Here is a 123,558-nt window from a genome sequence, read left to right on the forward strand (position 1 = left end):
GGAGAGAAAGGAAATGAAACCTTCGTAGGGAGAGGTGAATTAGAGAACCGTCTACATTGGCAGTTCCTGCGGGGCATTGTTTAGACAGTTGAAGTTTTGGCTGCCCGTCATCAGAGACTTCTTCCTGTTTATGGAGAATCCTCTACCGGTGATGCTCAGTGGGAAAAGCTTCCTTCAGCTCCAGAACCTTGCAGGGTCTAGATCCTCTTGTCTGCCCCCATGGCTCCCTGGGGCAGGAACCCTGAACAAAGCTCTCAGTCACTTGGATATTCCTACAAAGAATTTTGACTCCAGGAAGTAAGGACAAGACACAGGAATGAGTTAGGCATCCAAGTGATGTTGATATTAGTGGTGACCGTGTTAATGTTAGCTGAGCTCAGTCTCAATAAAGGTCTTCTGTGTAGTAGCTGGGGCATCAGTTGGGAATAGCGTTCTTTGCCTTAAGGAGAGAGCTGGGCAGGCAGGGAGTGTCAGATTCAACACCGTGTTCAGTTTTGACAGAGCCGTAGAAATGATGGTAGGGAAGGCCGCAGGGTGGCGAGCAGAGAAGCAGTGCAGAGCTGGGCAGGAAGTGTGGACATGAGCACTTCTGGTCACCTGGAGGTATGCGTTCCAAGATTTGGGTGGTGGCACCGGCATACAGACAAGGTAGAGTTCCCATGGGCCTTACAAGCAGGCTGATGCATAATTTGCTACTCATGCGTTTTCAGTTAAGCTGTTCGTTTTGAAATAACTGCAGACTTGTGGGCAGTTTTAGGAAATACTAGAGAGAGCCTGTGCTTCCTGGACTCTGCTTGTGAAGCTGGAGCCCTCTTTCACCCATGACATAGAACAACACAGTTAGGAGACAGAGCGGTCTGTCACACAGGATCCTGGATGGCCCCCTCTGCATCCACATCCACACCCTTCACCTCCACATCCGCCTTCCACTTACCTCTCTCCTGTGCTTCTTTTACTTCTTCCCCACAGTGCTGGAGGTTGACCCAGGGCCCCCAACACCTAAGAAAGTGCTGAGCACCTCTGGGCTGTTGCTTTTTTGAGACAGGGCTTTGCTCTGTGGCTCAGACATGTCTTGAGCTTAGGAGCCTCTTGCTTCTGCCTCCTTCCTGCTGGGGTCACAGATGTTTGCCACCGCGTCAAGCCACTCTCTATTTTTTTTTATGATTTTTGTCACTTAACAATGTTATATAAATGGAATTATGTGTTGCCGGGCACTTAGGACTGCTGTTCCGTTCCCACAGAGCAAATTCTCCGGAGAGCCGTTCAGGTGGCTGCATGTGGCGTCGCTCATTCCTTTTTTATTGCTAGGCAGTGTTCTAGGGAATGGACACAGTTTGTTAAAACCCTCACCGCCATAGGACCGCGGCTTACCTTCCCAATGAAAACTAGTCTAAATGTTAATGGGCAGGATTTTCCTGAGTGCAATTGCAATGCATTGTGGGAGCTTGATACACGGTTTTTGAGAGATTGCCAAACTGAAAAAAAAAAAAGCCTATTGCTTTATATTCAAGTTCCTCTGCATTCCTTTTAAAAAAAGATCTATTTTTATGTGTCTGAGTTCTTGCCTTCGTGTGTGTGTGTGTGTGTGTGTGTGTGTGTGTGTGTGTGTGTGCATCACACGTGTGCTTGGTGCCACAAAGGCCAAAAGAGGGCGTTAGATCCCCTGGAACTTCAGTGATGGGAGGTTGTGAGCCACCGTGTGGGTGCTACGAACTGGACTCAGAGGCTCTACATGAGCAGAGGCTGGTCTTCCTGAGTATTTGGCCGTCCCCATTCCTCTGCAGTCTTATCAGCATTTATATGTCCCCTATTTTTTTTTTTAAGTTTTAGCCATCTAGGCCTCAGTATGGAGACATCTCATTGCGATTTTAATTTACATGTCCCTGCTGGCTGGTGGTGTGAGCGTCTCTTCATGTGTATTCTACTCACTTCAGTAAAATTCCCCTGCTGTGTGTTCATTTCTTGATTGATTTTTGTTACTATTGAATTTTTAGAGCTTTTTATACTTTCCAAACATGAATCCTCCATGTAATCTTTGAATAGTCTCACCCTGTAGCTTGTCCTTCGATCCTGGAAACAGGATCTAATGGGGTAGAAGTTTTAAATTCTGCTTCTATGTACTTGGCCAAGGTTCCCTTCTACAGATCCAGTTTCTGCATTCAGACGGCCTGCTTTCCCCTGGAGCCAACCAAGACATCCTGACAACAAATAGGAAAAATGGGGACAAACTGCACTTGGGGGTGAATCAAGGCATGTGATTGCATGTCCAGGAGCTACCTTTGTTGGTTTGTGCTAGGATGTACGGTGATGGGCAGAAACAGAGGGAGATTTCTGTAGAGAACAAAAGGAGGAGGGGGGGAGGTTCCTACTCAAGGAGCTACCGCTCCTCGAGTTACCATAAAACATTGAGAGCTATGCCCTTTGGTGGCCCAACATGCAGAAAACTTTCATATTCTTAGTACACTTGGAACGAATGTGAAGAGGGTATTTATTCCGTCAGCTGCTGTGCATGCAGATGCCAGCAGAAACCAGAAGAGGGCGCCAGATCTTCTAGAGCAAAAGTTACAGGTCGCTCTGAGTGGTCCAAAGTGAATGCTGGGAACTTGAATCCCTGTAAGAGCGGCAGTGGTTCTTAACCGCTGAGCTTTCTCTCCAGCCCCCAGGCCTTGCTAGTAGGGAAGGAGACAACAACAACAAAAACCCCAAAACAACCAACAACAACAGTAACCAACCAACCAAACCAAACCAAAACAACAACACCCCAAAAACCACTCCCCAAAATACCATTGAGTTTATTTTGCCTTGGTCAAGGACGTGGAGCCTGCCCTTAAGAGTGGTTGTAGAGGGGTTGGGGATTTAGCTCAGTGGTAGAGCGCTTGCCTAGGAAGCGCAAGGCCCTGGGTTCGGTCCCCAGCTCCGGAAAAAAAAAAAAAAAAAAAAGAGTGGTTGCAGACCTGCTTAGCCTCCCTGGAAGAAAGGCTAGGGATGCAGGCTTATGCCCATTTCCACTGTCAGCACATGGAATACATCAGGCCCAGGCTGCTTTCCTGTGTGTGCTGCTTTCCTGTGCGTCTCTGTGAGCTCACGTGTGCACCGGACCTGCTGTGTTTAGAAGGCCTTTTTTCTTGGTGTTCTCCATCGCTGCTGGCCCTTACACTATTTCAGCCTCCTCTTCTGCAGGACTCCCTGAGGCACTCCTGAATGATAAAGGAACGGTGAGAGGGTGAGAGGTATCGCCAAGCTCACACTGTACTCCAGAGCCATAGTAATAAAACAGCATGGTATTGGCATAGAAACAGACACCCTCCCCATTCCTACTGACTGGGTTCCCTTCCCGAAACTCAGAGGAGATGGTTGACATCTCTCAAGAGAGCCGGTGGATCTGCCTGCCCCTCTTTCCAGATCGCTGGTGAGCCGTCCTCCCCTCCCGTCATTAGGAATACACACACGTGTTCTTTATAGTTGGGAATTTCACTCTGTGAGACGTTCATGGTTATCTCTGGTCATACAGCTTGATCAGAGATTTATTTTGCATGACATTAATGTACTTGTTTTTTAATTTACATTTTATTTATTTAGGAAGAGGTGAGCACGTGTAACGCAGGCGAGTGGGTCAGGAGACCTCTTCTCCCACCATGTGGACTCCAGGGATCAAAGTCGGGGTTTCAGGCTTATGGCAAATACCTTTCTTTCCCCGCTGAGCTCTCTCTCACTCTCAAATCTTAGGTTTTCTGTGTGTCCTATTCTTACTTCCAATCTGTTTCTTTAAAGTGTGGGTTTGGTTTTAGAAAATCATTAAACTGCTAAAGCCTCCTCCTCTGACTCTCTCTCCTTTGAAAGCCCATTTACATCACTTTGCTGCGGTCCCCTTCGTGTGTGTGCTTCCTTCTGGCAGGCCCTTTTAGTCTTGGCGAGGTTTCTATTATTTATATATAAAACTTTATATACTGTTTGGTTCCATTCCTTATCTGATTTGTTCCGGAGAGCGTATTTCAGGTTTTCCCAGAGTCCTGGATCTTAACTTTTTAATTAGAGGATTTGGGCCTCGTGCTTTTTCTATGTCACAGATGAAAATAGAGATCCCAGGGAGATGAGAGTTTTCTTAATTGGCTCTATTTAGGTCTAGCGTATACACAATTAGGAGGATCCATTTGAAGGACACACATGGATGAAGCCAGCACCTGAATCAAGACTCAGAGCGTTCACACCCCCCACCCCAGCCCACGCACACTCTCTGGAAATGTGCCCACCAGTCCCGGGCGATGACTTCACCGCTTTTTTCATTGTGGGTTAATATTTTCTGTTAGCCTCGTGTTGCTGGAACAATACAAAATGACCTTCCATTTTGTGTGTTTAAGTGCACGATCTATGCATATGTGTGGGGATTTGTGTGGTGTGCGTGCGTGTGCATTCATGCATGTGATTATGCACATGCCATAGCCCGTGTGCAGAGTTCAGAAGGCTTCTTGGGTGTTGGTCCTTGGCTTGTTTCTTGAGACAGGCTTTCTTTGTTATTCATAGCTGGCTACGTCGGGCTAGCTGGCTCAAAAGCTTCCAGACATGATCCGGTCTTCATATCCCACCTCAAGCTGAGCGTTGGGATTTCAGACGCAGACACTGTCACACCCAGCTTTGTGTGTGTTCCGGGGATTCAAACTCAGATCCTCACACTTGGGTAGCAAATGCTGTACACACTGAGCTGTTTCCCTGTCTCCAGAATGGCTTTCTAAAGTGCAATTCTTTTAAGTATTCTATAAATATTACCCCATATAATAATTTTAAGGTCCATCAATGTCGCTGAATGTTACGAGTAGTTCATTTATTTTATTGCTGAGTAGAAATCCATTGTTCGGGTACATTTTATGTATTCATTAACTGATTAGCTTTTGGGTTATTTCCATTTGAGACAAATTTAAATTAAAGCTTCGATATTTGTAACATTGTCTATGGGCATTTTTTTTCCATTTCCTTTGGGAAAATACCTGGAAGTTTGTATTAGTATTTGCTAGGAGCAGAATTGACCAAATGAATATGCAATATGAAAGAGAATTTACTAGACTGGTTTACACAATGCAGGCCTGAGAGATCCAACAATGGCTGTCTTCACCCTGGAGAGGCTGGGAATCCACTCATTAGGCTGCCTACCTCATGCCCTAGGCTGGCAGTGGTGGCCTGGGGTGCTCCAGGGGTCTCCAGTCCATGTTGGAAGCTGAAGAAGATGGGTTCTGATGAAAACGACGGATGTCAGCAGCAGACGCAGCAACTACAGGGCAGATGCGCATACCAGCAAGGAGTGAAGTCAGGCTGGCAAGGCAAAGCTGCTTCCTCCTCAGCTCTCTTTACATCTCTGCCATGGCTAGACACTGACACCCACCCTGTGGGAGAGGGGCCCATCTCTCACAGTTAATCCTTCCTGAATATGCCTCCAAAGATCCACTCAGAGACTTATCTATCTCCCAACTCATATCTAGTCAAGTTAGTAACAACCCCAGAGTTAGATAACTGGATTGTACATTTCAACAGCTCAAGAATTTCAAATGTTCCACATCCTCCCAACGCTGACTGGCCCTTGTAAGCATTCAAATTTTATCTTTCCACACAGTGGTTTAAAATACCATCCCCGGGATTGGAAACTAAAGTCCTTGTCACTGTTGATGTAAAGACAGGAGTGAAATGACCCCACAAAATTGTCCTTTGACTTCCACATACGCAGCACAGCACGTGTGTGTGTGTGTGTGTGTGTGTGTGTGTGTGTGTGTGTGTGCCCCAACTCCATATCACTTGCGCAACAAAATAAGCAACGAAAAGCCGTTACGGAAAGCTTACAATTTCAGAGGTCTTAGCCCATCATAGTGAGGAGTGTAGAGACATCAGAGATACTCTCATCATAGAGGATCATAGAGGAAGAGTGGGGAGAGGGCAATGGGAAGGAGAGGGAAGAGGAGGAACTAGGAACTCCTGGAGAGGACGACTAAGGTAGCCCTCTGGTTTAGAAGTTCTTACTCATCTCAAACTGAAGGTCCTTTTTTTTTTTTTCCTGTTGGGGCCCTAGTTGTTTCTGCTCATCTTTTGTGTTTAGGTTTATAGACAATTTCAATTTAACTTTTGTCCGTGATATAAGAGTGAAGGCTCATTTCTGCTCTGTATGGTTCCACAAATCTAAGCAACCTTTACTGAGACCGTCTCTCCCCCACTGAATGGTGGTGCCATAATTTATTGAGCAGCTACGCCCAGATCTGCTTTTGGCCTCTGTTCTGTTCTCTGGTCTGTTAATTTTTGCCAATGTTGAACTGTCTCAATTGTCATGTCTTTATTAGCTCACAGTGTCTGGTAACGTGGGCCTTTATTTTGTTCTTATTTTCTAAGACAGCCAGAGCTGTTTTAGGTCTTTTGCATTTCCACATTAACGGCTAATCAAATTTCACAGCAAAACATTTTCCTGAATCAACATTATTTTTCCATTTTTATGAATGAATAATAATACATTTTCACACACACACTCACACACACACACTCATACACACACATACTCATACACACACACATACTCATACACACACACACACACACACACACACACACACACCACCCATCACACTCTCACCCATGGATGAATACGTAGGCTGATTTCATTAGGTGACCCTTGTGAACTGTTCTACAATAAACAAGGAAGTGGCTGATGGCATCCTGTTTGCCAACCCTCACTATTGTTTCTTGAACTATGGGGTTGTATTCAGGAAGTCATTGTTTCTGCCCGGGGCCTGAAAGGTTTCCTCTATGTTTTCCTGTCTGTTCAGTTTCACATCTTTCCTTGAGGTCTTTGATCCTCTCAGAGTTGAATTTGTGTGTTTGTTTTTACAGGTCCAGAGGAGTCTAGCATCGACCTTTATAACCCTTTCAGACATCTCTCTCTCAATGCACTGTTCTAATTCAAACATCAGCTACTCCAAAAGGTAATTGTGACAATGGAAGTCTTTCTCCCACTTCTGATTTTTGGAGAAATAGTTTCAGTTTTTCCCCAATTTAGTCTGATGTTAGCTGTGGTTTCGTTGCAAACAGCCTTTCCTGTGTTAAAGTATCATCCTTCTACAGTCATGTGATCTTTGTCTTTAATTCTATTTGAATGCCGTGTTAGGTTTACTGAGTGGTGAATCTTGATTGTCCTTGGATCTCTGGAAACCAAGTTGAGTGCATGGTGAGTGACCTTTGTAATGAGCTGTTGGACTCAGCGTGCAGGAAGTTCATTAAAACCATTACATTTACCAAGGAAATTGTGTGGTGTGTGTGTGTGTGTGTGTGTGTGTGTGTGTGTGTGTGTGTTGTCTGTCTTGTGTAAGAAGAGCCTGAGCTGCTAATTGATGACTCTTCTCTCCTGTGTGTGTGTCCATGTGTCTCTGTGTTTGTGTGTGTGTCTCTGTGTGTGTCCTCTCTCCAACTCCTTATCCAGTGCTGATAGCAGAGCAGTGAGGACTTCATAGAGAGGTGTCCTTTCTGTTTTGTGGAATTGCTTGAGAAGCATTGGTGTTCACTCTTCCTTAAAGACCTAGCAAAACTCAGATGTGACTCCATCCAGTCCTGGGCCTCTCTTTGTTGAGAGATGGTTTGTTATTACATCATTATTTTTATTGATCTCTTCAGGCTATTCCTACTTTTTTAGTTCAACTCTGGTAAGCTGTGTGTTTTAGAGACTAACTGAATTATTTTAGATTTACATTCCACTTGGCATATAATGCAGTTTAACACTACAGTTTCTGTTTTTAAAGATTTGTCCCTCTGTGTATGTGAGTGTGTGTATATCTGCATGTCCATCTGTCTGTGTTTATGTGTGTGTCTGTGTGTGTCCATGTGTCTGTGTGTGTATAAGCGTATATACATGTGTGTGTCTGTGTGTCAGTATGTGTCTGTGTATCTGTGTGTATTCATGTATCTATGTGTGTGTATGTGTGGGAGACAGACAAACAGAGAGACAGAGAGTGACAGAGAGAGGCTGGAAGGAACACGAGGTGTCCTATCACTTTCTATCTTTTTCCTTTGAGGTCTCTCTGTCTCTCTCTGTCTCTCTGTCTCTCTGTCTCTCTCTGTCTCTCTGTCTCTCTCTGTCTCTCTGTCTCTCTGTCTCTCTCTGTCTCTCTGTCTCTCTCTGTCTCTCTCTGTCTCTCTGTCTCTCTGTCTCTCTCTGTCTCTGTCTCTCTGTCTCTCTGTCTCTCTGTCTCTCTGTCTCTCTCTTAGATTAGCTAAGGGTTTGCTAGTCTTGGTTATCTTTTCAAGCCACCGTCTTTCTGCTTTATCATGTCCTCCATTTCATTGCTTTCCATTGTGATCCTTGTAACTTCTTTCCTTCTGGCTTTAGAGTTTGTCTCGGTCTTGTTTGTAAGACTTTGAGATGTGCCATTATGTTCTTTATCTGAGATCTCTGATGTTCACAATGCCGGCTCTCATGGCTGCTGGCGATCCTCTTAGTTTTGCTTTGCTGGAGCTCCTAGATTCTGATTACACTTTCATTTGATCATAGGATTTCTTTAACAATACTTCAATTATTTGCGGTCAATTCTTCAATCCCCACATATGTAGATATTTTTCTGTTTTCCCTGCTGTTCATTTCTCACTCCATCTCATTACGATCAGATGGGAAGTAAGAAATTATTTCAGCTTTCTGTATTTGCTAAGAATTTTTCACAGCCTAAACTATGGTGTACCGTGAAGAGTATCCCAAGGTCTGCTGAAAAGAGCTTGTAATCTGTAGTTGTTGGACGGGATAGCCTGTAAGTTGGTTAAGTCTGGTATATAGTGCAGTGTAACATTTTTAAAGATTTATTTTACTTATTTCTGGGTGTGTGTATATGCATGTGAGCGTGCACATTGTATGTATCTGTGTGAGTGTATATGTGTGTGAGCATGTACACAGCCTGTGTGCATGAGTGTATATGTGTGTGAGCATGTACATTGTATGTGTACATGAGTGTACATGCATGGGAGTGTGCACATTGTGTGTATCTGTGTGAGTGTATATGCATGTGAGTGTGCACATGCACAGATGCAGAAAGAGTGCACCCTTGTCAAGTGCTCTACCTCTTTCCTTTGAAGCAAGGTCTCTCGAGAAACTTAGGGCTCATGTTTTCTTGACAAGCCCTGATGATCCTCCTGTTTCTTCCTAACCCTTCCCCTGCCCCCTAGAGCTAGGGTTAGAGACATTTGTGAGGACAGTCAACTTGTCACACAGGTGCTGGGTTTGTAGCTCCAGTCCTCACGATTTGGAGCAAGTGGTCTTCCCCACCGAGCCATCGCCATCATCCCTCCAGCCCAACACTGATGTTTGCTAATTGACGTTTTGCTTGGATGGTGTTGAGATATTGAAGTCTTTCCAAGTTTCATTTCAATCGTTATAATAAATACAATGACCAAACCCAACTTGGTGTGGAAAGGGTTTATTTTATCTGACACTTCAAAGTAGTAGCTCATCCTTGAGGGATTCAGGGCAGGAACACAAGGCAGGAACCAAAGCCAAAGTCGTGGAGGAATGATGCTTACTGACTTGCTTTCCATGACTTGCACAGCCTGACTTAATTCAGCTCAGGACCACCTGATCTGGAAGGAGACTCCCCACAAAGCTTGGCGTTAATCAAGAAATGCCCCCAAAAACTTGCCTAGAAGCCAGTCTGATAGAGGTTTCTACTTAACTAATGTTTCCTCTTTCCAAATGCCTCTAGTTTATATGAAACTGGCAGAACCAACCAGCAGAGAGTCATTCAACTCCTATTGCATTTGGGCTTGTTTATCTGTCTTCTCTGAATTGAAATGTTTCCTCCTGGAGAGAAGAGGGAGGCTCTGTAAGATTCAGGAAGTTAATGAAACTTAAAAGCCTCAAGAAGCTAATGGAACAAGCAAAGACAGTCCCGAGAGTCCCAAGGCCCCTCTGCAAGGTCATAAAAGCAGTAAACAATTGCTGGGGGCAGAGGGAGCGCTCCAATTGGTGAAGCTAAGCACAGTTCTTTCAAGGAGTTCTGTGGATGCAGCTTTCCTGAGTTGTAGCTCGCATGGGAAGGGATTGTCAATGATAAAATTGCCTCCTCGTCCTGCAGTGTTCTTGTTAGTAACTCCTTACCTTGACCTTCTAAATAATTCCAAAAGACCCACTGGGTCACTAAGCTAGACTGGGGTGGATCGCTTCTCGGCCTTTTGGCTAAGATCAAGTGTAGACTGGGGTGGAATAATTTCTTTGGTCTATTTTCAGTACCCCCTCTAGGATGAATAGATACTCGTTCATGTCTCCCCAGGAAAAGTCACATAATGTAATTGGTTCCTGAACAGAGACCAGCAGAGGCAAAGGTAAGTTGAGGATGAGCAGCTGTAGGATCCTATAACGGGGAATGAGATTGGTCTCATCAGACTGGTCTGTGGTAATGTCTCTGGGGCACTGTCTTGATTGCTAATTGACGTAGGAGGGCCTAGCCCACTGTGGGCGGTGCCATTCCCAAGGAGGTGAGCATGGATGGCAGAAGAAAATGAATTGAGTGGAAGCCAGTGAGTGAGTCAGTTAACATCATACCGCCATGGATTTCGCTTCGGTTCCTGACTGAGTTCCTCGAGATGGATTGTGACCTGGAAGTGTAAGGCACAAAAGCCATTTTCGCTCCTGAGTTGCTTTTGGCCAGAGTGTTTCATCACAGCAACAGTGGTACGGGATGGTGAGGTTCTTGCTGTTGTGGTGGATGGCAAAGCCATCTGAGAGTGGAGTATCCTGGGTCATAGGTCTGGAGTGGGCACCTTCCTATATGTAGAATGGGTAGCATGCCTCACTGACGACTAAGGTCTGCCTCATGAATAAGGAGGCACTCTCAAAGGTTGATGGTCTAGATACTATTTTGCAATCCCTTAAAAAAGTACACACAGGGCAGGATCAGTAAGCAGGCCCTGGGAAGCTTTTGGTGTGTGCAAAAAGACACGCAACTGAGGCTCAGCTGTCTGCCCATGAAGAGTTCGCCTGTACCACAGCGCAAACAATGTGCAGATGCTAGCCTCTGCGCTAGCCTCTGACTCGGCAGGGAAGGCAGGACAGGCAAGGATGAGCTGGAGGTTCCGGGTTGTCCTTTTATACAGTCAGCAGGATGCAAAGGAAAGAGAGAGCGTGTTAGATGTGTATTAAAGACCTCTTCCTGAGATCTTGGAGCCAATGAAGGATTCAGATAATGGGGCAGGGCAGAGAGAGAGAGAGAGAGAGAGAGAGAGAGAGAGAGAGAGAGAGAGAGAGAGAGAGAGAACAAAGTATAAATAATATAAACTATCTCTCAGGTTCAACCTTTAACACAGAAAAACCTCAACTTGGCGTACAGAACAGGTCCTAATAAACGGCCGAGCACCGGAAACTGGTAATCAAGGGATACTCCACATCTGAATTACTTGAATCAGGGAAAGCTTTTAAACAAGGAATAAAAGAGCTTCTCACAGCCTGGCTTGTGCAGCTGTGGGACGAGAGAGGGCAGATGATATCAGTCTGAGTGCTGTGGAAGCAGAGAAGCTAATAAAGCTACCCCTCCCATCCCCCACTCCCCAGGGCAACACAGTCTGCAGCAATACAAGTGAAATCAGTCCCTGATGGACCGGTTCATATGAGCCATTAAAAGCACTTGGTTATTGCCAGTCACTGTGCATGTCATGGACTGGAACGGAATAAAAAAAAAAATAACAGGCATTTGTGAGGTGACTGAGCGTGAAAGGTGATAGATTTGATGCCCAGTTTACCAGGGCAGACAGGTGTGTGCTCACAGGAGTTAAGAGACAGGTGGATTGGCAGGGGCCTCAGGACGAGTGTGCTGCTTGTCTTAGTTATTTTCCTATTGCCATGGCAACGTGATGAAGCCAATTTATAGAAGAGAGCACTTAATGGGAGCTTACAGTTCCAGAGGGTGGATTCATTACCATCTTGGTAGGGAGCATAGCTGCAGACAGACAGGCGTGGCGCTGGGACAGCAGCTGAGAGCTCACATCTGGATCCACAAGCACTGGGCAGAGAGAACTAATGGGAAATGGCGTTTGAAAGCTCAAAGCCACCCCCCCCCACTGATATTCCTTATCTAATAATGCCCCATCTCCTAATCCTTCCCAAACAGTTCCGCCAACCAGGAACCACATATTCAAATATATGAGCCTCTGGGGGCTATTCTCAGGTAGACCACCAGAGTTGTAATGGCTTTTCTGGGCTCTATGATAAAGCATATTCCTTATGAGGGAGGAAAGGATATGACAGATCTGAGTATTTTAGACTGGCATATGGATTGTGCTTGTAAAGTACTGAAAATAAAAGAACAAGGAAGCAAAGGGTCTGTCCAGGATCACTTGAAGGCAAATGTGACAGGATTCACATGGAGCCAGGGTCCTTAAGGGTAAAAGGTAACAGAAAGCAAATGCTTCCTCAGTGGAGCTTAGATTGCAGGCTGCCTGTGGCCAAAGACAGCTATGAATGTGGCCCAACACGAAAGTGAAAACTACACATTATATTTTTACTATATAAAAAAAGCCCCAATTGTGTGATTCTGGAGTACGAATTTCATAGGCGATTGCGTTTAGGACATTCCTTGTAAGCTCGGAGCCTGAGCAACGTGTCACAGAAGACAGGAAGGATAAAACTGTGCAGTTGAAGGAGGATGTGATTGTCTGAGGGTGGACAGTTATCCCCTCAGAGTATGTGTACCTTTCTTCCCTGAAAGAAAATGCACTGGGGGGTAGAGATTGTTGATCTAGCCTGGCCTCTGTTTAGCAGCCATGATAGCAGGCAAGGGCCACAGTGCTGGCCTGGAACCTGTTAGAGCCAGGGACCTGCCTCCAGCTGCAGCATAGTAGGCTAGAGTGTAGTCCTGCTCTCCTCTGGGCCTGAGGTAGGTGGGGCAACACAAGCATCCCCCATTAAGGCCATCACGGGCAGGGAGATGTGCAGGAGCCCTGTGGCAGGAACAGTACACCCGGATACTTCACAGGCAGGACAGTTCACAATGATTATAGATTATGGACAGACAGCTGGATGTGGTTGTGTCTCCTATTCATCACTGCTGTATCCAACATTTTTCCAAGTTTTTTTTTAAAGCATGTGTATGAATGTTCTGCCTCCTCTCACTTACCTAGCCCCTTGTCAAGACTGAGTACCTCCCCAGTGGCTTTCTGTAGCCTAATTCCTAGCACAACCTCACCTCGTCATCCTCTTTGAACACCACGGTGCTTCATTGCTTGGTGGCCATCTTTATCCCACCTTAGACTGTGAGGTGTGGCAGGACTAGGCCAGATCTCCGTCATTTCAGGATAATGCTTTGGGCATGAGCATTAGAGGACAAGGGGCCCAGGAGGACTTAGGGGTAGGCTCTCAGCTCTGGGAGGACCTCATCTCCATTTAAATACATTTGTAGTTTCCTAGGGGCATCCCAGTTTGTGGAGGACATCTTGCCCATCCTGCCCCTCTACAAGCCTTTGCAGAGCTGAGTGTCTGATGTGCAATGGTGTTGTAGGCACAGGCACAGGCCCAGCCCTCCAGAGACCCACAGCCTGCTGGGTACATGAGGCTACAGGGCAGATGGGACTTAATTCAAGTGCTCAGGACAGGGACCTCAGTGCCAGGAGATACATGCTCAGGTGGGGACATGAAGAACTAATGGTTCAGAGCAGGACGACACTGGTAGTTGGTTATGGGGTGTCCAAAGGAAGGCTGATCCCATTAGATCACTAAACGGTGAAGTAAGGGTGGGGAAGGCATTGCTGGAATAAGAGAATCCACACAAATGAGGCTTAGGAGCTGAGACAAGAGAGCTTCTTCCAAACTAGAAAGTGGTGCTGACACTTGGACCCTAGAGGTTAGGAGAGAGATTGTCCTTAGTCACTGGCTACCTGGTCCAGCTCCCAGTATCCAGAGGGGAAAGTGACTTAGCCAAGGTGACTGTGTATAAATGACTCCAACCCAGGTTTCCTGACCAATGCCCAAGCTTGTGCCTCTTCAGGAAGCTGCTTTTAGCAATCAGGACAACTAAAGTGTTGGCCGCTGAGTCTGCCAATGGCCAGGCAGGTGCCTAGAGCCTGCAGTCAGGAGACGCCTCTCCTCTCCCATCTCCAGGCTCAGGGTGGGCAGACGATGTTTCATGTCCACTCTTCCAATCACAGGAAACTCTCTTCCCTTCCCCTCCTCCTCCCTGCTGAGCTTCTCAAGATCTTACAACAAACTGTAAATGTCCCCACTCAGGACAGAGACATCAGTCTGACAGTGCCCTGGAGTCTGGTGTGGTGTGGTATATGGGTAGCTGCTGCTTCTGTGTGAATCCTGTACTGGTCCTGACCCAGTCCCCTTCCTGTCCCTAACTGCTAACACGCTACCAGTCCAAGCAGACCCAGCCTAACTCTGCCTCATTTGCTCTGCATCCATCGGCAGTGCTCCCCAGTGGCCAGCTGCATTCAGTCTCAGCACCAAGTCTTGGTTTACCCTGACCATCTAAGGCTTCACAGCATCAGGGCGTACGGTAGTCTTTGAACCTGGGGACAGAGTGTCTTCCAGACCTGGTCTCTACAACATCTCTGGGGTTGGGGTTCATATGTGGACAGCGTGTGTGTGTGTGTGTGTGTGTGTGTGTGTGTGTGTGTGTGTAGAGCACACCCAGGTTTGATGTCTGTGGATCTGGGGATAGACCAGCAAGGTTGAAGGAAAGAACACTTTACACACAGCTCAAGGACAGAATGACAAACTTTATTAGAAATGTCCCTTGCTTGTAGGTCACATTCACATTAAAGTGTAGGCTGCGCTGCTGTCTGGCTTTGTATCCCACTCTGTGACGATTTCCAGTTAAAACCGAGTCTGGGTGGAGGGTATCTGGAACACACGAAAGATGTCAAATGGTGGCGCTGGTGGCAGTAGCAGCAGCGGCAGCAGCAGCAGCAGCAGCAGCATTCTGTGAGAGGATAGGTCTCAGGTCCTGCAGAGACTGCAGAGACACTTTGCAGTCCCAAGGCCACCCCACGGGGCCCCAGCTGATAAATAAACAGCGCCACACACACACACACACACACACACACACACACACACACACACACACACACGTACACACACACATATACACACCAACACACACACATATACATACACACACATGTATACACATACACACACCAACACACACATACATACACATACATGTACACACACATACACACACACACACACACACACACACACACACACACACACACATACACGTGCGCTGGAAACGAGAGACAAACTGGAAGTCTCCTGCAGTGAAAAAATAATTTGCTCAGAGAAAGCTTTGTGACAGCCAGGCTTCACCCTGATGATGGCCACCAGAGCCCTGGGTACTCACGGTGTCTCAGACTTGGTGTCACGAGGCTCCCCTCTTCCTTAGCACCTTTGGGAGAAAGCCACCTTTGCCACACTCCTCTTTCAAAATGCAAACACTACTGACAATGAACATAGCCAAGAATAAGCTCTGTCCCCGGGGCAAGTCATCAGATTCGTGTCCCTGAATAGAGGGGTGGGGGGTAGCCAAAGAACTCTATCCATGGGGCAAGAGGGCAGGAAGGGATGAGGAAGCCAAGCTCAGAGAGGTAAGGCCAGGCGTTTTAGCCCTGCTATGGGCCCTGGACCCGTCTCTCAAAGTGGTACTGAGTCTTAATATGGAAGGATGGTCTCTCTGCCCTGGCCAGGGGCAGGCGGGGAGGAGAGTGTGAAGGCCTGACTTCGTCGTTCATTATTCAGAACCTATTTTCTCTCCACTGGCCAATCTTCCTGAGCCGTCTGCAGTGGGGAACCGGACGCCATCTCCTACTGAATGTTTTATTCATTCTCTGGAGGAAGAAATGGTCTCTACACTCTGGTTCCCTTGGTGGCCTCCTGGTCCTGGTTGATGGCAGCAAATCAGTGATGTCATCCCAATGCTCCGGAGCTGTGTGACCACAGGTGACAGCAGGTCCTCAGCACTGCTCATTGGTACTGCAGATAGTTTTTAAGAGACTGAGGCAGGGGCAGGGAGCCGATGTCCCGCAGGCGCTGTCTGCCCAGGGCTGAGCGGATGGATCGCCGGCATAGGTCCATCAACGGCAGAGGCTCAGCTGCAAAGACAGTGAAACATGAGTACCCAGACCTCCTCACTCTGCCCCGCTGGCCCGGCACCTACCCTTGCCCCTGAGCAGGCTCAGTGCTCCCTGCTACTAGAGAGCCATCCCTGCCTGCTTACAGTAAGAGGCCCTCAGCAACGATTGTGAAAGGCAGACACAGCTGCTCGGACTCCAAGATTTAGAACAACTGGTAAATAGATGAATAGTGGAAGCAAACTCATCCACGGCCAGGGTGGGTGCTGAGTGGAATGTGTGGCTTGAAAGGGGCATCCTTTTAGAAACAGGATGATTTGTCCCAGCTACTCAGGAGGCAGAGGCAGGAGGATCACTTGAGCTCAGAAGTTCAAGGCCAGCCCGGGCAAGATAGCCAGATCCCGTCCCAACACAAGCAAGCAGACAGGTTAGATGCCACCAGGCTAAGATTCTTTCAAACCCACACACTTTCCATCTAGTGTTTATTAAGGGCAGTGGAAGGATATGTTTTCTTACAGCACTCAAGTTCAGGGTAGGTTGCGGGGAGGTAAGTTAAAATCCGCCAGGGGTCAGGAAGGTGGCTCAGGGGTAAAAGTGCTCCCCATACACACCTGATAACCTGGTATTGATCCCCAGAAGCCACTTAAAAAGCCAGATGCACTAGGAGGCATCTGTAAGCCCAGCACTCCAATGTAGACATGGGAAACAGATGAGACCATGACTCAACACGGTAGGAAGAGGGAACCCACTCCCCAAAGCGGCCCTCTGACCTTCCTATGCACATCACGGTGCACTGTCACCTCTGGATACGGTTTACTAAGTTACACAGGCCCACTACAGATAAGCATGTTAATACTTTCCTCTTTCAGGTCCTGTGGTAACCAAGCCTAGGGATACAGAGACAACTCAGCCAGGGTCAGAGTCAGCCCTGGAGGTGAGCGTGTGGTCTGGGATTTCCTCAAAACCTAAGATTTGTAAGTAAATGAATGTTTTTGTTTTTGTTTTTAATGTTGCATACACAGTGTTCTGCTTACACGTATAGCTGTGTATCATGTGTTAGCCTTGTGCTTACAGAGGCCAGAAGAGGGTGTCAGATTCCCTGGAACAGAAGCTATCATGTTGGTGCTGGGAATTAAACCCTAGTCCTTGGGAAGAACAGCCTCTTACCCTCTGAACCATCTCTCCAGCATCAGCAAGTGACTTATTTTAAAAGTGTTAACAATATATGAAAGAATTGGGGTTGGGGATTTAGCTCAGCGGTAGAGCACTTGCCTAGCAAGCGCAAGGCCCTGGGTTTGGTCCCCAGCTCCGAAAAAAAAAAAGAAAAAAAATATTAAAAAAAAATATATGAAAGAATTCCTGAGAGCACAGGGACGGAAAGTAGGCAGTTGCCAGAAAGCTTCGAGGATAGAAATCCGAATAGGGTTTTGAAGGATGGGTAGGAGTGTTGTAAGCACACGAGGCTGGGCAATCTTACAAGCAGAGAAAATAGACGTGAATTAGGGAGGCAGGGAAGCTGAGGACAGGAACAGGGCTGGTAGCTCAAACAGGCCAGTGGAGAATAAAGAAGACAGCGGTCCCATTCGCCTCACGGGACTGACATAGGGCCTAGGTGTTTGCGCGGCAGCTAAGCCGCCAGCCTACCATGATGCGTGAGTGCACGGTGTAAGTCACGAGGTGAGTGTTAGACCATCGAAGGCGGATGGGAAAGCATTGGAGGGATGTCCTTAAAAGTCAATCTTAGAAGACTTGGGTGCTACCTGCTTAGCTTTTCATCAAGAAAATGAGGTGATACCCAGCACACACAGGTGTCTTGCCTGCGTGTCTATCTGTGCACTCCTGGTGCTTGGGGAGGCCAAAAGAAGGTACTGGAACTAGAGTTACAGAGAGTTGAGAGCCATCATGTGGGTACCAAGTCCTCTGGAAGAGCAACAGTGAGTTCTCTTCATGGCTGAGCCTTCTCTTCCTCCCCATCCACTAGAATTATTCAAGTGTGAGGAGGACTGGGCTCTTGGGGACGGTAGCCATATCCTGCCGGCTGTGATCTTGGCTATGATGGACTCTACGCAATCTCTAAGTGGACGAGCGTGGTTTGGATTTGGGGTGGGGGGGGGATGAATAGTCTTTGCTTGCTTCAGAGAGCTGGGCTGGGGTGCAGAGACCTGTACCAGAGGTAAACGTAAACCAGCTTCAGCCTCTCCTCAGTCCACAGCCAAAGCCAGACACTTTCAACAGCAAACCTGACATCTCTCTACTAACAAAACGTGTCATGGATATCTGGGAAGAGACAGAAAACCAGTTTTTGAAATGAAAGAAATTCTAAACATGTGCATGTTTCCTTCTACTCTCCTAAATTCTGATCAGAACGATCAGTGGCGGTGTTTCTGCTGCTTTTGTGATGTTTCTGTCCTGGGAGGGAGGGATGACATGAGGACTGTGAAGGTTGTCAGAATCTAAGTGAAGTCCCTTTGCCGAGTCCTAACAAAACGAAATAAATAAAGCGGGAGGCTGCCTTGTGCATGTGGCTGCTAACAAGAGCTGTGCACAAAAGGACTCGCCAGAAGTGTCACCTCATACAAAGGCCACCACAACTTCACCCAGCCTCAAATTCTGCAGAGACATCATAGGCAAGGATGATTGTCTGAAATTAGCCATATCACCCATACGTTATACAGCTTTAGCCTTCCCGCGGAATGCCCTGCTATTCTTAATTCAACATCATCATTCTTTGGTGAATCTCTCCAACTGCTGTTCATGTTGACATTCCTCAACTCAATATTTGCTTTGCTCCTACTCTGATAACATTAGGGCCATTGTGACCTGGGACCTCTACCCTGGCTCTAGGCTGGGACCCTCATTAGCTTTGCCAAGTCATCTGTATGGGCTTCACATGGGGCCTTAAGATGCAGGATCCGGGGGTTCACACAGACATGTTGCATCCAGACAGCCCTTAAACATTGCTCTGCAGGCCAGTGTGCCCTGCAGAGATCACCACATTCTTTGAAAGAGTCAAATGCTTGTACCCAGTCCCTTCCTTAGAACTGGGTGGATCCCTATACTTTAAGCCCAAATACCAGGGCCTTCAGAGAAACCCTGTGGGTTGTCACCCCTGAGCCCCTTGTCATCCTCTTTCTATGAGCCTGTGTTCTCAGTTTCTGTGTTTACTCTGAGCCCTTTGGTCTCTTCCTGATTCCACCATGAAGCAAGCAGTCTCAGGTGTCCATGATGCCCTCTCAAACAGCTCCAACTTGCTTCTGTCCTCCCCATGTCACCCCCAGCAAGCCCAGCATCATCATAATGACCAAGTCCAAGAATTCTGAGACAAACCTCATGAAGTACTCTGCCTTACTTGCAGACCTTGTCCTAAGTAGGAGTTTGAGGGAATCTGTTGTCCCCATCCCGGGCTCCCATCCAACCCTCAGCTCTTGAGTCCATACCGAATCGCTTTTTGTTATCTCCTCCTTGATGAACTGTGGCTCCTACAGGCAGGAACCCTGCTGCCTAGTCTTATTGGAAACTACAAGGTCAGTAAGATGGAGAAGCCTAGGTTCTGGGGGGCAGAAGCAGCTTAAGTGAGCCTTCCTATCTATAAAAGGCACTGAAGCACTTCAGGGCAGGCAATGAATACTAACGACGACAGGACGTTGTCCTTTGTTGATGCTCGGTGATCACTGCACAAGCGTTAGGGCCAGATGCTTAGAGCCTGTGTACGCTGGTTGTGGTAGCTTTCATCTGTAATCCCAACACACCTAGTGGGAAGGGGAGACGAAGACGGCTGGGAACTCACAGGCCAGTCAGATCTGTTGCAAACAAGGTGGAAGAGGACACACACACACACACACACACACACACACACACACACACACACACACACGGGGAGGGGGGGTGTCTGGCAGAACCTTCCTACCTTCCTTCTGGCAAACAGCTGTACTGTACTGTGCCAATTTTACAAACCCATACAGGGGTGATTTTTGACTCAGATGAAATAGTTACGCTTGGGTCCTGTTGCAGGGAGCTGCTGGGTAGCTGGATGTGCTGGCCTTGGGCAAGGACATCCCTAATCACACGGGGAGAGGGAAACTGCCCTCCAGGTTTCTTCTTCTGATACATCCTGGGGGCTATTTGCTACCCAGCAGATACTAAGATAAATATGCCCACCCTGGGAAAGGGGCAGGGGCTGTGCTCTCAGAGACAGCTGGTGCTACGGGTGGGGGTGGGGCTCAGGAATGGGGTTCCCATTCCCAGGGTGCATCTGTTTTCGTACTAGAAGGATGAGGCATGTTGGGGCAGCCAGACCGGTCTACTAAATGGGAGGTTAGTCAATGCTGTAGCCATGAATCCAGAGTGGTCCTGATGCAGGAAGAGACAAACAGACAAACTAAACAGAGAATCTTGTAGCTGTACACAGGGATGCTGAAAATCAGTAAGGAAAGGGCCAAAGAAAGAGTAAACAGAAAAGGCAGCCACCACCATGCAGCAGGGGAGTGTGGGAAGGAAGGAACAGAAATAGATACAGAGGCACTTGGTTGTCAGAGTTCTGAGTATGGGTGGTGAATTCGGGCATGCACATTAAATCTCAAACGAGTTGATAAGCAAATAAATAAGGAAGTTAGGACAAAAGAGAGCAGGGCAGGGGACTGGCAGTGACAGTGGTTATGAGTAAGGTCACGGCTGAGTGAGGGAAACGACCCGGGGGACTCGGCACGTATGAGATGTGCTCTGTCGCTATCAGAAGTTCAGTTAAAAATAGCAATGAGGAGAGAGCAAAACCGTACAAGAGAATTAGAGTCCTGCTCTAACTCAAACAAGAGCTTGGCCAGAAGATGAATTGCAGCTAATTCTAGCTAATGAGTAATAATGAAGTCACTCCTGCCAGAACAGAGCTCGGCACTGCCTGGGAGAGGCATTACTACAATGGAGGAACGGCTCTGACCCGGAGTTCAAACCTAAGTTGAGTTCAGGCCTGAAACAACTGGCCGCCTTTTTTTTTTTTTGTAAAACAGTGTAATTCCCTGCTTCACGGGGAGCGGTGGAAGGACCAGGTAAGGGGCAGAGAGTCCAGGTACTTACTGAAGGTCCTGGACTTTGTGGCACTCGATCAATGACAGCTATTAATATTTCAGGGCAGCCAGTGTCCTTGGGACCAAAGCAGAAAATGAGGCAGCTGGTGTAGAAGGTAGGGAATGTCTGGTAGCGTAATGCCTGTGCTGAAAACCACAGATTGTTTATCTAAACCAGCGGTTCTCATCCTTCCAAATGCTGCATGTGACCCTCCGATACAGTTGTGAGGGTCCCAACCATAAAATCATTTTCGTTGCTTCTTCCTAACAGTAACTTGGCTACTGTTATGAATTGTACTGTAGACATCTACTAGGCCACCCCTGTGGAAAAGACGGTCCATCCACAAAGGGGGTGGGAGCCCCGGGTTGAGAAACACTGATCTAAACACGTCCGAGCAGGCTAGAACGGCCAATGTGTGGGAGAACCAGAACTCAGCAGCTCTGTGACTGGAGTCACCAACCCTATCTACCAGCCTGCTGTGGTTTTAGGAGCCAGATGACGCCTGGAGAAGCCCACGACTGTTGACATCCTCAAGTCCGTTGGCTGGGCTCTTGAACTCAATTTCTGGCAACAGTTATAATACAAAGAGCTATAGTGAGGCTCGCACAGCACCTCCCAGGTCACCTCCCAGGTCACGGGACGTCTTTGTGCTTTATATCCCTCATTGTATTTAATTCTCACAACAACCCAATGAGGCCGTGCTTTCTGTGGGCCCAGTTACAGATGAAGAAACTGAGGCCGAGAGGGGTCATGCAGCTAGCTCAAGGCCACAGTTGAGTAGTGCTCAGTATCTGACTTGAGATTCTGTGTGTGTGTGTAAAAGCAATCTGCCTTCCAGCCCTGAAGAGTGGCTAGCTAGTCTCAAGAGGCCCCCTTGCCTTGTCTATTCAACACTGCTTCATGTGGTGATGTCATCTAGTGGGTTGTGCATTAGAGACCCTTGAAAGCACGGAAGGTGGACCTAACCCAGGCAAGCCTAGCCTCAGGCTGGCAAGAGAGCAACTGACTCAGAGTAAAGGATTTTGCCCACTGTCAGATAGTTAGCAAATGGGTCCAATTTGCTAGGTTCCAAGTGGGATCTAGACCCCACCGGAGGCATTTTCCCCTGAAGGCCCAGCGACAAGGGTCTTTCGTCCTTCTTGAAGCAGCCTGGGGTGTGCTGCTCACAACTGCTAGCTTTCTGTGTTCAAACAGCCAAGGTCAGACACACTTCCTTCCATTTAGCAAATGTTACCATGTTAGCCTCTTGCTAATGAACATAAGCCCCAGGGCCTTAATATGAAGGCTTTCTAATGGATTTACTGTGTTTACTTGACCTTTCCGAGTGTGAACTCAGAAACGGGCCCAGAGGAAACGGGGAAGCTTGCTTTTCTTAAGTTCTGCAAAAGTGATGAGTAAATTGGATTCTTCAATATGGTCTGCTGGTTCTCCTGCCCCTCCCCGCCTTCAGCCAAAAGATTCAATTAGGCTGAGGAAGAACCAGTCTTTTGGGGAGGGATAGCTCCAGAAGAGGAAAATGGCGTGTGTCTGTTCAGGACCGAACGAGGAGCTCTGTTCATTAGGATGTGCAGTGCGCCAGGACCACGATGCAGAATAAGGATCAGCAGCTTCAGAGGCGCTGACTGTTTCTACTTCTGACAACATCCAGTTCGTGATGCCTTGTGTTAGCTAAGTTTCAAAAATGTTAATGCCCGATGCATGAATGAAAATAAGCCCGAGTGGCACATCCATTACAGGCCAGAAGCTGCAAATCTCAACCCAACAGGACCGGGAATCTCCTACGTATATCCTGAAAAGCAGCTGTGGAGAATGGCAGCAAGGCCCGGCCAACCAAAGAGCACATTCTAGGGGACCAGCGTTTGGTTCCAAGCAGGACTGTGAGCCCCCGTTACCAGGTCCCTGAGGAAATGCCAGCAGAGAGACTGTGCGACCTCCTGGCTTACCTAGACTTAGTAAGTGCTGACAGGACTTTTAGGGCTCCAGGACCTGAACTCTACAAGACACCACTCAATGACGAGAAAACTAATATATTAGCTATAAAATGCCTGCAACATCTGTTTTCCCACGGACCAAGACGTCTTATTCTTATTTTACTACAGAGAAGGTGTGGCAGACATTAATGGTTTATGAGCCAAAACGTATTTGGCAGGAAGGACATTGACAGGGAAAATTAACTTTTTTTCATATGTTCTAATTAAGTGGTGGCAAAACCAGTTTCCCAAAGTGGCCCAGACTGAGAATCCTGTTGATCTTGTTAGACATTGCCCAGGGCCTGCAGCAGCTGCCCTGGATGAATCCTGCCAGCGTATCCTCTGGCCTGACTTGGTTCAAACTCCTACTGCTGTGCCAGATCCAGTACCACGGCCCCGATTGACCACTCCAGAGGACTGAGGGGAACAGAATCTGGCACCCCCCCCACACACCCATGCAGGGTCACTGACAGGATGCTCAGGAGAGTGGCAGAGGACACATCTGAGAGTTTAGTTACAGTCCTGGAGATAGGTGTACCAGCCGCATCACAGACTCACTACAACAGTGAGGGCAACAACAGCAGCCCACTCCCGTGGCACGTCTCCTGTGGCAGGTGCTACTTTAACCCGTGACAAACCAACTCATCTACTCTTTACACACTTCAGCATCTTCACTTTCAGGTAAGGAAGGTTCTGTCCTGCCTCCACACCCAAGGAGCCTCTGGGCTGGGAGGAGTCCCTGGGGATGACCATCCAGGAGAAAGTCTTAGCCCGGTGGCCATGCCCTGTAATGTCCTGAACCATGGCTCCCCACCAGTGGAAATGTTGTCGAGCCTCTTCCACCAAGGGGGCCAGGGCCTTTTGTCAATGGCATTTAAAGAGAATCCAGAGCAGTGTAGCATCTAATGGGGGAGCAGCTTTGGACAGTAGAGTCCTAGGTTCCCACTGTGAGGAAAGACACTAAGGTCCTCCAAGGAACAGGACTTTGGATCTGTCTCGTCAGCTCCGTGGTGTGGGATGTGAATGAAGGTAGCACTGACGACTTGCAGACTCTTTAGAGGTAATCAGGGCGAGCACGCAGCCTCGTTTCCTTAGAAAGCCCTGTCTTTTCCAAGGACCTTTACAAATGCCCCGTTTACTGTAGGAGTGTGAATCACTCCAAAAACTTGCTCAAGGACTAACGAGGCCCCAAAGAACCCCTGAGGACGGAACATGCAGGAAACAGGGAGAACTGCTGACTTGGTTTCGTACAGGCAAACTGAAACATTTCCATGCCTTTGTGCTTTGGCTGCAGTTCGTGCAGTCCACGCTCCTTCCTCACAACACCTAGGGCCCAAGGAGAACCATGTCTCAAGCACTCACTGTACAATGGATGCTACGGTCAGAAATTCTGACACAGCATTTTTCTTAATCTTTCCTTTAAAGAAGAGTTGTGTAGGGACTGAACTGAACAGCACATGTTTCACAACAGCACATGACAATGGATGTTTACTGACTTCCTGGTCCCAACCTCAGTTTCTCGAGGCATAGGAAAACATTTAACTTGCCTTGATTTAATGAGTGATCTGTCTTGACTTATGAAGTACGATTGAGGAGGATTTTAGACACTCACAAAAGTGCTAATGTTTCTTCAATATAGTCAATCATGTATCCGTCCCTCCCTCTGGCTTTAATGGGGCAGCTGGAGAGGATGGCGGAGTCTGGAGATAGAATTTCGACCCTTGGATAGACCTCCTGAGAACTCAGATTCCTGATAGATGTGTGATAGAGCAGAACAAATATTCCCAAAGGCTGGGCTGCAGAGGGCCAGTGAATGTCAGGCCAGAAAGGCTGGGGGCCTACTGACAGCTGCCAGCACGAGAGAGAGAGAGAGAGAGAGAGAGAGAGAGAGAGAGAGAGAGAGAGAGAGAGAGAGAGAGAGAGAGAGAGGTGTTTCCCATTAAGGAGGGAGATGAGAGAGTGAGGTTGGAGAGGGAGTCACTGTGATGAAAACTCGTGATACCATGGGAACTAGCATTAAGACCCCATTTAGCAACGCCGATTAAGGAGCTAGAAATAGCACCTGGCTTCTCTCGAAGGCCGTAAGTAAAACACACTTCCCTGCATTGCTCGTAGCCTTCAGCCAGCTTAATTGAAGCCCAAAATAAAATACCTGGAAGGCCTCTTTCTGACGGAAGACCCTTGTTGTCATAGTGACCAGACATGGGGACCAAGATGAGCTGAGGCTTGAAGCAGGGCTGCTGGGGAGGTGGGGAGAAGAGGAAGAAGAAGGAAGGAGGAGAGAGGGAGAAATGGTTGTTAACAAAACAACCACCAAGGCTGCCTGAAATCACAATTCTACACTGAAGGTTGTTGTGACATCAGCCTATTGCCTGCAATGCTTAAAAAAAAAAAAAAATAGCAGTCTTACCCCTCACCTTTCTGGCTCATGGTTTGACACACTGTGATCAAGGAGGCGGAGAACAAACCTGCCAGGCCTGGAGCGGACATAAGAGGCAGAGGTCTGAGCTTGAGTCCTAGCTCAGTCCTCAAACACCCAGGTGACCTTGGCTCTGCACCTATTACTGTGTAAGAGCTGCCTTTCCCGGTACAGAACCGAGGCTGAGGGGTGGTCCTGATGCATAGCCTGGGGCTCTAAATGGAAACCGTTGCAGATGTCGAGCAAAGGGAAGGCAGAGATTCTCTGTCTGCTGAGTCATCCCCGAGGTGTGCAACTCAGGGTGTGCGGTACTCTGTTGCCTGTGTCTGTGGAAAATACCTGAGAGGAAGAGACAAAAATCCAATTGCTTCAGTGGCCTCTGGGGAGGTGGCTGAAGACAGGAGTGGGCAGACTTACGATTGTGATGTTTAAATTAAACCTTATGGATGCATTTAAATAAGGAAAAAAGAAATTAACACACACACACACACACACACACACACACACACACACACACACACTCACCCAGGTCCAGATTCCTAGGTTTTGATGAGTAAAGAGCCAGTTACAGTTACATCAGGAGTTCAGCTTCCCTGAACCCTAGCTCAGATCTCTGGCACTCGGCAGGGACTCTTTAAAGCCTCTGTAGGCTTTTGTGCCTCCATACACCGTGACCCCTCCTCTGACAGGCCTTTCAAGGCTTTCTCTACCTAACAATCTCTTCAATGCTCCTCCCAGTATTCCTGCCGTGGGTCCCTCCGCAATTCTCTCTCGGGGGCCCAAAAGGCCATTCTCTCTCCACCGCACTGCCTACCCTTTATCAGTGCTCATCTGACCAGTGATAACTTGGTGGCTGCCCCAGTAAGCGGGGGACTCTTTGAGGCAGGGCCTCTGTATGAGCACTGGTGGCCTTTGAACCGAGAGCTAGTTGGAGAGACAATCCTCTGTTCAGATAGCACATTCACTGGTTCCGTTGCTTCTCTGGTTGATCATCCACCCAAACCCCAGGGCTCCTGCTCTCACCCCACCTCTGGCCTCACTGGCATGCCAGGCTAGTTGATTATTAACATCCGGAGCAAAGCATGGGGAAGAAGCGATCCAGGCCCCAGCCCCCAGCCCCCAGCAGAAATTAAACCTGGTAGATGTGGGCTTGTGGGTTTCTCACTGGTCTGCCGGCTGGTGCTGATTCATTAGTAGAACGCCCATGGGAAGGTGGTGGGTCTTCGCTTCAGCTGCCTCCTGGCTTGCTGCCTGTGGTAACCAGCCATCCCTGGGAAAGAACCACCAAGCCGAGGTTCCTGGTTTCTATAACCTAATCGGTTACGTGACTCAACTAAGACCCGGATCGTTTGTAGTCCCCACCTTTAGGACAAGTCCCTCAACCCAGAGTCTCTAAGAACCTAGTCACCTAGACCCTGTGTAGGGATTTTTCTTTTTCTAGTAGTGGAAATCGGACTCATGGTTCTTTCAGTGCTAGGCAAGTGCTCTATCTCTGAGCTACACCCCCAGACTTCTTTCTTAGTTTTTATTTTGAGATGTGGTCTCACTAAGTTATACAGGCCAGTCTGGCACTCTGTCTGTATCTGTGGTGGCCCTGATCCATGTGATCCTCTTGCCTCAGCCTCCTGAGTAGCTAGGGTTGAATCAGCAGACTCCACTCTATCTGGACTCTTCGACACTGGGGTAGAGCAGTAGGAGAGGCCACTATTCATGAACACGAACCTTCACTTCCCATCAGGGGACCAAGAGAGGGAGTGGAAGGATGACCATGAGCTCTAGGATGGGGTTCTGGTGTTCTGGGGGGAACTCACAAGCCTCAGGAAATCCCTCCCTCCTAGGTGTCTAAGTGAGGATACCAGTGGGATGTGTCTTCAACTAGACTGTTCAAATTGACAGCCAGGAGAGCCGGAGGCAGGCTACAGAACACAGACGAACTCTACCACAGAAGCCACCTTCCTGATGAATGAATGACACTGCCAAGGACAGCCTAGATTTTCACTGTGGTTTATATAAAATGTAAACCACTTACAAACTCCTATCCTGCTAACTCTTATGTCGGTTACTGATGGTTTTCTGTGAGTTTTGCCTGCTGCTTCCTCTCTTTGGGTAAAACACCTGCAGATGCCTTCAAGGATGACTTGGGTTCGACTTCCTCTCAGCTCTGGATGGAGCTGAGCAAACCAGCACATTCCAATGCCACGACCACAGGGGTTGGTTCAGGGTGGCCATGTGACTGAAGGGACCCAATCAGCGTGCACTATAGAACTTACATTGGACAATGCTGATGCAAACTTGAGGTTCCTTAGGGCTCAGAGTTGTTTGGGGATTTGATCCCAACCATGCTGAACAGGCTTCTGGGGCAGGAGGCCTAAGGTCAATATGGAAACACCATATTTGCTTGGGACATGCTATTTTATGTAGTTTGAGAACATGGTAGCTTAAAGCTCAGTAAGCCGCCTCCATGAACCAGAAGGGAGGAGAGACCAGAACCATCTGGAGATACAGCAGAGAGAAAAAAATACACCAGCAGAGACACTGAAGTCAGACACAGGGGCCGGAACAAGGTTTAGCGTAGCACGAGTCTTCAAGAAAACACAACCATTTCCTTTCTTAACCGTGGCTCTCCAGGTTAGGTGTTCTGTTCCTTATAAGAGAAAGAAACATCCCCCACTGTGCCAGGCTGCTCTAGACCCTGACATTGAACTCTACAATCACAGTGAGTCTGATCTAGTATGGTAGCATCTCCTCTCTGCCCTCTACAGGCGGGCATACTCATTGCCTATGTGTCTGTGTTATAAGACCAGAGTCTGAGGTGAACCAGCAATAGACACAATGAATGGCTCAAGAAGGGTGGGGCTGTCTATTAGCTTTCTCTACCCCTTTTGTTCCAGCCTAGCCTTGGGCCTATTGAATAGTGATCTGCTTAGATGGCCTTCCCTTCCACTTGCTCTACCAGTCCTGTTTGGAATTCACAGAGCTCTGTGAATTCTAGGTATCTTTCCATCTGGTCAGGTTGACTGTCTAGACCAACCATCACAATGGGCGTGGGATGCAAAGTGAGGTAAGGGTCTGGGATCAGAGGACAGCAGAGGAGGACCAGCCCCAGGGCACCGTTCATTGGAAGAGTTAGTGTGACTTTCAGGAAGGGGTTAGGAACTTGTGAAAACGTTCTAAGCCTTCATCACCTGAGCCTCAAAGCCCATCTGAACATTTTCCTTCATGTTCACTGTGACATAGGAAGGAAATGAAAAATCAAGGGAGCTCCAAGCTTGAAGGAAGACTCCAGAGAGATCAGTCTACAAAGAGCTGCATAACTAAGAATCTGCCACCTAGGAAACTGAAGGGGTTGCCTGCCTCTGCTACTGTGGCCAGGGCACAACACTGACAGGGACTTTGGGCTCCAGCTTCAAACTAGAGTCTCTTCTTCTATTGGCCCCAGGCTGAAGTCTAGCAGTCTTTGCTTACATCCCCTGCTATGCAAAAGCAATGCCACCAGGTGGCAGTGAGGAGTTACCTCCCATGGAATGTTATCCAAGTGGACATTTTGGATTTGCTCTCATGCAAATGTACTTTGATTTTAGCTCAAAGGGTAGTAAGAATCTACAACTACGATCAATTTGAGTATGACTTTAGTATCAAAAGACTGAATTGTAATTGGAATTTTATACAAGATTCCCGTATCGATTCTTCACTAACCTTCCTCTCCCATTTCCATGCTGGGGATTGAACCCAGGGCCCCACACTGCATCTTCAGTCCCTGCCCTGTGGCCCTCTTTCTAATCCTGTCAACGAGTGGGGAAGCTCTGCCAGATACTAGCTCTGTGTCTGCTCTTTTCTGAGCTCAAAGCATACCTCTGCACGGCAGGCCCCATACACAGGCTCTCATGAGGAACATGGGAAGTGTTCAGTAAACCTCAGATGGATTAACGCAAGTGGGTGCCTAGTGAAATACTCGATGTAGCACAGGAAGCACCCAACAAATGACAGGTAAAGACAGGAGATGAGAGGATTCTCTGGGAGGCCAGTATTCACTGTGGCAGTCCACAGACTCACCTCAGGAGACGAATCCTTTTCAATTGCAGGCCAAAGCCCTCCCTGCCAGGTATTTTATTGCCACAGCCCTTCTAGAATACTCTCTACCTTGTGCTAAACTTTGTGGGAGCATCCCTACCCGGTTCCCTGTGGACCTCTTAAAAGGTAAAAGGGCGTCACCTGTGGGGAAGTTGGCTTTGGCAACACGGATGCTAACAACATCTCAAGTTCTGCCCCCAGTCATCGCTGCCTCTGTGGTGTCCCCTCCAGGGGTGAAATCCTGAGTCTGCCCCTCCCCCCAGAGCCACAAGGCCTTTTCAGGGGCAAGGAACTTGTGCAAGGAGAGCATTGGTTCACTTCAGACCTCCTCAACTGTAGCCATACAAATTATGTGACGCTTTATTTTCCCCAGCTTGCATGGGGAGAGCTAGCACCTCATAAAGCGACGGAGAAATATGCGGCTGGTTTCATAAACCAGGGCTACAAAGGCTCGCTTGTGCTGGGCCAGCCATGCAGCCTGTGTAGGCACCAACGATGCCTCACGAGCCTGCCCAGGGCTGGGCAGTGAGGTCCACAGACAGCATGGCCCGCCTGACACCGGCCACCGGCGTGTGGGCCACGGGACCTGGCAGCGTTTCAGCCTTGCCACGCCATCACCTCTAACGGACCTGCAGACCCTCAGCTGCCAAAAGCAATAGACACCAGGGCCATGCAGACTTGGGCTGTGCCTGGGAGGCCTCAAAGAAGCTTCTTCGACCAGTCAGAGGGAACCACCCAGGAGCTGTCCACAGAGTGGCAGTGTCCGGGTCACTGGCTGGCTCCAGCAGACTCCCCTCATGGAATCTACCCACAAGTTCCGTCCTCCCAGACTCTATTCCTTCCCCTCCCCCAAGAAGTGAAGGCTGTCTGGCCTTCTAGCCATTGCTCCTGTCTGGTGTGCCTGGAGCATCTTTTACCCCAGGACCATGTTTGCCTGCACAAGGGCCACCCCGTAACCCTGCGTCCACAGAGACTGGTTCTATCAACAAGCCGACGGCCCTCACTGCCTGTACCCCTCACTCAGTAGCTAATCATTCCCTTCTGGGTGAGGCTTACTACTTAACGCCAGGGTTATTTATTTCACCGACACCACAGTTACTTGGAGCTGCAGGAGAAAAGGTCCTTTCAACCACCACTGGATTTTCCTGATCAGCTCTCATCTTGAGTGACCAGTGTATTTTTAGCTTGATCTCTTTGGGTGGGGATTTTCTAAGATGCCTGTGCCCTCATCTTAAAAACAACCCCCCTACATAACTGAATCCATTTTGGACGGCTCAGCATTACAAGGGGAAAAGGTCACTTTTGGTGCCGCGCCTTGCTCTGCGTGACTTCTGAGGGGGCTGCGTCCTACTTCTCCAGAGGGCCTCCCACGACTATCCTAAAAGGTCCTTGCTCTCTCCCTGGAGGCAGGTAGTCAGACTGTGGGGCAACGGTGGGCTGGGCCCCCCTCTGGCTTCATCTTCTCATGTTCTTGGTGCTTCTACTCTGACTGAAACAGGAGGCAGGTAACCACAAGGATCTACGTGAGCCGCTCATCTTGAACTTCAGAGAGCCTCTGGGAAGACTTAACAGACTGCAGAGTAGACTGCAAGCTCCTTCCAAGGCCGGGCGAACTTTCCCAGCCACTCTAGCAGGCATGAGTAAATAAATCTGTAGCTGTGTCCACGCTTCCTTAGTTAGGGCCCCGCTATGGCCACTCGTGCCTGACCTGAACAGCTCAGAGAAATCTGTCCTTAGTGACTTGCTCCAGGGGTGTGGTTTCCTCCACGGTGGCATCCTGCTCAGGATTAACTGCATTTTGGAAGAGCAGGCTGGACTAAGACTGGATGGGCTCAAAGCATGTATGCTGGTACCCTCTGCCACGTGCTGTCTTTCAGACGTTGCTCTTTGACACCTGTGGGGACTCTAAAACCTTGTAGCAAACAGTGGTTGTAGTCTTTGATCATGGGAAGACAGAGATGTCAAAGAGATTTAAGTAACACGCAGGACAGGCATGCACAACCACTTGGGGACATTTCTGGTTTGGCTTCCTTTTGGACATGACCACATCTGATAGAGGCTGAGATGGAAGATGGAATCCTTCTTTTGTGTCACAGTTGAGGAGCTAGACCAAGAGTGGGGCCAACGGCACTGAGCACAGGCTGACAGGATACAGGGGCTTTGGGCAGGAGGGTGTGGGGAACCTTGGAGTCCCGTGGACAGGGACAACCTGGACAACAGCTGTGCCAACCGGAGCTCTCCTTGGGCAGCCACTGTGACCACAGGCATTCAGAGGTGCCGTGCCTGGTCCTGAGCAGTATTAATGCATACAGTCCCACTCCTCCCCTAACGTATCCTCGTGAAAACTCTTCCGAGTTGAAGGTTTTACTTCTGGCAGGCTGGCTTTGGCATTTGGGAAGCACTGCTTCCCGCCATGTTCCCTGCATGCCACCCACCGCCACAGCCTCAGTCCTGTCATCTCACCTCAGGGCCTTTGCCAAAGCTCGTCTTTCTACTGTGAAGAACTTGTCTCTCCCCCTCCCATTCAACAGTCTCTTACTAGCTAAACCTCCTCGGTGTCTCAGGACAGACCAGACTCCCGTCACCCCACCACCACCACCACCACCATTTCTCCCACATGCTACCCACCACAGAAGTAACTCCCTGCTAAGTTTCTTCCTTGGGTGCCAACGGTGCCTGGCGTGAAGCATACACTCAGTGACGCGCACTCTGTTAGGCAGTGACTGTGCTTTTCACTTGTGTGGGCCACTTCAAGCTGTCACCTGTTCTCAAGCTCTGTCCTAACCCTGATCCCTTGGTCTTTCTACCCAGACACGCCTTTGTACTAGCTACCTTCCTGTTTGTATGAAAAAGCACCGTGACCAAGACAACTCGGGGAAGGGAGGGTTTATTTGGGGCTTACAGTCCCAGAGGGACAGGGTGAGTCCATCACCGTCATGGTGGGGAAGCACGGCAGGAGGCAGGTGTGGCGATTTGAACAGTAAGCTTAGAGCTCACAAATTTTGGGGAAAAAAAATTATTTTATGTATAGGAGTCCTCTGCTGCAGCTACACCTGCATGCCAGCAGAGGGCACCAGATCCCTTTATAGAAAGGTGGTCATGAGTCACCATGTGGGTGTTGGGAACTGAACCCAGGACCCCTGGAAGAGCAGCAAGTGCTCTTAACCACCAGAGCTCACATCCTGAACTGCAAGCAGGAAGCAGAGATACTGGACAAAGTCCACCTCCAGTGGCCATACTTCCTCCAACAAGGCCATGCCTCCTAAGCCTCTCCAAACAGAGCCGGTAACTGAAGACCAAGTATTCGAATGCCTGGGACTGGGGTGGGGGTGCGGGGTGGGGTAGGGCAAATGACATTTCATTCAAACTACTACACATGCCTTGCCCAACTCCTGCCATTTGATGAGGGAATGAATGAATCACGAGGAAGCAGGAATTAGACGGTCAGATAAGTCACCTGAGAGCCCAGGCGCTCCAATGCCTAGCTGACAAGGCCCCAAGACATGTCTAGAGGAGTATCCATGGATCACAGGGCTCAGGGGGGGGTGAATTGGCAAGCATCCTTCTAAGCATGAGGGAGACCCTGAGGTGTCTCCAGTGAGCCACAGCAGGGAGTGGAAATGAACAGTGTGAGGCCATGAAGGCTGACTTAAGACTTAAGATGTGTACTACTGACACAGTTTGTGTTCAGCAAGAGGCTAGCTGTCTAGCTTTTTCTTAATATAGCTTTATTTATATTCATAATGGTGGGAAGGGCTGACATGTCCATCACTTGGGGGAAAATAGCAAGTGAGTTACTCCAAGCGTCCTTAGCAGGGATCACCTCCTAAGGTTGCTGGCCCGGTGCTGGCAGTCTATGACTGTTACGATGTTTACGCCTCAGGAGAACTATATCGGTGTGAGTTGTTATTTCTACTTTAGAACTGAGACGGGGGTCTGGGATGGCTGAGGAATTTGACTGAGGTTCCAGAACTAACATGGCCCAGATAGACAGTTGGACTCTTAAGCCTCTGTCGCAGCTACAGAATGAATGAGGTCAGGCTGGTATCCCCAAATCTAAAAGTGTATGTGTTGCCATAGAAACCAAGAGGCCAGTCTCTGGTCCTGCTATCAGGGTTCCTTGGATTTTCTTGGTCAAATTTTCCCCAATCTCCTAGACTAAGGGTCTAGAGTGCTGAGGAGAAACAAGGAAGGGTGGTCCCTTGGGCTATTTGGCCCTGGGAATTATAGAATATCAGGGGCAGCCAGTAGGGGATGTAGCCATCTCCAAAGGACAAGAACTGGGCTATCAGGTTCACCTGCACTGTCATATACTTCTGGGTAGTATTGCTCTAAGTTGGTGCCCTTGACCTACGGCAAGCTATTATAGGTACAGGCCTTGGAGGAGGAGGAGGAGCAGCTCCTGTGTGGGTCCTGACCACTTCATAGGGACTTCCGTTGGGGTTACACCATAGTAGTCAGGAGCAGACTACAATGTGGTTGCTTTCCAAGTACCATGAGTACCCAGGGTTCTTTCCCCTTTCTCCTAGGCACTAGCCACACGGAGGGTTACCAGGAACTTGAGAGACTCAGTCCACACTCTCCTCTCTCTCCACCTATACCCGACCGACCCCGGGTCTCACCTCTTCTGGCCATCTTGCTTATTCATCTAACCCCCTTGCTCAGAGAGATTACATATAAACCCCACAGGCTGATTTCCTGATGATGTCAAAAGAGTGTCACAGGCTGGTGCACAGAGACATTAAACATTAAACAACAGAGATGTGTGGTCACAGCTCTGGAGACCCAAAGTCTAAGGTCAAGGCCTGGCCAAGATCACCATCTTCTGAGGCTGTGCCTAGTCCCTAGCTTCTAGTCACTCACCAACTGTATGTGTTGAGTGTAGCTGGTGTATTCAACTTCCTGGTCTCTGGCCTCTGTCTTCATTACCCATGTGTGTTTCCCTGTCTCCTGAGAATACCAGTCCAGAAATTAAGGTCCTCCCAAGTGATCTCATCTTAATTCACTACAACTACAATGACTTCATTTCTAAGTAAGGTCTTTTTAGTGTGTGTGTGTGTGTGTGTGTGTGTGTGTGTGTGTGTGTGTGTGTGTGTGTGTGTGTGTGTGTTGGGGGGGCGGTTACTGGTCATGTGAATTCAGAGGGACTTCAATTAAACTCACAGCCTCTCTGCTTCTGTGAAGCAAGAGCAGATGAGGGTTGTGAGGGAGCTTCCACATCCTGGGAGCATGTGGCTAAGTTCATGAGACATCTTCAGCAAATCATGAAGAGGGAGTACAGCTCAGAGGTAGCCACAGGAGCCACTGCATGTAGACAGCACATCTGAGAGAGACATTGCTGGGTACATGTCTGACCACTGTGTACTTCATACCTGTCCCTGACAGAAGGAGACCCTTGGAAGGAGGCTGACTGAGGTGATGTGTTTTAGACCTTAGCTCAAGTAAAACCAGGGAGCAGGACTTGAACGGGTTCTGATGCCAGGCCTTGTTCTTCACTAACCGTAAGTTCACGACAATACCCTGTTCCGACAAAACAAGTAAGTGAACCTCATGGGTTATAAATTCCCTCTACGGAAATGCTCCCCAGTCCTGAGTTTCTGCAGCAGACTAGCTACCCTCAGATGCTCTGAAGTGAATGCTTTAAATCAGAGTACAGAAAACTCTTCTGGAACATCAGGTAGCGTTCAGTACTGACGATCTCAAAACGGTTCACCGTCTTTGGCTTAGTATTTTTTACTTCTAGGGAACTTACCATGCTGAAATGAATTCAGTGGACAGAACAGGTACTAGAAAAGCATTCTGGACAATACTATTTATAAAAAGGGAAGTTAGTAACGACCTCGGTGTACAAAGTACAGGGCACTGAAATTACAGTATAACCAAATAGTGATGTATTATTTGGTCATCGAAGACCAATACGACGATTTCCATAAACGCTACCTTTATCTAGTTCTAGTCTATCTAGGCAGTTAGGTAAGAGGAGGGAGACAAACTGTCATTATCTATAGACAATACAACATCATGCCTGGACCACCCTAGAGAGCCCCAAGACAGCTTTACTGAGGGAATGAGAATTGAGAGAGGCAGTTCATTAGACTGGTTGGGTCTGCTTCCTTCTGAGATAAACAACGCTTTAGGAAATATAACAGAAAGTAGGAATCCTTTCGCAATAAAAACACAAAGATGAACCACCTAGGGATAAACAGGACAGGGATTGCCTAATACTCCTAGGAGTAACGATGTAAACAGACTGAAGGCTGTAACTGAGAGCTTGAAAAAGGAGGTGCATTTTATGTCTGGATGGGCATGCTCACTGACTGGATAGTCAACTACCCCCCCCCACCCCCGAACAATGTCTAAACACAGTGCGATCTCAGAATACCAATAGGACTTTAACCATAACTGATTCGAGTTTATCTGGAAAAGTAAACTCAGAAGAAACAGAAGTAAAAGAAGGAACAGAAAACAATTCTCTGAGAAATGAGGGGGCACAGTCCTGCCAGCTCTTGAATCATACAACCATGGCATTACAATAATTAAAGCCATTTACTCCTGAGTGCTGACTGGACATGGACAGACCCACTAATAAAAACTTGGCCTTTCTACAGAAATTAGTAAACATCTATTGGCTGACATGGTAGTTTACGTGAAAATAGCCCCCATGGGCTCCTATATTTGAATGTTTGGTTCCCAGTTGGCAGACTGTTTAGGAAGGGGTAGGATGTTGGCTTTGTTAGAGGAGGTGTGTCACTGGGGGTGGGCTCTGAGGTTTCAAAAGCCCAGTCCAGACTTGGTCTGCTGTTTGTGAATCAGATATAAGCCCTCAGCTACCTCTCCAGTGCCATGCCTGCCAGCTGTCGTGCTCCCCACCATGATGACCATAGATTAGTTCTCTGAAACTCTAAGCCAGTTTCCAATTAAATGCATCTTTTTAAACGTTGCCTTGGTCATAGTGACTCTTCCTAGCAATAGTAACTAAGAGGGCTGGTAAGAAAATAGTCTAATGAGGAAGAATGGACTTGAGGCCAGCTCCCATGACCTGACATCTTTGGTATCTGCCCTGAGTCTGTTTCTGTTTTATATATTATGAGGATTTCATAAGGGTGATGTTATGTGACGTGCTCAGGAGTGGATATTCACTGACAGTCACTGTTAGCATCAGTGTACTAAGACCCCCAGTACACGCCTGAAGCCACAATAGGAGAGAAATAGGAAGGGAAAGTCACATTGTTGCTGTGGAGGAAGGAGGGCTTGTTTCTGTCTTGCAGTTGAGGGTACATGGTGAGAAGGTGTGGGGCTCTAGCTGTGATGGAAGGAATTCGAGGCAGTTGGTCATGGTATATTTGTCGTCATAGAGACAGAGGAAGAGGTAGGGGGGAAGGGAGACAGAAAGAGAGACACAGACAGAGATAGAGAGAGACACAGAGACACACACAGAGACACAAAAAAGGAGACACAGAGAGAGGAATGTCATGTCTGTCTTTAAACCTTTTCATTCAGTACAGGACCCCACCCATGGGATGATGTCACTCATATCTCTTCCTTGGTTGAACATCTCCGGGAACAATCTTACTCTAGACCAGACCAGAGTTTTTTTTTGGTTCTTTTTTTCGGAGCTGGGGACCGAACCCAGGGCCTTGCGCTTCCTAGGTAAGTGCTCTACCACTTTAGGTGATTCTAAATCTTGTCGAGTTGGCAATTCTGATCAGCTATCACAGAACCCAATGATTTAATGAATACCTTTTCCACCCCAACTGTCCAATGCACTGTGGTTCTAACTTCTGGGGTCTGAGGTGAGGCAGCCATGCTCGCAGCAAGTGCTTTCTTCTCTCTCACAGTCCTACAGATTCATTCATATACCTCAGCAACCTCACCTACGTCATTTGTTTTCCTTCCCTTAGTAAACTGGGCCCATTTGCTCAAATGAACTACTTAACACATTCTCTTTAGGGAATCCAAATTGCTAGCATCATTTTCCTGCCACGTTGGAGCCACTATTCTGGAAAGTAAGCATTCCTTGAGCATGCACTATGGTGTGTAACAGGTGACCTAATGATTTAAGTTTCTGAGAGACTAGCAGGCAGGGAGGTACGCAGCAGGGAGATACCAGACAAGGGGCTACCTCAGGTCCTGGGTAGGCTAGAGTGGACTGTGAGAGTTGTCATCACGTTATGCAGAATGGCATGAGATTTAAAGCTTATGAATAATTTACTTCTTGAATTTTGCATTAATCACTTAGGCACCGTGGGGTTTTTTTTTTGTTGTTGTTGTTTCTCATATAATTATTTTAATTATTGGACTTTGTAGAAGTTAGGGTCTGGTTCTTCCTCCCACCCCATCTTCCCAAGACTCAAAATACATTTACAAATACCTTGGCCATAAAGCTAGGCTCTTCTCTGGCTAGAATTGCAGCCTAAGATAACCCATTTATTTTAATCTGTATTTTGCCATGTGACTGATTGCCTGTGTATCCATCTTGTCTTCTTAGTCTTCTGGGCAGATCTTTCCATGCCTGGCTCTATCCTAGCATTCTTTCTCCTCCCGGATGTCCCGCCTTCCAGTTCCTGCCTAAGCCATAGGCCATAGGCTTTTTAATTGACAGGTGATGCATCCATACAATACATAAGATATTCTCTCTACAGAACACAATCTTGTTGCCTCTCGGTTGGAAGCTTACTGACCCACTCTATGATACTAGTCGAGTGTCAGCTGCTTGTCTGGTCCTTCCTCTCAGGTGCAGTAAACCTGCAGATCCCTCATGTGTCAGGGGGAAGTCAGTCTGTCTCCTAAGGACAAACGGCAGAATCCACTGTCCCTCGTGTAACAGGAGGAAGTCAATCTGTTTTCTATGCCCAAAGGCAGAGGGGAGAGAGGATAAGAAGCTAGGGAGCTTGAGCCTTTGGTGAGAAACGTCATCTACAGAAGTTTCTCGGCCATCAACGAGCATCTAAGGTGGTAGTTGTCTAGTCTACAGTTCAGTTCCTTTTAGTCAGGCTACTTAATGAATGCACCAACAATGAGAACGGAAACCCTTGCATGACGGATCCCAGGTCAACAGAGGCCAAGGCTGACTGCAGTGATCGCCTATGTGAGAACAGAAGGACACGGACGCACACAGGAACTGAGAGCTGGCATGGAAAGAACCCTGTGGCTCCTGGCTCCTGTCACCACCACAGACATCAAGGGAGGCAGGAACAGAGAGAAATGGTATTTCAGGGAAGCCACTTACAAAAGTCAAAAGGCTAAATAAGCATGGGAGAAACAGTCACAGAAGGACCAGTGAGGTGCAGTTAACTGATCAGGAGTCAGGGGAAAGTGCTGTCCACTTTAGCTACAAAACACCCCATGAAGACACAAGCCCTAAGGGACACTTTCCCAGGACCTTAGAACACAATGAGACCTGGGGAGAACTGGTGGGCTCAATAGAGAGAAAGTCACAAAGTTAAAATGAATACACATTTAATGCAATTATCTGCCCCCAAAGAGCTTGTGTTGGACAGTTCGGCACGACTCCACATGACTGGATCCATTGAGCTCACACCCACTGTGACTAGATTTATATATTGTAACACACTTATTAGGCTGTCCCCAAATGGGTGACAGGTGATGAAGTGTTGGTCTGTCTGGCCTCCGCCTTCATGCTCACATGCAGTCTACATGTTTGTCCAAGTTTCCCCATCTCTTAGTGACATCAGTCAGAGAGATTAAGGCCCACCCAAGTGACCTCATCTTAACTCACCATAGAACTACAATGATTTCATTTTTAAGTAAGGTCATTTTTTTGAGATACTGGCTATTAGGGCATCAACATATGAATTCATTGCAAGCTAGAATATTCAGAGAGCATAGGAACATAGGGGCCAGAAACCCAGTGTTCTCCAAACTCTAAGAAATCTGACCCTGGATAAAATCTATTATGGATTTCCAGGCCTGGACTCTGAGAGTAGATTAGAGCAGTCCCTTGGCTTTCAGCCAAATGGACCCCAGGTTTACACTAGGGTCACATCCTGGTTCCTCCTTTATTATGGAAGAATGGCGTTCTGCCCTTAGGACCGTCCAGCCTTTATACTCCTTGGACCTCCTAGAGAGACTCTCCCTTGCATTCCAGGTCCAAGCCACTCTCGGGAAACACTCCCCCTTCCCCCCTGTACTGTTCATCAACCACCAACAAGCAGCCTACCCTCCCAGGGTCTGTTCCAACTGGCAACAGAGCCAGCAGACGCAGGAGCAACACAGCGGTTGATGGTACGCACTCGAGCGGAGCTGGGGGCCAGCCAGGGAGCAGGTGGGCAGACGGGCCTGCGTGAGTTCACTGAGCCCCCAGTCGGGCTCAGACACGATACGTTTGTATTTGCCGTAGCCATGGCACTCCAGGCAGAGGTCCAAACAATACAGAGGACACAGCTGTTGAGGAGCTTAGAGCCTCACATTTTCCCCCTCAGAGCAGCCCGGAAATCCCTTCCTGAACATGCCAGTGTGACTCCCTCCCAGGATGCAGTGCAGGTCTGATGGCATCCTCGTGACTAGCACCAGACAAGTGCCCTGCGGTGCTGGGAGGGTCTCAGCTTTGCCCTTCAACAGATCTATTCCTCATTCTGTCATCTCATACCTCGGTCCTGGCTCTGGCCCTGGATCAACCTAATTCCTCGCCCTGTCCCCCATCTGCCCTCAACTCTTTCCCTGCCTCAAAATCAAATAGAAACCATGTAGAGTTCAACCTCCCAGGAGATAGAATCCCATGCTAGCTGGCCAGGCCTCGGGTCCATACCAACCCTTCCCTGTGACTAAACACTTCCTTGTCTTCCCAGATCAAGGTGAGACCCTTCAAAAGCTCCATGTTTTCTATAGAACAACAGGGCCTCGTATGAAGGCAGAAAGACAGACAGACAAGCCCAGGCAGGAACACTCTCAGGCTAGTTCATTCAAAGAGTACAAGGCCTGGGCTAGAAACCACTTAGGGTGATGCCCTGAGGAGAAGGATCTGGGGGATGTTTAGCCCTGACAGTGAGCAAAGGCTGCTCTCAGGGACAATTGGTGATATGGGAAAAACTGGAAAACCCTAGTCTGAGACGTACAGCCATCTAGAGTCTGGCCACTGGCCAAGGAGGGGACAGCAAAGTCAGTATCAGGGATCCCAAGGATAAAAGGGCCTCCCTCAACTAGCCTGTACCCCAGCTTGGCAGGTAACTAGTTTCTTCCTGGAGTACAATCAAATGGTTTCTACTAAAAGCCTTTCCTTACATCCCTTCGAGGGTAATTAAAAATCAAAAAGGCCTTGTAGCAAGCACAAGCTAAAACCTGTCCTCATCAAGGCCCTCTCAAGAATTGCCTTCCAGCAGCCTCCCGCTCACCAGCTGCCCTCTGAACAGGGATGACTCTCCCAAGGAGCTCATGGGAGCCAGCCCAGAGACGGACACAGCCAAGTTCATAGTCAACGATGCATTCATTCCCAGCTTCCCATGTGTTTGCTCTGCTTACCTAGTGCTGGGGATCACAGGGGCAGCTCAGCAAGGCTCACGGTCAAGGCAGGGTAGTAACAATAGTGGCAGCACATGGCAGGCAAGGAGGAAGAGGATACCAGCAGTGCCAGCCTCCAAGGGTGACCATGCCAGCTGCCGGGCACTGCTGTGGAAGTACAGAGGACATCCAGCTTCCGGCCGAGACTGGACAAGCCAGGATAACAGGGGTCACTTTCAAGTGCCTGCTAGTTCTGCTTGTATCTTTTACTGACACCCCACGGTGGTCCTGCTCACCTCTACTGCCTAGAGAAGAAACCAAGATAGAGAACAGGGCTGTGACCAGAAAGAGAGGCTGCCAGGAAACAATCGTGTAGCCCAGGTTCAGCAAGGCGTGGCTTGGGCTCTGGGTGGCAGGGGAAATGGGTATAAGCTCTCTGTGTCGATTGACAGGACGTCCTGGCTTCTGGTTTGCTCCTCTTCTCATAAAGCTACACTTAGGTAGGAGGAGACACTGGCTCTGTCACTAGTGAAGGCTTCCACATAGCATGTTCTGACCAGTCCTTCTTGGCTGGTCACCTGTCATTGGTAGACAGTAACAGACAGGTGAGTGAAGGAAAAAGGCTATGGCTGAACTCAGACTGATTTCTCCCTGGAAGAATCTCTTCCTCGTGCTACCGATGCAAACACTGATAGCACTGGTGATGGCCACTGTGTATCAGGTCCTGTCACTTTTCTTTACACGTGTCACCTCCAGTTCTCAAGCTGTGCAAAAGAACACAGTGTCACTCTGGCACTTGCCCAAGAGGATGCCAAAGTGCGTAGGGATACAATAACTTGGACCAGGTCCCTGGACTGGGGACAAGGGACGCTGAGGACTGAACACAATTCCATCTAGTTCAAAACCAATGCTCAGCTTCCTGCAATCCCAGGCTTCACCAAACCCCGAGCAGCTAGCTCTGGCTCCATCACGAATTCCTGAGTTCATGGAACTTAACATTTGGTGCTCCATGGACTGAGCAGCAGTGTGGGGTGGAGCAGTCTGCCGGTCTCTGTTGGAAGGGGAAAGTGATGCAGAAGTCCCAAGTGATGCGCTGTCACCTTCTCCCTGAGTCTCAGACCAAGTCCCTCAGCCATGGAGAATGACCCCAGCTCCTGTGCCACCTATGGTATTGCCATTGGGCATAACTGTAAACGAATTATCCAAAAGCTCAAATCCGCCTTTCAGCTGCTAAGGGCTACTTGTTATTCTTTAATGAAGCCATCGGTCAGTGTTAGGAAGGACAGGGGCCAGAGCGGTAGAAGCCCCCACTGATAGATACTATTACAGAGGGGACTGTGCACCTCCCTCTGCCCCTCTGAACCTAACTTTCTTGCTGATTTGACGTGGGAGACCATTAAGTCTTATTGCTCCAGCCGTTTTGATGGTTACCAGTATGGTAAGTGGATCTCAAAGATGGAGAACTGAAAGGAGGCAGGGTGCTTTTGAGATGGTAATTCCGCTCCTAATCAGCTCCAAGCACTCACTAAAACTCATGCATTGGGTGACAGTGACACTGAGACGGGGTGCTAGTTTTGCAGAAGGAGAAACTGAGGCTTGGGTTTTAAGCATTATAGCACCTTCACTCCTACCTAGGGATTTCTGTAGAGCTGGGAAGGTCTTTAGACCCTGTGCTTAAACTGCTCTGTTTGGGATGCCTGATTACCTCCTGACCCTTCTGTGTGCCTGACCAGCTCCTCACCCCAGTCCTCCAGTGCAACTCCACTGTGTGGGTTGCTTGGACACCAGGTCTTGTGGTCATCTTCTCTCCTCACGGTCAATCCTAATGGCCCCATTTTCATATCAAATCCAGATTTCCTGCTCCCCACCTCTATAAATTTAAAGCACATTATGTCACTTCTTATCCCCAAAGTGTGTGGAGACCTCGAATCCTACTCAGAGACACTGTACTTGACCTTCCCATCTCTGTGCCTGGCTCCTCTCTGGCGCCATACTCCATCTCGTCCACATCTAGTCACGTGCCTCAGATCCTCTACGCTGGCAGCTCTGCCATGACAGCCTCTTTCTGAGAAAACCAAATGACCCTTTTCCTCTTTGACTTGGGTTCTTCGCTCTGTTCCTTTCTCAGTGTTGCCCTCCCTAACCACTTACACTGTCAGCTCTGGCAGCCTCCAATGCTCCGTCCTTCTCCTGACCTTTTGTCTAGAAGGCTTATCATTAGGTAAAATTTTGTTTCAGGTTTACACCGACTGCTTATCTCTACAGGTGACACAGAGGCTTCCCGAAGACAGGTGACTGGCTGATTTGTTTGTCCCTGCTGGTCCACATTCTCAGTGCCCTTCCTATACAGGAAGCACCCAGCAAATAACTGCAGAACAAGCAGGCACTAATTCTGTCTTAATTTACAGAGTTAATGTAATACCTATCAAAATTACAATATTGCCTTTTACTGATTTAGACAAAACAAGGATTCATGTGGAATCGCAAGAGACCAGGGGTAGCCAGAAGAGTCCTAAGGAGTAGGAACACTGCCCTAGGTGTTACAATGCCCGACATCAAATTACACAGCAGAGCTATGGTGATAAAGACACTCTGGCATTGGCGGACAAATAGACCAATGGGACACAATACAGGACCATAAATAGCATAGTAAGCAAAGCTATGCCAACTTAACTGTCAACAAAGGAGGCACAAACGGACACTGGAGAAAGGAGCTTATTCAACAATGGTGCTGACCCGCGGATCCCGGCCCGAAGCAGCTCTCTGCTCCCAAACCCCGTGGGAGAGAGACCTCACCGCCTGATCAGGTGGGCACTCCTGAGGCTGCAGAGCGGAGGAGACCACCAACACTGCCCACCCCTGCCCACATCCCTGGCCCAAGAGGCAACTGTATAAGGCCTCTGGGTTCCCGTAGGGGAGGGCCCAGGAGCGGCAGGACCCCTGCGCCTGAGACACCGCCGGAACCTGAAGGAAACAGACCGGATAAACAGTTCTCTGCACCCAAATCCCGTGGGAGGGAGAGCTAAACCTTCAGAGAGGCAGACACGCCTGGGAAACCAGAAGAGACTGCACTCTGTGCACATCCAGATGCCAGAGGAAAACACCAAACGCCATCTGGAACCCTGGTGCACGGAGGCTCCCGGAAAGAGCGGCGCAGATCTTCCCGGTTGCTGCCGCCGCGGAGAGGACTTAGGCAGTACCCCACGAGCAAACTTGAGCCTTGGAACCGCAGGTAGGACCAACTTTTCCCCTGCAAGAAACCTGCCGGGTGAACTCAAGACACAGGCCCACAGGAACAGCTGAAGACCTGTAGAGAGGAAAAACTACACGCCCGAAAGCAGAACACTCTGTCCCCATAACTGGCTGAAAGAAAACAGGAAAACAGGTCTACAGCACTCCTGACACACAGGCTTATAGGACAGTCTAGCCACGGTCAGAAATAGCAGAACAAAGTAACACTAGAGATAATCTGATGGCGAGAGGCAAGCGCAGGAACCCAAGCAACAGAAACCAAGACTACATGGCATCATCAGAGCCCAATTCTCCCACCAAAGCAAACACGGAATATCCAAACACACCAGAAAAGCAAGATCTAGTTTCAAAATCATATTTGATCATGATGCTGGAGGACTTCAAGAAAGACATAAAGAACTCCCTTAGAGAACAAGTAGAAGCCTACAGAGAGGAATCGCAAAAATCCCTGAAAGAATTCCAGGAAAACACAATCAAACAGTTGAAGGAATTAAAAATGGAAATAGAAGCAATCAAGAAAGAACACATGGAAACAACCCTGGACATAGAAAATCAAAAGAAAAGACAAGGAGCTGTAGATACAAGCTTCACCAACAGAATACAAGAGATGGAAGAGAGAATCTCGGGAGCAGAAGATTCCATAGAAATCATTGACTCAACTGTCAAAGATAATGTAAAGCGGAAAAAGCTACTGGTCCAAAACATACAGGAAATCCAGGACTCAATGAGAAGATCAAACCTAAGGATAATAGGTATAGAAGAGAGTGAAGACTCCCAGCTCAAAGGACCAGTAAATATCTTCAACAAAATCATAGAAGAAAACTTCCCTAACCTAAAAAAAGAGATACCCATAGGCATACAAGAAGCCTACAGAACTCCAAATAGATTGGACCAGAAAAGAAACACCTCCCGTCACATAATTGTCAAAACACCAAACGCACAAAATAAAGAAAGAATATTAAAAGCAGTAAGGGAAAAAGGTCAAGTAACATATAAAGGCAGACCTATCAGAATCACACCAGACTTTTCGCCAGAAACTATGAAGGCCAGAAGATCCTGGACAGATGTCATACAGACCCTAAGAGAACACAAATGCCAGCCCAGGTTACTGTATCCTGCAAAACTCTCAATTAACATAGATGGAGAAACCAAGATATTCCATGACAAAACCAAATTTACACAATATCTTTCTACAAATCCAGCACTACAAAGGATAATAAAGGGTAAAGCCCAACATAAGGAGGCAAGCTATACCCTAGAAGAAGCAAGAAACTAATCGTCTTGGCAACAAAACAAAGAGAATGAAAGCACACAAACATAACCTCACATCCAAATATGAATATAACAGGAAGCAATAATTACTATTCCTTAATATCTCTCAACATCAATGGCCTCAACTCCCCAATAAAAAGACATAGATTAACAAACTGGATACGCAATGAGGACCCTGCATTCTGCTGCCTACAGGAAACACACCTCAGAGACAAAGACAGACACTACCTCAGAGTGAAAGGCTGGAAAACAACTTTCCAAGCAAATGGTCAGAAGAAGCAAGCTGGAGTAGCCATTCTAATATCAAATAAAATCAATTTTCAATTAAAAGTCATCAAAAAAGATAAGGAAGGACACTTCATATTCATCAAAGGAAAAATCCACCAAGATGAACTCTCAATCCTCATCTTCGATTGGTTTATATACAAGTGTGCAATTTCTAGGCTTGAAAGTAAAATGATGCTATCTGGTGCTGGATAGAGGAGCCTTATTTTTTATTATGGCAGCTTGCTATTTTTGTAACATGGTGATTTGGTTGAACACAATAAAGTACAGTAGTAACTGATCTCCCCCTCTTCCTGGATGAGTGAGGAGATGATTAAATGTTGATGTCAGCATCCATGAGCATATTCAGATGAGCTTCTGCTTCTGTTGAAAAGGATGCTGTGTTTGATTGTGGTCCGAAGCTTTGAAGCACTACTTGGCATCTCCTTCCTTGGAGGTCTCACTGTTTAAACATAACAGATTTGATAGCTTGTTGGTAAGGTGAGGTCCAGCTTGTCTCCACTAGGTCATCTTCATGTGAATCCGGTGGTTATACGGTTTTGTTCTAGGGATATTTCATTTTTTTAATAACGGTTTTAGCTGACATTCATGGAGAGAATGAATCCTTAGAACTGTGCCACTAGTGAAAGGAAATCCTGTCTAGAGTATGTTTCTTTACAAAGCTGTGTCACACCATCCTTTGGGCCCTCTGCTGGAAAAGTAGAATGAAGTCTCAAATAATGCCTTTTAAATTGTATCCTCTAGTATTATAGATGTACGACAGTACTGTATCATACCTCTGTGGATGTAAAATAGCTTGTACCTGCTTTATGATGCGTAGTAGTGACCGTGCTTTATCAGAGCTGTTTTTAATGATGTTGCTCAGAATGTTTTCTTTCCAGATAATGATTGAGAAGCTAATTTAAAAAAAAAAATGGTGCCAGGTACCACAAGAGTAACAGAACTGTGCTGTTTTCTCGGGTTTTGTTTTTTTACTTTTTTTTTTTTTTTTAATGGAGTGTGCTGGATGTCTCTACAGTTTTGTTCAGATGACTGCAGAACCTGGAAAAGCTGTTGCTGCTGTTGATGCATAACACACTGCTATTATTGGTCTTTTTATATAAATATAAATATATATATACAGATATATAATTTGAATTTTTTGAAACTTTACCTGTGCTGTCAACTTTCGAAAAAAGTATCCCCGTTTACTGTGTTGAGTTGGCACTGTACAGAAATTAACAGCCATATTGGTCTAGAAATGTTGAACTTAAGTTTTTTCCATTTGTACAGGGGTAACACACTGTATTAAATATGTAAGGTCTTATATACGTGGGTTTGATTACAAAAACTAATAAAGTATTCTCTAAATTAAAGAAAATAGCATAAAAAATAAAAAAATAAAAAAATAAAAAAAAACAATGGTGCTTGCAAAACGGCATTTCAACCTACAGAAGAATGAAATTAGATTCATATCTTTCACCCTGTGCAAAAGTCCATTCAAAATGGGAAAGGCCTTAATTTGAAACTGGAAATACTGAGTCGTAGAAAACATGGGGCTACCCTCCCAAGATACTGGGGTAGGCAAGAACATTAGCAGCACAGTGACAGCCCGGAGCAATTAACAGATGGGGCATGTGAAGATAACAAGTTTTTGCAAAGCAGCAGACTATCAGCATACAGACAGCCCACAGGATGGGAGAAAATCCCTACCAGCTACACACCAGACAAGGGGTAAATAGAATTTACAGAGAACTGCAGACATTAAACACCAAAGAAATAAAACTGCCAGTCAACAAATGGGCAAATGAAGCAAATAATACCGTTTTCAGAAACAAAGAAACACAAATGGCCAATAACTGTTTTTTACAAGCACTCAATATCCCTAGCCATCAGGGGACATGCAAATGAAAACTGCGTGGAGATGCTTCAGTCAGATGGCTTTCATCAACAAGTCTGACAACAAACGTTGGAGAGGATGTGGAGGGAAAAGGAGCCCACTGTTGGTGGGGGTTAAAAATTAATATAATCACTGTGGAAATCAGTTTGGAGATTTAAAAGAAATCAAACTAGAAATAGGATATGTCCCAGCTATTTGACTCCTGGGCATCTACCCCAAGAACACTGCACTCTACCACAGAGCCGTTTGCCCTCCCATGATTCCTGCTGCTTTATTTACTGGAGCGAGGAATTGGTCAACTTAGTTGTTCACCAATAGATGAATGACTGATGAAAAATTGGCACATATATAAGTGGAGTACTAGTTAGGGCTAAAGAAAAACAAAATCACAAAAGTTGCAGAAAAACTGATGGGCGTATAATGTATAATATTGAGAGAGGTCACACAATCTCAGAAAGAGAAAAAAAAAAAAAAACACCCTCTTGTTCTCCCTCATTTTGTGGAATGTAGCCAATGCTACCTGGAGAGACGTAAACAGATGTACCATGAGCACAGTACAAGTGGAAAGAGAGCAAGGCTAACTGTAAAGGGACGAGCAAAGACAGAGCATAGGTATTGGAAACCAGTGTGAAAGGGGACATAAAGTGAATCGTTTTGGTAGATGATGTTTACTTGCGATTTTTTTCAATACATAAGAAAGTTTGTAAAATTAAAAAAAAAAACGGGTAAAACCCAACCACACAACGGAACCAGATGACCAGATGCTGGGGGAGCAGAGCTGGGTGGTAAATTCTGGAAGGCCTCCGCGCGCTCTGTGAGAGGCAAGGCATCAGGGTAGGATGGGAATTCCACCTCAGCTTCTTCAATTAGAAGCACTTGGCTTCGGGGCAGGTCCAGTGGCCAGTATCGCTCACAGACAGCCACAGGGCGCATGCTCTGACCAGTATCACTCATTCCTGCAGGCAGGGCGCATGCTCTATCAGTATCACTCACAGCCACAGATCGCATGCTTTTGATCAGTATCACGCACTCCTGCAGGCAGGGCGCATGCTCTGACCAGCCTGTTGCTTTGTAAGAAGCAAGAAGAGCGATCCCACCACAGGCCCTGAAGGGACTCTCCCAAGGTCGAGGAGCTGATTAACAGCAGAGCTGTCAACGCCCACAGATTTTGGACCGATTCCCATGAAATCCCTGAAAATTGGTTTTTCAGAGATAACGAGCTTTTGACAAAGTCCCCAGAAAACAAGGGAGAGCGTGGTCCAAGCACATCCCTCCCTCATCTGGGCCCTGACCCCGAGGCTACCGGCAGCCATCAGCCTCAGCTGAGATATTGACTATGAGACTTTACTACAAGGCTGGGATGTTGGAGAGGCCGTGGCCCGGGTCATTGGCAGATTACCTGGCTAGCATGTAAGTTCCATCCCACCATTCCTAGCATTGGGAAAAGGAAGGCTGATATCGCTGTGGTCCAGGAAATGATAGGCAAAGGAGCCTTCAGACCCGCTCAGACTCACTCAGGTCCCACCCTAGACTCCGCTTTCTGGGGCTGCCTCATCCTCCTGCCAGCCAAGGCTCTCCCGACTCTGCCCCACTTGGTAGGACGGACAGCACCACCACCTCTGCCCACCCAAGGCCTTCTCCCCTTTCTAAGGTTGGTGGATCCCTCTGGACTGTTTTGCTGGGCGTGTGGGTTGGACCATATCTGGAGGCTGAGGGGTGGTGTGCTCTGTCCGACCTTCATAAAGGTGGGGGAAACTTGATCAATGCTGGGAACAGACACTGACCTGTCAGAAGGGAAAAGGATTTCTCAGATTTTTCCCCCCTTGAGGGTCACCATCTAGCTGGACTAGACTCAACTGTGATACGGGAGTCTGAGGCTGTCAGAAAGGCTTGAGCGCCAATCTTCCAAACTCCTCCAGAGTCTCATTCAGCCACCAGGGAAGCAGGTGGCTGATGGGTGAGTCCAGCCCTATGGGTGCCCTGAATACCAAGCATGTGTATGGGGACTGCCTCTGTGCAGCTCCATGGGACACTGCTCCACCGGGCCAATCTTAGCTCGGACTACATCAGCGAGGATCTAGGAAAAGGTAGTTTTGGGAGAGAACTGTAGGAAATAAAACCGAGTTGTGGCGGTCAGGAAGGCAGGCAAGGGAGGGATGAATGAGTGGGCCCTCAATGGGCGGCGGGTCCTCCCTTAGACTCCCTTTGAGCCCTGATATAGAATGCCCCTCAGAGCTGTCGTACAAGCTCCCTTGTGTCCTGCGTCAGGGGAACATAGAGTGTTAACTTCTACAAATCTAGGCTTTACCTTGTTGGCTAGGTACTGTCTGTAGAAGGGGGGCACAGCAGAGCTGCGGCCACAGGGGTGAGGGCACACTGAGCATGCTGGGGACATCAGAGTTCTTGCCTTTATATTCCTTCGTACACATGGATTTGGAAAGCATTAAGATGGGTCAGCCATTCAGCTTCCATATATATGTGTGTGTGTGTGTGCACAGTCACACACACACGCATGCGCGCGCGCACACACACACACACACACACACACACACACACACACACACACAAAAGGGAGGAAAAAGCAGGAAAAGTCAGGCTGCCAGAGACAACCTTGGCTAAACTGGCTGAAGTCAAATAGACCTCCTTCCTCAGGGTTTCTCCTTCAGGCCCATGTCCTCTTCGGGTGAAAACATTCGATGGAAAATTCCAGCAGTAAACCATTCGTACCTTCTCACTAGCTCATGCATTTCCAACATTTGCTATGGTTTCTCCCTTCACCACCCCTTACTTTGGTCACATCTCGTGGTTGTTTTTGTCATCTTTAGACTTTAAACTATAACCCAAGCCAGCCTGGAACTCTGCGGTAATCCCACTGCCTCCGTCTCCGAGGGTTGGAATTAACAGGTGTGGACCTCCGCGCGCGCCTGGGTCTCTGGTGGTGTTAACTTCTCATGGTGACTGTGTTATAAATTAAATTCTGTCATGAGCTTGTCTGCCTGGGAAAGAGCACAGGGCACACGGGGCCTGGCGTGGTCTGCAGGTGTTCAGGTTCATCAATCGTGGGGTTCAGCACCCCATAAATAAGGGGGTTCATAGACGGCCCAGTGGCAGGATTTTCCATGATGTGTGCTTTTGTGGTGCCTGTCACTCTGGGCTCTTTTGAGTCCCCTAGTGACCTGATGGGAGCTTTCCTGGAAGGCAGCTCTAACAACAGGTCAGATCAGTGTGAGCGCCCGCCCGTCCATTTCCAAGAGAGGCCTCGGGGAGGGGTTTGGGTTCAGAGGGCCTGCAGAGGTGGGACACCACTGGGCCACTCCTGTCCCCACAGCAGAAAGCAGATTCAGCACCCTCCCCCGCCCCACCCCCCACTCCTCCATTTCCCACCCCACCCCTCCCTCCCCCGCCCCCCCACTCCTCCCTTCCCTGCGCTCCCCCCACCCCCCACCCCGCTGTAGTTCTGACACTCTCTCAGCAGATGACACAGTTTTAAATCTCAGCTCTGGGGTCACTTCCATTTTCCTGCTCACTGAGCAGAACCAAACTTTTGCTTCTAAAGAAAAACCCATCATTCAGGGTTGTAAGTACAAAAGTGTCCTGCCCCGGGCCAGCCACAGACACCGCCAGCACCATCTCCCAGTCAGTTAGTCTAAGCAGGTGCTTGAGACTGCCTTCCTCCAGACTTCTCTTCCATGAAAGAAAAGCAAACATCCAGTTTTGTTTAAACCTACGGATTAGTGGTTTGGATCACCAGCAACCAGACTCAACATCCACTGGCACTCTTCAAAACTCTCACCGTGGGATGTGTTTCCCGACTAGGTGATCCTGAACCCCACCAAGCTGCCTCCCCTGTGCCTGTGCCTCCGCTCCCCCTCCCTGCCCCCCACCATGTGCTGTTCCTGCTATCAGAATGCCACATCTCCTTTGCAAATACCAGCTTGTCCACCTAGGCCAGCTGCTGCAGATCCGGTGGTCAGCCCTGTTATGCACACCCTAGGGAGAATGAAGTAGAAGGACTGCTCAGAGTTCCAGGGTAGCTAGCTTGGACTGCCTGGGATATAGGTTTCCATCCTGTCACAAAACAAAACGAGATTCATCCAGCCTCAGGGAAACTGCCCTGGAGACAAAGAATGTATTCCATCTTCAGTGTTCTCTGGGTCACCATCAGGTACCCTTAGCCCCGTTCCTATGGTTATCCAATGAGGAGCTTTTTGTGAGAATCCTAGTAACAAGGACACTGCCGGGCCCTGTGGCAGAAAGTAGAGAGAAAATGTTTATAGAAAGAATGAAGCACAAATGAAGACACACAAAGGGAGCAGGAGGGTGTGTGGCCAAGCAGGGCTTCTAGAAAGAGAAGGTGGCCTGAACCTGGACCATGCCAGTTTGGGCAATGAGCCACTCTGCTAACTATGACATAGGAAGCACACATTGCAAACCCTCAGGGGATCTTTGTGTGACTTAATGAAGCATAGCCACAAAGCCTTGGAGGACCTAAGAATGGTCACAGTCCCCAGCTACTATCAGTGATTGACAGGGCAGCTGCCTACAAGAGCCCCAAGCAAGGAGGGGGGTAGCGGCAAGCACCGTGGGCTACTGAACTCAGCTTAAAGGATTGCCATCTGGTTTAGGTCAAAGGTCTCCGGGGGACTGTTTTGATTTATAGGCTGGGGCAGCCACCTAGGCGGCATGAGGGGGTGTGTGGAGAGAGCCTGGAAGGGGAGAGGGAGGGAGAGAAAAGGGACTGTAGGGGGTGGAGGTGGGGGAGACATAAGCTCTGAGCTGAGCAGCCACCTGCTTCTGAGCACAGCGTCTAGATGTTTTCAATCCGGACTATGGTAAAAGAAAGCGTGGGACTGGAAAAGCAGAGGCATTTACTATGTGTCTGCTGTCTACCTTGGTGGGTACTATAGTATGGCCTCTGGGGAGAGACAAGCCACGCGGGTTTGAGATGGCGACGCTTGATCTTTTTTTCCTCAGAGTGGCTCAGCTTCTCAGCCACGATTACTGTGTTTGACAGGTAGTATCTACAGCTTGCACCAGCAGAGCTGCATGCCTGGCCCAGATTTCCTACCTAGCTATAGACCTTCCCTAGGTCCTGGCACTCATCGGAAAGGGACATTGGCTATGGCCTAGTCCCACAAGGAGAGTGTCAACCCCCTTCTGTCAGCTGCAAATGCGGTCCAGCGGCCAGACAGTATGGACTAGGTCATGAAAGAGAATTTTAAACGTTATGCTATCATCTCAGAGCCTCGGGGGAGGGTGGTTTTGACCAGGGGTGACATCCAGGCAGGGAGTAGAGAAACAGCAGGTGTGGAAGCCAAGGCAGGAAGAGGTCTGGGAGGTCAAGCTCTTGTAATGGCAGAAAGAGCTAGGCAAGTTGGTCCTGGTAAGGCAGACCACTCAAGAGCACCCATCTTCCTAGGTCTTCTTGGAGGAAGACAGAGAGCTTGGGCAATGGCCTCAGCCCCTAGCTACAGCCTTCTAGTCTTTACCATGTACCCTGCTGGACATGCCCAGGAACCATGAGGACTACCCCCTCGTCTTCTGGGACGGGAGAGTAGGAAGCATGGAGACAGCAGAGGTCTTCATGAACCTCTAAGCCAGCCTTGAGAGGCCATGTACCTTTCAAGCACCCTGGATATGCAAAATAATCCATTGTCCAGAGAGGTCTAGGGTCCCAAGCCTAGCTCTGGACATACAGGTTGCTAAACCCAGCTTTAAAGCCAAATTTGGAGAAGCCCCAAATACCATTCTGAGGCCAAAGCAGGGACAGATACTGTGGAAGACACTGGTTGGGGAGGAGCTGGTGACTCTAACTTACCTATAATTTTCCCTGGCAAGAGTTTAACTCTCTCTGTGTTTTGCCTGCCAGTGGCAGGGACTCTGGGAAAACCAGCTTTGGACCTAAGCAATAAACTGAGCCTAGGGCTGAGGCGTAGCCAGCACTGCAACAAATCAAGGACGGCCACCTTCAGCAGTTGCCTCAGCCTCAGAGGGCAACAGTGAAACCTGATTCCAGACTGCTATTCACCAAGACGTCCCAGGGGGAAATGCTGTCGAGGCCCAGCTCTGGCCTCTGCCCTCTGACCTGGATTTGTTTATACACGGAAGGGTTGGGGTAGGGATCAGAGCTGAGGTGAGCCAGGGGTTCAGAGAATGACATCCAGACCCGGCCAGATGCTCAAATGTGTCGCAGACAAGGAAAGTGTTCAGCAAGTCTCGATCGAGCATGAATCCGAGGCTCAAAGGCCACAGGGGTCAGAGTGGAAGAATAAGGACAATATTCACCTCCTTGAGCAGCAGCCAACAGTGCCATCTGTTATGGAGGGACCGCATGGACTGTGAGAGGCTGCTGGGTGTTCAGGAGACAAAGGAGGAACGCACTGTCTCCTTCTCCAAATACTCTTTGGCCCTACAAAAAGTCAGGACAGATACCCTAAAGTCACTCCTCTGTGTATCCTCTGTGTGTGTGTGTGTGTGTGTGTGTGTGTGTGTGTGTGTTACCCTAAAGTCACAGAGGAGTGTATATCGGTGTATATGTGACACACAGACACGCACCACACACACACACACACACACACACATACACACACACACACACACACTCACACACACACACACGTGAGCCAGAATGTATGATCACAGAACTAAGTATGCTGCTCGGTGGGTGGCCTACCTGTGTATGCATTACTCTTTGGTCTTGTTTTACTTTATCCCCAGAACCCGTCATGTCTACTCTTCACCTCTCGCCTACCAAGAGGCTCAGTGGGCTTATGGATTTGAGGAAATGGCAGAGCTAGGTGCTGACACACTCATCCTGGCTTCTGGGCAGTGGCCGCTACATTGCAGCTGGGGCCTCACCACCCTGGGCTGCCTTGGAATTCCTGGCATTCCTCCTGTCAGCCTCCTCCCTACCTAGTAGGCTTTCTAAGGTTTCCTGTCCTGACTGAACAAGCTTCTTACTCCCAGCCTCCCTGACTGGCTCTCAAGCTCTGAAAGAACTCCTAAGGAGCACATCTGAAGTCCACACTATGCCTAGTAGTCCTGAGGGAAACCATATCCTTGCTCTGTCCATGAGCCCCCACAGTTGTCCCCAGAGTCCTGAAAGCCTCAACTCCTGGATGGTGGGAATGGTCCGATGCTCCACTGTCTAATGGGGTGGCTACTCTCTGTGCAGGTTGGAGGACACCTGAATGTGGGCAGGGCGGTCCGGGAACTGAAGAGCTGCTTTGTTTCATTGTAGAAGCCACCTGTGGCCACCTGGTCACAGCATGGGCTTGAAAACTATTTATTGAACAAGTCAGACAGTGCAGACAATCAACAGCAGAGATAACGGAAGGGTAGAGACCCTTGGGATTATCGTGTCCAAATGTCTTTCCCGTGATGGGGAAACCAAGGCACACAGAGACCTTTGCCCTAGCTGGAATCAGCTTTCCAGTCTCCTGGATCCCCATCCAGGATGCTTCCCTCACTTCTCTTCACATCCAGCACAGACTCAGGGGACGCCAAGTTTAGTTCAACGCAAGAGCGCATTTTAACTTCCCTTTCACACAGCTGAACAATCCATTTCTGGCTCAGTATCTTCGGCAGTTGAGGAAGGTTGCCTGTGTCAGCCAAAAAGGAAACAGAAGCTCTCGATCCACCATACCACTCTGGGTAGTTTGAGGTGAAAGACACTCAGGCTATCCGCGGGGCTTCCTCATCTTGGGAGACACAAAGTATAGGGAGAACCTATCTAACAGAGCCTTGAACTGGCACTGCCTCCCCTGGAACACCCCGAAAATATAAAGAATTAGAAGCAGTGTAGACCTAGTTGGCTTATACCCTGCATTACTTGCCCACTCCTCAGGAAGGGAGGAACTGAAATGCAAACACCTAGCCAGAGATCAGCTCATATAAAAGACCCTCACTCCACAGAGGCGTCTGTGGGCTGGACCTCCAGATGGTTCTGAGCAAACCTAATGAACTCTGTTCAAACCAAACTGAACCCTGAATGTGGCTCGGAACAGAAGCAAGATGAGAAGAACGACCAACAGGGTTCCAGCTCTACTCCGAGTTTCACCATAACCCAGACAGGTCTCCCAGGCACTGATTTCTCAACCAACTTATGGGTAGAACAAAAAATGGTAAGGACTTTCACCAAGGCGCTTCTTCAACAGCTTTACCATGAGCCACTCTGTAGGATCAGGAGGCAAATGCTGGAAGAGAGAAGGGCGGCCCTGTCCTCAAATGAGGTTCTGAATACCCTTTCTTCAGACAGCAGACTAGAAGGACAGACAGTGTTGACCCCAAGTCCCATGTCACTCCCTTGCCAGTGTGTCCAGGGCTGTTGGCAAGAGGCTCATCCCCACCGAGCTGCTCTCCCTATAACCTTCACTGGCCTCCTCCACCTCATCATATGGGCTCCTCTCGGTCCCTATCCCCACGGAGTTCCCAGATAACAGTTGCCAGCCACCCCTTCTCGCTCCATTCTCTTAATTACACTTCTCAATATCCAGATTGACCATAAACGCTCGTTTATTTACTTAAGTGCTGTTCAGTCAGTTTCTTGCTCAAACTGTCCTCACAGTGTTCCCAACGCTGAACACACAACCAGTAGTGGAGAATAGAGTCATGGAGTGGTCTGCTGATAAAGAAGAAAAAAACAAAAACAAAAACAAAAAAAAAAACGATAGGAACAAAACCCGTCCTGATCTTGAGGGCAGGCTGGACAGCGGTGGAAACCAGGCCTCACTGCAGCCGCCTGGCTCAGGCTTGTGTCAGTACAAACACCAGCACAGACTACTGGGCATCAATGACTGGGAAGCATCGGTGAGGAGTCTGTGCGCATTCCTGCTTCCTGCAGATGCTGTGGAAAGGGAGCGTTTTCCCATGATCTGGTCATGGCTGCTTCTCATACCACTGTCCCAACTCTCAACTAGGTAGCCATTCATGCAATTAGCACTTACTGAAAACCCACCAAGGGCCAGAAGCTGGGACACAGGGCAATGGGATGGCAAAGAGATGCAGATACCCTGAGGGCCTGAGAATATCCTAACTGACCTGGAGGGAACAGAAGGACACACAAGAATGGGACTGTCTCTGGGGACCTGGCTTTGGGCAATGCTTCCACACACCTCCCATTGACCTAGAAGCCTTGCGAATGTCCTGAGGAGACATGGGTAGGGTATGGACACCTTTCCAAACAGTGGTGCCAACACTTCACTTAAGTAGCCCAGACCCCTTCTCCCTTCAGAAAGGAAAGCAGTTGAACTCTGCTAAGGCATACCTTTGGTCTCAGAGCCAAGGAAAAGGCTTTGGAAACTAGACAGGCCTTGGACAACATTCCCCCACCTGTTTCTAGAAACTCAGGGTACCACTCTTTGCTCTGCTCTGTCCACACTCTTCCCAGCAGGGCATCCCGGATGGCTAGCTTCTAGCCAGTGCCAGGCTTCTGACCCAAACTGACTGGGAAGCTTGGAACGTTTCAGGGCCATTGGGCATTCCCGATTGAGCAGGTGATATGTAGCACAGTATTTCAACTGCTCCAAGAGACATGGGTACCAAGTGCGCAAATTGAGGATGTCCACAGTGGACAGACCAGCCGAGAGATCCTCCCAGAGGGAGACAACCAGAGGGCTACTGAGCCAGGACCAAGAACTTAAGATCAAGACCAGAGAAATAGGGTGTCACCTAGGACAGATTAAAGCTCTCGATATACAAAGGAAGGGGCAGGGCAATGAGCAGCCAAGTGGCACCCAAAACGATGAGGAGAGACACTCGAAAACTTGGCGATGGTTTGGGGGAGAGTCTGAGGCCAATGTGTAGCTGAGGCACTGATAGAATGGCAGAGTCTCCTCCAATCCTGTGCCCACCACCAGCACCTGCAATTCTAACATGCTCTTACACTCACATCCCCGCTAAGGTAACTGGGCTCTTCTTCTGGGTTCTAGATTTCCAAACAAGCCTTAAAACAAACATTCCATCTGACTCTTAGCACATGGCCTAACTTAGACTCTAGCCTTTCACTTCTGGTGGCAGCCATCCACAAAGCCCTGCTAGGAAGGCCCCAGCCTCAGGCTAAGGACTGCCTCACCACCTCACTAAACACCAGAAGCAAATCTGCTTCTGCTCTGGGGCACCCCTCTGAAACTATGGGATGAGGCATCAACAGAGGGCAAGGACTGAAACTCAGGCCGGGTCCAAATGGAGATACTCAAAAGCACGTACTGGGTGCTGGAGAGATGGCTCAGAGGCTAGGAGCATTTGTTACTTTTGCAGAGGTCCCAGTACCCACATGGCAGCTCACAGGCTTCTGCAGCGCCAGTTCCATGGGCTCAGACATACTCCTCTGAACTCTGGAGGCACTAGACACGAAAATGATGCATGTGTATATGTGTGGGCAAAACACACACATAAAAATAGCCTTTTTTTTAAAGCATTGAAACTGGGACAAAGATAAGTCTTTGCTAGTACCTCTATGCCCCACTGTAACCCAGTGGAGTTCTAGGCTGAGTTGGTGGAAGACGGGGACCACGTGCTAGCCAGGTGTGGTCTCAGGGGGCCCGTGGTAGGGCAGCCCTTGCCTGTCAGGGCTCCCAGCAGGCAGGTCACAAAGCAGGGTTCTCACAGCTCTATTTATAGAAGATGGCCCCTGAACAGGATAGACTGGGAAAGCCAGCAAGGCAGTATTTTCCAAGCTCACACTGCCTTGGCTTAATTTCATCCTAGGCAAATAAATCATTAAGGAGGCCCCGAGTCCCGGAAGATCTGACGAAGAAGGCCATTACACAGCACAGCCTTCCCTTGAATTATGGAAGGCCTCAGACAGCAGCCTTATTAGTGTCTGGGCCAGACTGTAACTCATGCTAACCACCCCCTTGCCTTAACCAAAGGACAAGCCAGGACGAATCAGCTGGCTCCCCAATGGAAGGCAGATAAATGCTGCTGCCAGCCTTGCAGGCTGCAGCTCTCCCCACTTACTGAAACAGCCCCTGTAAATAGGCTCGCTCATTCCTTGCTTTCTGTGCACCTCCTACTCGGATTGGCCACCAGCGCCATGGCATGAGAATGGGTGGAGTGGGTTGGCCCTGGTTTAAGAGAACACAGGAGACTGTGGCAGTGCAGGCTACTAACCCCAACCTCAGTATCATCAGAGCATATTATAGCATCGGCCTAGCTGTCGCCACAGAAGACTGGACATGACCCTCAGGGATCGAGTCTGTGAATTACCAAGGAAGTACTAGACAGCCTCCCTGAGCTGGCTTTTCAATCTCCTGAGCTCCAACATCCCATGCACAAAATACGTTCATGGATGGGCAAGGGGGCTTTCATGGAGATTCAATGAGCCCTCAAGCAGAGCCCTGAGTAGCCAGGGATCTGTCATGGAAGGGGTAGATGGGAGGTGAGGGTTTCCTAGCCACAATGTGATCGTGAGGACTCCTGCTCTTTTCCATACCTTCAACATACAGTATCGCTGTCATCAGCCCAGAGTTTGTTTAGAAATGCAGAATCTTGAACTTCTACAGACCTACAGGGTCACACATAATCTGTTCTGTAGAAGGATCCCCCAGGACAAATGCCACCCCTACAGTCACTCCCCTGGTGAGGGCTCTGAGAAACACTGAAGTCAAAAAAGCTATACCTATGTGGCCCATACAGTAGGTTCTTTCCCCTACTGTTTGGATGTTGGTTCCATGTCCAAGTATCTGGCTCCAGCATCTGCAGAGGCTCTAGGCAGCATCTCTGGCTGGAAGACTCACCAGGAATCCAGCAAGATCTCTCCCTGTGTGTATTTGTGGTCAGAAGAGCAGGAAGGGAGACGCACGTCAAATCCCTGTGCTAAAGGCTTCCCCCCAAAGCCTTCCTGGTCCTTCTAGTCCTCACCGATCTTGGCATTCCAGCCTGCCATATCCATATCCTGCATAGTACACCGACTTCCCAGTACAGAGCCGTGAACCACATTGGTGATTCAGTCTCTCGTTTCTTGCCAGGAACATCTTCAAAGGCTCTGGAGCCTGGGCTTCGACTGTGGCTCACTGCTCACTGGTAAGCGACCTTGGCAAGTCCTCCCACTCTCTGGATCATCCCATAACTGCCTGTACAGTGTGGCTACAGGAACCCTCGTCTTCTCACCCTAATGCTTGGAGACACTATGCCTCCTCCCTTTTCCCCCACAGATGTCCAACAGTAGCTGGTCTGTCCGCCTATCACCTCCTCCTGATAGGTACACACATGGCCCACAGCAGGAGAGGCGCCATTTGTCGGCATGCCCTTGCTGAGTACATGTTCCCCAGGCAAGTCACCACCAGGAGCTATACCTGCCAGAGAAACACTTGACAAGGCTCGCAGGGAGACCTTTGAAATGGCTCCCGGAGAAGGTCGAACACATCCAGCTCATCTGTGATGAAATGGCCTCTGAACCCCGCTGGTGGAACTTCCACTGCATATCCTAAAACCTCCAAATGCCAGCATCGTCCCTTGTGTGAAATCCCTCTGATTTCAGTGTGGACCAAACTTTACCAACAGCAATTGTCCACACAGCACTCTTCCAATCTATGGAACACTAATAGGCCGAACTAGTTTTGTGTCTATTTTGTGAGTCCCTGCTGTGTGCCTGGAACTAGACAGGTCACTTTTGATACATCATTAATGGTTCCAACACCTCACGGCAGAATAAATTTCTCCTCAGATGAACAAACTGAGCTCAGAGTTAAAATGACTTCCTCAGGTGACAGCTAGGTAGAGAGACCCAGACCCCAGGGTGCCAGGGGATCCTGAGGCCAGCTCTATCTCCAGACTATACTCATACTCGCCCAGAGTGACATTTAGAGTGACATCAGTCCCTCCCTGATTTCAGATACTGGAATCTACATGTCAAAGCCCTTGGTGATGACAGGGCTGTGTGGGACCGTTCATGACGATTAAATGTGGCAATTCCCTCAAAGCAGGGCTGTGACAGCTGTGTAAGGCTCTTTCTCAGCTGAAAATCTGTCCCTTTTTATGCAGAATAAAAGGTAGGGGTCCAGTTTCTGAATGGCAGGGTCCTGAATGGAGCTGCCTGGCCTATCACACAGCCCCCAGCTGGTCTGAATGTGGGGACAGATGTGCTAGGCAAAGCACACAATGAAAAGCAAGAGACGGGTCATGCTCGGGTCACACTGCAAGAGGGTGGGCAGTGATCTCTGGCAGCTCTCTGGCCAACTGTGACTTTCACAGTCCCTGCTGCGAAAGAAAAAAAGAAAAACTATTCAGGCAGTGAGAGGCCAATGCCTTCATGGGTGTTTACTGTGCACCTACTGTGTAGCCTATGCATGGGTGCGACCATGAAGACTAAGGTGCAGGTCCTACTATGGAGCACCTACTGTGTGCTTTTCCACAGGGTGCTTTTAGGACGGGTAGACAGGAAGGCTAGATTAGTCTCCATTTCAGAGTCAGCTCCTTCTGCAGCAGCACTACCACAAAACACGCAAACCGTGGTCTATTCCGCGTAGGCAAGGAAGCCAGCTTCTTATGGTACATCCTACGTCTGGATTGGCTGGACTGGACGGCTACGGTTATCTCAGTGCAAAAAGATGTCGACGGCCTTCTCAGCATCACAGCCATGCAACTCTACTGTACTGTCAACTGGAAACTGAGTCATCTACAGGGCTCACTGGGTGCCTGAGATGAGCTCAGTGGGATGATGGGAAATTTGAAAGTGTGGTGGCAGTTGCCATGGGGATACCTGCAGTGGGCCACCCATGTGCCGGGCTGGACTTCATGTTTGCATCACTTCAACAGCCCTTGGCACAGTCTTCTAACTATCCCACTGCACAGATGGCAAAACTGAGGCTTGGGGAACCTTAAACAGTGGGAAGGGGAAATAAATGAAGTTCAAATGAAGATTAAAGGTTTATTCTTACAGGAAACTGCCTGGCTGTACCAAAATAGGGATTTGAATAATTAAATTATGAGACAACCATACTATGAAAATACACACAACTGTTAATAAGAAATGAGCCCACTCTACCGTAACCGATACTTAAACAATTGCCAAGATCCATTAAGGTGGGGGAGGAAGCCTGAAGCAGAGCTCTGCTTACAGTGTGATCTAAAAATTCCCTGTCGCAAATATTTCTGGAAGGATACACCAGAAACTGCTGATGGTGGCTGGTGACAAGGATGGGAGGGGGCTGGGGACCGGGGAAGGCGGTGGGGGTGCTTGGATGCACTCTGCATGGTGAACAGCAGTTAACCAATCTCCATCTTTATCTACTAAAAGGGGCCATGCATGTGTTCACTCCTGACTTTTTCCACTTGTCACAAAGGTCTCCCTGCCTGAGTGAGCCAAGAGAACGACCCCACTGAGTGAGGTCTGGGATCCTCGCCGCTGGTGCAGAGACAGGGTCTCTCTGGTTGGCAATGAGCTGGGATGGCCAACTGATAGAGGATGGAGAGGTCAGACACGGACCTTGCTGGAGGAGCCGCATCCAGTCATTAAGGAAGTTGGGAGGACCTCACTGCCCACACAATACTCGTGAGTGTCGAGCAGGAAGGCGGTAGGCTCGACACGGAGCAGGAACACCATCTGACAAGGGGAGGGTGTCCTTGCAGTCATCCTGTGGAAAACCTCTCTGGCCCCCCCCCTCCATACCAGAAGCCCTGGCCAGCTGCCAGCCTCCTCCACTGCACCGCTGCACCAATAAATTCTTGTTGGCAGATCGATTAAACCATCTAGGAATGGTGTCTGGAAATATAGCTCCTTCTGCTTGGCACAGGTGGACGAGGCCTCACAGCCAGCTAGTCCCAGGATATCACACCTGAGCTCCTATCCTCCAACCAAACGTCGGTCCTGAGCATCAAGGGGCCCTCTGTGCAGAACACCCCTGAAACAGCACAAACCAAACATCCGAGTAAAACACTCTTCTGTCAGCAACCGGCCACCAGCATGTGGAAAGAGGAGGCTTCAGGCTAGGGAGCAATCCCAGACAGTAGCCAGGGCATACCCCAAGGGTGAGCATCACGGGGCAGCTTCCGTGACACGGCCTGCGCCGTGAGAAGTGCCTGATTCCAGCAGCCAGCGGCAGAGCTGTACTCTGCACTCGGCCTAGCTTTCCAGCGTCTTCTGCCGAGTTCCTTGAAGGCTGGGAAAGAAGCAGTCGAAGGAGAGAAAGCACCAGACAGGATGGCAGGATCTCAGCTAAGTTCACCAGAGGGCCACACAGTCAGGTGGCCCCGACTCCCCTGAGCTGTCTTCCGCTGCCTTCTTTGCTAGGCTCCCCACAAGCATCTCGTACGATTCGTCTCAGCCTGCATCCAGGCTCCTCGGCAATGAGTTGTGAGACTTTGAGCAACATGCTTAAGCTCTTTTAAGTCTGATGATTAATTTTATAAAGGGATTAGAAAAGAGCCCAGAATAATGAGGTATTTCTAACTAGTATTATTAATACTATAAATATAAATATACTTATATAAATATAAATATACTTGAATATTATATATATTTAAATTAAATAAACATTTAAACATATATAATAGCTATTGTTATTGCTAATATTAGGCTGGCCCTAGACAACTGAGACACACAGCCTGGTGACGTTACTGAATTGGCTGTATTTATCTCATCAGCTACACCCCTTAGGCATCCTGCAGGTCTTTGCTGTAAACTCCCACACACTAGGCTATATACTCCACGGTGTAGCAAAAGATCAATTCCATTCACAAGGGGTACCAGGGCATCAAGCATTTGCAAGAGGAAATTGCCTGGCCAGGACGCTCTTGTCCTATCAAGCGTGTGCTGCAGAGTTCGGTGTGGTAAGACCTTTTATGGCTTGCTTTTACAGTCATAAAAAATCATAAATTGAAAAACAGTAATCTATTAACAACATCCACTGCATTAAAGGAAAACGCTGTACAAAGGCCACTCTTTGTTCTATTCAAGACCCTGAGAACCTCCCTCAGCTCAACTGGGTAATTACTGGGATAGGTTTTAACTACTGAACATCTGCTCAATGCTGGGGTGCCGGATTACCCCAAGCTGAAGAGGGGACACTGAGGCTTTGAGGAAGGAGACCTTTTAGGGACATAACCCCATGGGGCCATTTTTTAATTCCTGATGATGCTTACAATCCAATTCCTTAACCCCAGTCAGGTTATCATGTCCACAATCAACAAAGGCTCAGAATTCTTTCAACCCACAGATCTTCACCTTGGGCTGTATATCCTACCCAGGGACTTTCCAGGGCCAAGTTATTTCCCTCCCTGGAATCCACAGTGGAATTTGTCTCAGGTCACCCTCTACATATACTGCATAGCCCTTTTGCAATCACCACCCAGTCCTCTATGTCCTGTATGGCTACGTCCTACCGTAGTCAGAGCTGGTCCCAAGCTGAGCTACCCCTCTCTGCCATCGTACCTCTGCCTACCCTACATGATACCACTCTTGTCTGGAGAGCAGCCCAGCACCAGATCAGACAAACTGACCCTGTCATCAAATAGGAGATGCCACAGGCTTGCATTGTGACATCTTACTCCACTAACACAGTCACTACTCCCACTCTCCTCCACCTCCTGAATCCTGCTCCAGATTCTGCCAAGCCCAGCCAATCCATTCGAGGAGGAAGAAACCATCCACAGGACCCACCCATGAGGTCGAAACGCATCAAACACAACTGCCTTTCCCACCCAGCCTCCTTCAGCAGTGCCGGAGATCTCGGACTCTAACAGCCACAGGGACAGCATGATAGGGCCTTAGTTGTTGAAGACCAAGCAGTTAGATTGGAGCGGATCAATAACCAAAAGGAAGTGTTCTTTCTTTAGGCTTTTGCGTCCCTCCCCCTGCCCCCAGCCCTGGCTGTCAATGTCATTTAGTCCTGTCTACCACATCACCACATGGAGGCTAACATTCAAACTAAGAAAGGAAACTGATGTCCCACTTTACAGATGAATAGTGTGGGTCTTGGGGAATTAGAGTGACTCTCCCGAGACCCAGAACTGCTGTGTGTGGGGGATGTACAGAGGTGCAGGACACAGTCTCCCGAGCTACGGTGCAAGCCGGAATGAACCCCAGCAGTAGACTTCCGGGCTGGACCAGAGTGCTCACTGCTGCCTTTGTTTGCCTCACCACGTCTAAGAGGATTCGGACATTTGCCACAAGGCACCATGATGATAGAATCACCCTGCAGGGCAGACTCCTCTGCTCCAGGGTATAACAGTTAAACAGAAAATGGAGCACCATTCCACCAACAACCACAGAAACAAGCACTGGTAAAAATGCCGCCGATTATACTCCTGTTGGGAGCTCCAGCCATTTTTGTGTTTGCCTGCCACCCTTGAAAACCGTCAGTGCACATTTTGCTCAGGCAAACACAAATTTTACACAAGTCGAACCTTGCCTGCCGCTTCTTTTTTCTGGAGTGTTCCTCTGGGGCTCTCAACTTCAGTTGGAAGCATGGGGAAATGCTCAGTCTCAGAGGCAAGCGGCCCGGAGGGGGAAGGGGTGGTGGTGGTGCTTATGGTTCTAGAGCTCTACGCTTCCAGTTGGTTTTTTTTTCTTGTTTGTTTGGTTTTTGTTTGTTTGTTTTTGCTTTTTATGGTCTGTCTGTTTGTTTCTGTTTTCTCTCTCTCAAAAGAGAAAGGGGTCTGGAATCAGCCACACTGGCTGGCAATTGTATCTCCCATTTAAAACGAACCCTGGAATTGGGGCTCCAAACTCTCGACTCTGTACGTGTTGGAAGGTGTGTGGGAGAAGTCTGAAGATGGGGGTTGGAGGACAAGGACATTCGTGACTTTTCTCACTGCTGTGACAAAGCACCTGGTCAGTTAAAAGGAACCGGTAACAATGGGCTCACCTTGGCTTGGGTTTGAGAAGGGATAAGAGGGATATTGTCCCCATGATAAGGTAAGTATAATTAACAGTGGGAGTGGGAAGCAGCCGGTCACATGATAGCTGCAGTCAGAAAGCAGAGAAAAAGCTGACCTAAGGTGAAGCTAGGCTATCAGAACTCAGGATCCATCCAGCCAATAACCCACTTCCCCCTACAAGGCTCTGCTTCCTGAAGGTTCTATAACCCCCCATATCAGCTGGGTACTGAGTGTTCAGACATGGAACCCGTGGGGGATGTTTCCCGTTCAAACCACAATAGCTAGTATGTATGAGTGAGCGAGCCAGACATCGGGTTGGGATTCAAGTTGGACCATGCGGTCATTCGTGCCTTTCCCGGGGGCTGCCGGTCCTCCTCCAGCAAGTTTGTTACTGTGACTTTTAAACTGCCTCGGAGGTCATGCATTTTGAGGAAAGAAGGACTTCATGTGGCCGGGGTGAAACCCAACACACCACCAGAGGACTGACTTCAACTACACAGTAGAGCTGCTGGGACAGCTCTTGCAATCTAGATTTCTGGTTGTCTGGAAAGATGGCAAGATTCTATCACCCAGGGCTTTACTTCCATCCAGCTACAGTCAGTTTACCTCATTTCACAGCTTCTGGAAGGAGCTGGGATTTGGGTGGTCAGACCTGCATACAGTAGGTGGCAATAAATGACACAGTTGCTAACACTACATCTTCTTTGATAGCTGGTCTCCCACCCAGGGACTGGGACAATGGCGACACTCTCCAGCCCTGACCAGGTTGGGTCCTTTCATAAAAAAAGTCTTCAGCACTCACGGTCATTATCAAGTGCCCTTACTGTTCTAAGCACACACATCCTACGTGACCCTCCTGAGTGCCCTGAGTTAGATTATGACCACCGTGCCACTAGTAGATGGGAAAATTGAGGTACAGTCCCCAAACTTCAAGCCTTCTAAGAAGTCAGAATTCAAAACCACGCCCTCACCCCTGCAGTAAACTCCAGGACTTCCCAACTGTTAATTGTTTTGCCTGTTCTGCTTCCCCTCATCCCAGCTTTCCCCAGGCAGGACACCTCTGCACCCCTTGCCACCTAGGCTAGGACACTTACGGTCAAGGCCATTGATGTAGCGCATGGTGACTTCGCAGTGACCCCATACAGCACTCACCACCGGGTATAGTTTCTTGCCCTTGAGGCCACGGAATGCCACGCCCAAGTACTGGCCATCCACGATGAAGCTGAGCGTGCCCTCATCCATGTCCAATACAACCAATAAGGAATCCGGCAGAGCAAAGGCCTCATCTGGCCCCAGGAAGGCAGGGTATGCCACCCCAGGCCGGTTCTTGCCGTCGTGGTAGAGGCGGCTACGACCCAGGTCCCAGCCCCACGACTCGGAGTCACTGCCTACCAGTGCGGTGTAACCCACAGAGTGCAAAGGGGCACGGGCTGTGGCCACGCCCACCACAGCGTGGGTACCCCGCTGCCTAGCTGGCCAATGGATCTGCCATGCATGCAGACCCCGGGCATGGCCAACCTTGCCTCGGATGCCATCTGTGCTCTGGGCTACCGGGTGTCGGTGGAAGGTGAGGCGGTCGTCATCCTTTACGAAGACATTGAGGGATCGGTCCTCAGGGTTCCACGCGTGTCTCAGCTGTACAGCCAAGCCCGCTGCAGGCATGTCTAGCAGCTGGTCTAGCCGTGCTGGCCGCCCAGGCTCTAAGCCTCGGAGCTCCCGCTTGGCTGGCCGAAGCGCTGGCTCTCGCACCTCCACAGACTTGAGGCTCCCAGAGAGCTTCTGACCCATGGTTCACTATGGGGAGGGGACCGCTGCTGGCCACTGCTACCTCGCAGAAGCTTCCACTCCTGGTATCCAGGGATGGACCCTGGGGCTGGGAACCAGACTTTCTGACGGTTGTTCTCTACAGCCTCTGCTGGGCTGTGGCAAGGGCCCAAGCTCCTAGAAGGAAGCAAAGGGCACAGGTTATGATAGAAGGATCAACAGCCAACTATTCATTCCTGCATTTATGCCCAGGCCTTGGTAGGGTCCTTTTGCAAATATGATAATTAATGCACATAATAATTAATGATACTTCAGATCTCGTACTTTCCAAGTATATGAGATACGGCAGGCACTGTCCTCAATGATTAAGGTTTCCCCGTTCACCTAAATCTCACAGAGGCCAGTGATTAGCTAGTCTCACAGGTAATAAATGACTGAGACGCCGTCAAACCAAGGTCCTCCACTCCCGGCCTGTTCTTGGCACCAGAGCAACCACTGGAAATCACTGTTACAAAAAGAGCTGACCCCAAGCAGTGGCAGTGCTGAGGCAAGATGCCAAACGCATTAGGGTGTGGCTCATGGGTCTGGCGCTCCAGTTGCCTTGAGCTTTAAAAAAAATAAAATCTTAAAATGGAACCAGGTTTGGGAAACAAGACACAGAGCAAGTATCCAGCAGGGTCACCCAGGGACAAAGATGCCAACATCCTTTCCTGTGTTGCTGCCCCAGGAAAATAAATGACAAAGGGGAAACAAGAATTGGCCATTCCAAACTGGGGAGCCAGACAGCCCTGTTCCAAATCCCTCGTTACTTTAGGCCTCTCTTGGACTCCACTCTCCTTCTCTGTAAGATGGGATAAACCAGCTCCCTCCGGTGGTATAAGATAATGATGCTGCAAGATGAAAAGATGCTGTCAAACTGAGATGGAGGACGCTGGAGGCAGGTGTCCTCTTGGCTTTGTTCTCTGGGCATCCCACATGGAATTATTTCCCTCGGCTGCACCAGCGCTTTCCCTGGGTATACACACATCACTGAAAACATTTATCCCAGTGAGCATCCCTTAATGCAGGATGACGGTTTTCCAGGAGGGGGAGGAACCACCGGAAGGCCAGCCAGACTCCAGGGAGCATGGGTGCTTAGATGGCCCTCAGTAGGGGGAAAGAGGTTGAGCTTGCCCCATTTGACACCCACTGCTGGCAGAGGACAGGTGTGTGCCTTCCTCTTCCTTAGTCTGAGAGCTGCTTGGCTCAGAACAACTTCCTCAAGACAAATGAATCAGGATGCTGTCTTGCCAATCCACGACTTCCTGTTAGCTAATCTTGTCAACTTAAGAAGCGCCTATGAGACCAATATGGCTCACCTCTAAGTATATCTGCTAGGACAGAGAGGGAGAGACCTCCCACTGTAGGCATGTTTTCTTTCCCCAAGACTCCCCTGGCCACCATTGTCATGATGTGGGCTACTATGCTGGGCCACGCTCTCTTCGTTGTGATGATCAGAAATCTCTGCAATTGCGAGGAAAATAAATCCTTTTTCCTTCAGGTCATTTTTGTCAGGCATTTTGTCACGGCACAAAAGGTCCAAATAAACCAGGAACTGATGCAGTTGGTGCCGTGACTATACATGACCACAGGGTATAGAACAACAGAACTGATTTGGAGGGAGAATTCAGAAAAGCTCGGAGAAGCCAGCTAGAGAAAATCTAGAATGCTGTAAGCACAGCTTTAATGGGTGATTCTGAGACGACCACAGGAGACTAGGATTCTCATAGGAATGCCAACCAACAGTCAGTCCAGGCAGAAGCAATGTCTCATGGGAACTGGACCAAGGCCATTTGTGTTAACTTCTGGAAAAGAAGGTGTACACATTTGTCTGTGTCCGAGACCTCACAGAAGCTGAATTTAAAGAAAGAACTATTTTGAGGGAGGGCTTCTTAGAGCGGTCCAGTGTTCAGGCTGCGGCTGTGTTTGGATCTTTCAGCCATATTTACAGTGAGTTCTAAGGGCAAAATACACAATGGGATGATTCAAACACTTCAAGTTTGTCCATAAAAGAAACTACCAGAGGCTACCTCCTGTAGCCAGGCAGAACCCCCAATGGAAGGATAAGGATCAACCCACCCACAAAACTTGTGATCCAAAATTTGTCCTAAAAGGAATGCAGGGACAGAGATGGAGCAGAGACTGAAGGATTGGCCAACCAATAACCGGCCTGACTTGAGACCCATGCCTAACACTATTAACCATACCCTGCTGTGTCTACAGACAGAAGCCTCGCATGACTGTCCTCTGAGAGGCTCCATCCAGCAGCTGACTGAAACAGATGCAGATACTTACAGCCAAACATTGGACGGAGGTCGGGGACCCTTATGGAAGAGTTGGGGGAGGACTGAAGGCCGGGAAGGGGGAAACAACCCAACAGGAAGACCAACAGTGTCAACTAACCTGGACAGACCCCTGGAGCTTCCAGAGACTGAGCCACCAACCAGAGAGCATACATGGGTTGAACCAAGACCCCCAGCACATATGTAACAGAGGACTGCCTTTTCCTGACTCAGTAGGAAAAGATGTTCCTAATCCTGTAGAGACCTGATGTGCCAGGGTTGGAGGATACCCAGGGGGGCACCACCCTCTCAAAGTCAAAGAAAAGGGGGGTGGGGTAGAGACTCTGTGGGCAGCATTTGGGGATGTTAATTAATTAATGAATTAATTAAAAGATGCTTCTATGGTTAATACTGATTGTCAACTTAGCAAGATCTATAATTGCCTAGGAGATCAACCTCTGTTTATGCTGTAGGGGGCAGTTTCCGGCCTGGCCTACGTAGGAAGACTCACTCTAAAATGTGGGCAGTGCTATTTCATGAGCTGGACCCTGGGCTGACTGAGGAGAAGATGAGCTGGGTCACACTCATCCCTCACCCGTCTCTCACAGTGGCTGCAATGCGGCCACCTGCCTAACAGTCCTAACTTTGACTTTCTCCACCCAGTTGAACCAAAGCCTTTCCTTCCTTAAGTTGCATTTGTCAGGGTTGCCACAGCAACAAGAAAAGTAACAAATACAGACACAATAAAAGTAGGGCCTCTAAAGAGATTAGAGCAGTGGTTCCCAACCTTCCTAAGGCTGCCACCTTTTAATACAGCTCCTCATGTGGTGCTGACGCCCAACCATAAAATTATTATCACTGCTACTCCATAACTGTAACTTTGCTACCGTTATGAATCATACTGTAAATATCTGATATGCAGGATATCAGATATACGGCCTCTGTGAAAGGGTCATTCGACCACCACCCAAGGTGAGAAGCGTCAGATTAGAGTCATCACAGAAGGATATCAGCACGACAGAAGAGACGCTTCAAGAGTATCCCGGGTATTGACTCAAGAGTGTGAAGGTTTTCATTTGTTTGAAAGACTCTGCCCCAAGAGGATAACTCCAGGATACCCTGCCTGCATCAGGTACCCAGGAAATAGTCCTTGCTTTCAACCATCAAAGTACTCAGGAACCATTTCATCCACGGTCCAAGATGCTCAGCCATTGCTGAAGGAGGTGGCAAATGCCAGCATTATCCATTATGCTGGTTTTGCTGGCATGAGGAACACAAGAACTATTGCATCACGAAGGCTTAAACCTAGATTACAAAGGAAGGCCTAGGTGGCCAGACAGCCTGCGACAGATGTGGTTTCCCTGCAGGCAAGGGAATCCCAGGAGAAGCCAAGTGATTCCTCCCAACGGGTGATGCGTAAAACTGGGAAGGTGAAGTCAAAGACGACAGGAAGGCAAGATGCCTGCAACAGAGAGGCCAGGTGATCTGCAGGCTACAAGGACAGAGGACCAAGGCTGCTGGGGCCTTTCAGAGCCGACGCCTTGTGCCCCGTGTTTGCCCTAAGAGGTTTCAGTCTCGATTTGGTTCCTCCATTCTTTCTACTCCCCCCACGCCGTCTGTTGAAATGGGGGATGTTTAGTCTCATCTTATCTTCGAAGTATGTGACTTGTTTCTGATTTTGCCGAGGCTCTGGTCCGAATGTGAGGATGGAGAATAATTATTCAGAGAATAATTTGGATTTAAACAGTGAAGCCACTGCTGGGACTTTGGGGATACACAAGATGGACTCTACACATTTTAAGACATTACAAGAGAGAGCTGAACCTTTTGGGCACCAGAGGTGAAATGTTGTGGCTTGCCATATTATTGGTAAGAGGTGAAGTTTTGATAGTTAAATTAACTCTTTCGGGTCCGTGCGCAGGTACAGGTGCATCTATGTGTGTAAGTAAGCCAGAGGTCAACCTGGACTATGCTCCTCAGATGCTGTCTGCCTTTTTCTTTTTAATAAGGGTCTCTCACTGACCTGGAACTCACTGATTAGGCTAAGCTAGCTGACCAGCAAAACCCCAGGCATCCATCATCTATTTTCACCTTCCCAGGGCGGGCATTAGAAGTGCAAACCATGGCTTTTTCCAACGTAGCTTCAGGGGATCAAGCCCAGGTCCTTATTTGCACTGCAAACACTACCTGAACCATCTCCCCAGCCCCATGATAATCTTGAGTACCCATTTAATTGGATTGAGGAAAGCCAGGGAGATTGTCAGGTGCATATCCGGTGCTACTGCAGGCATTCTCCACGTGCCTCTGGCCTCAGTTCTGATTGGCCCTCCTCGGGCACATCCTCTCTGCCACCATGAACTGAAACTCCGAGACTATGAGCCAAAACAAATCCTTCTCTCCGTGGGTTGTTTTCTCAGGTGTTTTGTCAGACAGGAAAGTCTAGCAATACACCACCCTGACAGGAGTACACCCCAACCAAAGTCTAAAAGGCAAGGAAGGACCCCCGCTGACACACAGCATGGATACATTCTTCTTTGCCCTCCAGTCCTCAACTCCCCTGTTCTCCACTTTCTGTTGTCAAGACTCTGTTTCAGCTGGAAAGTTCTGGATGATGTTTGATCTGAGAGAATATTAGATCACAAAAAAACAAACAAAAAAACAAAACAAAACAAAACAAAAAACCCACACTAGACAGTTTAAAAGTGGCAGAATAAAGTTTTTACTTGAAAATCACCCAAAAAATCAAGGAGAAAGAGAACTAGAAATGCAAGCGCCCTCTTCAGCAAAACTGGACACATTTGTAACCCAAACCACAGCTTATGGGGGAAGGCTGCCAAACACAGCCAGAGGCAGCCCAGAGCAGCAAAGATCAAAGCCAGTCCAAAAAACACCTCCAGAAGGCACCTCACAGGTCAGGGCTTAGGGAAAGCCTGCAGAGCAGGCCAGCAGCTGGGATTCCTGAAGGAAGGTCCAATGGTCTAGTCAAGGGCATTGGGAAGAGGATACGCAGCCTGGAGTCAGGACCTGCCTTTGGCTTCTCAGGGAATTCGAAGGCAGGGTAATAGGAAAGCAAAACCGGCCCTCTTCACAGGCAGCCGAGTGTCCAGGAGGCTAGGAAGGGGGAAAGCACACAGCCGAGAGAAGCCTACAGCCACAGCTCTCTGTTGACTGAAAAGAAGCAACTGCTAAAAGAAATCATGGCCCCGGAAACTCGTTCCGTGAGCCACAGAGCGACCCTGTGCTCCTTGCGTGATTTCCAGCACCCCTCGCACATACTGTCTGCAAAATCCTGATCTGAGACTACGCACCTATCAGAAGGAACCATTACTGACTGGAGTTAAGGTGCTGCTGCTGCAAGGCTGAGGGGACAGCTCAGCTAGTCAGGTGCTGGTCTGCAGACCTGAGTTTGATCCCAAGATGCATGAGGTGGAAGGAGGGAACCAATTCCCAAGTTGTTCTCTGACCTCTACACGCGCACCACACCCCTCCGGCACCCCGCACTCACCCTTCCGCCCACCCCACAAACACAAAGTAAGTAAATGCCATTTTTAAAAGTTTAAGATGCTATCAGAGAAACAAAGGAGAAAGAAGAAGGAAAAAGGGCAAATCAAGAAAAGCTGCCGTTTAAAACAGCTGCCGTGAGGCAGATAGAAACCGCGATGGAATTGGCAAACTATCTTTGCAGTTACTCATTTTAGAAGGCAGACAGTCTAAACAAAAGATTAAATTCATTCTACATAGTTATTCTAAAGATAACTTCCACAGCTAACAATAAAACACAAACCTTCTAAACTGTCAGAAGGAAGGCAGCACAAAGTAAAACAGACCCGGTCCCCGAGGGCTTTGTTTTAAGAAGCGATTGGAGCAAGAAGACGTTAAGACCTAAGACAGGATAGTAAAACAGAGACTGCAGTAGTAGCCATAACAATGTGCTTGTAAGCAAAGACTAAAAACCGGGAACAAGACAAAATTCCCAAGCACACGAGGGCCGGCCCAAAGCAAAGTGAGCCAGCGCCGGGGAACAATGAAGGACAGAGACACATAGCCAAAGCCGAGTGCAAATTCACACCTAAGAACCTTAGCGTGTGGCGAGCAAAGCGGATTTCAAGGCCGAAATCTTGAATGAAGCGAAGGAGAGTACTTGGCAGTAATAAAAACCGTGGTCCACGGCTGAAGATCAAACGCGTCCGATGGAGCCCATAATTCAGGGCGAAAGCTGGAGGGGCTGCGGGACAGGTGACTGTAAGTCTCAACTCCCGCTCACGCCGGGATCAGCTAACCGAGTAGAACGCAGACGATGAAAAGGCAATGTGCACGCAATGAATATGCTAGATTCAACCGGTGTGCGTTCCGGGGCCTGCGCCTCAGCGGCAAAAACGCGGTTGTTCTTTCTGGCATTCACGGAACCATCAAGAACCTTCCCTGCATATTAGGCTACAAGTAAAGAGTGAATATAACACAGGAGCTGGCAATGGGGGAGGAGGGGGCAAATCACTAAAACAGACATCACGAAATCTGATCACTGAGCAGTCTTTACATTTTCTTTAAACAATTCGGATTTTAAATGTCTGCAGACAGATCCCTGATATCGAGAAAGTAACAAAAGTCCACGTATTAAATCTGCGGGCTGAGAGGAAACCATAGGTAATGTGCTCACGTTGACAATATTTCTAAACATTTGCTCCTTTATTTTGGGGTGAGGGGCGTGCACACCAAGGTGCACATGTAGAGATCAGAGGGCAACTTAAGGGGATCAATTCTCTCCTTGTACCACATGGACCCCGGGATTGGACTCGGGTCATCAGGCATGGTGGCAATGTACCTCTACCTCCTGGATGAGCCATCTCACTGGACCCCACATTGATCAACTTCTTAAAATGAAAATTCATAAACTAAGCACAATTAGGTAGAAAAACAGCATAAATAAAAGAAAAATCCAAGCACTGGTTCTTTTTTGTGAAGAGGGTGACTAGCTGTCACAAAATTAGAAGTAAGGCAGTAACACATAACTAACCCAACTTAATCATGCCACACTTTCTAGCAACCATTACGACCTATTACACACGCCTACCACAGTGGCCTCGATGTACATAGTGAAGTGGCACTTTCTCTGTGGTTCCCTCTTCCCTAGACACAGAAGCACATTCTAATCATAAGGATAACGGAGCAAAAAACAGTTGGGAGGTTGGAGGCCCAGAAATACCCAACAGCACTCCCTCCGACTGTCAAGGTCACTAACAACAAGAAAGGGTCAAGAGACTGTGACAGTTCAAAGGAACCCAAGGAGGCATAAGGACCACAGAGAACATGGGTTCCCTGGCTGAGACACTGGAACAAAAAAAGGGACTGTAGGCAAAAACAGTTGAACAATAATGTAGCAACATCGAATGGTTAATTGTCACAAATATGTAATATTAGTATAAGAGTTAACTGTAGAGGAGGGGTATGTATGTGGGGCCAATAAATGAGTCTTCTCTATATGTTCCTCTCCCCCACCCTCCCGCTTTTTCCTTCATACTCGAGCGCGCACACACACACACACACACACACACACACACACACACACACACGAATGTTCATGACACAAACTGATCTGAAACCAGAAGCAGGTCTGAGACCAGAATGGATCAGTGGCGGGGTTGGGGGAGTGGGGGAGTGTAGGAGGGAGGGAACTAGGAGAAACATACAAAGATACATATGTATGAAGATGTTTATGAAACATACTATTCTGAATTCTAACTAAAAATAAACAAATAGAAATGTCTTTGTGAAAGACATGGTGGAGAAGAAACAACTTGTAACTTCAGTGGAATACTCCTTTCTTTTCTTTTCTTTTTTCTTTTCTTTTCTTTTCTTTTCTTTTCTTTTCTCTTTGTCTTTCAGGTCAATAAAGATCTAAAAGTTGAGTGGTTTTTTGTTTTTGTTGTTTGTTGTTTTGTTTTTTCCAGAAGGTATAGAAAAGCTGCCAGCCTTGAACATCATGAAACTGAATGTAAGTGAATGTATTCTGATTAACTCAGTAAATTAACTCCATCTTTCAAAATGAGAAATGTACTTAATCTAGCAATTCCACTTTCCCCATTTACTTACCTGCATTCTCAGTTGTGCATAACATTTTACATACTGTGCATACTCGGCCTTGTTTCAACAGTAAAATGTTGAGGGAAGGCAAATAGGAGACTGATTATAGTAATGATCAACTTTTGTGCTGTGGTTTGAATGTGAACCGTCCCCCATAGGTTCCCCCGTAGGTCATGTGTGTGAATGCTTGGTCCCCAGGTGGTAGCACTGTTTGGGAAGGCTGTGGAATCTTTAGGAGGAAGAACCCTTTGGAGGAAATGGGGGGTGGGTCTTGAGGTTTTACAGTCTGGTTCCTCTTCCTAGTCACTCTCCTTCCTGACTGCAGATGCAGTGTTACCTGCTGGCTTCCTGTTCCGCCACCATGCCTTCTCTGCGGTGACGGAGTGACGGAGTGTATCCTTTTGGACTCTGAGCCAAATTGAACTTTGGCTGAATTGAAAAGTAACAAACTAACATGTTTAACAGAGGTAACATTTGGGTTCTGGAACCATCACTACCAACCTGTCTTACCCAGGTCTACAGTGAAAATCAGCAATAATGGGGCAGAAAGATACTTTTTAAATGTGTAATTTGGCAAGAAAGTAAATGAGTATGCTGGTTTGAATGAGAATGGCTCCCACAGGCCCATATATGGGAATGCTTTGCCTCCCAGTTGGTGGAACTCTTTAGGAAGGATTAGGAAGTGTGGCCTTGTTAGAGGAGGTGTGTCACTGGGGGAGGGCTTTAAGGTTTCAAAGGCCCACGCCATTCCCAGTCTCCCCTACCCTCTGCCTGCTGCTTATGGATCAGATGTAAGCTTTCATCTACTACTCCAGTGCCATGCCTGCCTGCCTGCCTGCCTGCCTGCCTGCCTGCCTGCTTGTTGCTATGTTCCCTGACATAGTTAGCATGGGCTCTAACCTAGAACCATGAACCTATGGGTTGATGTTATTATCAGGTGAGGGCTGGCACAAATTAAATTAAGGCCATGATTGGACAGTAAAAGGATAAGGTGGGGACAAAGTTTTTGTAGGCGGGGAGAGAAGGAGAAGGAGGGAGAATCAAAAATGGAGACTGAGGATGACCCAGACCCGGTGGTCCTGAATTGCCAAGGTAGCTGGGATGGATTTCTGTAGACAAATCTATCTTATCTAGGTGGGCAGATTATATCCTTATCAACTGATTGTAAGTTTATTGTGTGGATGTATTGTACATGGTGTATTTGACATATAAATCTAGTTGTTGGGTTACAGTTTGTCGAGTCTTGATATTTCTGGGTAGCTGGAACCAGAGTTCCCCACTGGCCAGGGCTGGCCAGGGTGGCTAGCAATGGGAGCGGAGAGATTGTTGGGGCCAGAAGATAGCTAGGCTAGCATGGCATGGTGCCTCACTGAAGCCAGCCACTGCTGAGATAAATGAAGGTTAGTTCTATATGTTCCTACGGTGCCAGAACTAATGCTAGTTCTGAGAGTACCAGGGGCCCAGTGTGAGTGGTGATGAGCGGGAATGGTCATGCCCTTTTTCAATAAACTGCAACACGAACCCCCACATTAAATACTTTCTCTTATAAGTTGCTTCGGTCATGGTGTTTGGTCATTGCAATAGAAAAGAAACTAAGACAATGAGTAAGTTTAAAGTTGCAGACCAGGAAGATACAGAAGAAGAGTCTCTAATTGTTTATGACTCACCATTAGAGAGAAATCTCCTGCTCTATACTAGGACAATAGAAAAGGTCCATGCAGACAAGACACCACTCATCAAACACCCTGACTTTAATTGAAAGGAGAGAACCTGAACCAAGAAAGCATGTAAAGTGATTGATCCAAAACAACTTCTTAGAAAAGAAATTTCAGAACTAACAACAAAACATTACAGAGAACACTGCAGCTGCGACCAAGGTAAGCAGGCTTGGAAGTATTGGTACTAGTTTTATAGACATTAAAGATGATAGAGGCTTCCTCCGTCATTCTAGAGAGCCAATGAAACCAGGCAATGCATGGCAAGGTCAGAGTTCCCACAAAGAGGCCCTGAGAGGAGGCCATTGCTATGAAGCTTTGAAGGTGAAAATCTATGCTGCAATGGAGAAATTAGGATGCTAGACATATCAAAACTATAGGACGTGTACTGAGGAAAGCTATATGTATAGACTAGAAATAGCCTAAGACAGAGGCTATATGTCTTGAAGGTGGAAGATCTGGAGGGCTGGGCTACCTAAGCTCTTTGGAGCCCAGACGATTCTATCACGAGTCCCAGGTGCTGGATATGGAGCTCCAGGATCTGATGTGTTCCTTGCTCTTTCCTTGATGTCTCTCTGTTGTCTCTGCTTCCTGCCCCTGCTGATACATAGTAACCAGTCCCTTTCCACTCCTGCAACCTATTCTTTCCCACCGCCATATACTATGTCCTCTTGAACTATAACCTCACATAAACTCTAAGTTTCTTCTTGTCAAGTATTCTATCAGAGCACTGAAAAGAAAATGTACCCAATATACATTTTACAGAAAACTATGAGGTAGAGAATGTACTGATAATGGAAGACTCAAGAGGCTGACTAAATCTAACAAACAAGGAGCAGAGTGGCCTGTGTGTTACGCTGCTATTACTGTGGAGGGAAGAGTTCAAGAAGGGAGGGTGGGATAAAGGCTGTGACCCCAAAGTAGCAAAAGTTGATGTCCTAGTACAGTTTTAGAAGATGGCTTGGTTCTGTCCTCCTGCTCTTCCTATTGATCTCACCCAGCCCTTGAGCCTCAATCATGTTGGAAAAGATACACAGATGTTTGTGTATGAAGCACAGCACCTGGATAGGGGAAACAATTGCTGAACCGGACATGGGTTCAGGACACACCTGTGAGTCTATATAGACTGCCCAAGGGTGTAAGCTGGGAGGCAGGAGAGCTACAACCCGGCATTTTTGCCATTCATGAGAAGATACCTTATGCTCCTGTCATATCTAGGAAACAGAAGTGGGGAGGGTGCTGTCCTCAAGGATGGCAGAGCTGGTCCTGTCCTAAACTCAAAGGCTCTTCCGATTCTGGTCTCTCTAGCTTCTCCATCACTAACTTCAAATATCAGCACTAGGAAAGCCATTCCAGACCCAACCACCATGGCAGACAGAGGCCACTACAGCTGTGTCCAAGGCCTTTTCTCAAGCTGGCAACAATGCCTAGGAGGTACTAGATTCCAGGCATGAAAGACAGGTTAAGTGGGTCACAAAAGCTTGCTGCATGACCCCAGAGAGCCACCGAAACCAGGCAATGAGTAGCAGGATCAGAGTCCCCACAATGAGACCCTGAGAAGCCACTGAATGAAGCCAGGAAGGTAAAGCCTATGAATGCAGCAAAAGACCCAGGATGCTCAAGATGCCAGTCAACCTGCCAGCTCTCCCCCAGGCACTTTGAGGCAGACTGCATGATCCTTCATTCAAGACACAGCTTCAGAGACACTGCATAATGTGATCCAGTCGCACAACTAGCTAAATAGCAGACTGAGGGTGGCTGGATGGGCAATCCTGAACTCTCACATCTCCCTCCATAGTGTTTAGAACAGGTCCCTCCAGGGCATTGTCACCACTCTGCACAGCTCCCCTTCCCCACACTACCTACTTTATCCATTTACACAGCAGGGCAACTTTGCAGGTGCTGTGGTTTGGGGATTGCCTGGGGCAGATCCTGACCAACTCTTGATTGTCTCATGCTGGGTCATCCTGACAGTCTTCCTCCCAGTCTTTATCCCTGTAAGAGGCAGGAAGGGCTCCTGAAGGGCGTTCAGGATGTTTGGCATGTGACAAGGTGGGCATATAAATACTCTGTCCTTTCACTGCTCCAGTGCAGGGTCTGAATGTGCGTTACTGCTGAGACACTAAAGAAAACCAGCATCGGTACTACATCACACAAGCCAGGGGGAGAGGTTGGTCTGCTGGGCCCTGGGTGAGGACTTAGTTCCCGAGACTCAGCACTAAGGTGCTGTCGATTACCTCCTTGCCTTTCCTGCCTTCACAATAGGTGGAGTGGTTATCAGTAGCATTCTCACTGGGCATCCAGGGAAGGACATCCCTTTGAGGTAGGTGTATCTTCTGCCATTACTGTAGCACAGAGTGAATATCTGTGCTGAAAGTCTAGAGCTCACCGTGTGGGGGTGTTTGGAGGCAGGGTCCCTTGGGTGGCGACTTCTTCCACCTCTTTCAGGAAACCTGCCCTGGTCCCCTGAATCTCTAGAGGCCTACTCCCAACTTCAGTGCACCCCAGAGTAGTCAGGAGGGACATCTTTCTGGACCTGATCACCAGCTCTTTGCTGAGGCCTCCTACCCCAAAAACTCTACACTTCCGTGTGCCCCCCCAGAAAGTACTTCCTGTCTTCAGGAATGCCCACAAGGACTGCACATAAGGCAAGCATACAGGTAGGCTGTAGAAAGGAGGCACCCAGCTCAGGGAGGCTCTCAGCGGGCTCTTTCAGAGAAAGGAAGGAACCAGAACTTTTGTGAGGCAGGGAGAACACAGAGCACTGCACATGCCATGCTCCCAGCCGCTGGCCGTTGACTAACTTGCTGGTCTCTTCCACTCGGACTGCTCTGCACCACCTCTGCCTCATTTATTCATTCAACAAACACTTAGGAAATGCCCGTTGTGTGCCAACCAAAATACGTGGGTGAGAGCTAAGGACACAGCAATGACACTACCAGCCTTAGTCCCTACCCCCTCCCTCCCTCTAACTAGCCACATTTCTTCTCTTATTTCTACTGCAGCGTGAGGCACATGGCCAGGCACACAAGGACGCACAATGGAATCTAACTTCCAGATGGGAATAAACCCAAAAAGCAGCAGTCACACACCAAAGAGTTCCAAATCCACTTCCCAAACCAAACTGGATGTTCACGCCATGCTCCGATGGGGATGCTAAATGACATTATCCTGAAGCACCCACTTTGTTCTGAGGCTTCAATCACCACCGAACAGGAGGGCAGAAACTCCAATGGTTGGTGGCCCTTCCTGGGACTACTCAGCAGGGCAAGGAGGCAGCATAAAACAGTGTCACCGCAGTTTAAAAAGCCTCAGTGCTTTCTTTGCAGATTTGAGCACACAGTCCACAGTCAGGCAGTCTCAGAGGTCTGGCTGACTGGGCTCAACAGGGGAGGGGGGGTCTGTCTGCCACCGGCCTGATGTCTGTAGACATTTGGTGATGGCTGAGTGACGTGCCTTCCTTCAGTGTGGCCTCAGGGTTTAGCCTTGCTGGGGTCAGGGACCAGGGCAAGTTTCCTACCTTTTTAAACTATCGGTAATGATGTCCCCACTGGGAATCCACAACTACAGGAAAAGTATGAAATCCAATTACTCCCCTCTAGGGAAGTGTACCGCAGAGGGGTCAGAACTGGCAATAGCTGTGAATGATGACAAGGACTGCAAAAGGCAAGGGGTTTGACACCAGTGAATTTCCCTTAGGGGATGGGAAGGTCCTTTTATAAGAACACAAACCTGGCCAGACCATGCTCTCTGCTTGCACCCACCTAAGGATTTGTTTGTTTGGGTTTTGTTGTTGTTGTTTCGGTTTTTGGTTTTCCTTTTTTAAAAAAAAGATTTTATTTATTTAATATATTCATACACTGTAGCTGTCTTCAGACACACCAGAAGAGGGCATCAGGTCTCATGACCGATGGTTGTGAGCCACCAGGTGGTTGCTGAGATTTGAACTTAGGACCTCTGGAAGAGCAGTCAGTGTTCTTAACCACTGAGCCATCTCTCTCCAACCCTTGGGTTTTCAAAACATGGTGTTTTGGTATAAACCTGGCTGTCCTGAAAAATCACTCCATAGACCAAGCTGGCTTCAAACTCAGAGATCTGCTTGCCTCTGCCTTCCAAGTGCTGGTATCAAATGCGTGTGCCAGGTTCACTTCTGAGCCAAACTCTAACCCTCCCAGGATGTTCAACAATGCTTCCTCAGGTCACTACCCTCAGTGAACCTCCTCTCTATCTCCCCAATGGGCTGCCACTGGCCGCCCTCCCCCTCCTGTCCCTGCACACCTTCCCGCATGTGCTATCTGTGTAATTCCACTTGGCTTGGACATCAAACACCTCCCCTGCCTGGCTCCAAAGTCTCAGAGGCCTGTGCTTGTCCTCCCCACAGCACCTATCATGAAGAGCCAGACTGGGGACTCCTGCAGAACAGGAGCTGAGCTTCCCTGGTTGAATTCCCAGGACCTCATCCCTAGGGCCTGATAGAGAGACAATGGTGGGTGAAGGTCTTGGGAACTGCAGTATGAATTCATGAGTAAAGTCCCATGCTATCTCTGGTTCTTCCAGATGCCACCTCAGGGTGAATGAGACCTGACTGCCTGGTCTGGAAGCCGATGGATCATTTGGAAGCTTTTCTTGCTAAGAACACTAAATCAGATGGGTATTTCATTAAAAGATGATCACTCAGAATGAAACAACCAACAGCGAATAAACTATGGAACCCCCAGGGCTTTAATCATAGATGTCCATTAGATTTTTCCCATAATGCCCACAGAGAGCTCAGGCTACAACTGGCTAGGTCGGCCTTTCTCGCCCAGCACTCATAAAAGCAACCATCTGTCCAGCCCAGATGGGGCCCACTCCTGCCTCCTGCCGGTCCCATCTTCCTAGAGCTCAATCAATGAGGCTTCCCCGGCCTTGTCTCCTCCTGGGGTTTCCATGGGAATCCTCCTCCCACACAGAGTCCAAGGCTCCTGGGATAAAAGCTCAGCTGTCAGCCAGCAAGAACAGGAGCTGGGAGGGAGGAGGCTTGCTGGGTGGTAACCAGGCCTGCATGCTCTCCAAGGTCATTTGAAAGAGACATAGCAGAGATCCAGTGGGGCAAGGAGCAGTCCTGGTCAAGGTGTGGTTGCCCCAGGTGCCTGTGGCTTGTTTCTTTGTAGGATAGCTGTCCCCTGTGAGGCCCAGCATTGGTTCAAGCTGAGGCAAAAAAGTATGGCAAAACAATCTGAGGAGGGTACTGCCAGTGAGACCCTCGAAGAAAATGTCTACTAAAAGAACCCACTAGTCTGCATGTCCAATCTGTCCTTTATCTCCCAAGATGAGTGTAACTCCCTGGATGTAACGGCTTGTTTGAAAACAGGTTTCCTGGAAGAAAAGCACATGGCTAATCCAGAGGACTGCAATGGGGACTCATGAACACCTCTGGTAAACTTGAGGCATCTTTGCGGGTGTGTGTTGAATACTAGATTTGGAAAGAGGGAAGAGAAGAAAGGAAGATGCAGGCAGAGTGGGGAGGGGGCCCCACATTCGAGGAGAAGTGTTTTCATCCTGAGGGCTCAATCACTCCCTCATTTACAGACCGTGGCTCACAGTGGGATGTCTTTATAGGCCAGCGAACTGGGCCAAGCTCACTCACGTCTGGAAAAGGCAGAGATTGTGGCTCACCATAAACTCAGTTCTCCAGATCACAACCCAGATAGACGCTGCGGGCGCCACTCTGCACTCGGGAAGTGGAGTGTCTACACCAACTTTCCTGCCGGCACTACAAGTACAGCCCCACAAGGCAGCTCTGCCTGGGCTCTGCCTCTTCCTCTCTGTGTATCCTTTCTTAAAATTTGCCCTTCCAGCGCTCTAAGGACGTCTCCAGTCCGGCCTGCCCTCCCTCAAGTAGACTCTGGTCACTCTAGATGCTCCTTAAATGACTTTGTAGTGTTTCCTTTCCATCCTGAGCTTCCTCCTGAGCTCTTGTCTACCTTCTCAGTGCTGCACATTGGCACATCTGGGGTCCACTAGAACTTGAGAATCGTGTGTCTTGGGGATGGGCTCTGCTTCTTCCATTGCCCATAACCCAGGTTCCCATCTATGGCTCCGAACCAATAACTTTTTTACTTCCTCTCGGTTTACACCTTAGCACGGTGGTTCTCAACCTGTGCATCATGGCCTCTCAATCCTTCCTATCAGATATCATTATGATTCATAACAGTCGAAAAATTACAGTAATGAGGTAGCAACTCAAATAACTGTATGGTTGGAAGTCACCACAATACGAGGAGCTGTATTTAAGATCCTAAAGCAGAATTAGGAAGGTTGAGAACCACTACCTGACAGGATTACTAAAGCAGGCTCTGAGTGAGGGCCTGTGATTCTCTAACCCACCCCGCCTTGCCACCAAAAGGCTAAACCCCATCAAGCCGCCTGTCACCTGCTCATTCAAGCATGCACCCTTTGAGCTGACACCCAAGGGTGTCACAGTCAACCTCTCCTTGTAGCCTTTCTCTAACCAGGATGCCAAACTCTCAAGTCAGCGTACCGCTTCCTACCACAAGCATCTGGAACCTGCTGACCTTCACTGCCTACATTCCCTCACTCCTGTGCCCACCACAGCATCCTCCTCCATCTCTCCATCCCAAGATGTTATCCTAAACGTCTAGTCCCGCTGACACCCCCTGCATCATGTGCTATTCCTAGAAGGCGAGCCAGTGCCCAGCTAATTGCCCCCATCTTCTAAGCCATGTACACACTACCTGTCTGCAGCAAGGTATTTGCCAGAACCAGGTACTCCAATCCTAACACTTGGGAAGAGGGCCTGGAGGATTCAGAGTTTAGGGCCAGCCTGGGCTACACTGTGAGTTCTAGTTCAGCATGGGCTGCAAGGTGAGAGCCATCTCAAAAAAAAAATGCTTCTTGGACTGAATAATTTGTGTTTTTACCATCAAGTGTTTTTTTTCCCCCCACAACTGAAGTGCACATTTGAAGCATGGATTAAGTTCCAAATTCAACGTGTGAAGCAAGAATCCTGAGCAATCAACACTCCACAAAGTTTACGATGGCTCAGCTGGGGTCTTTCCCAAAGGATGGGCCACACTGCTGCGTTCTGCAGCTTCTGAGCAGATCCCTGGGTCTGTCTGAGCAGCAGCAGGAAAGAAAGCCAGCCCCTCACGGAGGGGCCATGTTTTATTTAAATGCGCTGCTAGATTTTTAATTTTTTCTTATTGATCTTTTTGCCAAGTATGAGTGATCGTGTTCACACAAGTTAAGTGCACACATAAGTACTTTAAAAAAAAAAATGATTACCAGGAAAGACTTCTAATGGACCTAGCCAGCTAAGTCCCTCGAACCTCCTGATTTTTCACATCCAGTTTCTTGTTCTATCTAGGGAGCTCCTGGAGATCTTTTGTTACCGTGCCAACAGAGGAGGGCCCTCTCAGGAGCACCGATGTGTGGCAGTGAGCCAGTTGGCTTAGCAAAAAATTAACAAACCGGGGCATGGGGTGCTGCACTGGGCCTTTCCCTCAAAGGGCAAAGACCTTGCCTGGGGCCTGAGCCTAGCCACATCCTGGGACATCCCTGAAGGATGACAAGGCTGCCGTCCTATAACCAACTGGGGGTAGGAGTGGAAATCAGGAAAGGAACAAGCCCTGGAGTGTTGGAGCAAAACCAAGATCTTAGGCCAGGGTTTCAGGGGTGGGGAAGGGAAAAGTGACAGAGAAGATGGTATCGGTGGTAGCCAGGCCTAGAGGGCATACCCTGCCTTTACTCCTAGAGGTCTTGAGGAAGTTCTAGCTAGAGAGGAATTTGGTCTATTTACAGTTTTGAGGATTAGCGCTCCTTGCTGGTGAACTGGCTATTACTATTGCTGATCTGATGTCTGAAAAATGGAATCTTACTTACGGCTTCAACACACATTTTTCTTATTGAGTGTGGTAAGGCACTAGGTTTTCGTGTTATCTCTGTTCCACTCTCTCTGTGTGAATTGTCTGTAGTCTTTGTCCTTAGGGGCTCCTCCTTGTCTTGATTCTTTACACAGTTTAGACTGAGGCTAGAGCTCGGGGGTGGAGTGCCTGTCTAGCATGCACAAAGTCCTGGGTTCCACTCCCGGCACCCCCCCCCCCCAATCTGTTCCAAATTGGAAGCTATGAAACCATGGCAGCATCCCCCCCCAGATTTACCTGACTGCTTCTGGCAAGTTTTTTTTTTCCTTGCAGATTGTATTGCTATGGCACTGATTCTTTAAAATCGAAGAGAAATGAAAACTGAAGAGATATTTGCATGGCATGGCTGGTGAGTCTATTTTGGTCGCAGCTTGCCAAAAGTGGCTTAAATTCTCTTTACCACCTTTGCTGTGGAAATCTGAAACATGGAATCAGGGTGTGTGCGTGCGTGTGTCTCAAAAACTGCGGCTGCCCGTGTAAAGGATGTCTATACCACACTTGTGACATTTTGCTGTTCTACAAGGAGGGTTTAAACCAATAAACCCTAAACCAATATTGAATGGTTTGGGAGAGCTAGCGGAGGGGAGAGTTTGAAGGATCCTCCATCATCCTGAGTAATAGAAACTTGTAGTTTAAAGACCGAGGTGTCAAAGCGAGGAAACAGATCTGAAGCCTCAGGCGCTAGTCGCTTTCCACAGGGCACAGTGGGAGAGTGAACCTTCCCATAATCCGTGGCATCTCTTCTAGATCTAGATAGACTCTAAACTGTTTGAGACAGATGAATGGAAGGATAAGAGGCGTTCACACCCAAATCGCGGAGTAGGGGGAGGGAGAGGAGCGAGGAGAGGGGGAAGAAGGGGGAGGGGGAGGGGAAGCACAGAAGAGCAGCAGACCTTAGAAGAACTGCTCAAGGTCACACCGCGGGATAGTGCTGAAAGCCGAATTCGAATCCAAGCCCGGAACTGCAGGACTGAAAGTTCCAGAGAGAGAGCCACACAAACGTGCCCTCTTCTCTCTTCTTGACTCAGCAGCCCTCGCTTGGCCACCGGGCGGTGGGAATCACACTTCCTGGGCCTTTCCAGCCAGGGGTTTGGGGTCCCTTGTTTTTCCCGGCTCAACAGAAGTGGACTTATTTGCCGCACTTAGGGCTTTGGCTTCCTTCCTGTTTCCCAGAGCCCCTGAGCCACCCATTCTTTCCAAGTTTGTCCCGCAGCCAGGCTGGGGACCGTCCGCGAGCGGCTCCCGGACTGGGCAATCAGTCTTCCCTACTCCAGCGTCGGAGGTGAACCATAACAATCATCACCAGCGCCTGCTGATTGCTCGGCGCTTTACTCCCAACGCTCCAAAAGCCACAGACCAGCAGACCCCTAGAAATTACTGTCCTCGCCACACAGATGAGGCAGCTCTGGGAAACTGGGTGATGTGCTTAGACTCAAAAAGCTAAGATTAACGCTAGTTAGTGCCTAAGTGCTTTCTGAATGCCAGGCGCAGGTCTCCGCACCAACCCAGCAGTTCCCTCCAACACTCTAGTATAAAGGATTCAATTATCATCCCCATCCTACGGATGAGGAAACCGAGGTTGCGGTGCCTGGCCTAAGGTCACCCCGGAGAGTGACGGATGTACGACCGGAACATAATCCGGTGAGTCTGCGCTCAGTGTGTGTGTGTGTGTGTGTGTGTGTGTGTGTGTGTGTGTGTGGTCTCCACTACACCGAGAGCAGCGATTTCAAACCTACAGTACCAGAGGCTGGGCTCAGTGCAACGCCCGAAGCTAGGCGCAAACCAACCAGCTAGGATTGCCACAATTCGCGGAGACATTTCCACCGACCCGGACCATTGAGTCCCCAAGAGCACCGGTGTGACCCGTACCGGCGTGTGATCACCCCTTAGCAGGAGCTGGAGAGCACTTACCATAAAAGAGAAGACGAGCGCCCGCCTGGGAGGAATCCCCAGCGCTGGCAGGTCCGGGACTCCCGGGAGAGAGGTCTGCTGCCACTGCCGCCCACTCAGGGGCGCCCGAGCGACCCCGCGGATGCTGGCTGCTGCTTCTCAGTCAGCGACGCGTCCTCTCAGTTGTACCCGGCGGCAGCGCCCTCTCTCTCCGCAGGGTGCCCTGGAGTTAGGGACGTTCTTGGAGAAGTTGACGCTCAGGAGAGGCGAGTGGCCGCCGAGGTCCAGTCCCGAGTGGTGAAGTGCCCGACTACGCTGATCTCAGAGGGGCGCGGAAGCCCTTGCCCTGGTGGCCCTAAAGCTTGGCGCCTGACCTGGAGGGCGACGAATCTCGCACTCAGGGCACTCGGGCCTCACCTCGGCCGCTCGTCCCCGGAGCACCCGGTTTCTTCCCCAGAGCACCGAGCACACGCCTGGAGGGCTGCAGCGGTGGCCAGGGCCCGGGCTGCTGTGCGCTCATTGCCTTCCCCAGGGGCTGGGCGCCTTTGTGCGCGGGGAGCGCCGACCGCCAGGGCCAGCTCTGGATGCTGCAGCCGCCGCCTCCCCCACCTCCTACACGGCCGCTCGCTCCCCGCCTTCCCGGCCGGCCCGGAGGCTGCAGCTGAAAGCCGATCCGGCTGAGCTCATCCCTGAAGGCCACTAATCCAATAGCCGCGGAAGGCGCGGCCGCCGGGAACGCCCCTTCCCCCACCATCCCGCGCCCGGGCCGTCCCAGCTCGGGCGGCTCTCGGCTCTGCCACCTTCAGGAGGCCACCAGCTGGCGGGAAAGGGAAGTGGAACCCGCGCCCGGGCCCCTGGGCCGAAGTGGCGCGGACGCCATTCACTCATCTGCCGGCTGGCTGGCCTAGACACTCGCTCACACACGCGCTCATTCATGCGCACGGGTCCTCCCCCATTCATTCAAGCGTGCCTGGAGAGCCATGGTGGGTGTCCCTGGGGGCGGGGATGAAGAGAGCAGACATCACGGTTGCCAGATAGCTTTGGTGCCTGTATTCAAGGCCTGCGGGAAACAGCGACTGGGAAAGAGAATGCTTTAATATAACCCCTTGCCTTAGGCACACACATGTCCGCACTTTATTTCTGAGACCAGACTCCAACTCATCTTTCAGAATCCAATTTCACGCAGCACCTGCTCCACAGTGCCTTTCCCCGCCCACCTGAGGCCAGAGAGAAGATTCATTGCTCAGAGGGCTACTGGCGCTGATGGTGGGCGGCTCCCTCGTTAGCCAGAACATAGAGATAAGAGGGTGTGGCCAGAGCGAGGGATGCTCTGTATCTCTCCACTTAGGCTTCCTTGGGGAAAACGAAGTTTCCAGGTCAGTGCATCTTGCTTTCGATGCCAGAGTTGACATTAGGTCCATTCCATAGTCTTAACTGACCTCACTTCTCAGAAAGTGTCCTTTTTTTTTTCATGGACACAGAAGACAAGCACCTGTAATTCAACCCTGTGAGGGAAATGTGTTGACCCAGGTTCCGGAGTTCCTCTCCCAGACTGTGGAGGGCGATTTGGAAGTGTCTGCATGAAGTAGCTGCTAGACGCAGAGGCATCATAGTCTCATGGTAACAGCCTGTGGTACGACTGGAGTCAAAACAAGAGGTAAGATGAAACGAGAGTGGGTACTTAGGGTCTTGGAGAGCCTCCAAAGGCTTGGCTTTTCCCCAAGATCAGTTTGGCAGGCCTCTTGACCTTCACAGATTTGCTGTCCAGAAAGATAATCCGGTGGCGGTGTGGATAGATGGATGAATAGCACAGGACAGCTTGGAAGCTGCCTCAGAAGTCCAAGACGTAAACGATGCTTTGCCAATTAGGACAGCTCAGTGGTGTGGCAAAGGGGTATCCTGAGCAAGTATTTACAGCGCTCGCGATTTGTGCTACTTCATCTGTGTCGGCATGTCTGTCTCTTTGTACCTGTGTGTCTCTGTCCTTGGGACTGCACAGTTAAAAGAATGTGATGTGACCCATGCACATATTTCCTTGTTCCCCTCGAGTCCCCTCCCTCCTCAGGACGCTTCTGGAGTACGTGCTCTGACCTCGGCTGTGGTGCTGACAGAGCTGGACAGCAAGAAATGAGGACGGAGGAAAACTCAGAGCAAAGGGGAACTTAAGCAAGACTTTGCAAGGACTGGAGAGGTGACTCAGATGGTTAAGAGTACTTTCAGTTCAACTGGGTAGTGGTGATGCACGCCTTTAAACCCCAGCCCTCAGAAGGCAGTGGCAGTCAGATCTCTGAGTTCAAGGCCAGCCTAGTCTACAGAGTGAGTTCCAATACAGCCGTGGCTACCCAGAGAAAACCTGTCTCAAACAAACAAACAAACAAACAAACAAACAAACAAACAAACAAACAGTACTTTCTGCTCCTGCAGAGGACCAGGGTTCAGTTCCCAGCACTCACATGGTAGTTCACAGTTATCCAGAATATCAATCAGTTCCAGGGGATCAGACTCCTTCTTCTGACGTCCATTGGCCCCGGACATGTATATGGTGCACGTACATTCATGCAGGCAAAACACTCATACACTTAAAATAAACCTTAAAATAAATACCCAAGACTCTGCAGCTGATGGTTTCTCCACCTGGATCCCAATACAACTGCCAACGGGCATTTCTTCTTTCTTTCTGGAAGGACCTCACAATAGCTTAAGAACAAGGCAAGGAAGGATCAGGCGCAACAATTTGAGAAACTACTCCCCCAAACACACACCTGTGTGCCAGATAGGTTCACTCCACAGGCCTTTACAAATGTGACTTGCCTTAGGTATCAAGAAATGTGTACAACAGTACCCCTAAGTATCACTAAAGTTCCCCAAGTCCTCCACCCCCTGAATAGCGTGTGATATGTCTCCATGTTTGAAATGTGGACAAATGTCTGTTCATTCCAGATAAGGTATCCATGGCAGATCAGGGAAATTATCCCACCCAAGCCTACTTTGGTGATCCAGTAAATGTATTGGTGTTACTTACTGGCGTTGGAGGCACAAAGTCATCACTAAAAAGCCCACCCCAGCATGGACGGCAAGTTGATCTGTGTGCCTGCACAGCTAGCAATCAGAGGAGTCGCCACACCCCAGCTTTTACAAGCTTGAGAAGGAGCCTTGTGAATCTTGTAACTTTCATGAGCTTCTATGAAAGCCTTCTATGTTTTATTAGCTTCCTGAGTATTAGTTTAAAAAAATAAAAAGTCTTAGTAAACCTCTCTCCTCCCGCTCTGAGAGCATGTTTCAATTCAGAGGAAACAACCACACAGGAAGAAACAATTGCCACTTGAGGAATAGCCTGGATAACCTGATCTTTAAACTGAAGTTGGAAGCCTATAAACTGATCTCTGATAACCCTTGTCCCTGGATTGCCACATTCTGACTTCCTTTCACTGAAGTGCAGGCTGGACTCCCTGTCTCGATGTTCACAAATAGAACACGGTAGGACAGACACGCTGTTCCTTCTGCGATTGGATAAGGAAAAGGCCAGCAACTCTGGGCACATGTCATCTCTTTTGCTCTTTTGGCTTTTGCCCCCACAAAGGAAGCCAGGTAGTGTGGGGAAACTTGGTGAGGGACTGAGGTCTGCCACCATGGGACTGAACTAGGTAGCACATCCCTCCTTGACTGAGCCTTCCTATCTGGCTGAGGTCCTTTCGGTGCCTTGACTATACTCAAGACAACTGAATCAGAGGCACAAACTAAGCCACACTGATTCTTGACTGGAAATGCTGAGAAAACAATTATGAATCTTGGGATTGTTTGCTAATCAGCATCATATAACTAATACAAGATATTCTTAACTGCCAAGGAGTGGATCTAAAGTAAATCCTTGATAAACTCAGTATGGTCTCACTCCAAAGAACACACACTATTTTATGGACATATAGCTGTTGCTTGGCTATAGGTTTAAAAATCTCAGTTTAGACATGTGTGCTTTTAGCCTCCTCATTTGAAAAACAGGGTGTCTTAATTTGATGTCTATTACTATGAAGAGATGCCATGCTAGAACAACTCTTATCAAGGGAAATATTTAACTACAGCTTGCTTACAGTTCAGTCCATTATTGTCATGGCGGGAAACATGGCAACATGCAGGTCCACATGATTTGGAGAGACAGCTACATGCAGATCAGCAGACAGTGGGAGGTGAACGGCACACTAGACCTGGCTTGAGCATCTGAGACCTCAAAGCCCACCCCTTAGCAATCCACTTCCTCCAACAAAGCCACACCTACTCCAACAAGGCCTTATCTCCTAATAGTGCCACTCCCTATGAACCTATTGGGACCATTTTCAATCAAACCACCACAATGGGAAAGAATATATTCTTCTGAGAGTGGTTTTTATGTCGTAGCATATCACAAAGTTGATATTCGGTCTTTTTCTTATGCTGCTTATCAGGAGACCAAAATCTACAACATTAGAATTTTGGAATAAGGAAGATTCATGCCTGAAGTAGAAGGTTGTCTTAGTTAGGGTTTTACTGCTGTGAACAGACACCATGACCAAGGCAAGTCTTATAAAGGGCAACATTTAATTGGGGCTGGCTTACAGGTTCAGAGGTTCAGTCCAGTATCATCAAGGCTTGAACAAGGAAGCATCCAGGCAGTCATGGTACAGGAGGAGCTGAGAGTTCTTCATCTTCATTTGAAGGCTGCTAGTGGAAGACTGACTTCCAAGCAGCTACGGTGAGGATCTTAACCCCATACCCACAGTGATACATCTACTCCTACCAGGTCGCACCTCCTAATCGTGCCACTCCCCGGGCCAAGCATATACAAACCATCACAAAGGTCTTTAAGATTGTGTCTAAATCTCTCTTTTAGGTGTTTCATCCACACAGATTTATGCAGCACAGTGCGATAAGTGGACACATGAGAACCATGAACTGGCCTTCTTCAGCCTCTGCTTCTTCAGGTCTTGGTTTGCTGTCTACTGCCTAGGTGTCAGCTGTCAAACTCTGGAGTCTTCCTTGGTATCACACATTCAACATGGTTTCCTTGGTCTTGCAGAAGCACTTAGCATGGTTTTATGGCAGCTGAGGAAAATCCGTGAGTCCTGTGGCATTTTAGAGTGCAGAGTTTGCTGGAAGGAGGTTTGTGGCAGGGTAGGAGAAAGGGCATTTGGGGCTGCCTGTCTTCAACAGGAATAGACTGCACAACCTGACCTACAGCACAGTATGACTCAGGGCGGGCTGAGAGGGGGTGTCAACATTTAGATCTTGTTCTCGTCAGCCTGGGTGCCATCATCTCTACCAGATGTCTGGAAGGTCTTCAGAAAAAGAAAACTAATCCGACACATCCTTCAAGGCTACTACCATGACTCACTGGGTGGTTTTTACACTTCTTAGTGGGGTCTGGGTCTGCCCATTCACCTTATTTTACCTCTTTCCACCTGGCCCTGGGGCAGGACATAATCAGCCGCAGAACCCCTGAAGTGTGTCCAGCTCATTCTCCCCAACACTAGGTTTGACACCTGCCAACTCTTTTCCCTGAAGCTGATTTGCCCCAGGAACCTCTAGCTTGTATTTCAGCCTGCGTGTACCACATTTTCGGGAAGCTTTCTTTACCCCAGGCTTGACAGATGTTCTGCACGGTGTGTCTTCTGTCTTTCCCACCCTTGACCCTGCTTTTCCTGTCCCCCACTCCAAGATAGGAGCACTTCAAGGGCAAAGTTTCTTACCCCTCTTCATAGCTTTTCTAACGAGCCTACATTTTCTTGTTAATCTCGAAAGGTACAACGGTCTATATTTTTCTCTTAGTCACCCTGGCTCTTCTTTGAAAATCCCACAGCACTTGGTTATGATGTCTTGCGAATCCTCTGGGATTTCTTGCAACTGGTAGTGGCTCCCTTCTTTAAAACAAAACAAAACAAAAAGTCAAATCAGCTGGAATATTTGTAAATATTTATGTCGTACCGTTAGGACAGTGAAGCTTTAGAACCATCTGATTCACCCCAGTGCTTCTGACATTCGCTTAAAGCCTGGTACGAAGTAGATAACCAAGGAGGTTTTTAAGGATGAATGATCAGACAGAAGCAGCTAAAGACAGTGGGTAGAAGAAGAAAAAGGCAAGCTCCTTTGTCCAGCTTCACTCTTCCCTTGTTTCTTTCTTCGGTGAGCTACCAGATAACCAGAGTTGGATTAACCATTGTCTATGGTTCATGGTATGTCACCACCATCAGATCATTATACAATGTCCTTTGTGGTAAGTGCTTTGCTACTGCCATGACAAAACAGTCTGAGGGAAAAAAATTTCCCCAATAAAAGTGTTATAGTTCTGAGGGTTGGGGGGAGGCTTCTTCAAAGGAGGTGTTACAGTTCTGAGGGGGAAGGTCTTCCCCAATGCAAGTGTTAACAGCTCCCAAGAGAAAGATATTCTGGCAGTTGGGAGCCAAGGAGTACCACAAAGTCACACCACACAACAAACCTCACACATAAGATGCATTGGGAGAGACTCAGAGTGTAGCTGCCTCTGCTCGGGAGCAGGGAGCAGGGAACTGAGCTGGAGACAAAGCTTGTGTAGGGTTTGTTGGGGGAGGAGCTTTCCAGGGTGGAGATTTCTTGAGTGGGGATTGGTGAAATTTCAGGCCAAACACAGGGATTGGTGGAGTTTAGAGCTCAGGGATTAGGGGATTTTTGTGCTCAGGGATCGGTGAAGTTTTGAGAATTGGTGGGTTTTGGGGCTCAGGGATTTGTGGGTTTTGCAAAGTTATAGTTTCAGAGAATCAGTCCATTGACCATCATGATCAGGGGAAGGCAGCGGGCAGTCAGGTGTGATACTGCAGAGTTTTCATCAGTAAGCATGAGGTGGGGCAGGAGAGATGGCTCAGTGGTTAAGAACACTGACTGCTCTTCCAGAGGTCCTGAGTTCAAATCCCAGCAACCACATGGTGGCTCACAACCATCTGTAATGGGATCTGATGCCCTTTTCTGGTGTGTCTGAAGACAGCTACAGTGTACTTATATATAATAAATAAATAAATCTTTAAAAAAATAAAAGTAAGCATGAGGTGTAGAGGAGGAAGAGGAAACTGGGAAAGCTATGAGACTGGCTTTGAAAATCTCAGTCTCCAGCCCCAGTGACCACAACTCCCTCAACAAGGCCACACTTCCTCGTGTAAGAGTCTGAAACTCACTGAAGGAAGACCCTAGACTCAGATCGTGTGCCATACAAACAGCCTTTATCCTGCAGAAACAACCAGCATGCGGGGGTCAACCATTCTTTGAAATGGTGACCCCAAAGGCATGCAGGACTTCTTTTAGGGAATGGGGAACTCTCTAGAAGGATTAGGTGATTAAAATTGCGTTGGTGGGTGCTAGGGGGTCCCAGGTGATCAGTGATCTATATTCCTATGTCATGAATATTCAATCATGTGATGAAACGGGTTGCCCAGCACAGATGTCCCACTCTGAGATAAGACATTTCCCCATTTTTGTAATTATCCCCAGGCTGTTCTTTGGGAGAGGGTTTTATGATCTCGTTCTGGATTTTATGGTCTGTTCCTGAAACTGGTGTCTTATAACTTAGTTTCTGGACTTATGGCCTATTCCTGAAGCTGGTGCTTTACAGGCTTTTGTGAAATCAGGCCTGGTCCTCAAAATGGAGACAAATGGGATTTGTATTACCCTTTCACTAATCCTTTCCAAACAATTCCACAAACTAGGGACAAGCATTCTAATATACAAGCCTGTGAGGGCTATTCTCATTCAGACTACCACAACCCTTATTTAAACTTGAACATTTGTGAGCTCAACACACATCAGGAGAGCTGGAGATGTCCCATCGCGGTGTGGTCCTTTTGTTCGTTGGTGATTTTGATGTTATTACTGATAGTCAATTAAAAGGCTCTAAATTTACCTGGAAGACAAATCTGTAGGTATGCCTGTGAGAGAGTCTCACGATTGGACTGATGGGGGAGGGGCCCACTATAAACACAAGAAGCAGGTAAAGAATTATAAAACAAGGTTGCAGTCCATAGTGGATGGCTAAAATTCATTGCAACAACAATAACAACAACAACAACAACACACACACACACACACACACACACACACACACACACACACACACACACACACACACTGAGCACAGGATGGGAGATGAGGGCTAAAGCACCATTTGTCATCTTCCTTCCAAGTTTGGCCCTTCAGATTTTTTTATAGTGAGATCTCTTGTCCTCCTTGAATTGGGTCCGCATTGCTGGACGTACTTTGTGGGTGGAGTTGCTTTAAATAACAGCAGAAAACAGATAAGACAAGGGAGGGGACTTTTGGAATTATCATGAAGTTACCCTGGGGTAAGGAAAAGAATGAGCCTTCCAAAAGAGGGATTCCTTTAGATAAGGAAACCAACCAACCAACCAACCAACCAGGATTCAATCCCGGACCACTTTCCTTAACTATATACTTACTTAAGAATTAACCATCTTGGGGTTGGGGATTTAGCTCAGTGGTAGAGCGCTTGCCTAGCAAGCGCAAGGCCCTGGGTTCAGTCCCCAGCTCTGAAAAATAGAAGAAAAAAGAAAAGAATTAACCATCTCCCATCTTCCCTGACCCTGACTGTGGTCCTGAACGCAAGCTGAGCACCCAGCATGTATGGTTCTCTGCCTCCTGAACTGCAGATGCCTTATGCTCTGTAGGGATGGACTGTGTCTTTAAACTGTGAGCCAATCAAGCCCTTCCTTCCTTCAGTTGCTCGTTGCTTGATGTGTTACACATAAGCAGGAAGAGTAACTAAGGCAGAAAGTGAGGAAGTGGGGTGGTGATAAAAGCGATCATGTTTCTTTACTTTTTATATTTATTTTATGTATGTGAGTACACTGTGGCTGTCTTCAGACACACCAGAAGAGAGCATTGGATCCCATCACAGACGGTTGTGAGGCATGATGCTTCTTAAGCCTTGGGAACCCGTTTTTAGGAGGAATGTGAAAGAGTTGGAACTTTGGATTACAAAAATCAAGAATGTTTATTGTGTGGACATTTTTTTCTTTCCTGGAGAGATACAACACACACACACACACACACACACACACACACACACACACACACACACACACACACATCTACTTACCCCAGAGAGTTTTAAGTCTCAAAGTGAGTCTTGGGAAGACCCTCCAAGTAAGACATGAGACCAGAGTTCGATGCAAGTGCAAGAGGTTTATTTTTAGGTCGACCCTCAATCAGTCCCTCGTGGCGAGTGACTAGAAGGTGACCCCGACTGGCTATTACAAGCAGTTTTGTACTTTTTACGGGCACAGGTTACATCAGCAAGGTTACAGTTCAAACTTACTGGCTAAGCACATTGACCTTTATATCTATTGGCTAGCAAGCATGTGACATGTGTTCAAACTCTATCTGGGACCAGAAGGTCAGATGACTATCAGTCAGTACACTCAGCAGTTTTTCAAGAATGTCCCCGATCCTCCCAAAAGCTGTGGGTGGAGAATGGAACTCGACCTTGCCTTGACCGGAGGCAAGAAGCTGGTACTTGGCCTAATCTTAACCTAAGGCAGTGGGTGTAAGGCTGGTGATAGCCCCTAGGGTCCTTCAGGACCCCATAGAAGTCGAGCTTGGTGAAACAATGAGTTTTGTTAGAGTTACTTAGAGGGGTATGGGTGAGGGGTTGCAGGAGCAGAAATGACTTAAAGACAGCCGCATCACCAAAGTCCACCTCAGCATGGTGACAGCTCAAAACCTGATAACCTGGAGCTCACAGCACATCCTGCAGGCAGAATAGGCTGGAGAGTGTCCTTTACAAGTGGCTCAGTCACTTGGCTGGTTTCTGCTTCTTCCAGGCAGCTGGTCTTCCCCTCAGAGTCTTTTTACCACTTTTGCTCTTCTGTGTTTCTTCCTTGTAGCTAGGGCTCATTAATCTGAAAAGGAAGCTCAGAGTGTACTGCTTACTGTTGGCAAGGGGCTTGCTGAACATGATCAGGTTGAGGGATTTGCTGAAGGTATTGTTTCCCTTTGGATTTAAGGGGCCGTCCTGTAGGATGGCCGTCCTGTAGGCCGTCCTGCAGGAATCTAACAGTGGCATAACAATGCTGTAAACAAAGGTCACTAGGTCATTTAGGTGGGCGTCTGGAAAACTACGGTGAAGAAAAATAATTGAACGTGAGGTTTCTGAGGGGAACAAGGTCTCAATCTAGACTTGGTCTAGAAGCCATGTGAGTTATATTTTGCTAAGACTCTGGTTTCCACCTTACCAGTGTCCTGAGTTGTGACTAAGAGTGAACCTAAAAGTTTGGCCTACAAGGAAGGATGGCGGGCTTTCAGGCTGGCAAGTGCTCACCGCTCTTATGTTGGTTTGAGAAAGAGCAGAGAGTTGAAAACAACTGGGGATGTCTTGTTTTAGGGACAGCAGAAAAGGTGCGCCAAGGGCAAGGCCCCACCTTGAAATCTCAAACTTGGGAAAATGCAGGATCATTTGAAAGCAGAAGCTGAGAATGCCCTAGATTGATTTCCTTACTAGAAAGCAATACCCCGGGGAAGACCAGAGGCTGTTGCACCCATGGTCCATATTTTAAGCTACCGGAAGCACTTAGCAGTGTTGTTCAAGTGGAACTGGCTTTAGAAGGATGAAAAAAGGAAAAGATTGGGGGTTGGGGATTTAGCTTAGTGGTAGAGCGCTTGCCTGGGAAGCGCAAGGCCCTGGGTTCGGTCCCCAGCTCTGGAAAAAAGAACCAAAAAAAAAAAAAAAAAAAAAAAAAAAAAAAAGAAGGAAAAGATTATGGAAACTTGCGTCAACATCCCTAGAAGCTGGGCAAGCCAAGGAATGCGTGGCAGGGTTGCAGTCCTTTTGATGAGGCCCTGGGATATTACATATGAAGCTGATAAGATAAAGCCTAAACTAACAGTAGACACCCCCAAGATATTGATGCCAGGACTGTGAAATCACTCCTAAGAAACCCAGCCAAGAGAGGCTATGTGTACCGTAGGCAGCTGAGCTGGAAGATTGGAGCTAGCCAAGCCTATTAATCCCGTAGGATTGCACCAGGAGCCCTAGACACTGGACATAGAACTAAGAGAGTTGGCATTTTTCCCTGCTTGGTTTCAGTCTTCTTGTTGGATCTTCCGTTGCTATTACCCCATTCCTCCATGCCAAAATGGGAATGTTGATTCTGGTCCGTTGCATTACACAATCTCCCAGGTAGGAAGAGATTGCCTTGAGGCAATCCAAAGAGAGTTCATGAGAGGTCCACGGGTCTCGGCATCTAAGAAGGACTTTGGAAATGCCTGAGTGGGTCTACCAAAAGAAAGACGGGTGGGGTTCATGGCAGAGGCATCCAAGTTCATCCATGAACTTGGTGCAGGATGTGTGCCAAATGTGTATATGTACAAGACAGCACTCACATGCATAGAGGCCTGGGGATGTGGTATGAGAGGTCAGAGAGGGTGGCACAGGATATCTAGCTCTAAATTTATTATCACCTTCATTTTTCTTTTACATAACACAGGTAATGGTATCCACTGCATGGAGTTGTGGGGATTAAAGGTAATGTACATAAATAACAGCTTGCCTAGTGTTTCTTCTTCAAGCTGTGATCTTGCATGTTAGCAAAAGCCAGGAAGTTAAGCTTCCAAAGCCATAGAATGAAACTAAGAGATGTTTCTTCCCTGTGACATTTGTCACTTTTGCCCACAGAGCAACTGAACCACTGTGGTGGTTTGAATAGGAATGACCTCCATAGACTCATGTTTGAATGCTTAACCAGAAGAAGTGAAGGTACTCTTAGGAGGTGTGGCCTTGTTGGAATAGATTTGGTCTTGGAGAAAATGTGTCACTGTGGAGGTGGGTTTTGAGGTCTTACACGCTCAAGCTATGTCCAGTATAGCACATAGTCTCCTTCTGTTATCTGAGGATCAAGATGTAGAACTCTCAGCTGCCTGTCCAGTACCATGTCTGCCTGCGTGCCGCCATGTTTCTACCATGGTGATAATGGGACAAATCTCTGAAACTATAAGCCAACCACGAATAAACATTGTCCTTTATACTAGTTGCCACATGGTGTCTCTTCACAGCAATTGAAACCCTAACTATGGCAGCTACCTTCCTGGACTTGTAGGCTTCCCTGCTGGTCCCACACACTTCAGCCTTCCTGGCAGCCTGACCAGCCAGAACTTCCCTTTTGGGTCTTTCAGGCTAGAACTAGCTATCCTAAGAACCCAGGATTTGAAGGAGCCCATTCTGATGGATTGGTAGTCTTGGCAATGGCCACTTCCTTTAGCAGCGATATCTGCCTTCCACGACCAGGGGCAAGGCTCTTTAACAAGTTAGTCTCTGGTTCTGTGCTCTGAATGGCTGTTTCTGTCTCCCCTCCCTCATCTGTCCCTCCAGCTTTCTCAAGCAGTCCATGATTTTCCCAATTTCCTTTCTTTCTGAGTCTGCTCACCGCAGAGTGAATCACACTGATTGAGTTTTGAATGTGGAAGGAGTCTCCAATTCCTGCTATAAATCCCACATAGCCACGGTGTCTTTTTGGGTTTTTGTTTTTTGTTTTTTTGTTATATTTATTTATTTACTTATTTACTTATTTATTTGAGAATTTTCATGCAGGAGTAGCATATTGACATCGTTTTCGTCTCTTCCTCTCAGCTCCCCATTCAATGTCTCCTCTGCTCCCCGGGCACATTCCCTCTCGGATTCCTGACGTCTCCTGTGTTATTATTGTCCATTTATATGTATGTATATACAATTATGGAGTTCATTTACTGTGCTGTTGGGTTCAGTCTTTATGCTCACGAGGTTTTATTTGTTGGTTTAAACTGTGCTTTTCTGGTAACATCTTGTCCAGAGATAGCCCCAGCCCAATATGATTTTAAAGAATGAACATTTCTTTTATTGTTTGGGAAAGTTCGCCTAGAATTGATGTTACTTGCTCCTTAAATGTTCCGTTCCATGGCTGGGCATGGTGGCACACTCCTTGAACTCTGGCACTCAGGAGGCCAAGGCCTGCCGACCTCTACAAGTTCAAGAGACCAGCCTAGTCTGCACAGCCAGTTCTAGGCCATCATGATCATGGCTTCATAATGAAACTATGGCCAGAAAAGAAAACGTTTCATAGGATTTACTAGTGAAATCATTTGACCTTGGGATTGAGAGGTCAAATCTTTTAACTTCAGACTCCATTTTAGAGAACCCGACCTCAGTTTAAACTAACAGGCTGGTACCTGTCATTAGTTTCCAAGTTGCCCCCCAACAAGACCTTAGCCTAGCTCTAGTCTCTAGGCCTATCCCCCAACAAACCTGCACCCCTACATTACAAGCCTTCCCCTGCCTAAAGACCACCAGTGCAGAGGAGAACAGAAGTTAAGTTTATGCTATGACCCCCAGCACAAGCCAATTATGTTAAAGGCCACAGTAGCTCTCCAATCAGATGCTTGCACACTCACACCCTGCTTGCTGTTTACTGTAAAGCCTTGCCCCATAGACATTTGGGGCTTGTCCACCATCAAAACCATCCTGCTTGATGGCAGTATGTTGGGGATGGGAGGCGAATTAGCTTGAATAGAATAAAGACCCTGCTGTGAGTTGCTTCAGATCGGCTCCTGTCTGTTTTTTCTGGTTCAACCTATTTTTTTTTTTCTTTTTTTCAGAGCTGGGGACAGAACCCAGGGCCTTGCGCTTGCTAGGCAAGCGCTCTACCACTGAGCTAAATCCCCAGCCCCCACCTGTCTGTTTTTTTAGGGATCACTGTCTCTTCCCTGGCACTGCAGGACCTTCTTTCTTTTAAAATAGAAAGTAATTTTTTTTTTTTTTTGGTTCTTTTTTTCGGAGCTGGGGACCGAACCCAGGGCCTTGCGCTTCCTAGGCAAGTGCTCTACCACTGAGCTAAATCCCCAACCCATAATTATTTTTTAAAGATATATAGCTATTCTAGTTTCCATTTGTTTTGGGGGCAAACTGGGGTCATTTATACTTTTCAAGAAATTGCCCCATTTCATGTAATTGTAAAAAATATTAACATCAAGCCAGGCTTAGGATTCCCTTATTATCTTTTTTAATCAATGTGGTATCAGTAGCAATGACATTTCTCTCATTTCTGGTTTTGGTAATTTGACTCCCTCCTCAAGGTTGCTGCTGTCTTCTCTTTCTCCCCCTCCCCATTCCTTCTCCTCCCCACCCCTCCTCCCACATTCCTCCTCCTCTCCCATCCCTCCTCCCCAACCCTCTCCTACCCTTCCTCCCTATCCCTCCTCCTCTCCAGTTCTTTCCCCCTTCTCCCCCACCTCCAGTCTCATTAAAAGCTCATCAGTTTTATTGACCTTTTCAAAGAATCAGTTTTTGCTACGATGTGTTTTCTATTTTCCTGGTTTCTATTTCATTAACTTTGAAGCAGAGATCACTGACTTGAGACTTTTTCTTGTCTAATACAGGCACTTAGCTAGACAGATTTCCCTCTAAGTGTGATGTTAGCTGCATCCCACAAATTTTATGTTGTGTTTTCATTTTTCTTGCATTGAAAATATTCCGATCTTAACAAATGTATCTTTCGGCTCCTCGCTGTTGGGTTGTTTTGGGAGATTTTTTTCCAGAGATCGCTCCAACGTCTTTCTAATTTAACTTTGTTGTAGTCAGAAGACTTTCTTCATTGACAAGAATTGACCTGAGTTTGCTTTTTGCCTCAGAATGTAGTTGACCTTTGTGAATGTTTGGGAGCACCCGAAAAGATGGTGTCCTCCGCTGTTTGCTTTGGCAATGGGCTGTGGCCCAGCCCTTCAGAGCCCCCACTGTCAGCTGCTCGTCCATTACGGAGAGATGCTGAAGTCTGAGACTAGCAGTTTGTCCCTATCTCCTGGCAGCAGTCTTAGGGGCATACACTCTCGGTATGTTGTGTTCTGTGTTAGGATTTTATTACTGTGACGAGACACCATGACCAAGGCAACTCTTTATAAAGGAAAACATTTCAGAGGCTTAGTCCATTGTCATCATAGCGGGAAGCATCCCCATGCGGGGAGATTGGTGCTAGGGAGGGGACTGAGAGTGCTACCTCTGGATCCGCAGGCAGCAGGGAGAGACAGTGAGCTACTAAGCCTAGCTGAGTTTCTGAGATCTCAAAGCTCACCCCCAGTGACACACCTCCTCCAACGATGCCACACCTACTCCAACAAGGCTACACCTCCTAATAGTGCCACTCCCTATGGGCCTTTGGGGACCATTTTATTCAAACCCCAACACGTGTCTTTAAAATGTGATCCTCTTCTGCCAGATATTACTCATCACTCTGAAATCGACTCAGTTTAATATTAATATATCCACTCTAGGTCATTTTTGAAATTAGATTAACATGGCACATCTTTCCCAATATATTGACTGGGGATTTAAATGGCTTCTTATATTTAAAATAAGTTTAATTTAATAGCTTATAGATATGACTTGTTTTTTACTGTTGCGTCGTATCTGCTTTGTCAATGGTTTTTAGATGATTGCAGTTAGGGAGCTTATCAATTATAGGGTTTAATGTCCCATCTTGCTATTGGTTTAGTGTCTATACATTTGTTCTTTGTAATATTCCCCTTTCCTCAACTTCCTCTATCACTCTTTGAGACAGTTTCGTGTAGTCCAGGATGTCCTTAGATTTGCTACTTAGCCGAGGATGACCCGTCTCCTGCTTCCAGCTCTTCCTAAGTGTTGACACCCGCATGCATCGCCAGGATTGGCATTCGATTTTTTAACTGTTCTATTTATCTTTACGAGTGTTTTACCTGAATATATGCCTGTGAACTATATTTGTCTGGCCTGGTTCCCAAGTCTGGAAGAAGGCATTGGATCCCCTGGAACTGGAGTTTGACAGTTGTGAGCTGCCATGTGGGTGCTGGGAAATAAACCCTGATCTTCCAATGCAGCAAATGCTCTTAACAACAGGCCCACTTCTCCTGGCCCCGACCCCAGATGTATATTTTCTTCATCATTGATTCTACTCACAGTGGCTTTAATGTGTCTCATGTACATGCAACATGTCTCATGTATGTGCAATGTGTCTCAGATATGTGCAATGTGTCTCGTGTATGTGTTCTTTTTCTTGGGTTTCATTGAGCATTTTGGCTCTCCGGGAAAACAGTTTTTATTTCAATGGGAATTTTCCCCTCCTCTTCCTCCTCCTGCTGCTGCTGCCCTCTTCCTCCTCTTCCTCCTCCTCCTTTCCCTCCCCCTCCTTCTTTCCCTCCCCCTTCTCCTCTTCCTCTTCCTTTTTTAGACAGGGTTCTACTGTATCCCTGGCTGCTCTGGAACTCGCTATGTAGACCAGGCTGGCCTCAAACCCACGAAGATCTACCTGCCTCTGCCTCTGCTGGGATTAAAAGTGTGTGCCACCATGCCTGGCTCCCATGGAAATTTTTGTGGAGGACGTAGTTTTTTCTGAATTTTTCCGTCTACTCTATTAATTTCAAAGGACTCTGCTTACCCTCGTAGGCTGCCCGAAGCTGCTCACAGCTGTTAATCTGTCCCTTTTCATCCTTTTCTGTGAGTACTGCATTTTCTGTTGTTTCTGTCTGTGTCTTCAAGTTCACGTCTTCCTTCTGCAAGTCCAATCTGTCATCAATCCTGCCTACTGTGTTTTCCATCTCATGGTCTTGGCTCAAAACAACTTAGGTCATTATTACATCTAGTAACTCTTTATTTAACATGTACTCAGTTTCCCCTCTAGTTTCTTGAGTGCCTGGTGTATAGTCGTAGTAGGTTTTGTTTTATAATGTTTGATTTCATTATCTGCCAGTTCTACTCTCCATGTCATTTGGAAATCAGCTCAAGTGGTTGTACTTTCTCTTCATTTGGGGCTATGTATACATGTTTTTTTTTCCACTGAGAAGATTTCTTGATTACTCATTTTACCCAAGACCCATCTCCATTGGTAAGAGCTTTTCTGTCTTTAGTCCTATTTGACTTCCAGACTGATCTGAGGTTCTTGGTCACTACTCTCCAGGCCTTTGGTACTGCTGGTCTATACTCAGTTGAATCCTCCTGGAGGCCCCTTGTAAATCCCCACGGCCCTCTGAGTGGCTTTTTCCTTCCTGGTATTCTCCTTAGCAAATGAAATCACTGTGGCCTTCTTGCTCTCTGTTCTGTCTTCTCAAGTCAAGGACATAGCTGAGCTTCATCTGGCTTCCCCTATGACTGGAAGATGCTCTCTTCACAGCGGCTGTGTCAGTGTAGGACTCACCATGGTTATTTTGCACCTCAGAGATCTGTCTTACCACTAATTGTCTAATAGCCCAAGGACTTCATGTATTTTACTGACTTTCCAATGGTTTTTTTTTCCCATAGTGGGGGCACATCCAGATTCTACTACTCTATTTTGGTTGGAGACAGAAGCCTTTGTTTTGGACTTCCTTTTGCACCACACAGCCTGAGTACTTTCAGTTGATTACCATGGAGAAGACTGGCTAAAACACAACTTTCATGACTAATGTGAAGAGAACAAATCGCAGAACATCCGTAGAAAGCTTGGGATGGTCCCAAGACTGGGCAAACGTTTGATGAATGTTGGCGATGTATTAGACAGCTTTTGCTGTGGTAACAGACAACCTCCGCGTCCCAGGGCTTACATAACAAATATTCCTAGTTGCTGCATGTGCCAGCCTACTGGTCTGCCAAACTCTGTAAACCTCTATATTGTTTTCCCCAAGCGCCAAGATTTCTCATTCTAGGATTCAAGCTGATAGTAGTCTCATCCAAAATACACTGTTCCTGTGGTACAAGACAGGGCGTGAAGCAAAATAAGCCATGAAAATTCACGTAATGTTTTTGCCCTGGTGGGGCATTTGTTGCATCTTCTCATATGCCACACTCCAAAGTAGGTTACACATAGTCAAGCAAATCTGGAGAATCTGCTGTACTCCACCCGGAAAGAGTCCTGGCAGAAAAAGGACGTACACACAAAAGACTTGGGTGACTAGTATCATCTATCACAACTAATGATAGCCGTTGACAGATGCCTCTACGAGTAGGTTTCTCTCCACATTCTTGGAAATCGCAGTCCTTCGTTATGAGTACCGGGGCAGGCACAGCTTTGTGCGTTAGGCTTCCCTTAATCCCAAGTATGAGTCAAGTCTGTGCCAGGCCTGTTGTTGCAAAGGGGTCTCTGCGGAGCTCTGCATCCGTGAGAAGATGATTCTCCTTCAATGGGCTGAAAGGCCACCCAGACAGGTGGGCGATGGGAACACTGCTTGAGGAAGACAGCGTCTGTAGTCTTAGCATGGCGTGAAGACAGAGCTATGCTATTCCGTTTTCACTGTGACACTTTCATCCTGAAGCCTGAAGCTTTACTCCTTATCATGGGCGTAGGGAAAGGGCTTGCGGCCAAGGCTCTTGTGCTACACCTGAGAAAATCAGCCCATCCCAGGAGAGTGCCAGGCACGTCCTCTGTCGTCCGTAATCCCTCCACCTCCTCCAGTGTGAATGGCTCTGCCCTACACTAAATTCTAAGAACCTTGTTTTGGATGGTATTTCATTTGGCAGGGAATTATAGGCTGTCTTGTAATAGGTCTCCTGTTATATTATTTAACTGCCGTGTGGCTTGATGATGAAGAGACTCAGATTTTCCAAGTGTTTGCTCTGTGCCAGGTCTCTAACATGAGTAGCAATTTAAAACTCATGATGGCAGGGGTACCAGTGTACCAGTGGTTCTATTTCTGCATAGGCTTGGAGAGAGACGCGAAGTAGTTGTTTAAGGGCTCAGGATCGTGCATGGCAGCGCTGGAACTTAACACAGTTCGTTGGCTTGGCCTTGTGATGGAGGGCATTTTTAGTTCTTGGAAAGCAAGAACCAAAGATATTCATCCTTTTTTTCAAATATCCCTCACCAGAACCCAATAAGGAGACTTCGAACTGGGTGGGTGTCTAAAAAATACATATTAATTCTTCTTTATGACAAGGGAAGCAGGTGGTTCAATGTTCCTTGAGTCCTAAAGAGTATGCTGAGCATGAAGTTGGGAAAAGGTATAGTTCTTCTTGGCTCCTGTTCTCTGCTGATGTAATCCTCGGCTGGCTGATGGGATATTAGGCTGAGGTCACCGTGGGGTGAAGAAATACATAGGCAGACTGGGTTTGGTTGGGAAACCCATGAAGTCACAAGGGGAGAAGGGAGTCACGCTAATGGCGCCTGTGGGCCTGGCTTTCACCATCTACCGATCCTCCAAGGCATGCTTTGTCTTCGGGAGTCAGAGTGTCTTTCTCACATTTAAGAGCATCACAAAGAAACAGGAACTGAATTTGGATTTCAGTTCAGAATATAGCTGACTCTAAAAGGCTTGGCTGCAGCTGTTATATCCTGATAGCACTGCTTTGATGGGAAGAAGTTAGGCCAGGCCGTCAGTGAGGGAGGCTTGTGTTGAGAACGTGAGGCATAACAGGGAATGTGTTCCACCCGCCTACCAAGAGTCACCCACACTACACTATCTGATCTATTGCTAACCGTGACCTCTTTTTGCTCACTATTACCTGTAAGGCAGTCAAGCATTTTGTCTATTTCATTGAATTATCTTTTATGTCCTTGACTTTATCATCCATTCTCTCTAAAACAAAACATACAAAACAACAAACAAAACAAACAAACAAACAAAAAAACCAAGGTGACCTAAGGTAAAACCTGTGCAATGTCATCTCTTAAAGGGATCTTCGGATGTGTGTCAGTTAAGGAAACACATGCTGTATTGGCCAAAACCACTCATTCGTGGTAAATTTGGAAGAATCATTTGAGCAACACATAGACAGGTTCATAAGGTCTTTCCTGGCATCACTGTGGCTCATGTGAGGCTCCGAGAAGTGAAAAATCTGTCCACGGCCACACATCCAGTGCTCTTCAAATACTCAAAGATGTGCATTTGAAGCACATTATCTATGAAACTGGAGTGGGTGAGTTTACAAGATTCAGAAAGGACTTAGCTGGTACATGTCTGAGGTTGGCTCTCCTGGGCCAGATATTTCCCCTGAACCTTGAAAGGTCCTTCTCCCTGTCCCTGTCTTCTCCTTGTCTTCTCTCTATCTCCTCCCTCCTTCCTCAATCCTTCCTCAAGTGTTCTTTAAATACTATCCTGTGTAGAGTGTCAAGTACTCCTGGCTAGCCACCAAAGAGCCTCCCCCATCTCTTACATTAATAGAACAATCAGTGTTCAGTAGTGATCTACTAAGGCTCAGGAGATGATTCCTGATAGGCATTGGCCATCCCTGACCACATCTCTCTTCACTCAGGGATTGATCTAGGAGCAGACAAATGGTAGGAAAATTGATCAGTGCAGTTGAAAAGAATTCTCCTGGAGCCTCCCAAGGAAGATTTTTCTCTCATGACAGACTGGAGAGAGGAAAACTCCACTGATTCATGTCATTCCAGTGTGAGACTTTTCCTTGCAATAGTGTGACTGAAGTCACAGACCTCTCTCAACTATGAAGACAAGCCTGGGGAACTCGGAGATGCCGATTTAGTACCCTCATCGCGCTGGACCAAAGTCAAGCATGGCTATGCTGCCTCCACACATGCTCAGAACTTCTTGTGACAGTAAGGACAATGTCAAGGGACATCAGTGGCTTTCAATTTTATAGAGTTTAGACACTGGGAGGGAGAGTTAGACACTCAGCACAACATAAGGGGAAATCATGAGAGGGTGGCAGGCATTATAAGGACAGAGGAAAGTGAGGGAGACTGTAAATACTGGGGGGTCCTGCAGAAGGCAATACTGAAACAAAATTCTAAGTTTTTTTTTTAAAACTTTATTTATTTATTGTGTATACATCATACAGCTTTCTGCCCTGCATGTACGCCTGCAGGCCAGAAGAGGGCACCAGACCTGATTACAGATGGTTGTGAGCCACCATGTGGTTGCTGGGAATTGAACTCAGGACCTCTGGAGGAGCAGACAGTGCTCTTAACCTCTGAGCCATCTCTCCAGCCCGAAACAAAATTCTAAAAGTGGTTGGGAGTGAGCTGCTGGGTAGCTGGAGCATGGGACGGGTTCCTGGTAGCTAGGGGAGGCCCTGCTTTGGGAGTTGCGGTGGTTTGGCTGTGAGGAGACCAGCGTGGCTGAGCCTTCCACTGAAGTGCTGAACCACCGAGCGAGAACGAAGCAAAGCCGTGCTGCTGTAGTTGATATTTCTGTTACTGTGAGTTCTCATAACACGAGGGGCAATTCCTCCACTTTTCTGCCTCAGCCATTAACAGGAAGCTGGTCTGCTGGGTGCTGCCAGAAGGTTCCTAGTTATGACCATGATCAAAAGTCAAACAAGCCATAAACCTCCTTGACTGGCTTCTTACTGAATAAAATACAAACTTCCCGACTCAACATAACGATACTTCATGAATGGATAAATTACCACCCTGACTTAATTCTCAATTTTCTTAAGTCCTAAGTCGAGAGACTGTCCTGCCCATACACTGACAGAATTTGGCTATGAAGAAAGCTTGGTGTGTTTATTTTAAATAGGATTCTGAGGTCAAGGGGTATTGCCATCTGTCTCAGACATTGCTGGCTGGGATACCACTATAGCAAACAATGGCAATATTGAGAATTTTACAACATGTGACAAAATTACATAAGCACTCACCCTTCAAAGCAGATAATCATTTTTTAAAAACTTACTCCAGGGCTGGAGAGATGACTCAGTGGTTAAGAGCACTGACTGCTCTTCCAGAGGTCCTGAGTTCAATTCCCAGCAACCACATGGTGGCTCACAACCATCTGTAATGGGAGCTGGCACCCTCTTCTGGTGTGTCTGAAGACAGCTCCAGTGTATTCATATATAATAAAAACTTACCCCAGAGATAATGTATCCCCTACTGATATGAAGATGTATCTGTACAAGATCATTGCTGTGGCAGGCTTTGTTACTGTGAACTTTGAGACACTACAAAAATGCTAAGACTTTGGTTGAATAAACAGAAACACACCCATGCAATAAAGCATTGTATGACTATATTTCTTTTTTGGTTCTTTTTTTTTTTTCGGAGCTGGGGACCGAACCCAGGGCCTTGTGCTTCCTAGGTAAGCGCTCTACCACTGAGCTAAATCCCCAGCCCCAAGCTAAATCCCCAGCCCCGACTATATTTTTATGTAATACTATATATACAATATATATAATACAGTAAACTTGTAGTGAGCCTTTTACCCAGCCTCCCCAGTGCTAGCATTATGGAGGTATCCTACAATACCCAACTTCAAATATGCCTTTTAAAAAATACCAGGAACATTCTAGAGTGTTAACACAGAATCCTCAGAGTGTCTACTTCTTACTCAGGCTTTCTTAGGCCTCCGCCTTAGATATCCTCTTGAGGGAAGTGAGCAGAGCCTGTCATATACTTGAATACTGGAACCGTTGGCAGCCTCTACACCTGCTGGCTTACGGACAAGAACCCAAATATTTAAAGAATGTTTTACCCGAACAAATAGCAAACTCCAGGGAGGAAAAGAAGCTAAAAGAAGGCTCACCCGTGAGTGAGTGCTCACAACCAAACCCTGTGGCTGAAGGCTGGTCTTTCCACTCTTCTGAAGTGAGAACGCAAGACAGTATGAACCATTTTAACTAAGAGCCATGGTAGGTGCAGTTTCTTCACTGATGAGAGAGAGAGAGAGAGAGAGAGAGACAGAGACAGAGACAGAGACAGAGACAGAGACAGAGACAGAGAGACAGAGAGAGAGAATGTGTGTGTGTCTGAGAGAAAGACAGAGACAGAGACAGAGACAGACAGAGAGACGGACAGAGACAGAGAGGCACAGAGAGAACTTTTCTACTTGAAAAAAATACAGTAAAAACCTGGATGTATTTCACCCTCTCAGTATTCACTATGACTCTGTGTTGCCCGGAGCAGATAAGACTCCTCACATCAGCTAAAGGCTGCCGGCACCCACTGGCATGTACACATGTGAACTAAAGTCTCTAGATTTGGATGGCCACAAACGCCACTCTGATCCTCGGTCCTGTTCCTTAGGTCCCTCTATCCATACGTGGAAACACGAGTTCCTCTTGGTTTTGTTACTTTGCTTGCCTGCGGGCATCTGTACCTGCTGACCCTATGCAGTGGAAGAGGCTCTCTGTAGTACTTTCTGCTTTTACACTGTCTAGCCCAATGTTTGATCATCTTAGTGGCTCAGGGTCCTCCTGTAAAGCATGTGGAATAGCTGCATCGTATACATGGAACCAGGCTGCCTTGGACCAGAGTCCATCCTAAATAACAGCTTGGAACATGGAGACCTCTGTGGGAAAGCCCTTATGCAATGGGAGTGGGAATCTTTCCACTGCTTTTTTCCCTCTGTTTGTCTCTCTCATTGCACCCTGGTCGTGCTTTTTGCAAGGCAGGATGGTTCTAACAAAGCACAGGCTGATGTTTAATGTCGTCTCAGCCACTCTGCTCGGGATCAGGCTGTACACCGATACTGGCATATCCAGCAGTGACCACGAGGTGTTTATGTTCTCTGTACCATACACATTGTCTAGTCTTGTCATCCCTGCACTCTTCGGCCAAAGCAAAGTCTATAAGAAATAACGCATTACAGAGATTCTCGGTGCTGTCAGGTTTGCTGTCTCTGGCCATCATGTTCTTTGTATCCATATATTCATTTCTATTGGGCAGCGAACCTACTTCCAGTTTCCATTGTGAATCTTTCTGAGCAAAAATTGAAGTCTTTAAGGGCGGTTCCTAGAAGATCCATGGCGAGCTCATTAAAATCTTTTTCCTACCTACTTTATGGTCTTTTCCTACCAACTTAAGGAATCTTACAAGGTTGGTAAGCAGCTGTCCCTGTGGTCGAGAGAGACATAACTGTGACTGGACAAAGCAACCAGACCCAAGGGTGTGTCGTGGGAGTGTGGACAGCAGTGTTTCTGAATTTGTCCAGCAGAAGGGCCCCCAAACAACTGATGTCCTGGTGGTAATGAGCACTAGCCAGTGCGGGACTCCTGGTTTCTAAAAGCCATTCTTCTCTACTCTGAGGAACCTGGGACTTCAGAAGTGGCTGCCTCAAGGATGGGGACCAGGCAGATGCAAGATAACACTGAACACCAATGTTGTCAGGAAATATTAGCAACATGAGTGCCATATGCCAAAGGGGACCCCTGAAGGCAAGGAGCACTGCAGTATGTGAAATAATGGATTAAAGCCGTCTGAGCTCATTAAGAATTCCCCTGTAGGGGCTGGAGAGATGGCTCGGTGGTTAGGGGAGTCCACTGCTCCTCCAGAAGAGCCAAGTTTGGTATCCAGGACCCACGTCAGGTAGCTCACAACTCCTGCAACTTTTGCTCCAGGGGACCCAACGTCTCAGACCTCTGCAGGCACTTCATGTGCACATAACCTCCACTGCACTCTTTCTTACTGTAGAACACCAGCCGATGAGCGCATGCTATTAGTGAAGCCACACTTGCTATCATCCTAGTTGCAGATCCAGAACAGGTATGGCCCTGGGAACCTGGCATGGTGACGGATGCTCTCCGCCATCACGTCTTTGCCTCCCGAGAGGTGGGCTCCATATTTAAAGCTTACACCAGACCACATCACATCCTTGCTGGAAGCGTCCACAACTTCTGTTTTGTTCTTGACTTCTCTTAGGATGCCACGAAGGAAATTTTAAATTAGAAAAAGTGTGTAAAACTCTGGAAGGCTGAAAACAAAGAAATTGGAGGGACATATTTGTGACTCCACGTGATGGAGGACTGTACTATTTATCACACCAAAGTCCTCATCGGTCAACAAAATGATCAACATCGAGTCACAAATTCCACTCACAATAGAGAAACACGGTGTGTTAGTAACACAGAAGTACTCAATTGCCCTCATAGTTAAATATGAAACTAAGAACAAGGCAAAGCCTTTGCCTACCGTACAGGCATAGGTTTAAACGTTGAGAATATGCACCATGATGAGAATCTAAAGAGCACAACCACCTCCTACATGGCTGGTACACTGAAGGCTATCCTAAGACCTTCTGAGACCCAGGCCTCCTTACATTTGGAAATGAAGCTCCTATAGGCTATAAAATATATATATATCTATTCATAGTCAGTATAATTTTTGCTGATATTGAAATATTGAAAGGGTTTTTCCAGTTTCGCTCTTAGAAATGGCAGTCAGTAATTCTCATGATAGGCTATTTAATTTATCATAAGCTATTTAATTTATAATAGTCTGCTTGATTTATGATGGGCCACTTCTGAGCAGCCATATGCACTGGTGAATTCTCATACAATGAACAAAATATAACCAAACAAATTGTTTCTTAATATAATAAATTTTCTATGACTAAGGACATTGAAGTAGCCTGGTGTAGAGACACTTAATTACGCATTTATTGATCTCAGATGCTCGGGTTCTGTGTGAGGGGAAAGCTAGTACTGTTCAGTGACTGAGCTCATGGACTCCCGACAACAGCTGCCCCCGAAGAGCTCCTGCTGAAAAGACCACGCATGGGCGTGTCGTGGAGGCAACTGGACGATGCCTATCAAAGTTTTAAATGTTGACATTTCTCACTGGGAGATTCTACCAAAATGAACTTATCCTCTGTGTGTACTCATGCAGGTGCTCGAACACGTCTTTATAAGAGATGTTTGTCATCCTACGGTGGATTGTAACAACAAAAAAAATAAATGAAACATTGACAACTCCTTCATAGGAAATGTGTTAAGGTGGTCCTGGCAATCCCTGTATTGGAGTGCTGTGTGTCAGGTAGAGAACGTGGTGTCTCGCTAACCACCGTGATGTAGAAGTCAGCATGCATATCAAATGACAGAAACGAAACTAAACACTGCGTGTGGAATCCCAAACCCTTTTCCCACACTGGACAGTTTTGTTTTAAAAAGCAGCTCCGCGTGCTGGTGTTTGTGAAATAGTTCTACAGTTATACCCAGGAAACCTCCACAGCAGCCGTCTCTGTGGGGTGAAACAGGAGAGGCCAACGAGCACTCTTTGAATTAAATCACAATAATTTAACTGAGAACCAGGAGTCAGAGGAAGATGAAGCCGTGGAGGCTGGGGAGGATGACTCAGCAGTTAAGAGCAATTGCTGTTCCTGCACAGGGCCCAGGTTTGGTTCCCAGCACCCACGTCGTCAGCCGCCTCATGACACTGGGTTCAGGAGATCTGATATCCTTTCCTAACTTTCAAGGGCAAGTCCTTCATATAGACATAAATAGGAATAAAGACAAATTTTAAACTATAGCAGGCAAATAGCACATATCATCAAACCACCGTGTCCATCTCAGTGACAGTGAGGAGGTAAATAACGGTGACCTGATGATTATAAAGGGGGAGTTCTGGGGGCTGGAGAGATGGCTCAGTGGTTAAGAGCACTGACTGCTCTTCCAGAGGTCCTGAGTTCATTCAATTCCCAGCAACCACATGGTGGCTCACAACTATCTGTAATGGGATCTGGTGCCCTCTTCTGGTGTGTCTGAAGACATACATATACATATATACACATACACATACACATACACATACACATACACATATACATACATATATATATATATATATATACGAGGTTAAGTTAACCAGTTAGGCATTCCAGTAGTCAATAAGCATGTGCTTCATGGCATGGCTTTAAAAATTATGGAGCAAAACTATGAATGAAGAGAAAGTATCAACTGTTTTAAGGACACAATTTGAGATTTCAGCACCACCTCTTTTTTTTTTTTTAATTAAAGAGTTCCTGATGATGTATAGTCTTGTTGGAGCAAGACCAGGGGGATTGGTGATCTGGGTCAGAACCAGGAGGCTTATAAGATGATTGGGACAAAAATGACTTCATCAAGTCTGGAATTTAACTTCTGAGGAAAAGAAAACGAGGACCTCGTCCTCACTATTAGCAATGTTGATCTGGCGACAGCTGTAGAGCAGCCTGCAGAATATGTTTTTCCTTTTAATTTTTTTACATTTATTCATCCATTGTGGTGTGTTCAATGCACATGTGCACGTGCGCGCTCTGGGGATTGGATTTAGGTCACAGGCTTAGCAGCAGCTGCCGTTACCCACGGAGCAAGGTCACCGGTCCAATGCATGCTTTCCAAGTTTACAGAGTATGTTCACCAAGACAGAGCACATGATGAGCATACAGTAAACTTAAACGCATCAAAACCACACGGATCAACCTACTCACACTCTCCCTCCAAAGAGCAATATACACTCTTCCTAAATGACATGAAAATGAAAGTAGGCCATACACTGAGTCATGAGATTAATCCAATCTTGTTTAAAAGAAGCTACAGGATACAAATTCAAATCAGAGAGAGAGAGAGAGAGAGAGAGAGAGAGAGAGAGAGAGAGAGAGAGAGAGAGAATATTAAACCAGAAATCATGAACTGAAGGTTGCCCGGGGCGTGTACTATTTGGAAATTACTCAACAAACCTCTTACTAACTCACAAATTAAAGAGACAGTCTCCTAAAAAATTAAAATGGAATGATAAGAAAGGTAACATAGTGGGTGGAGAGATAGCTCAGTGGTCAAGATACCAGGTCAACGATAAACTCAACTGCAAGCCTAAAAATAAAAATAAGAAATAGAGTACCACAAATAAGTGAACATGGAAACAAAAGTAAGTATGTAGATCAGTTAAATGCTAGTGTTATCTTAAAAGGAGAAATAAAATTGTTTAAATTCTGGCCAAACTAATCAAGAAAGATTCACTGTCATTAACAAACGAATAAATGTTAATTAATAAGACCTATAAGCATTTTAAGGATGATAACAGAAAACCTTTTTATCCCACTGTTATGTTCTGAACATGAAATGTGTGTGTGTGTTTTCCTGCAAGGACAGAGGGCTATCAACCCCAGATAAAGAACCCACAATGGACACATGAAAGAACCCTAATCTTGCACAGTGTCCCAGTAGCTTCTTGGGGTTCCATACAGGACAATAGCGAGGGGCTGTTTACAGGACTTGAGGTCACCAGTAGCTGCATCACAGAGAGGTCCACCCAGCATGGCTGATGATGTAGATAACATCCCTCATGCTCCCTGAACAACTGCACCCAGCTTCTCTCTGCAGCAGCTGTAACATAAGCAACTTGTGAAGCTGATAGCTTCCGAGGCTTGTACGTTGTGTTATCTTGCTGAACCTCCTGAGTCTCCCTCTGGGAGAGAATGTTTAATTTGGGGAAAACAGTTACACAACACCCCTACAGACTCATGGTGAAAGCTTGGCCCCTACTTGCAGAGCTATTAAGAAAGGAGCTGGAATTTTGGGGAGGTGGAGCCTAGTTGTGTGTGCGTGTGTGTGCATGTGTGTGTGTGTGTGTGTGTGTGTGTGTGTGTGTGTGTGTGTGTGTGTGTGTGACTGACATATCCTGCCCTGGGCCCATCTGTCTGTCTGTGTTTAGTTGTTATGAGACCCCTATTCCACCATAGCCTTCTACCAATATGAAATATCCCACAATCCCCGCGGCTCGAAAAACAGTGAAGACAGAAACCGGGGCTGCAGGCTTTGAAACCGTGAGCCAAAATGAATCTCCCCTCCTTCCAAGTGCTCTTCTCAGGTAACCGCAGTGGTGAATGGTTATCACGTGGCCCTGTGCACAGCTTTATGGACAGCTTCGTGCTTTCGATAATGCAGAAGAAATGAGAAGATGCCTTGAAAGATAACCAGTGAGCACAACCCTGTCAGTAGGAAGCAGACATCCTGAGATACTGTCTGGGAGAAACTTTAAATTCTGAGTTAAAAATATTTCCACAAAGAGTTTCCAGTCCCAGATGGTTGTACTTGTGTTTCCCTAAACCTTTATGGAGAAAATAGTGCCTGGTCTACATAGACTCCTCCGGAAAATAGGAAATAGAAGGAAGACCTCCCAATTTACTCTGAAAGCCAGAGACACCGTAAGAAAAGAAAAACAGACAGTTGTGGACACAGATGCAAATATCCTTTTCAAAGTCAGCGAATTAAGGGCTGTAGGGGTGGCTCATCAGTTGCGAGCATTTGTTCCTCTTGTAGAGGATGCAGGTTTTGTTCCCAGCACCCACACGAGGACTCAATCATCTGTAACTCCAGCTCCAGGGGTTCTGATACCCTGTTCTAGCCTCTGTGTCACGTGGTGCACAGACACACACACAGGCAAAGCATTCATGTATTTAACATGAAAATAATCTTTTTAATTAGCAAACTTAATTTGAAAGTGTATTTTAAAAAGTAGTAATACTATAAGATCAAGATTTATGCCAAGGATAGCACCTGGGAGGCAGAAGCAGGTGGATCTCTAAGTGAGAAGGCAGATAGGGCTACATAGTGAAGTACTGTCTCAGGAGAATCTAACAACAACAAAATGATTTATGCCAGAAATGCAAAATTGGGTCAACATCAAGATTTAGAAATCATCCAATGTAACTCAGAATACCAACACAGTAAAAAAGAACTCTGACTATCAAGGAAAAACATTTAATAAAATTCACTTCCCACTTATGATTTTTGAAAACCTCTCAGAAAGAAACAAGAATAAAAGGAAACAAAAGCAAAATTCTCCACCTGATAAATGGTACCTACTAAGACATTATAAATCCACTCACAACACTGATGGGAGACTGAAGGATCCCTCCAGAGAAGGGGAAGAGCAGAGCTCAGTTTTTGTATACCCATTCCGCACCTCACTAGAGATACTCGTAAGTGTAGTCAGACTGTGTGCATGTATGTATGTATATGTTTGTGTGTATATATATGTTTGTGTGTGTATATATATGTTTGTATACATGTATATGTGTGCATGTATATGTGTGTATATGTATGTGCATATATATGTGTGTATGTGTGTATGCATTTGTGTGTATACATATACATGTGTGTTTGTGTGTATGTATATGCATGTATGTATATGTGTATGCATGTATATGCATGTGTATATATGTGTATATGTGTGTGTTTGTGTGCATGTATATGTGTGTATGTGTGTGCCTCTGTCTCCTGGGCTCCAATCATTCCTCTTTCACCTCTTTGCCTTCATTTTCTCCTCTTTTCTGTGGCTTGTTTTTCTCTTCTGGGGCCATCACAGTTGGCCTACAGCTCTCTGGCCAGAGCTGTCCCTTCTCCATCAGGAGATCCCTGAGCAGCCCCAGCACAGGAGGGAAAGGAGAAGCATTTACATTGGGAATGTCCAGCTCACCTGGACTGACAGAATGGGTGGAAGGCCCACTTTTCAGGGAAGAAGACCGAAGTCCATGGCTGCCACACTGAGTCACACAGCCTATCCAAGAGCAAGCAATGGCAGCACTGGCACCCACCATGCTGCACGTCGTCTGTCAGGAGACTGGTACCTGCGAGGTGAGCTGAGGCTCTGGAGCCAGACAAGCCTGGGCCTGTATCAGCATCTGCCTCCTGCCACCTGTGTGCTTGTGGGAAATTCTCTGGCCTTCTCTGAGTTCCCGTTTCCTGTGCTTTGCTGTGGATGAAGCTGTCTGCCTCACAGGGCTGCCAATGACAATCAAACGTATGACGTCTGCAGAAATCTACAAAGCGCTCATTTGATGAAAAGCACTCATTCTTGGTGAAGGCAAATTTGTTTAATGATTTCTTGTGTGTCTTTCTTCACTCATTTGGACTCGAAACTGTAAAGTCTCAGTGTTCAAAGGCATATATGCATAAATACACATGGAAAACTGCCGCTTGCAATATTTAAAGCCATCACTTTCTCTCATTTGTCTCCATTTCCGTTCCTCCATTTTCCTTGTTCCTGAACATCACCACACACCCCATTTCACAAATTCTCCCTGTACAGAGAGCCTAACCCTGCAAGAGTCAAGGAACTTCCTTAATGAAGACCCCTAATCACGAAGTATAATTGATGCCCAGCTGAAAGGAGACAGAAGGAGCTGAATATGAAGCATGGACACACACACACACACACACACACACACACACACACACGCACAACTCTGTCTGGTCAGTCCCCGAATATGGTCAGAACCAGCCTGTGAACAAACACTGTTAAGGCCTGAGCTCAACAGCGAGGAAGGACAAGTCCAGGCCACTGTGGCAAACCCTATCCTTCTCTCTCCCATATCCCTTTCCAAGCGGGCCCATCTGGGCTTGGCTCTGAGTGAGAGAGGCCCACAGGCACATACGAAGCAGGAGCATCCTGGACACTGTTTTAAGGAGGCCCCGCACGGCCTCCAGGCTGGCAGAGGTGGAGCAGGCTAAGCTCATACGGCAGCTGGCCTTGGCTCACCAGACAGATGGTGAACAAAACGAACACACACAAAGGAGGCAAGTCACATAGCTCAATTCCCACGGGGAGCCCTGCTTCACTGCCCACAGAGGCACATGGTGTCCTGGAAGCAATGGTACACAGAAGGAAGGGGAAATGGTCATTGATGGAAAAATCCAATTTCTTCATTTAAATGCCATAGCCAAATCTACTCCCACCCCGACCTGTTTATAGACGTGGAAATGGGCTCACAGGAATGCTCAGCAGACTCAGGATTTAACCCAGGTCTGCTTCTCAAACCCCACATGCTGGATATACTTTACCAGACTATTCTAGATGGTGAGTGCTAAGCTCATGGCATCTTGTATATACTGAAAATATGAAGAACGGCTTAATGCAAAACGTATCTTACCCTGTGGTATCAAAAGTGGGGACAAGGGGCTGGAGAGATGGCTCAGTGGTTAAGAGCACCGACTGCTCGTCCAGAGGTCCTGAGTTCGATTTCCAGCAACCACATGGTGGCTCACAACCATCTGTGATGAGATCTGATACCCTCTTCTGGTGTGTCTGAAGACAGCTACAGTGTACTCATATATACATTAAATAAATAAATCTTTAAAAAAAAAAGTGGGGACAAGTTAAGCCAGATGCCAGACTACTAAACCCAGTCACATAATAATAGAAAAAATGTTTAAAAGATTTGTTTAGTTTATGTACACTGTAACTTCTTCAGACAGATCAGGAGAGGGCATCAGATCCCATTACAGATGAGCCACCATGCAGTTACTGGGAATTGAACTCAGGACCTTTGGAAGAGCAGTCAGATTAACCGCTGAGCCATCTCTCCAGCCCTGAAATACTTTTTACATAATTAAAAAACTATTTTGGAAAGAGCTTTGTCCAAGCACACTTGGATCAAACACAGTTAACCTGCTAGGCCCACTGCATTCTATAAACACCTTATGGTGGCCTATGAAATTTCCATGTAGCAGAATACATTAGCCTCCTAATTGTTTGATTATTATAATTATTATTACCAATTCTGGGCTACCTGACACCAGTGTGGGGAGAAGATGGTGACATACCATGACTGTTATAATACACATATATGCAGGCTTTAGGGGACTCTGAAGGTCTAAGGTCCATGCCCACAAAAGGGTAGGGATGTAAGCCCACCAGAGAGAATGGAGGAACAGCTCCCTTCATCCCAGGTTTGAGTGACAGGAACTTGATAAATCCCACTGAGACCTCAGGTAGGCCACAGAAACTTCATTTACAGATGAGGAAGTGGAAGACAGGTCATGGTGAAGTGACAGAGGGACATCATGTGTCTTCTTTGTCGAGGATCAAGTCCCTCCCCTTTGGTAGCAATAGCGAGCTATTACCTGCCCCACTCAGCCTGCTGTGGTTTAGGGAAAGCTGTGTAGCACTAGGGATAGAAGACTGACCAAGCTGCCCCTCACAGCATTCAATTCCTGGATCACAGAGATAGGCTCAGAGGTATGGTTTGACGTAAGTCAGACAAGGAAAAGGGGATTCTGGGACTGATCATATTGGAAGAGGGGAGCCCCCCTTTTGAAAGAAAAAAAAGACAGAGGGATAGTGGGCTTCCTGATGAATAACCTCAGAGATTAGGGCGGAGAAATCAATGTATCAGTTGCATGTGGAACCTTTCCGTAATCCAGTTTGGGATAAATTCATTGGCTCTCTTTTTCTACCATTTGCCATTATTTTCCCGAGCCTCCTTCTGTTCTTTGTAACTTCAAGTCAGGTGAGAGGGAATCATATTCTTCAATCACAGCCCTTGACCATTAAGCCCAGGAGGGCCTCGGAGGGGCTCAAGCACAGGAGTACATGCAGGCAGCTTCCCACCGTTGCCAGCCCTGGACATGTGGATATGAGCAACACTAAATGTATGAGCAGGGAGTATGTTCATAATCATAATAAAGAAGATAACATGAATTTGGAGTTGAAGGGAGGGGACACGCAAAGGATTTCAGGGTGGGGGTGGCGGTATAGATACACCATTTGTGTGAAGGTTTCGATAACATAGTAGAACTCAGATAAAGCTCTATTTAAAAATTAAGAAGAACATGAGAAAATATCATTATTGGACCCCCAGTTATGGCGATCAAAGCCTTCTACTGCCTTCTCCATCTTCACATTCCCCGCTTTGTCTTAAGTGTCTTTCTGCTGTTGGCTTTTCTGAATCAGAATCCTCTTGCATAAGGCTTACCTGTCTTTGTCGTCTCGCACAGTCATCTGAATCTGCACCCATACCCTCTCCTACATTGTACCCCATCCTATCTATAGACTGAAGGAACAGATTCATTTCTCCTGCAGAGGCTCCAGCCCCCAGGACCTGAAGGACTGTGTGGCCCCACACTGTTTTTGGGGGGTTTTTTGTTGTTTTTTTTTTTTCAGAGCTGGGGACCAAACCCAGGGCCTTGCGCTTGCTAGGCAAGCACTCTACCACTGAGCTAAATCCCCAACCCCCCCCCCACTGTTTTCTAATATGCTTGTTCACACCTGTAAAGTGGAGGGATGACCGGGAGGCTCGGTTTCCGTCAGGTTAAAGGACTTTTTTGGAGGACTATTTCCCCAGGCTGTTGGGTAATTTCTGTGACCTCTCACCTAGAAGCATGTGGCACCACAGCAGTGTGCTTTTCCAGCGTTAAGACTGATCAAAGCTCAAGGCTTCAATCATCTGGGTTTGTCCATCGCTTGATGACCTCGCCATTCGCATCATTGATTCAGACCATGAATGGCTGTGGCTCAGATACATGATGGCCTTAGGACTTGCAAAAAGTGGGGACCCAGGGGGTTCTGACTCAACCGTTTATTAGCTATGGTAAAATAGCCACCAATTACTTGATTACTTTGGAATATAGTCTACCGAGTGAAGTCAGAGGGGACAGCTCAGTAAGTAAAATGCTTCCTGAACAGCCATGAGGACTTAAGTTCAAGTCTTCAGCACCTATGACAAGTCACATTCATCAGCGTGCACCTGGAATCTCCACGTGGGGGAAGCAGACAGGGGCATCTCTGGGCTTGTGGCTAGACAATCTGGCTGAATCAGTGAACTCTGGGTTTTTAGTGAAAGACCCCACCTCAAAAAAGTAAGGTGGAGATCTTTATAAATTTTGGCTATTAGTCCTCTGTCAGATACAGCGCTGGTGAAGATCCTTTCCCAATTTTAGGGCTCTCAGAGACTGAACCACTAACTAAAGAACAAACGCAGGCTAGGCCTAGGTCTCCCCACACATGTGTGGCAGATACACAGCTTGGTCTTCATGTGGGTCCTGAACAACTGGAGCGGAGGCTATCCCAAAAGCTGTTGCCTATATGTGGGATGTGTTATTCTAGCTGGACTGTCTTGTCTGGCCTCTGTGGGAGAGGATGTGCCTAGCCTCACAGAGACTTGATGTACCAGGGTAGGGGAATACCTGGCTTAGAGAAGAAGAGGGGATAGGGGAAGGATTGTGGGAGGGGGTGACTGGGAGGTGGGGAGTGAGCGGGATGTAGAGTGAATAAGTAAAAGACAAATAATAATAAAGAAAAAAAGAGAGAAAAGTAAGGTGGAAAGCAACAGAGAAAGATACCTGATGCTGGCTTCTGGTCTCCCGATACACATGTATGAACCCATATACACACATGACATGCATACACTGCACACAAGGCAAGCTAAAAAATAAAAGTGTTTGAAAACCATATGTCCCCTTATATTTTGATCATTATTGTTTTTTGATGCAGAAGCCACCTTGTCTTTGGCCATCAGAAGTGTTGGCTTTCTAGTTGGGCTTTATGTCCAGTCTACTGGCTCTGGTTTTCTGTGCTCTCTGGATGTGAGCTATCCCAAACTTATCTTGTATATAGAAGGTCCTGTCCTGGCCCGGGAATCAGCCATGTTTCCCAGGAGACCTGGTTTCTCTGGATGTAAACGGTGCTTGAGGGAGAGAAGTCCTTTAAAAAGCATGTGGTGTGGACGAGAAGGGAATGAAAAGCTCACAGGATCCCCACTCAGAGCTTTACTTTGTGTACGGGAGGCAGATGCTGCAAGGGACTAGACTATGTTCAAGAGTTTGGCCTCTGGCTGCCCCTGCCGGAAAGGATCGAGGAGAACAGCCCAGGAAAACCAAACCCAGCTGTCTCCGCATCCTTCCCTCAGAGCTGGGGGCCAAGAACCGACAGGTGTGAGGCGGGTGTTTTCCTTGAGACTCGCTTCCTCTTCTCACTGAACTGTGTGTGGAACCGTGCACCCGGCTTCCTCCTTACCGAGGGCCCGGCGCCGCTTATTGTTAAGTGTGGAACGGGGCAGGAGGAGGTGAATCTACTCAGGGCTTTGGCAGGGCTCATCTTTAAAGTTCATGGTGACTCCAGAGGGTCGGTTCTATTTCTGTCTTTCGTGTACAGATAAGGAAAGGATATCACAGAGGCTGTCATTTGGCTCGGGTCAGCACACAGTGGGTGGAGGGGCCGCAATTAGACTGGGTGTCTCTTGAATGACATAGGTTTTGTTCTTTGAAAGGTCATCAGCTCTCTGAGTCTGGGGAGGAAGGTATTTCTCCATTATCAACACTCTGAGCAGGTCACTGAGATCACTAAATGCCACGCCAATGTCCCTTTTCCCTTTCTTAATCGCTCCTGATTTCATCCCATAGAACAAAAGCACTTCAGCTGAGAGATGGCTTCTCCCAGCCTCCCTTAACAGTAGGTGCGGCAAAGGGATGAACAGCAGCTGTTGGATGGGGCTTCTGGGTAAGGTCCTTAGCAAGGGACAGACAGCTGCAAGCTACCCTATTGCCCCCCTGCCTTTCCGAGCTTCCTGCCTAGTCTGTGATTGTGACGACCTGAGGCCCAGTGTCATCATGAACTCAGTTTTGAAAATGAAAGCTTGACATTAAAGATAAGGGAACAGAGGCATAGAAGGAGCCTGGGTCTCTGGTGACTGCCGGGACTGCCATGCCAGCTGCAATCACTTTTCCTTAGATTTCATTTATGAGAAAGAGAAACAGACCTCTGTCTTGTTTAAACTACTTATTGGGGTACTTGGTTGCAGGGAGGTAAGCAGCAGGAGCAGGAGGGCTGGGGACACTCTCAGCAGACAGATTGCTTCCTAGCTTTGCATGAAGCTCTCTGGTTTGATCCCCAGCACCACAT

At 47.7% G+C, this 123,558-nt stretch overlaps 1 protein-coding gene across 2 annotated transcripts; it reads right to left on the reverse strand.

Annotated features, from left to right (window-relative positions):
• Positions 1–14,695: 14,695 nt before the first annotated feature.
• Spsb4 (splA/ryanodine receptor domain and SOCS box containing 4) lies at positions 14,696–87,894 on the reverse strand. 2 transcript variants are annotated; one of them, XR_015626491.1, is made up of 4 exons: positions 87,275–87,894; positions 66,652–67,498; positions 15,345–16,092; positions 14,696–14,839 (listed from the first exon to the last, which is right to left on the reverse strand). XR_015626491.1 is itself a non-coding variant. In NM_001106849.2 (3 exon segments), coding segments are annotated over 2 exon segments (822 nt in total). In that variant the 5' UTR covers positions 67,346–67,498; positions 87,275–87,829; the 3' UTR covers positions 14,696–15,964.
• Between the last annotated feature and the right edge of the window lie 35,664 nt (positions 87,895–123,558).

The sequence above is a fragment of the Rattus norvegicus genome, chromosome 8 (assembly GCF_021556685.1).
Source record: "Rattus norvegicus strain SHRSP/BbbUtx chromosome 8, alternate assembly SHRSP_T2T, whole genome shotgun sequence".
In the NCBI taxonomy this organism is placed as follows: domain Eukaryota; kingdom Metazoa; phylum Chordata; class Mammalia; order Rodentia; family Muridae; genus Rattus; species Rattus norvegicus.